The sequence below is a fragment of the Dipodomys merriami genome, unplaced genomic scaffold, assembly GCF_024711535.1.
Source record: "Dipodomys merriami isolate MVZ:Mamm:240054 unplaced genomic scaffold, mDipMer1.0.p SCAF_84, whole genome shotgun sequence".
NCBI classification, from domain to species: Eukaryota; Metazoa; Chordata; class Mammalia; order Rodentia; family Heteromyidae; genus Dipodomys; species Dipodomys merriami.
Genome location: NW_027206446.1, coordinates 3,699,450 through 3,839,532, shown reverse-complemented (window position 1 = coordinate 3,839,532; position 140,083 = coordinate 3,699,450). Strand labels below are relative to the sequence as shown.

At 45.2% G+C, this 140,083-nt stretch overlaps 7 protein-coding genes and 3 long non-coding RNA genes across 13 annotated transcripts; all 10 read right to left on the bottom strand.

The window, feature by feature from the left end:
- Window positions 1–10,880: 10,880 nt before the first annotated feature.
- On the bottom strand, window positions 10,881–17,501 carry LOC138820120 (C-type lectin domain family 12 member A-like). Its single transcript, XM_070011812.1, has 6 exons — window positions 17,243–17,501; window positions 14,907–15,011; window positions 14,294–14,470; window positions 13,085–13,236; window positions 11,684–11,790; window positions 10,881–11,151 (listed from the first exon to the last, which is right to left on the bottom strand). The coding sequence occupies exons 1-6, from the start codon at window positions 17,331–17,333 to the stop codon at window positions 11,001–11,003; spliced, it is 783 nt and encodes a 260-aa protein (XP_069867913.1). The 5' UTR covers window positions 17,334–17,501; the 3' UTR covers window positions 10,881–11,000.
- A 2,807-nt stretch (window positions 17,502–20,308) lies between these two features.
- On the bottom strand, window positions 20,309–22,634 carry LOC138819984 (uncharacterized). Its single transcript, XR_011369715.1, has 3 exons — window positions 22,514–22,634; window positions 21,266–21,372; window positions 20,309–20,342 (listed from the first exon to the last, which is right to left on the bottom strand). It is a non-coding gene; the product is annotated as an uncharacterized lncRNA (long non-coding RNA).
- Window positions 22,635–22,636: 2 nt separating this feature from the next.
- LOC138820019 (C-type lectin domain family 12 member A-like) lies at window positions 22,637–26,661 on the bottom strand (the record flags this gene model as incomplete). Its single annotated transcript, XM_070011658.1, has 4 exons — window positions 26,563–26,661; window positions 24,333–24,437; window positions 23,701–23,898; window positions 22,637–22,665 (listed from the first exon to the last, which is right to left on the bottom strand). Coding segments are annotated over exons 1-4 (423 nt in total), but the record flags the coding sequence as incomplete, so codon positions are not given.
- A 6,086-nt stretch (window positions 26,662–32,747) lies between these two features.
- LOC138819985 (C-type lectin domain family 12 member A-like) lies at window positions 32,748–38,703 on the bottom strand. The gene is made up of 6 exons (XM_070011587.1): window positions 38,589–38,703; window positions 37,034–37,138; window positions 36,402–36,599; window positions 35,210–35,361; window positions 33,955–34,061; window positions 32,748–33,024 (listed from the first exon to the last, which is right to left on the bottom strand). Exons 1-6 carry the CDS (start codon window positions 38,677–38,679, stop codon window positions 32,874–32,876), a joined length of 804 nt encoding a protein of 267 aa, XP_069867688.1. The 5' UTR covers window positions 38,680–38,703; the 3' UTR covers window positions 32,748–32,873.
- Window positions 38,704–44,718: 6,015 nt separating this feature from the next.
- Window positions 44,719–91,683, bottom strand: LOC138820143 (uncharacterized). 2 transcript variants are annotated; one of them, XR_011369732.1, is made up of 3 exons: window positions 91,632–91,683; window positions 45,917–46,023; window positions 44,719–44,995 (listed from the first exon to the last, which is right to left on the bottom strand). It is a non-coding gene; the product is annotated as an uncharacterized lncRNA (long non-coding RNA). The 2 variants fall into 2 exon arrangements; XR_011369731.1 differs by lacking the exon at window positions 91,632–91,683 and adding an exon at window positions 46,992–47,122.
- Window positions 68,401–76,881, bottom strand: LOC138820138 (C-type lectin domain family 12 member A-like). 2 transcript variants are annotated; one of them, XM_070011852.1, is made up of 7 exons: window positions 76,622–76,881; window positions 74,275–74,379; window positions 73,747–73,838; window positions 73,641–73,704; window positions 72,252–72,403; window positions 69,726–69,832; window positions 68,401–68,673 (listed from the first exon to the last, which is right to left on the bottom strand). In XM_070011852.1, exons 1-7 carry the CDS (start codon window positions 76,710–76,712, stop codon window positions 68,526–68,528), a joined length of 759 nt encoding a protein of 252 aa, XP_069867953.1. In that variant the 5' UTR covers window positions 76,713–76,881; the 3' UTR covers window positions 68,401–68,525. The 2 variants fall into 2 exon arrangements, with proteins under 2 accessions (XP_069867953.1, XP_069867952.1); XM_070011851.1 differs by having other exon boundaries at window positions 73,641–73,838.
- On the bottom strand, window positions 79,446–86,619 carry LOC138820137 (C-type lectin domain family 12 member A-like). Its single transcript, XM_070011850.1, has 6 exons — window positions 86,360–86,619; window positions 84,011–84,115; window positions 83,377–83,574; window positions 82,224–82,375; window positions 80,946–81,052; window positions 79,446–79,718 (listed from the first exon to the last, which is right to left on the bottom strand). Exons 1-6 carry the CDS (start codon window positions 86,448–86,450, stop codon window positions 79,526–79,528), a joined length of 846 nt encoding a protein of 281 aa, XP_069867951.1. The 5' UTR covers window positions 86,451–86,619; the 3' UTR covers window positions 79,446–79,525.
- Window positions 91,684–92,916: 1,233 nt separating the features above from the next.
- Window positions 92,917–96,722, bottom strand: LOC138820142 (uncharacterized). The gene is made up of 3 exons (XR_011369730.1): window positions 96,325–96,722; window positions 93,449–93,553; window positions 92,917–93,013 (listed from the first exon to the last, which is right to left on the bottom strand). It is a non-coding gene; the product is annotated as an uncharacterized lncRNA (long non-coding RNA).
- A 5,805-nt stretch (window positions 96,723–102,527) lies between these two features.
- Window positions 102,528–109,089, bottom strand: LOC138820140 (C-type lectin domain family 12 member A-like). Of its 2 annotated transcripts, XM_070011853.1 has the most exons (6): window positions 108,854–109,089; window positions 106,984–107,085; window positions 106,389–106,544; window positions 105,026–105,177; window positions 103,653–103,759; window positions 102,528–102,756 (listed from the first exon to the last, which is right to left on the bottom strand). In XM_070011853.1, the coding sequence occupies exons 1-6, from the start codon at window positions 108,945–108,947 to the stop codon at window positions 102,606–102,608; spliced, it is 762 nt and encodes a 253-aa protein (XP_069867954.1). In that variant the 5' UTR covers window positions 108,948–109,089; the 3' UTR covers window positions 102,528–102,605. The 2 variants fall into 2 exon arrangements, with proteins under 2 accessions (XP_069867954.1, XP_069867955.1); XM_070011854.1 differs by lacking the exon at window positions 103,653–103,759.
- A 16,997-nt stretch (window positions 109,090–126,086) lies between these two features.
- Window positions 126,087–134,792, bottom strand: LOC138820141 (C-type lectin domain family 12 member A-like). Its single transcript, XM_070011856.1, has 6 exons — window positions 134,525–134,792; window positions 131,937–132,038; window positions 131,459–131,614; window positions 130,098–130,249; window positions 127,402–127,508; window positions 126,087–126,359 (listed from the first exon to the last, which is right to left on the bottom strand). The coding sequence occupies exons 1-6, from the start codon at window positions 134,613–134,615 to the stop codon at window positions 126,212–126,214; spliced, it is 756 nt and encodes a 251-aa protein (XP_069867957.1). The 5' UTR covers window positions 134,616–134,792; the 3' UTR covers window positions 126,087–126,211.
- Window positions 134,793–140,083: the final 5,291 nt, after the last annotated feature.

Here is a 140,083-nt window from a genome sequence, read left to right as displayed (position 1 = left end):
GAATGTTGCTAAACAGCCAAGTTGATAAACTGCTCATCGGGGATCTCCGGCAGGACTGCGTGACTGTGGCCTAAGAAACATTTCTCTTAAACACCCTCTCTTCCTCTTTCTTATCACTTCATACGACAATTGCCGAATCTAGGGTTTTTTTTTTTTTTACTGGGGTTTGAATTCATAGCCACCCACTCTTGCTCCACATTCTGGCTCAAGGTTGCTTTTCTACTGGATTTGAGTCAGGATTCCAGTCCAACCTTTGGCTGGTTAGCTAGAGGTGGAGTTTGGAGAACTTTTCTGCCTTGGTTTGCTTTGAATGGGGACCCTCCACGTTTCAGCCTTCTGTGGAGGTAGGATCGCAGGCTTGAACCACCAGGTCATAAATTGATGTCTGGTGCTGGTGGTGGTGGTATTTTATTGGGGTGTGTGTATGTGTATCCTAGGGATTGCAGCCTAAGATGCTGTCCCTGAGCCTTTGTGTGCAAGGCTAGACCTCCACCATTTGAGCCCCAGTCCCACTTCTAGCTGCTTGGGAGTTAATGGAGATAAGAGTCTCATGAATTTACCTGCTATAACATAAGGTCTGCCCTGGATTTGGACAATATCTTCCACCTGCCCCTGTGTGTGTGTGTGTGTGTGTGTGTGTGTGTGTGTGTGTGTATGTGTGCGCGTGCATGCACACGTCCGTGTGTGTGTGTGTGTGGTGCTGGTCCTGGGGTTTGATCTCACGGCCTTGTGCTCTCAGTTGATCCTTGTACTCAAGGCTGGAGCTGTACCATGTGAGCCATGCCTTCTGTTCAAGAACTATTACACTTTAAATTTGTTTTCCAATTTTTCATTCCTGATACGCAGAAATGTGGTAGATTTCTCACTTGCTTATTAAATATTTTAAATTATTATGATAAGGTGATGCATAGAGGGGTTACAATTTTGTAAGTCGGGTAATGATTACATGTTTTTAGACAATGTCTCCCCTCATTTTGTTGTTGTTGTTCTTGTTTGGGGGCTTCAATTCAGGACCTAACACTGTTCCTGTGCTCTCTTGCTCAAGGTAAGCTCTCTACCGTTAGCATCTGTAATAAACAACACAGATTGTTGAATGAAAAGACTGATAAAGCTAATAATCATGGCTGGAAATGTGGTTTAGAGATAGAGTGCTTGCCTAGGATTCATGAAGCCCTGGATTTGATTCCTCAGTGCCACACATAAATAGAAAAAGTCAGAAGTGATAATGTGGCTCAAGTGATAGAGAACTAGCCTTGAGCACATAGAGGCTCATAGTCAGATCTCAAGCCCTGAGTTCAAGCCCCAGATCTAGCAAAAAAAAAAAAAAAGAATGTAGAGAGTCTGGAGGAAGATGGTGGAGGAGAAGCTAGTGGCTAAACAAGCTCTCACATAGGAAGTAGTTTCAGTGTTCCAGTGAAAAGTCCAAGGCTGGAGAGTGACACCAAGTATGCCAGTATAGTACAGAGAGTCTGGCCAGAGAGGAAAAATTCAGGCAGCGAGGTGAAAGAGATCAATTTGAGCACTCATAGGTGTCCAGGGTGTTGGCGGCAGCTGTGGCCATCATATCGACAGAGCCCAGAACAAAGGCACCAGAGGCCGTGTTTGAGCAGATTCTACTCACTGCCAGCCCAGCAAGAACTGCCAAGGAACAGAAATTTTCATCCTGCTGACCACAAACAGTCCTAGACCATGGACATCCTGGAAACTACAGGAAAGGCATGAGTACATCCTCACTCCTCATGGAGCAGCGGTGGGAAGGTAGCCCCTCCCCTACCACTGGAGAAGAATCCATTTTTTGATAAAGACCTGGCCAGAGCAGCTAGCACATAACTCAGGCCTTGGAAGAAGATAACAGGAACCATTCAATAGGTCAAAGGAATCAGACCTGCAGGGCTGAGCTCCACCAATGGGAAAGATGCCCTTCCCAGTCAGAGGAACTTCTGCCCATGGAGAAGTGACTTTGTTCACTGGGTAAACAGAGTCAGAGGCTGCCCCTCCCCACTGCAGCACAGGCAGCAGACTCAGTTGCAGGAGAGGTAAAAGAAAACCAATTGAGGCCGGCGCTGGTGACTCACCCTTGTAATCCTAGCTACTCAGGAGGCTGAGATCTGAGGATCCAGGTTCAAAGCCAGCCCGGGCAGGAGAGACCGTGAGACTCTTATCTCCAATAAACCACCAGAAAACCGGAAGTGGCGCTGTAGCTCAAGAGGTAGAGCGCTCGCCTCGAACTGAAGAGCTGAGGGACAGCGCCCAGACCCAGAGTTCAAGCTCCACGACTGACCAAAAAAAAAAAAAATTTAAACTCATTAAACATAAATCCTGAGAATGGCTACAGGCTGGGCTTCTTGATTCTCTCAGGAGCTAGCCCCTCAGAGAAAAGCTGCTGATTACTGACAACTCTTAACCCTACCCACAACCTAGCCCCATCACAGCAACTCCAAGCCAGAGAAACCAGCTTTCTCCCTCTTTTGTGATATCCAAAGCAGATCTCCCTCCCAATGAACTAAACTGGGAAGAAGGTAATAAAGTCCCTGGTAAGACAGAGCTTTGTTCTTCCTACTTAAACAAATTGATTTAAGAAACTAATGAAGCCACAGGAAAAGCAAATACCAGAAGCAAACCAGAGACTCCATAAGAGACTAGTTATGGACACAGCAGACACACAAGATTTCCTGCACCCCCCAAAAAAAATCAAACTCTTTTCTTCTATCTAATTTTAAAAATAAATTTTCTTCTGTTTTTTTCATCATTTTCATTTTAGGTGTGTATTTTTCTTGATTCTATTTTTACTCTTTTCTCTTCAGGTCCTTTCTGTTTTGTTTTGTTTTGTTTTGTTTTGTTTTGTCATTACTCAGTTGTTTTATTCATCCCCAGATATATACCTGTCTTCAATGATTAGATCTTAATCTTCATTGTAGGCATACTTAATTCAGATATCAATTACTCAATTCACAAACTCTTAGCTTTACTCCTTTAATTGTAGTATTATTTCTTTATACTTAATAATTTTAAGATTTTCATTTTTAAATTTTTTATTTTTCATTTTATCTTTTTTCTTTATCTCTCTTCTCCGTTCCTTCTATACTTTTCCTCTCTCTGAATTTAGGCCTTGGTTGTATACCCTTTCTTCCTTTCCCTCCCCACATTCCTCTAATCTTATTTTCTCCTCACAATTCTCCCTAAACCTATTAATGTCTGCTCTTCCGTTTCCTTCTTTGATTTTCTTGTCCATTGATCCATAGTTGTTTATTATTGAACTAGATTTTATCTCTTGAACTAGATTCTATCTGTACTCAATATGACTGTATCAAATAATCGGTGCAAATACAGGGCTCTGGTTGATGCTTGCCTTCAAATAGTGTTCTAGCTTGGAATTGGTTTTGCCTTCATACCCAAATGGGCAGAACAAGCCAGAGAAACACAAGAAAAATGGCAAGACCTGGTATCTCAACTCCCACTCATGATAATCAGGCAATCATGGAATCCACAAGAAGAAGGCTAGGGGAATCTATGGAGGACACAAATGGAATGCTGAATGAAGCCCAAGTGAAGGAAAGGGATTCCAATGAAACTATAACCAGTCAATTAATGGATTTGAGAATAAACAATAAAAACCAAAATAAGGAGGTAAAGAAGTCCACACAAAAGTTAAAACAAAGCTCCAACAAAGAATTTTAAACTATCAAATCTGACCAATTAGAAGGAAAGAAAAGAAAAAGTAGAAAGTCTTGACAGGATGTTAAACCATGGAGAAGATCAAATCTCTGGGATTGAAGACAACTTAGACATTATAGAGAAAAAACAGACAAGTATTCAAGACATGCCCAAGAAATATATTATATCTATTCAATTTTTAAAAATACCATCAAAAGGCTTAATTTAAGGCTAATGGGTGTAGCGGAGGGCCTAGAGATAGATGTTAAAGGTCTAGGATTTTTATTTGACAGGATCCTACCAGAGAACTTCCCAAACGTGCAAAAAGATAGGCCCATTCATATATAAGAAGCATTTAGAGCCCCAAATAGACCAGACCAGAACAATACATCTTACTATCAAATTGTAATCCACACAGGATCGATCAGTTCAGACCAAGGAAAAGATCCTTAAAGCTGTCAAGGAGAAAAAAATCAATCACTTACAAAGGGAAACCAATCAGATTAATTAATTTCAATTTCTCAGCAGTGACAATGAAAGCAAGAAAAACCTGGAATATGTATGCCACATCGTAAAGACAAACAACTATCAACCAAAAATACTGTACCCAGCTAAACTATCCTTCCTAATGGAAGGACAAATACAAGCCTTCCACAGCAAAGAAAATTTGAAACACTGTATCTCCACCAAACAAGCCCCACAAAAGATACTTACAGATGTCGTACACATAGAAAACCAAGAAGAGCATGATAAAGGCCAAGAAACAGCCCTAAATAGAGAACCCAAGAATCATACTTAGAACCCAGTTGGCACAGCCTCCAGGAAGGTGGATCTACCAACTACCTCTCAGTCCTCACTGTCAATGTTAATGGACTTCACTCTCCAATTAAGCTTCATAGATTGCCTAGTTGGATCAAAAAGCAAGCTCCTTCTCTATTGTGCCATCAAGAGAAACCCCTTGAGCTGGGCTCCAGTGGCTCATACCGGTCATCCTAACTACTCAGGAGGCTGAGATCTGAGGATCACGGTTCAATTCAGTCCAGGCAGGAAATTCCATGAGACTCTTTTTTTTATTATTTTATTTTTTTTAATTTTATTTTATTTGTGAACATACTGTACAGAGGAGTTACAATTACATGGGCAGGATAATGCGTATATTTCTTACCAAGCATTGCAGCCTCCTCCTTTGTTTACCCTTCACATCCCTTCCCAGCCTCCCCCCTCCCCCCATCCCAATCCTATTCCTTCCCCCCCTTCTCCCCCTCCCACACCGACGTTGTAAAGCTCGTTTTGGACATGACAACTTGTACTTCTCATTGTTGCAACAGGTCCACCTGTATCCTTATAGAACTGGTTTTTCCCCATCTTCTCCACAAGTTATACTGACATCAAATATAGTGAAAGCAGGGGTTATACTGTGGGGGAGGGACATACAAAGCAACAAAGAGATAATCTTATAAATGCGTTAGAAACACATGCATGAAAGAAAAAAACATTAAAATACACATCTAAGGGTTCATTTTCCTGACATCACATTATCTGACCTTTTCTGCTTGACTCATACATATACTAGATATTACAAATAAGGGAAAACATGGGACCTATGTTCCTTTGGGCCTGGCTTACGTCACTTAATATAATTTTTTCCAAGTTTTTCCATTTCCTAACAAATGGGGCAATGTCATTCTTTCTGATGGAGGCATAGAATTCCATTGTGTATATATACCACATTTTCTTGATCCATTCATCTACTGAGGGGCATCTGGGTTGGTTCCATATCTTAGCTATGGTAAATAATGCTGCAATAAACATAGTTGTGCTGGTAGCTTTAGTGTGGTCTTGTTTGTAAACATTTGGGTAAATGCCCAAAAGTGGGATTGCTGGGTCATAGGGGAGTTTTATGTGAAGTTTTTGAGGAACCTCCATACTGCTTTCCAAAGTGGTTGAACAAGTTTACATTCCCACCAACAATGAAGTAAAGTTCCTTTCTGTCCACATCCCCTCCAGCATCTGTTGTTGTTAGAGTTCTTGATTTTTGCTGTTCTAACTGGAGTGAGGTGATATCTCAATGTTGTTTTGATTTGCATTTCTTTTATGGCTAGGGATGTTGAACATTTCTTCATGTGTCTATTGGCCATCCTTCTTTCTTCTTCAGAGAAGTTTCTCTTTAAGTCTTTCACCCACTTATTTATTGGGCAGTTGTTTCTTTGAGGATTTGTTGTTGAGGGGTTTAATTTTTTGAGTTCCAGGTATATTTTAGATATGAGACTCTTGTCCTTTGTATGGCTAGTAAAGATCTTCTCCCAATCCGTGGGTTTTCTATTGATCTTGCTAGCTATGTCATTTGCCCTGCAGAAGCTCTGCAATTTTATGCAATCCCATTTGTCCAACCTTTCTTTGATTTGTTGTGTTTCCGGGTCTCTATTCAGAAAATTTCGGCCTGAGCCAAGGAGACCTAGGGTTTCTCCTATTCCATCCTGTAATGTTTTCAGAGTGTCTGCTTTGAGTTCAAGGTCTTTGATCCATTTGGAGTTGATTCTGGTGCAGGGTGATATATAAGGATCTAGCTTTAGTTTTCTACATGTAGTTAACCAATTTTGCCAGCACCATTTACTGAAGAGGTTGTCTTTCTTCCATTCTATTGTTTTAGCTCCCTTATCGAAGATTAGATGGCTATAGGTCTGTAGGTTCATTTCTGGGTTTTCAATTCTATTCCATTGGTCCTGAGGTCTGTTCTTATGCCAATACCAAGCTGTTTTGATTACTATGGCTTTATAGTAGAGTTTGAAGTTTGGTATTGATATTCCTCCAGCAGTGTTCTTTCCGTTGAGGAGCGTTTTTCATATGAATTTTTGGATTACCTCTTCTATTTCCTTGAAGAATGAGGTTGGAATTTTGATAGGAATTGCGTTGAATTTGTAGATAGCCTTGGGAAGAATTGCCATTTTCACGATGTTAATCTTGCCAATCCAGGAGCATGGGAGGTTTTGCCATTTTTAAAGTTCTGTGTTGATTTCCTTTTTTAAGATTTTAAAGTTTTCATCATAGAGGTCATTCACTTCTTTAGTTAAGTTAATTTTCCTAGGTATTTTATTTTTTGTGGGGCTATTACAAATGGAGTTGCTTTCCTAATTTCAGCCACACTTTTCTCATTGTTGGCATACAGAAAAGCCATTGATTTTTGGGGGTTAATTTTATAACCTGCTACTTTGCCAAAGTTTTGAATCAGCTTGAGTAATTTGGGAGTGGAGTCTATGGGATTCTTTAAATACAAGATCATGTCATCTGCAAAGAGGGAGAGTTTTATTTCTTCTTTCCCTATTTGGATCTCCTTTATGTCTGCATCTTATCTTATTGCTGTAGCTAGGCATTCTAATACTAGATTGAAGAGAAGTGGAGAGAGTGGGCATCCTTGTCTTGTTCCTGAGTTAAGAGGAAATGGCTTTAGTTTTTCACCATTGAGTATAATGCTGGCTGTAGGTTTGTCATATACAGCCTTTATTGTATTGAGGAATGTTCCATGGATTCCTAATTTTTCCAAAACCTTCATCATGAAGGGGTGTTGGATCTTGTCGAATGCTTTTTCTGCATCTATTGCAATAACCATGTGGTTCTTATTCTTGCTCCTGTTGATGTGATGAATAATATTAATTGATTTGCGTATATTGAACCAGCTTTGCATCCCTGAAATGAATCCTGTTTGATCATGGTGTATGATTTTTTGGATGAATTGTTGAAGTCGATTGGCCAAAATTTTGTTGAGAAGTTTTGCATCAATGTTCATCAAAGAAATGGGTCTGTAGTTCTCTTTCTTTGATGAGTCCCTGCCTGGTTTGGGGATGAGGGTTATGATGGCTTCATAGAATGTGTTCGGTAGTGAGCTTTCTCTTTCAATTTCATTGAAGAGTTGGAGGAGTATTGGTGTGAGCTCTGCTTTGAAGGCCTTGTAAAATTCCGCTGTAAAACCATCTGGTCATGGACTTTTCTTAGCTGGGAGGTCTCTTATTGCTGTTTCTATTTCAATGCTTGATATGGGCCTGTTGAGCTGGTTTAACTCATCTTGGTTTAGTTTTGGCATGTCAGTATTTGCTAGGAAAAGGTCCATTTCTGTCAAGTTCTCAAACTTATTAGCATAAAGTTTTGAGAAGTATTGCCTTATAATGTTCTGAATCTTGGTTGTTTCTGTGGTGATGTTTCCATTCTCATCTCTGAGTTTATTAATTTGAGGGTGTTCTCTCCTTTTTCTGATAAGATTTGCTAAGGGACTGTCAATTTTGTTAAGTTTTTCCAAGAACCAACTCTTTGTTTTGTTGATTCTTTCTATAGTTTTTTTGGATTCTAATTCATTTAATTCTGATTTAATTTTGATTCTTTCTTTCCGTCTACTGGATTGGGGTTTATCTTGCTGCTCTTTTTCAAGGAGGTTTAGATGTGTCATTAAATTGTTAGTTTCAGATCTCTCCAATTTGTTGATGTAGGAGCTCAGAGCTATAAACTTGCCTCTGAGTACTGCCTTTGCTGTGTCCCAGAGGAGCTGGTAATTTGTGTGTTCATTTTTGTTGAATAGCATGAACATTTGAATTTCCTTTCTAATCTCTTCCATGACCCACTTTTGATTCAGCAGTGTGTTGTTCAGCCTCCATGTGATACCGGACTTTCTTTGGTGGCTTTTGGTGTTGAGTTCTAATTTTATTCCCTTGTGGTCAGAGAGAATACAAGGTATAACTTCAATGTTTCTGAATTTAGACAAGTTTGCTTTGTGGCCTAAAATATGGTCTATTTTAGAAAACGTTCCATGTGCTGCTGAGAAGAACGTGTATTCTGATGCTGCTGGGTGAAATGTTCGGTTGATGTCTGTTAAGTCTAGTTGATCTATGCAGCTGTTTAGATCTGCGGTTTCTCTGTTGAGTTTTTGCTGAGTTGATCTATCTAGTGAGGAGAGTGGTGTGTTAAAATCCCCAACCATTAATGTCTTTGGATCTATATGGGATTTGAGGGAAAGTAGTGTTTCTTTGATAATTTTGGGTGCTCCATTGTTTGGCGAATAGATATTTAGAATTGTAATATCCTCCTGAAGGAGAGATCCTTTAATTAGTATGTAGCGACCTTCTTTATCTCTTCTCACGAATTTTAATTTGAAGTCTATTTTATCTGATATTAGGATTGCAACTCCCGCCTGTTTATGGGGGCCGTTTGCTTGGTAGATTTTGTTCTAGCCTTTAACATTGAAAATGTGTTTGTTTTTACGGGCAAGATGTGACTCCTGCAGGCAGCAGATAGAAGGGTCTTGTTTTTTAATCCAACTAGACAGTCTATGTCGCTTAATTGGAGAGTTCAGTCCGTTAACGTTAAGAGATAGGACTGAGAGGTATTTGGGAGTTCCTGCCATGTTATCCACCTTCTTGGGGGCTGTGAAAACTGGGTTCTTCCTAAGGTTCTTGGATTCTCAGTTTGGGTGCAGTTTCTTGGCCTTTGTTGCGGTCTTGTTGGTTTTCTATGTGTAGGACATCTTTAAGAATCTTTTGTAGGGCTGGTTTGGTGGAGATGTATTGTTTCAATTTTTCTTTGCTATGGAAGGTTTTTATTTGGCCTTCAGTTATGAAGGAGAGTTTAGCTGGGTACAGTATTCTTGGTTGATAGCTGTTTGTTTTTAGAGCATGGCATACGTCATTCCAGCTCTTCTTGCTTTGATTGTCTCTGCTGAGAAATCTGAGGTGATTCTAATTGGCTTCCCTTTATAGGTGATTAACCTTTTCTCCTTGACAGCTTTAAGGATCTTTTCCTTGTTCTGAGTTGATCCTGTGTGGATTATAATGTGACGGTGGGATGTCCTATTCTGGTCTGGTCTATTTGGGGTTCTAAAAGCTTCTTGTATCTGAGTAGGCCTATCTTTTTGTATGTTTGGGAAGTTCTCTGCTAGGATCCTGTTAAACAAATTTCCTAGACCATTAACTTCTGTTTCTAGGTGCTCCTCTACACCCATTATCCTTAGATTAGGCCTTCTGATGGTGTCTTCCAGGTGTTGGATAGATCTATCATATTTCTTGGACTTGTCTTGGATGGTTGTATGTTCTTTCTCTATAATATCTAGGCTGTCTTCAATCCCTGAGATTCGATCTTCTGCATGGTCTAACCTGCTGTCAAGACTCTCTACTTTGTTTTTTATCTCTTTTCCTTCTAATTGGTCAGCTTTGATGGCTTCAAGTTCTTTGTTGAAGCTCCGTTTTAGGTCTTGTATGAATTTCTTTACTTCCTTAATTTGGTGTTCAGTGTTTGTTCTCAAATCACTTAGTTGATTGGTTATGGTTTCTTTGGACTCCCATTCCTTCTGTTGGGTTCCATTCAGCATTCCCTTTGTGGTCTCCCTGACTTCCTTCAGCTCTTTGTTGATGGATTCCATGAATGCCTTTAGTGACCTTTGTGTATTCTCTACCTGGTCTCTCAATTCCTGAATTACTCTTTGATTAGCTTCCTCCTGTCTGTGGGATTCCTGCAGTTCTCTTTCTTCCCATTCGTGGGATTCCTGCAGTTCTCTTTGAGTGTTCTCAGCCTGCTCACGCCATTCCTCCCTTTCTCTTTGAGTATTCTCAAGTTGTTCACGCAAATCCTGTATCAGTTTTTGAGTAGCTTCCTCATGCTTATGATATTCCTGTATAAACTTTTGGGATGCCTCCTCTCTCTACCTATCACGCTCATACAGAGTCCTTTGTAAGTTGTCAAACTTCTCATTTATCATGTTTGCCACCAGTGTTTGTAGGGCTATTTGGGAACTCTCCTCTGGGTGGCAGAGCACCAGCCGTGAGTGACAGAGCTCAGGGACAGCGCCCAGTCCCTGAGTTCATGCTCCACAGCCACCACCAATAAATACAGCGGAAAACAATTCTAGATTTCAGAAGAAACACTGTCCTGATGCTGAACAGAAGATGCACTGCTGTTCAAGGTTAAGCCATGACTGACTTGCTTTTCTATGTGCAGGTCCTGGGGCTTGAACTCAGGGCCTTGCTCCTGAGCTCCTGTTTACTGGTTCATTGGACATCAGATCCTCACCACCTGTCCCACTGGGACTGACCTGGAACTTTACCCTCACATCTCAGCCTCCTGAGTAGCTGGGATTACAGGACTGAGCCACTGGTGCCTGGCAAGGAGTTAGCTTCTTACCCTCAGCAGATGAGGAGCAAGATAAATACCACAAGATCCAAATGCGCAGAGGCAGAAATCTGGTCATCGTTTTTTTATTCTATTTGTGTGATTCAGGAGACACACACTGACATCTAGATCCTTCTCAGTGCAGGACAGCATCTCAAGCCAAGGACTTCTTTACCAAGTACAGAGTTTCATCGTGAACTTTAACCTAGCACACTTTCTACCCACACCGGACCAGCCATTTTCTCACAAATTGCATATCTGTGTACCAAACAATTATCATAATAAATGCGCATGTATGGTGCCCTATATGCACAATACATTCCATTTAAGGCACTGGGCTTGTTCTTCAACCTGAAGAGGAAAAACAGGAAAATACTTAATAGCTCACATATTTGAAGTAGACACACACACACACATGACCTGTGCTACCTGACAGTATGGCGCCGACAGTCAGCATTTCTTAAGGAAAATAAGATCCTTGGTTGTGCAGGGGATTTCCATTCAGCCTGTCAGGCTCTGACGCCATGCATGTGGATCATCTCACCCCTCATCCTTCCCCCCATGTCCCTCCACCCCAACTCTCATGGTCTCTGTTTCCATTTTCACAGATGGACATTGACTCTTAGGATGGCGCCGTCCTGAGCTTTTGTGTTACTCAGGGAACTGAGACCTGAGGACCTGGGTTCAAAGTCACCCAGCAGGAGAGGCCATGAGACTTTTACATCTAATGAAATCAAGCCAAGAAGTCAGACGTGGCGCTGTGGCTCAAGTGGTAGAGTGCTAGCCTTGAGCTGAAGAGCTGAGGGACAGCACCCAGGCCCCACGACCAGACCCCCCCCCCAAAAATGGATTTAAAACAATAAGAGAAAAAATAGACACTTACCAAATAGAAGAAGCAACACTCTCATCCACTGTCATACTGTATTTGCTGTCTTGTCTAGGAGATGCTCCAAGCCAATAGCTGTATAATTGCTGGGACTTTACAAACTCCTAAGAAACAAAGAAGCTCTGTGCACAGTTTTCTCTGGCTGGTACTAGTGACTCACACCGGTAATTCTAGTTCCTCTGGAGTCTGAGATCTGAGCATCTCGATTCAAAGTTAGCCAGGGTGGGAAATCCATAAGACTCTTTTTTTTTTTATTTTTGGTCGGTTGCACAGCTTGAACTCTAGGCCTGGGCGCTGTCCCTCAACTCCTGAGCTCAAAGTGAGAGCTCTACATTTGAGCCACAGCGCCACTTTTGGTTTTCTAGTGGTTTATTGGAGATAAAATTCTCAAGGTCTTTCCTGCCCAGGCTGGCTTTGAACCGCAATCCTCAGATCTCAGCCTCCCGAGTAGCTGGGATGACAAGCGTGAGCCACTGGCGCCCGGCCCATGAGACGCTTATCTCTGGGAACCACCAAAACCGCACCAAACCAGAAGTGGAGCTGTGGCTCAAGCTGCGGACTGTGATCATGGAGGGAAAAAGCTCAGGACAGTGCCCAACCCTGAATTCAGGCTGCAGGACTGGCACAAATATAATTATTTGTGAACATATGTCTGCATTTCAAATTATTGTTTTCAAACATTGCTTTCAAAGAAGGAAGGAAGGAAGGAAGGAAGGAAGGAAGGAAGGAAGGAAGGAAGGAAGGAAGGAAGGAAGGAAGGAAAGGAGGGAGGGACGAAGGGAGGGACGAAGGGAGAAAAGGAGGGAGGAAGAAAGGGAGGGAGGGAGGAATGAAGGAAGGATGGAAGGGAGGGAGGAAGGGAGAGAGGAAGGGAAAGTGGAAAGAAGGAAAGAGAAGGATTAAAGGAAAGTAAGTACAGGAAAGCAAAGCAATGCACTGAAGTCAGAACAGGTCATTTTGTAAGCCATAGATCTCATATTTTGTTCTTATTTCTCACTGAACTATATTTTGTGGAGTCAGTAACTATCAGTGAACCAGGTGAGCAAGGTCCAATGAGAAAGACACAACACATTATTTCCCTTCTTCTAGAAAGGATGAGAGAACTTTTCATTACTGGGTCTTGAACTCAGGTCCTGGACGCTGACCCTGAGCTTCTTTTACTCAAGGCTGGTGCTCTACCACGTGAGCCACAGCACCACCTCCAGTTTTCTGGTGGTTTATTGGGAATCAGAGTCTCATGGACTTTCTGCACAGGATGCTCTGAATCTCAGTCCTTGGGTCTCAGCCTCCTGGGTAGATGGATGACCGGCGTGAGCCACAGCGCTTAGCAGACTCTTCTTACTTTGTCATAGGAAATGCCATTTCCTTTCTTACGGAAGGAGAGACTCAGAGACCTACCAGTGCAACCTTGTTGTTAATCTTCACCAGGCTGGCATTGTGGTCAGCACAGAACTGTTCACTCTTTTGCCACGTGGTGTAATTATGATGTAGAAGATAACATCTATTTGTGTGCCATTTCCAATCCTGTGGACAAGGTTTACATTTGTGCCCTGGAAAGAAAGCGTCCTTTTATTGAATAGATCTTCAGCCTCTTGCTATTTCCTGTCATCTCTATGGGACATGGACCAAGTTCACTGTGTTTTCTTCAAGTCATTATTTTATTTTATCTTATTTTGTGCAGTTCTGGGGCTTGAACTCAGGATCTCCTGTTCTTCCTTAGCTTTTCACTCAAAGCGGATCATCTACAATTGGAGCCTCAACTCCACTTCTGGATTTTTGCTGGTTCACTGGAGAGAAGAGTTTCACAGACTTTACTGCATGAGTTGGCTTTTAACCAGGATCCTCAGAACTCAACCTCTTCAGTAGCTAGGATGACAGGCGTGAGCCACCAGTGCCCAGCTTCTACTGACTGAAATTTTAAAGTGAGGCCATCTGTAGAAAAGTGCATTTTCCTATCTATCCTTTACTGAGCTTCATAATAAATTGAGACTTTGCGTAGCCTTGAAAATAACAATAAAAAAACTTAACAGGTAAATTCAGATGAGAGAAATTGTATATTTATACTTTAGTAAAACTGGAGTTTAAAGAAAACGCATTTTGTCCGAATGCTCTTGTATAACCAGGATCCCTGGGGGATTCCATGTTGTGTAGTTATGATTTTCTGATTTTCTTCTAACTATGTGGAACTGTCAATGCATGGACTATGCTTCATTCCTTCCTTACTCAGTGGTTCTAGCTGGGCAGGAAAATCCATGCGACTCTTATCCTATATTGTGAAGCCAAAGCCACACCTGGTGCTGTGGCTCAACTGATTAAGCTCCATGCAGCCAAGAGCAAAAAAGCTAAGGGACACAGCCCAGGCCCTGAGTATAAACCCCAGCACCAACCCTACCCCTATTCCTCTCCCCCCACTGACAGACAGCCAGCCAGACAGCCAGACAGCCAGCCAGCCAGCCAGCCAGCCAGCCAGCCAGCCAGCCCGACAGACAGACAGACAGACACACACACACACACACACACACACACACACACACACACACACACACACACACACGGTAGCTTTAGTTCCTGGTCTCATACGCAGCCCTAAGGGTAATACAGAATTACCTGGCTCTTTTTCCTGTAGCTTACGACACAGCCTGGTGGCCAGGGTTTGCAATGTGATAGATTGGTGCTGGATCTTCTCATTGAGGTTCTGGATCTTCTCAGAACTGTTGACATTCCCCATTTGGTGCAGGGACATGTTTCTCTGAAGTTCTTCTTGGACGTTTTGCTGTTTCTGAACTCAAATCCAGACACAGAGAGAGAGAGAATTAAAAAAGATACATGAAAACCTTCACTGTCATGACCTTAAGAGTTGTTTTGTACAAAGAATACTGAAAACGACCAAAGGGGAGCAGGAGGCGTGGCTCACGTGGTAGAACGCCAACTGTGAGGCCAACAGTTTGGCAGGAGCACTAGGCTCTGAGCCTGGGGACAGTGGCTCCGGCCTGTCATCCCAGCCGCTCAGGAGGCTGAGATCTGAGGGTCACAGTTGGAAACCAGCCTGGAAAGGAAAGTCCCGGAGACTCTCATCTCCAATGAACCAGCAAAAAGTCAGAAGTGGAGCTGTGGCTCAAGCGGTAGAGCGCCAGTCTTGAGTGGGAAGCTCAGAGACAGTTCCCAGGTCCTGCATTCAAGCCCCAGACCCAGTAGCATAGACAAAAGGGGTGATACGTACTCATGATCCAGTAGATTCTCAGTACAATGAAGAGCAGTAGGAGGAGCAGGAGAGTCCAACGCAAAGCGGCTCTAACCCACACATGGGAAGGAGCAGCCCGATTCGCTGTGGAACACAAAGCAACAAAGTTCTCAAAATGGAATTCCCTTCCACTCATCCGTACAAGGCCATTCATTCCTCCATTTCCCCTTCCATTTTTCCTGCTATGCAACCTGTAAAAGAATTTAATGTGTTACCCACTCTGAGACACGAAAAATAAATCCCTGGCCAATCGGCATTGTGCTCATAAAATGACCTGGTGAATTGAAACCCTTTGTACAACTACTGAAAGATACAGGAGTAAAGAAAGCAGCCAGAACTTAGCTGTTCACACCTTTAATCCCAGCCATTCAGGAGGCTGAGAACTGAGGATCATGGTTCAAAGCCAGCCTGGGCAGGAAAGACCATGAGCCTCTTATCTCCAATGAACCACCAGAAAAAAGCTGGAAGTGGCGCTGTGGCTCATGTGGAAGAGTACCAGCCTGGAGCACAAAAGCTCAGGGGCTGTATTCAGGCCTTGAGTTCAAGCCCTAGCACTGGCACAAAAATACAAATAAAAGATGAAGGAAAAAATCCCACCCTTGTTTTCTTGACATGAATGTCCATTCTCTCTGTAGTTCCTCTGAACGTGATTGTAGAATTCATGAATACACAAAGCCAGGTTGGAAGCATGATGTAGCTATACAAAGAAATGGGTTTCAAGTCAATAAGGCAAGGTTGTGAGTCTACTATATCTTAGAAAACCAACTCTTCGGGCAAAACCAAACCTTGGTCATTTGTAACACTGAACGCTGTTGCACTAGATTGTTAGCAACTCAAAAGGGGAACTAGAAACTCCTATGGAGACGCTGGTTTTCAGGCTGCAGGGGCAGGGCAAGCGATGCGGGGTGAAGTTCACTGGAATTTGGCCTTAACATGTGGGAAGAGGTGAACAAAGAACTTCCCCTGGAGACGCAAATAAGCCAATACAATACCAAAACCCTTAGAAGCAGGGTGCTGGTGACTCAGGCATTGAACCCCAGTCCCAGGAAGCAGAGATCAGAGGACTGAGCATCAAATCCAGTAGGAGCAGCAAAGTCCATGAGTCTGATCTCCAAGGAAGCACCAGAAAACCAGCAGTGGCGCTGTGGCTCATGTGGCAGAGCGCCAGCCTTGAGCTCCGAGCTCAGGGACAGCGCCCAGGCCCTGAGTTCAATACTGAGCCTGACCACAAAGAATGAGGAAGGAAACAAAAGCACTGGAAGCCTGGCGCTCATGCTTCTGTTTCGCTTTGTTGCTTGGCTGGATTTGTGCCAGAGCTCGGGCTTGAACTCCAGACCCGGTGCCGTCCCCAACAGTTCTGTGCTTAGTGCTGGTCTTCTGCCTCTGGAGTCTCAGCTCTACCTGCAGCCTTCGGGTGGTTCACTGGACGTGAGTCTCCCAGACTTTGCTGTCCTAAGTTGGCTGAGAACCATGATCCTGTCATCAGCCACTCCGGAGGCTGAGATCTGAGGATCGTGATACAGAGCCAGCCGGACAGGAAGGTTCATGAGACTTTGTATTTCCAATGAACCAGCAACATAGTGGAGATGGAGCTGTGGATCCAATGGTAGAGCGCCAGCCTCGAGCAAATCTCAAGCGAGAGTTCTATCGCTTGTGTACAAGCCCCGGTACTGACATGCATGAGGGTAACATGAATCAGCACTGCACAGAACACTGTAGGGGCTAAAATGTCACATCTATCTGCGTCTCTTTGTCCCTGTCTCTCTGTCTCTGTCCCTCTGAGACCCTCTGTCCATCTCTCTTTGGATGTCTCTGTCTGTATGTCCCTCTGTCTCTCCTTCTCTGTTCCTGTCTATACTGTCTGCCTTGTTCTGTTCCTGTGTCTCTCTCTGCCTCAGTTTCTGTCTCTCTGTCCATCTTTGTCTGTGTCCCTGCCTCTGTCTCTCTCTTCCAATCTTTCCAGAATCCCACTTGTTTCTCCGTTACACAAATAAAATGAAAAGTAAAAGAACAAAACACATTGAAGGATGGCTTTCCTGGAACACCTACCATGTTTGCCACAGAAATGAAACTCTTTGTATAATTTCAAAACTCTACCATTCATCTTGATTGTAATATTCAGAAGTAGAACATTAATAAATGGTGGATTGTTGTGCAATTTCACAAAGCCAGGGCTTGCAACAGAAGATAGAAGCATTTATGGAGGTCATTGGTGATTGGAATTGAATATTCACTTATCCAGTCCGTGTGTCCCAAGATGTAAGTCTCGTTTTCACTACTGACCTCGCCACATGCTCAGAGTTCAACAGGCTTACCTTTTGTTTCCATGTTGTCAAACTCCGGGATCTTCTCTCTCTTCCTGGAGTCATGGAAGGTTAGACTGGCAGAAGTGACTTCTTCAGACATGGAGGGAGGTGGAAAGCAGGTGGAATGAAATGCGGTTGTTAGGAGAAGGCAGGGTTGACTGTTGGACGCTGGACGGAAGGTGGACGCTGAGGCTTTGGGATCATCAGCAGCCGCCGCCCTTCCCCAGCTGACCCTGTGTCTAACCCAGCCGAGCCGATCGACTCCTCATTGTTGGTCTCTGGCAGGATTGCGTGTCTGTGACATAAGGAAACATTTCCATCACCAACCTCTCTTCCTCTTTCTTAGCTCTATATATGGCAACTGCAGAAATTAGGTTTGCTTTCTATCCAGTGATAGCAAGACAACACTTATTCTGCGTAGTTCTGAAATTATTGAGCCTCTGACGAATACGTGTATTTGAATTAGAAACAAACTTTCAATTTTTTCCATTCTTATACATTTTTCTCCTCTTTGTGTCTCTCTCTCTGTCTTTATTTCTGCCTATCTCACGGTTAGGATCGCTAATAGCCAATATAGACGGTTGAAAGAAATGATCGATAAACATAATCATTATCTCTTTTCCTGAACTGAAAGTATTCATTGTGTTATTAGATGTACAAAGTACACTATTATTCAACAAGAATTTGTTGTCTTCTGACAAACTCTTCCTAGTAGAGAACTTTTTGGCTTTCTTGAAGTGTTATTATAGCCAGGGACCTGCGTCTCACACCTGGAACCCAGCTCTCAGGAGGCTGAGATCTGAGGATGGTGGTGATTTGAAGCCAGCCTGGGCAGGAAGGTACATGGGACTAATATATGTGTGTGTGTGTGTGTGTGTGTGTATGTGTGTGTGTGTGTATGTGTGTGTGTGTTCAGAGAGGCAGAAATCTAGTGACATTGTTTTGATTCCATTTTGTGATCCAGGATCCTTCCAACTACAGGAAAGGATCTGAAAGAAAGTAATTTTTTACCACATGCTATCATCTGGAACGTTAATGTTGACCTCCATGCTCAGATCTCAACTTCCTGAACAGCTGGGATTACAGGTGTGACCACCAGCCCCTGGCCAGGTAATTTTTTTGTCCTGATTAATTCCATGAAGGAAGACTGACGCAGCAGGTATGTTTAAATAGCCCCACGATCTATAATCATCCTGGGGAAACCATCGTTAAAAACCAGACTTGGAAAACAGAAACTTACCAGATAGCAGACGCATCATCTGATCCACTGTCACATAGCTTGTGCTGCGTTGCCTAGGAGATGATCCCAGCCCATAGTGGTAAAACCATGGGGACTTTCCACATGCTTAAGAACCCAACAAGCTCTGTGCACCAAATTCTGTGTGGCCCGGGACCACTGACTCTTGCCCGAAACTCCAGCTACTCAGGAGCCTGAGATCTGAGGCTTAGACTTCAAAGTTGGCTGGGCAGGAAAGCGCACGGGACTCCTATCTCCAGGGAACCACCCAAAACACCAACAAGCCAGAAGTGGAGCTGTGGCCCAAGTTCAGAGTGTGACCCGTGGGGAAAATGGCTGAGGGACGGGGCCAGACCCTGAGTTCAAGCCCTGGGACTGACACAAAAACAATGACCTCTGCCCAGAGCTCTGTATTACACCATTCACAGGATTGCTTTAAGACAGTTATTTTCAAAAGTGCATTACTGCTCTGTGTGTGTGTGTGTGTGTGTGTCTGTGTGTGTATGTGGTGTGTGTGTGTGGTATGTGTGGTGTGTGTGTGTGTGTGTGTGTGTGTGTGTGTGTGTGTGTGTGTGTGTGTGTGTGCTGGTCCTGTGTCCTGAACTCAGGGCTTGGGCGCTGTCCCTGAGCTCTTTGGTTCAAGGCTAGCGCTCCACCATGTTGGGTCACAGCTCCATTTCTGGTTTTCCGGTGGTTCTTTGGAGGTGACACTGAGTGGCGGTGTTTGCCATAGGACAGAGGTTCTGGATCTTCTCTGAATGACCTCTTTACCCATTTGTTGTTGGGACACATGTCTCTGAAGTTCTTCTTGGACATTTTGCTGCTTATAAACTCAAATCAAGACAGAGAGAGAGAATCCCAAAGACACTTGTAAGCCTTCAGCGTCATGACCGTCAAAGCTGTTTGGTACAAGGAATACTAAAAAGACCCAAGGGGAACCGGAGGCACGGCTGACGTGGTAGAACACCAACTGTGAAGAACAGAGCTGACAGGAGCACTAGGGTCCCAGTCAAGTGCAGTGACTCACGCCTGACAACCCAGCCTCTCATGAGGCTGAGGTCTGAGGATCAGGGCTGGAGGCCAGCCTGGACAGGAAAGTCCTTGAGACTCTGACCTCCAATGAACCACCTCAGATCAGAAGTGGAGCTGTGACTCAACGTGGCAGAGCGCCAGCCATGAGTGACAGAGCTCAGGGCCAGCGCCCAGGCCCTGAGTTCATGCTCCACAGCCAACAATAATAAGTACAATGAAAGACAATTCTAGATTTCAGAAGAAACACTGTCCTGAAGCTGAACAGAAGATGCACTGCTGTTCAAGGTTCAGCCATGACTGACTTGCTTTTCTATGTGCAGGTCCTGGGGCTTGAACTCAGGGCCTAGCTCCTGAGCTCTTGTTTGCGGGTTCATTGGACATCAGATCCTCACCACCTGTACCACTGGGACTGACCTGGAACTTCACCCTCACATCTCAGCCTCCTGAGTGGCTGGGATTAAAGGAGTGAGCCACTGGTGCCTGGCAAGGAGTTAGCTTCTTACCCTCAGCAGATGAGGAGCAAGATAAATACCACAAGATCCAAATGTGCAGAGAGGCAGAAATCTGGTCATCGTTTTTTTATTCCATGTGATTCAGGAGACACACGCTGACATCTAGATCCTTCCCAGTGCAGGACAGCATCTCAAGCCAAGGACTTTATTACCAAGTACAAGATTTCATCGTGAACTTTAACCTAGCACACTTTCTACCCACACCGGACCAGCCATTTTCTCACAAATTGCATATCTGTGTACCAAAAAATTATCATAATGAATGTGCTTGTCTTCTGTCATATATGCACAATACATTCCATTTAAGGCACTGGGCTTGTTCTTCAACCTGAAGAGGAAAACCAGGAAAGTACTTAATAGCTCACATATTTGAAGTAGACACACACACACATGACCTGTGCTATCTGACAGTATGGCTCCAACAGTCAGCATTTCCTAAGGAAAGTAAGAGTCCTTGGTTGTGCAGGGGATTTCCCTTCAGACTGTCAGGCTCTGACGCCATGCATGCGGATCACCTCACCCCTCATCCTTCCACCTATGTCCCCCCCCCCTAACTCTCATGGTCTCTGTTTCCATTTTCACAGGCGGACGTTGACTCTTAGGATGGCGCCGTCCTGAGCTTTTGTGTTACTCAGGGAACTGAGACCTGAGGACCTGGGTTCAAAGTCACCCAGCAGCAGAGGCCATGAGACTTTTACATCTAATGAAATCAAGCCAAGAAGCCAAGCTGTGGCTCCCGTGGTAGAGCACTAGCCTGGAGATAAAAAGCCTAGGACAGCACCAGGCCCTGCGGCCAAGCCCCGAGAAAGCCATAGAAAGAAAAGAAAGTCGGCATGATGACTGGACAAAATCAGGGCGTCTGTGATTGCTATGTGTGCATTTGTACTGGGTGTTGAAGTTGGGGCCTGGACACTAGAGCAGGATTTTTGCTGAAGGCTAGAGCTCCACCACTTGAGCCTCGGCTCCACATGTAGCATTTTGTGGTAGTTAATTGGAGATGAGTGTCTCATGGACTTTTATATCACTTCTGGTTTGAACCATAATCCTCAGACCACAGCTTCCTGAGTAGCTGGGATTCCAGGCGTGACCACCAGACCCTGCCTATGGGAATATTTTATGCATGATTAAATCTAATACAGAGGCCTGACACAGCAGGTGTGTTTGAGGGTATGTCACCAGTCTACAATCGTCCTGAGGAAAACATAGATTAAAAATGGACTTAAAACAATAAGAGAAAAAATAGAAACTTACCAAATAGAAGAAGCAACACTGTGATCCACTGTTATATTGTATGTGCTATATTTTCTAGGAGATGCTCCAAGCCAATAGCCAAATAATTGCCAGGATTTTACAAACTCCTAAGAAACAAAGATGCTCTGTGTACAACGTTTTCTCTGGCTGGTACCAGTGACTCACACCTGTAATTCTAGCTCCTCTGGAGTCTGAGATCTGAGCATCTCAATTCAAAGCTAGCCAGGGTGGGAAATCCATGAGACTCTTATCTCCAGGGAACCAAGAAAAACCACCAACAAACTAGAAGTGGAGCTGTGGCTCAAGCTGCGGACTGTGATCATGGAGGGAAAAAGCTCATTACAGTGCCCAGGCCCCGAGTTCAAGCCCTAGGACTGGCACAGAAAATAATTACTTCTGTACATATTTCTGCTCTTCAAACTGTTTTCAAACAGTATTTTCAAAATTGCTTTAGCGTGTGCTAGTCTGTGTGTGCGTGCACACGCAAGCACACACGTTTGCCTTCAAGTGGTACTCAAGGCCCTGGGTTCAATGACCAGTTCTGGCATGAAAACAAGAAAAAGAAAAGAAGCAAGGAAGGAAAAAGGAAAGAAGGAAAGAGAATACAGGACATCAAAGCAATGTACTAAACAAACTGTACAACTTGGTGGGGGGAGGATGGGAAGGGATGGGAATGGGAAACAAACGAGGAGGTTACAATGCTTGATAAGAAATGTACTCACTATCTTGCCCATGTAATTGTGACCTCTCTGTACAGTATTTTCACACACAAAAAAAGCAATGTACTGAAGTCAGAACAGGTCATTTTGTAAGCCATAGATCTCATATTTTGTTCTTATTTCTCACTGAACTATACTTTGTGGAGTCAGTAACTATCAGTGAACCAGGTGAGCAAGATCCAATGAGAAAGACACAACACATTATTTCCCTTCTTCTAGAAAGGATGAGAGAACTTTTCACACCTGGATCTTGAACTCAGGGCCTGGGCGCTGACCCTGAGCTTCTTTTTCTCAAGGCTGGTGCTCTACCACGTGAGCCACAGCGCCATCTCTAGTTTTCTGGTGGTTCATTGGGAATCAGAGTCTCATGGACTTTCTGCACAGGATGCTCTGAATCTCAATCCTTGGATCTCAGCCTCCTGGATAGATGGATGACAGGCGTGAGCCACCAGTGCTTAGCAGACTCTTCTTACTCTATCACAGGAAATGCGATTTCCTTTCTTACAGAAAGAGAGACTTGGAGACCTACCAGTGCATCCTTGTTGTTAATCTTCAGCTGGCTGGCATTGTGTCGAGCACAGGACTTTTCGCTGTTTTGCCACGTGGTATAAATATGATATGGAAGATAACATCTATTTGCGTGCCACATCCAATCCTGTGGACAAGGTTTACATTTGTGTCCTGGAAGGAAAGCGTCGTTTTATTGAATAGATCTTCAGCCCTGTTGCTATTTCCTGTCATCTCTATGGGACATTGACCAAGTTAACTGCATTTTCTTCAGGTCATTATTTTATTTTATCTTATTTTCTGCAGTTCTCGGGCTTGAACTTGGGATCTCCTGCTCTTCCTTAGCTTTTTCACTGTAGGCTGATCCTCTCCCATTGGAGCCTCAACTCCACTTCTGTATTGTGGCTAGTAAACTGGAGAGAAGAGTTTCACAGACTTTCCTGCATGGGTTGGCTTTGAACCATGATCCTCAGAACTCAGCCTCTTCAGTAGCTAGGATGACAGGTGTGAGTCGCCAGTGCCCGGCTTTTACTGACTGAAATTCTGAACTGAGACCATCTATAGAGAAGTGTGTTTTCCTATCTATCATTCACTGAGCTTCATAATAAATTGAGATTTTGCATAGCCTTGAAAATAACAATAAAAAAATTTAACAGGTAAATTCAGATGAGAGAAATTGTATATTTGTACTTTAGTAAAACTGTAGTTTAAAGAAAATGCATTTAGTCTGAATGCTCTTGTATAATCAGGAGACCTGGGGATTCCATGTTGTGTAGTTATGATTTTCTGATTTTCTTCTAACTATGTGGAACTGTGAATGCATGGACTATGCTTCATTCCTTTCTTACTCAGTGGTTCTAGCTGGGCAGGAAAATCCATGCGACTCGTATCCTATATTATGAAGCCAAAGCCACACCTGGTGCTGTGGCTCAACTGATTACGCTCCAGGAATCCAAGAGCAAAAAAGGTAAGGGACACAGCCCAGGCCCTGAGTATAAACCCAAGCACCAACCCTCCCCCAACGCCTCCCCCTCCACAGACAGACAGACAGACACACACACACATGCACACATACATACACACATACACACACACATGCACACATACACACACACATGCAGACACACACACACACACAAACACACACACACACACAATCACATACACAGCTTTACTTCATAAGCAGCCCTCAGGGTAGTACAGAATTACCTCGCTGTTTTTCCTGTAGCTCACGACACAGCCTGGTGGCCAGGGTTTGCAATGCAATTGAGAGGTTCTGGATCTTCTCATTGAGGTTCTGGATCTTCTCATTGAGGTTCTGGATCTTCTCAGAACTGTTGACATTCCCCATTTGTTGTAAGCACACATTTCTCTGAAGTTCTTCTTGGCCATATTGCTGTTTATAAACTCAAATCCACACAGAGAGAAAGAGAATTAAAAAAGACACATGAAAACCTTCACTATCATGACCTTAACCGATGTTTTCTACAAGGAATACTAAAAAAGACCCAAGGGGAACAGGAGGCATGGCTCATGTGGTAGAACACCAACTGTGAGGCCAACAGCTGGGCAGGAGCGCTAGGCTCTGAGCCAAGGGACGGTGGCTCACACCTGTCATCCCAGCCGCTCAGGAGGCTGAGAGCTGAGGGTCACAGTTGGAAGCCAGCCTGGGAAGGAAAGTCCCTGAGACTCTCATCTCCAACGAAACAGCAAAAAGTCAGAAGTGGAGCTGTGGCTCAAGCGGTAGAGCGCCATTCTTGAGTGGGAAGCTCAGAGACAGTGCCCAGGTCCTGCGTTCAAGCCCCAGACCCAGTAGCATAGACAAAAGGAGTGATACATACTCATGATCCACAAGATTCTCAGTCCAATGAAGAGCAGGAGGAGGAGGAGGAGAGTTGCACGCAAAGCTGTTCTAACCCACACGTGGGAAGGAGCAGCCCGATTCGCTGTGGAACACAAAAGCAACAACGTTCTCAAAACAGCGTTCCCTTCCACTCATCCGTACAAGGCCATTCATTCCTCCATTTCCCCTTCCATTTTTTCCTGCTATGCAACCTATAAAAGAATTTAATGTGTTACGCACTTTGAGACATGAAAAATAAATCCCTGGCCAATCGGCATTGTGCTCATAAAATGACCTGGTGAATTGAAACCCTTTGTACAACTCCTGAAAGATCCATGAGTAAAGAAAGCAGCCAGGACTTAGCTGTTCAAGCCTTTAATCCCAGCCATTCAGGAGGCTGAGAACTGAGGATCATGGTTCAAAGCCAGCCTGGGCAGGAAAGACCATGAACCTCTTATCTCCTATGAACCACCAGAAAAAACCAAAAGTGGCGCTGTGGCTCATGCGGCAGAGCGCCAGCCTTGAGCTCCGAGCTCAGGGACAGTGCCCAGGCCCTGAGTTCAATACTGAGCCTGACCACAAAGAATGAGGAAGGAAACAAAAGCACCGGAAGCCTCGCGCTCACGCTTCTGTTTCGCTTTGTTGCTTGGCTGGTTTTGTGCCAGAGCTCGGGCTTGAACTCCAGACCGGGTGCTGTCCCCAACAGTTCTGTGCTTAGCGCTGGTCTTCTCCCTCTGGAGTCTCAGCTCTACCTCCAGCCTTCGGGTGGTTCACTGGACATGAGTCTCCCAGACTTTGCTGCCCTAAGATGGCTGATAACCCTGATCCTCAGATTTCAGCCTCCTGAGTCACCAAAATTACAGGCGTGAGCCACTGGCACCCGGTGAACTTTTCTTCTACTTTCAAGTCCTGGGTCTTGAACTCAGAGCTTGGGCGCTGTCCCTGAGCTTCTTTTACTCAAGGCTAGTGCTCTATCTTTTGAGCCACAGCTCCACTTCTAGCTTTTTTTGTTTATGTGGTACTGAGGAATTGAACCTAGGCGAGCACTCTACCCCTGAGCCACCTGCCCAGCCCAAGATGACTTATTCTTAAATCATTACAGGATATGAGCTCTCATCCATGTGGATATATAACAGCTATTTCAAATAAATGTCTTCTAATTTAAAACATGACAGTCTAACCGCAGGACTGAAACAGAGGAGCTCCACCTCATACCACAGCTGATGCCGAATTGAGTATAACTAGAGAGAACTGAACAATAAACACAGGACCTTTAATATCTTCAGATGGAGGAAAATGACCTTCTCTGAAGAGAACAGGGTCAAGAGAACAGGTCAATGTTGAAATTAGAGATGCAGGAGTTGCTGCAGACCAGGCACCGGTAGCTGATGCCTGTCATCAGCCACTCCGGAGGCTGAGATCTGAGGATCGTCATACAGAGCCAGCCGGAAGGTTCATGAGACTTTGTATTTCCAATGAACCAGCAAAATGGTGGAAATGGAGCTGTGGATCCAGTGGTAGAGCACCAGCCTCGAGCAAATCTCAAACGAGAGTTCTATCACTTGCGTACAAGCCCCAGTACTGCCATGCATGAGTAACGTGAATCAGCGCTGCACAGAACACTGCAGGGGCTAAAATGTCACATCTCTCTGCATCTCTTTGTCCCTGTCTCTCTGTCTCTGTCCCTCTGTCTGTCTGCCTCTGAAACCCTCTGTCCATCTCTCTTTGGATGTCTCTGTCTGTATGTCCCTCTGTCTCTCCTTCTTTGTTCCTGTCTATACTGTCTGCCTTTTTCTGTCTCTGTGTCTCTCTCTGCCTCAGTTTCTGTCTCTCTGTCCATCTTTGTCTGTATCTCTGCCTCTGTCTCTTGTTTCTAGAATCCCTCTTGTTTCTCTCTTACACAAATAAAATGAAAAGTAAAAGAACGAAATACATTGAAGGATGGCTTTCCTGGACAACCTACCATGTTTGCCACAGAAATGAAACACTTTGTATAATTTCAAAACTCTACCATGTATCTTGATTGTAATACTCAGAAGTAGAACATTAATAAATGGTGGATCTTTGTGCAATTTCCCAAAGCCAGGCTTACAAAAAACATTAGGAGCATTTGGGGAGGTCATTAATGATTCGAATTGAATAAGAACTTATCCACTCGGTGTGTCCCAAGATGTACGTCTCGTTTTCAGTCCCCACCTGGCCACACTCTCAGAGTTCCACAGGCTTACCTTTTGTCTCCATGTTGTCAAACTCTGGGATCTTCTCTCTCTTCCTGGAGTCATGGAAGATTAGACCAGCAGAAGTGATTTTTTCAGACATGGAGGAACATGGAAAGCAGGTGGACTGAAATGCTGTTGGTGGAAGGGAGATCTGAGCGTTGAACGCTGGACAGAATGTGGAAGTGGACTCTTGGTGATCATTAGCAGAAGTCTCGTTTCACCAGCCTGAATGTTGCTAAACAGCAAAGCTGATAAACTGCTCATTGGGGATCTAAGGCAGGACTGCGTGACAGTGGCCTAGGAAACATTTCTCTTCACCAGCCTCTCTTCCTCTTTCTTATCACTTCATAATGACAATTGAAGGATCCAGGGATTTTTTGTTTTTTTTTTACTGGGGTTTGAATTCAAAGCCACCCACTCTTGCTCCACATTCTGGCTCAAGGCTGCTTTTCTACTGGATTTGAGTCAGGACTCCAGTCCAGCCTTTGGCTGGTTAGCTAGGGGTGGAGTTTGGAGAACTTCTCTGCCTCAGTTTGCTTTGCATAGGGACCCTCCATGTTTCAGCCTCTGCGGAGGTAGGATCGCAGGCCTGAACCTCGAGCTCCTAGCTCACAAATTAGTGCCTGGTGTGGTGGTGGTGATGTTTTATTGGGGTGTGCGTATGTGTTTCCTAGGAATTGCACCCCAGGAGGCTGTCCCTGAGCCTTTATGTGAAAGGCTAGACCTCAACCATTTGAGCCCCAGCTCCACTTCTAGCTGCTGGGTAGTTAATTGGAGATAAGAGTCTCATGGACTTACCTGCTATAACATAAGGTCTGCCCTGGATTTGGAGAATATCTTCCACCTACCCCGTGTGTGTGTGTGTGTGTGTGTGTGTGTGTGTGTGTGTGTGTGTGTGTGTGTGTGCATATGTGTATGTGTGTGTGTGCATGTGTGTGTGTGTGCACGTGTGTGTGTGTGTGTGTGTGTGTGTGTGTGTGTGTGTGCTGGTCCTGGGGTTTGATCTGAGAGCCTTGTGCCCTCAGTTGATCCTTGTACTCAAGGCTGGAGCTGTACCATGTGAGCCATGCCTTATGTTCAAGAAGTATTGCACTTTAAATTTGTTTTCCAATTTTTCATTGCTGATATGCAGAAATGTGGTAGATTTCTCACTTGCTTATTAAATATTTTAAATTATTATAATAAGGTGATGCATAGAGGGGTTACAATTACATAAGTCGGGTAATGTGTACATGTTTTTTGACAATGTCTCCCCTCATTTTGTTGTTGTTGTTCTTGTTTGGGGGCTTCAATTCAGGACCTAACACTGATCCTGAGCTTTTTTGCTCAAGGCAAGCCCTCTACCGTTAGCATCTCTAATAAAGAACACAGATTGTTGAATGAAAAGACTGGTAAAGCTAATAATCATGGCTGGGAATGTGGTTTAGAGACAGAGTGCTTGCCTACGATTCACAAAGCCCTGGATATGATTCCTCAGTGCCACACATAAATAGAAAAAGTCAGAAGTGATGATGTGGCTCAAGTGATAGAGAACTAGCCTTGAGCACATAGAGGCTCATAGTCAGATCTCAAGCCCTGAGTTCAAGGCCCAGCTCCAGCAAAAAAAAAAAAAAGAATGTAGAGAGTCTGGAGGAAGATGGCGGAGGAGAACCTAGTGGCTAAACAAGCTCTCACATAGGAAGTAGTTTCAGTGTTCCAGTGAAAAGTCCAAGGGTGGAGAGTGACACCAAGTATGCCAGTATAGTACAGAGAGTCTGGCCAGAGAGGAAAAATTCAGGCAGCGTGTTGAAAGAGACCAATTTGAGCACTCATGGGTGTCCACGGTGTTGGCAGCACCTGTGGCCATCATATCGACAGAGCCCAGAACAAAGGCACCAGAGGCCGTGTTTGAGCAGATTCTACTCACTGCCAGCCCAGCAAGAGCTGCCAAGGAACAGAAATTTTCATCCTGCTGACCACAAACAGTCCTAGACCATGGACATCCTGGAAACCACAGGAAAGGCATGAGTACATCCTCATTCCTCATGGAGCAGCGATGGGAAGGTAGCGCTTCCCCTACCATTGGAGAAGAACTTCATTTTTCATAAAGACCTGGCCAGAGCAGCTAGCACATAACTCAGGCCTTGGAAGAAGAAAACAGGTCAAAGGAATCAGACTTGCAGGACTGAGCTTCACCAATGGGAAAGATGCCCTTCCCAGTCAAAGGAACTTCTGCCCATGGAGAAGTGACTTTGTTCAATGGGTAAACAGAGTCAGAGGCTGCCCCTCCCCACTGCAGCACAGGCAGCAGACCCAGTTGCAGGAGAGGTAAAAGAAAACCAATTGCAACTCATTAAATATAAATCCCGAGAATGACTCCAGGCTTGGCTACTTGAGTGTCTCAGGAGGTAGCCCCTCAGAGAACAGCTACTGAGTACTGACAAGCCTTAACCCTACCCACAACCTAGCCCCATCACAGCAACTCCAAGCTAGAGAAACCAGCTATCTCCCTCTTTTGTGATATCCAAAGTAGATCTCTCTCCCAATGAACTAGACTGGGAAGAAGGTAATAAAGTCCCTGGTAAGACAGAGCTTTGTTCTTCCTACTTAAACAAATTGATTTAAGAAACTAATCAAGCCACAGGAAAAGCAAACACCAGAAGCAAACAAGAGACTCCATAAGAGACTGGTTATGGACACAGCAGACACACAAGATTTCCTGCCCTCCCCCCACAAAAAAATCAACCTCTTTTTTCCTGCCTAATTTTTAAAATAAATTTTTTTTTGTTTTTTTTCATCATTTTTATTTTAGGTGTGTGTTTTTCTTAATTCTGTTTTTACTCTTTTCTCTTCATGTCTTTTCTGGTTTTTTTTGTCCTTACTTAGTTGTTGCTTTGTTCATTCCCAGATATATACCCGTCTGCAATGATTAGATCTTAATCTTCGTTGTAAACATACTTAATTCAGATATCAATTACTCAGTTCACAAACTTTTATCCTTACTTCTTTAATTGTAGTATTATTTCTTTATACTTATATAATTTCAAGTGTTTCATTTAAAATTTTTATTTTTCATTTTATTTTTTTCTTTATCTCTCTTCTCCTTTCCTTCTATTCTTTTCCTCTCTCTGAATTTAGGCCTTGGTTGCATACCCTTTCTCCCTTTCCCTCCCCACATTCCTCTAATCTTATTTTCTCCTCACAGTTCTCCCTAAACCTATTAATGTCTGCTCTTCTGTTTCCTTCTTTGATTTTCTTAGTCCATTGATCTATAGTTGTTTATTATCAAACTAGATTTTATCTGTTGAACTAGATTCCATCTTTACTCATTTTGACTGTATCAAAAATCTGTGCAAATACAGGGCTCTGGTTGATGCTTGCCTTCAAATAGTGTTCTAGCTTGGAATTGGTTTTGCCTTCATACCCAAATGGGCAGAACAAGCCAGAGAAACACAAGAAAAATGGCAAGTCCTGTTATCTCAACTCCTACTCATGAAAAACAGGCAATCATGGAATCCACAAGAAGAAGGCTGGAGGAATCCATGGAGGACACAAATGGAATGCTGAATGAAGCCCAAGTGAAGGAAAGGGAGTCCAATGAAACTGTAACCAGTCAATTAAGGGATTTGAGAATAAACAATGAAAACCAAAATAAGGAGGTAAAGAAGTCCGTACAAAAGTTAAAACAAAGCTCCAACAAAGAATTTTAAACTATCAAATATGACCAATTAGAAGGAAAGAAAAAAAAGGAGAAAGTCTTGACAGGATGTTAAACCATGGAGAAGGTCAAATCTCTGGGATTGAAGACAACTTAGACATTATAGAGAAAGAACAGACAAGTATTCAAGACACACCCAAGAAATATGATATATCTATTCAATTTTTAGAAATACTATCAAAAGGCCTAATTTAAGGCTAATGGGTGTAGAGGAGGGCCTAGAGATAGATGTTAAAGGTCTAGGATTTTTATTTAACAGGATTCTAGCAGAGAACTTCCCAAACTTGCAAAAAGATACGACCATTCATATATAAAAAGGATTTAGAGCCCCAAATAGACCAGACCAGAACAATACATCACACTGTCAAATTGTAATCCACATAGGATCAATCAGTTCAGACCAAGGAAAAGATCCTTAAAGCTGTCAAGGAGAAAAAAAATCAATCACTTACAAAGGGAAACCAATCAGATTAATTAATTTCAATTTCTCAGCAGTGACAATGAAAGCAAGAAGAGCCTGGAATGTGTATGCCACATCCTAAAGACAAACAACTATCAACCAAAAATACTGTACCCAGCTAAACTATCCTTCATAATGGAAGGACAAATACAAGCCTTCCACAGCAAAGAAAATTTGAAACACTATATCTCTACCAAACAAGCCCCACAAAAGATACTTACAGATGTCCTACACATAGAAAACTGAGAAGAGCATGATAAAGGTAAAAAAAACAGCCCTAAATAGAGAACCCAAGAATCATACTTAGAACCCAGTTGGCACAGCCCCCAGGAAGGTGGATCTTTCAACTACCTCTCAGTACTCACTGTCAATGTTAATGGACTTCACTCTCCAATTAAGCTTCATAGATTGCCTAGTTGGATCAAAAAGCAAGCTCCTTCTATTTTGTGCCTTCAGGAAACACACCCTGTTTTCGGGTGAGCCGGGCACCAGTGGCTCACGCCTGTAATCCTAACTACTCAGGAGGCTGAGATCTGAGGATCACGGTTCAATTCAGCCCAGGCAGGTTATTCCATGAGACTCCTATTTGCAATGAACCACAAAAAAAGCAGAATTGGTGCCTTGGCTCAAGTGGTAGAGTGCTTGCATTGAGCTGAAGAACTCAGGGCCTGGGCTCAGTACCAGAGTTCAAGTTCGACCACTGACACAAAACAACAACCACAACGACAACAACAACAAAAACAAAGTCACCAGATGGAAAAGGCTATGAGACTTTCATTAATAATTAAATCAAGCATAAAAGGTAGAAGTGGACCTGTGGCTCAAGTGGTAGAGCACTAGCCTGAGCTCAGGACAGCACCTGTGTCCTGAGTTCAAGCCCTGGGAAAAGCATACTAAGAAAAGAAATCTCTATAATTAGGATACTGTTAGTGATTTGATAGAATAAGGATATTGAGATTCTGTGTGTGTGTGTGTGTGTGTGTGTGTGTGTGTGTGTGTGTGTGTGTGTGTGTGTGCTGGTCCTGTGTCCTGAACTCAGGGCTTGGGCGCTGTCCCTGAGCTCTTTGGCTCAAGGCTAGCGCTCCACCACGTTAGGTCACAGCTCCATTTCTGGTTTTCCGGTGGTTCTTTGGAGATAACACTGGGTGGCGGTGTTTGCCATAGGACAGAGGTTCTGGATCTTCTCTGAGGATTTCGTTTACCCATTTGTTGTCAACACACATGTCTCTGAAGTTATTCTTTGAAATTTTGCTGCTTATAAACTCAAATCAAGACAGAGAGAGAGAGAATCCCAAAGACACTTGTAAGCCTTCAGCGTCATGGCCTTCAAAGCTATTTGGTAGAAGGAATACTAAAAAAAGACCCAAGGGGAATGGGAGGCATGGCTTATGTGGTAGAACACCAACTGTGAAGAACAGAGCTGACAGGAGCACTAGGGTCCGAGTCAAGTGCAGTGACTCATGCCTGTCATCCCAGCCTCTCAAGAGGCTCAGGTCTGAGGATCACAGTTGGAGGCCAGCCTGGACAGGAAAGTCCTTGAGACTCTGACCTCCCATGAACCACCTCAGGTCAGAAGTGGAGCTGTGGCTCAACGTGGCAGAGCGCCAGCCGTGAGTGACAGAGCTCAGGGACAGCACCCAGGCCCTGAGTTCATGCCCCACGGCCATCAACAATAAATTCAGTGGAAGACAATTCTAGATTTCAGAAGGAACACTGTCCTGATGCTGAACAGAAGATGAACTGCTATTCAAGGTTCAGCCATGACTGACTTGCTTTTCTATGTGCAGGTCCTGGGGCTTGAACTCAGGGCCTAGCTCCTGAGCTCCTGTTTGCTGGTTCATTGGACATCAGATCCTCACCACCTGTCCCACTGGGACTGACCTGGAACTTCACCCTCACATCTCAGCCTCCTGAGTAGCTGGGATTACAGGAGTGAGCCACTGGTGCCTGGCAAAGAGTTAGCTTCTTACCCTCAGCAGATGAGGAGCAAGATAAATACCACAAGATCCAAATGTGCAGAGAGGCAGAAATCTGGTCATCGTTTTTTTATTCCATTTGTGTGATCCAGGAGACACACGCTGACATCTAGATCCTTCCCAGTGCAGGACAGCATCTCAAGCCAAGGACTTTTTTTAAATCAGGTACAGGGTTTCATTGTGAACTTTAACCTAGCACACTTTCTACCCGCACTGGACCAGCCATTTTCTCACATATTGCATATCTGCGTCTCAAACAATTATCATAAACAATGTACATGTTTGATGTCATATGTGCACAATTCATTCCGTTTAAGGCACTGGGCTTGTTCTTCAACCTAAAAAGAAAAAGCAGGAAAGTACTTAAGAGCTCACATATTTGAAGTAGACACACACACATGACCTGTGCTACCTGACAGTATGGCACCGACAGTCAGCTTTTCCTAAGGAAAATAAGAGTCCTTGGTGGTGCAGGGGATTTCCTTTCAGCCTGTCAGGCTCTGACGCCATGCATGTGGATCATCTCACCCCTCATCCTTCTCCCCATATCCCCCCATCCCAACTCTCATGGTCTCTGTTTCCAGTTTCACAGACGGACGTTGACTCTTAGGATGGCGCCGTCCTGAGCTTCTGTGTTACTCAGGGAACTAAGACCTGAGGACCTGGGTTCAAAGTCACCCAGCAGCAGAGGCCATGAGACTTGTACATCTAATGAAATCAAGCCAAGAAGTCAGACGTGGCACTGTGGCTCCCGTGGTAGAGCGCTAGCCTGGAGATAAAAAGCTTAGGACAGCACCAGGCTCTGCGGCCAAGCCCCGAGAAAGCCATAGAAAGAAAAGAAAGTCGGCATGATGACTGGACAAAATCAGGGCGTCTGTGATTGCTATGTGTGCAATTGGTACTGGGTGTTGAAGTTGGCGTCAGGACACTAGAGCAGGATGTTTGCTGAAGGCTAGAGCTCCACCACTTGAGCCTCGGCTCCACTTCTAGCATTTTTGTGTTAGTTAATTGAGATAAATGTCTCATGGACTTTTATATCACTTCTGGTTTGAACCATAATCCTCAGATCTCAGCTTCCTGAGTAGCTGGGATTCCAGGTGTGACCACCAGACCCTGGCTATGGGAACATTTTATGCATGATTAAATCTATTACAGAGGCCTGACACACCAGGTGTGTTTGAGGGTATGTCACCAGTCTACAATTGTCCTGAGGAAAACATAGCTTAAAAAATGGACTTAAAACAATAAGAGAAAAAATAGAAACTTACCAAATAGAAGAAGCAACACTGTGATCCACTGTTATATTGTATGTGCTATATTTTCTAGGAGATGCTCCAAGCCAATAGCCAAATAATTGCCAGGATTTTACAAACTCCTAAGAAACAAAGATGCTCTGTGTACAAAGTTTTCTGTGGCTGGTACCAGTGACTCACACTGTATTTCTAGCTCCTCTGGAGTCTGAGATATGAGCGTCTCAATTCAAAGCTAGCCAGGGTGGGAAATCCGTGAGACTCTTATCTCCAGGGAACCAAGAAAAACCACCAACAAACCAGAAGTGGAGCTGTGGCTCAAGCTGCAGAGTGTGATCATGGAGGGAAAAAGCTCAGGACAGTGCCCAGGCCCCGAGTTCAAGCCCTAGGACTGGCACAAAAAAAAATTTCTTCTGTACATATTTCTGCTCTTCAAACTGTTTTCAAACAACATTTTCAAAATAGCTTTAGCGTGTGTTTGTGTGTGTGTGCGTGCACACGCAAGTACACGCGTGTGTCTTCAAGTGGTACTCAAGGCCCTGGGTTCCATGACCAGATTTGGCATGAAAACAAGAAAAAGAAAAGAAGCAAGGAAGGAAAAAGGAAAGAAGGAAAGAAGGAAAGAGAATACAGGACATCAAAGCAATGTACTAAACAAAGTGTACAACTTGGTGGGGGTTGGATGGGAAGGGATGGGAATGGGAAACAAAGGAGGAGGCTACAATGCTTGATAAGAAATGTACTCACTATCTTGCCCATGTAATTGTGACCCCTCTGTCCAGTATTTTCACACACACAAAAAGCAATGTACTGAAGTCAGAACAGGTCATTTTTTAAGCCGTAGAACTCATATTTTGTTCTCATTTCTCACTGAACTATACTTTGTGGAGTCAGTAACTATCAGTGAACCAGGTGACCAAGATCCAACGAGAAAGACACAACACATGATTTCCCTTCTTCTAGGAAGGAGGAGAGAACTTTTCACACCTGGATCTTGAACTCAGGGCCTGGGCGCTGACCCTGAGCTTCTTTTTCTCAAGGCTGGTGCTCTTCCACGTGAGCCACAGCGCCATCTCTAGTTTTCTGGTGGTTCATTGGGAATCAGAGTCTCATGGACTTTCTGCACAGGATGCTCTGAATCTCAGTCCTTGGGTCTCAGCCTCCTGGGTAGATGGATCACAGGCGTGAGCCACCAGTGCTTAGCACACTCTTCTTGCTCAATCATAGGAAATGCCATTTCCTTTCTTACCGGAGGAGAGACTCAGAGACATACCAGTGCATCCTTGTTGTTAATCTTCAGCAGGCTGGCATTGTGGTCAGCACATGACTTTTCGCTGTTTTGCCATGTGGTATAAATATGATATAGAAGATAACATCTATTTGCGTTCCATATCCAATCCTGTGGACAAGGTTTACATTTGTGCCCTGGAAAGAAAGCGTCCTTTTATTGAATAGATCTTCAACCCTCTTGCTATTTCCTGTCATCTCAATGGGACATTGACCAAGTTTACTGCGTTTTCTTCAGGTCATTATTTTATTTTATCTTATTTTCTGCAGTTCTGGGGCTTGAACTTGGGATCTCCTGCTCTTCCTTAGCTTTTTCACTGCAGGCTGATCCTCTCCCATTGGAGCCTCAACACTACTTCTGTATTGTGGCTAGTAAACTGGAGAGAAGAGTTTCACAGACTTTCCTGCATGGGTTGGCTTTGAACCATGATCCTCAGAACTCAGCCTCTTCAGTAGCTAGGATGACAGGTGTGAGTCGCCAGTGCCCGGCTTTTACTGACTGAAATTCTGAACTGAGTATAGAGAAGTGTGTTTTCCTATCTATCATTCACTGAGCTTCATAATAAATTGAGATTTTGCATAGCCTTGAAAATAACAATAAAAAAATTTAACAGGTAAATTCAGATGAGAGAAATTGTATATTTATACTTTAGTAAAACTGGAGTTTAAAGAAAACGCATTTTGTCCGAATGCTCTTGTATAACCAGGATCCCTGGGGGATTCCATGTTGTGTAGTTATGATTTTCTGATTTTCTTCTAACTATGTGGAACTGTCAATGCATGGACTATGCTTCATTCCTTCCTTACTCAGTGGTTCTAGCTGGGCAGGAAAATCCATGCGACTCGTATAATATATTATGAAGCCAAAGCCACACCTGTTGCTGTGGCTCAACTGATTAAGCTCCATGCAGCCAAGAGCAAAAAAGCTAAGGGACACAGCCCAGGCCCAGAGTATAAACCCCATCACCAACCCTACCCCAACGCCTCCCCCTCCACAGACAGACAGACAGACAGACACACACACACACACACACACATGCACACATACATACACACATACACACACATGCACACATACACACACATGCAGGCACACACACACACATGCAGGCACACACACACACACTCACATACACAGCTTTACTTCATAAGCAGCCCTCAGGATAGTACAGAATTACCTCGCTCTTTTTCCTGTAGCTCACGACACAGCCTGGTGGCCAGGGTTTGCAATGCAATTGAGAGGTTCTGGATCTTCTCATTGAGGTTCTGGATCTTCTCATTGAGGTTCTGGATCTTCTCAGAACTGTTGACACTCCCCATTTGTTGTAAGCACACATTTCTCTGAAGTTCTTCTTGGCCATATTGCTGTTTATAAACTCAAATCCACACAGAGAGAAAGAGAATTAAAAAAGACACATGAAAACCTTCACTATCATGACCTTAACCAATGTTTTCTACAAGGAATACTAAAAAAGACCCAAGGGGAACAGGAGGCATGGCTCATGTGGTAGAACACCAACTGTGAGGCGAAGAGCTGGGCAGGAGCACTAGGCTCTGAGCCAGGGGACGGTGGCTCACGCCTGTCATCCCAGCCGCTCAGGAGGCTGAGATCTGAGGGTCACCGTTGGAAGCCAGCCTGGGAAGGAAAGTCCCTGAGACTCTCATCTCCAACAAACCAGCAAAAAGTCAGAAGTGGAGCTGTGGCTCAAGTGGTAGAGCGCTAGTCTTGAGTGGGAAGCTCAGAGACAGTGCCCAGGTCCTGAGTTCAAGCCCCAGACCCAGTAGCATAGACAAAAGGGGTGATACGTACTCATGATCCACAAGATTCTCAGTCCAATGAAGAGCAGTAGGAGGAGCAGGAGAGTCGCACGCAAAGCGGTTCTAACCCACACCTGGGAAGGAGCAACCCGATTCGCTGTGGAACACAAAGCAAAAACGTTCTCAAAACGGCGTTCCCTTCCACTCATCCGTACAAGGCCATTCATTCCTCCATTTCCCCTTCCATTTTTTCCTGCTATGCAATCTGTAAAAGAATTTAATGTATTGCCCACTCTGAGACATGAAAAATAAATCCCTGGCAAATCGGCATTGTGCTCATAAAATGACCTGGTGAATTGAAATCCTTTGTACAACTCCTGAAAGATACAGGAGTAAAGAAAGCAGCCAGGACTTAGCTCTTCACACCTTTATTCCCAGCTATTCATGAGGCTGAGAACTGAGGATCATGGTTCAAAGCCAGCCTGGGCAGGAAAGACCATGAACCTCCTATCTCCAATGAACCACCAGAAAAAACCAGAAGTGGCACTGTGGCTCACGCGGCAGAGCGCCAGCCTTGAGCTCCGAGCTCAGGGACAGCGCCCAGGCCCTGAGTTCAATACTGAGCCTGACCACAAAGAATGAGGAAGGAAACAAAAGCACCGGAAGCCTCGCGCTCACGCTTCTGTTTCGCTTTGTTGCTTGGCTGGTTTTGTGCCAGAGTTCGGATTTGAACTCCAGACCTAGTGCTATCCCCAACAGTTCTGTGCTTAGCGCTGGTCTTCTCCCTCTGGAGTCTCAGCTTTACCTCCAGCCTTCAGGTGGTTCACTGGACGTGTCTCCCAGACTTTGCTCCCCTGAGTTGGCTGGGAATCATGATCCTCAGATTTCAGCCTCCTGAGTCACTAAATTACAGGCGTGAGCCACTGGCACCCAGTGAACTTTTCTTCTTTTTTCAAGTCCTGGGTCTTGAACTCAGGGCTTGGGCACTGTCCCTGAGCTTCTTTTACTCAAGGCTGGTGCCTTGTCTCTCTGTCCCTGTGTCTCTGTCTCTGTCCCTCTCTCTGTCTGCCTCTGAGACCCTCTTTCCATCTCTCTTTGGATGTCTCTGTCTGTATGTCCCTCTGTCTCTCCTTCTCTGTTCCTGTCTATACTGTCTGCCTTGTTCTGTTCCTGTGTCTCTCTCTGCCTCAGTTTCTGTCTCTCTGTCCATCTTTGTCTGTGTCCCTGCCTCTGTCTCTTGCTTCCAATCTTTCCAGAAACCCTCTTGTTTCTCTCTCACACAAATAAAATGTAAAATAAAAGAGCAAAATACATTGAAGGATGGTTTTCCTGGACAAACTACCATGTTTGCCACAGAAATGAAACACTTTGTATAATTTAAAAACTCTACCATTCACCTTGATGGTAATATTCAGAAGTAGAACATTAATAAATGGTGGATCGTTGTGCAATTTCACAAAGCCAGGGCTTGCAACAGAAGATAGAAGCATTTGTGGAGGTCATTGGTGATTGGAATCGAATACTAACTTATCCAGTCCGTGTGTCCCAAGACGTAAGTCTCGTTTTCACTACCGACCTCGCTACACGCTCAAGTTCAACAGGCTTACCTTTTGTCTCCATGTTCTCAAACTCTGGGATCTTCTCTCTCTTCTCTGAGTCATGGAAGATTAGACTGGTAGAAGTGACGTCTTCAGACATGGAGGGAGGTGGAAAGCAGGTGGAATGAAATGTTGTTGAGTGAAGAGAGAGCTGAGCGTTGAACGTTGGACAGAATGTGGAAGTGGACACTTGGTGATCATTAGCAGAAGTCTGGCTTCACCAGCCTGAATGTTGCTAAACAGCCAAGCTGCTAAACTGTTCATCAGGGATCTCGGACAGGACTGCGTGACTGTGGCCTAGGAAACATTTCTCTTAAATACCCTCTCTTCCTCTTTCTTATCACTTAATATGACCACAGCAGAATCTAGGGGTGTTTTTTTACTGGGGTTTGAATTCAAGGCCACCTACTCTTGCTCCACATTCTGGATCAAGGCTGCTTTTCTACTGGATTTGAATCAGGACTCCAGTCCAGCCTTTGGCTGGTTAGCTAGAGGTGGACTATGGAGAACTTCTCTGCTTTGGTTTGCTTTGAATGGGGACCCTCCACGTTTCAGCCTTCTGCGGAGGTAGGATCGCAGGCTTGAACCACAAGCTCACAAATTAATTTCTGGTGGTGGTGGTGGTGGTGTTTTATTGGGGGGTGTGTATGTGTTTCCTAGGGATTGCAGCCTAGGAGGCCATCCCTGAGCCTTTGTGTGCAAGGCTAGACCTCCACCATTTGCGCCCCAGCCCCACTTCTAGCTGCTTGGGAGTTAATGGAGATAAGAGTCTCATGGACTTACCTGCTATAACATAAGGCCCTCCCTGGATTTGGACCACATCTTCCACCTGCCCCTGTGTGTGTGTGTGTGTGTGTGTGTGTGTGTGTGTGTGTGTGTGTCTGTGTCTGTGTGTCTGTGTGTGGTGCTGGTCCTGGGGTTTGATCGCAGGGCCTTGTGCTCTCAGTTGATCCTTGTACTCAAGGCTGGAGCTCTACCACGTGAGCCACGCGTTCTGTAAAAGAAGTATTGCACTTTAAATTTGTTTTTCAATTTTTCATTCCTGATACCCAGAAATGTGGTAGATTTCTCACTTGCTTATTAAATATTTTAAATTATTATGATAAGGTGATGTATAGAGGGGATACAATTACGTAAGTCGGGTAATGATTACATGATTTTAGACAATGTCTCCCCTCATTTTGTTGTTGTTGTTCTTGTTTGGGGGCTTCAATTCAGGACCTAACACTGTTCCTGAGCCCTTTTGATCAAGGTAAACTCTCTACCGTTAGCATCTCTAATAAACAACACAGATTGTTGAGTGAAAAGACTGATAAAGCTAATAATCATGGCTGGGAATGTGGTTTAGAGATAGAGTGCTTGCCTAGGATTCATGAAGCGCTGGATTTGATTCCTCAGTACCACACATAAATAGAAAAAGTCAGAAGTGATGATGTGGCTCAAGTGATAGAGAACTAGCCTTGAGTACATAGAGGCTCAGAGGTAGATCTCAGGCCCTGAGTTCAAGCCCCAGATCTAGCAAAAAAAAAAAAAAAAAAAAGAATGGCGGAGGAGAAGCTAGTGGCTAAACAAGCTCTCACATAGGAAGTAGTTTCAATGTTCCAGTGTAATGTCCAAGGCTGGAGAGTGACACCAAGTATGCCAGTATAGTACAGAGAGGAAAAATTCAGGCAGCGAAGTGAAAGAGACCAATTTGAGCACTCATGGGTGTCCACGGTGTTGGTGGCACCTGTGGCCACCATATTGACAGAGCCCAGAACAAAGGTACCAAAGGCCGTGTTTGAGCAGATTCTACTCACTGCCAGCCCAGCAAGAGCTGCCAAGGAACAGAAATTTTCATCCTGCTGACCACAAACAGTCCTAATCCGTGGACATCCTGGAAACCACAGGAAAGGCATGAGTACATCCTCATTCCTCATGGAGCAATGGTGGGAAGGTAGCCACTCCCCCACCACTGGAGAATAACTCCATTTTTTTGTAAAGCCCTGGCCAGAGCAGCTAGCACATAACTCAGGCCTTGGAAAAAGAAAACAGGAGCCATTCAATAGGTCAAAGGAATCAGACCTGCAGGGCTGAGCTCCACCAATGGGAAAGATGCCCTTCCCAGTCAGAGGAACTTCTGCCCATCGAGAAGTCACTTTCATCACTGGGTAAACAGAGTCAGAGGCTGCCCCTCCCCACTGCAGCACAGGCAGCAGACCCAGTTGCAGGAGAGGTAAAAGAAAACCAATTGCAACTCATTAAATATAAATCCCGAGAATGACTCCAGGCTTGGCTTCTTGAGTGTCTCAGAAGCTAGCCCCTCAGAGAACAGCTACTGAGTACTGACAAGCCTTAACCCTACCCACAACCTAGCCCTATCACAGCAACTCCAAGCTAGAGAAAACAGCTATCTCCCTCTTTTGTGATATCCAAAGCAGATCTCCCTCCCAATGAACTAAACTGGGAGGAAGGTAATAAAGTCCCTGGTAAGACAGAGCTTTGTTCTTCCTACTTAAACGAATTGATTTAAGAAACTAATCAAGCCACAGGAAAAGCAAACACCAGAAGCAAACCAGAGACTCCATAAGAGACTGGTTATGGACACAGCAGACACACAAGATTTCCTGCCCCCCCACCACCACAAAAAAAAAATCAAACTCTTTTTTCCTACCTAATTTCTTTTGTTTTTTTACATCATTTTTATTTTAGGTGTGTGTTTTTCTTAATTCTGTTTTTGCTCTTTTCTCTTCTTGTCCTTTCTGGTTTTTTTTGTCATTACTTAGTTGTTGTTTTGTTTATCCCCAGATATATACCCATCTGCAATGATTAGACCTTATTCTTCATTGTAGGCATACTTAATTCAGATATCAATTACTCAATTCACAAACTCTGCGCCTTAACTCCTTTAATTGTAGTATTATTTCTTTATACTTATATAATTTCAAGTGTTTCATTTAAAATTTTTATTTTTCATTTTATCTTTTTTCTTTATCTCTCTTCTCCTTTCCTTCTATTCTTTTCCTCTCTCTGAATTTAGGCCTTAGTTGTATACCCTTTCTCCCTTTCCCTCCCCACATTCCTCTAATCTTATTTTCTCACACAATTCTCCCTAAACCTATTAATGTCTGCTCTTCTGTTTCCTTCTTTGATTTTCTTAGTCCACTGATCCATAGCTGTTTATTATAGAACTAGATTTTATCTGTTGAACTAGATTCTATCTGTACTCATTTTGACTGTATCAAAAAATCTGTGTAAATACAGGGCTCTGGTTGATGCTTGCCTTCAAATAGTGTTCTAGCTTGGAATTGGTTTTGCCTTCATACCCAAATGGGCAGAACAAGCCAGAGAAACACAAGAAAAATGGCAAGTCTTGGTATCTCATCTCCTACTCATGATAATCAGGCTATCATGGAATCCACAAGAAGAAGGCTGGAGGAATCCATGGAGGACACAAATGGAATGCTGAATGAAGCCCAAGTGAAAGAAAGGGAGTCCAATGAAACTATAACCAGTCAATTAAGGGATTTGAGAATAAACAATGAAAACCAAAATAAGGAGGTAAAGATGTCCATACAAAAGTTAAAACAAAGCTCCAACAAAGAATTTTAAACTATCAAATCTGACCAATTAGAAGGAAAGAAAAAAAAAGGAGAAAGTCTTGACAGGATGTTAAACCATGGAGAAGGTCAAATTTCTGGGATTGAAGACAACTTAGACATTATAGAGAAAGAACAGACAAGTATTCAAGACACACCCAAGAAATATGATATACCTATTCAATTTTTAGAAATACTGTCAGAAGGCCTAATTTAAGGCTAATGGGTGTAGAGGAGGGCCTAGAGATAGATGTTAAAGGTCTAGGATTTTTATTTAACAGGATCTTATCAGAGAACTTCCCAAACTTGCAAAAAGATAGGCCCATTCATATATAAAAAGCATTTAGAGCCCCAAATGACCAGACCAGAACAATACATCTCACTGTCACATTGTAATCCACACAGGATCAATTCAGACCAAGGAAAGGATCCTTAAAGCTGTCAAGGAGAAAAGCTCAATCACTTACAAAGGGAAACCAATCAGATTAATTAATTTCAATTTCTCAGCAGTGACAATGAAAGCAAGAAGAGCCTGGAATATGTATGCCACATCCTAAAGACAAACAACTATCAAACAAAAATACTATACCCAGCTAAACTATCCTTCATAATGGAAGGACAAATACAAACCTTCCACAGCAAAGAAAATTTGAAACACTATATCTCCACCAAACAAGCCCCACAAAAGATACTTACAGATGTCTTACACATAGAAAACTGAGAAGAGCATGATAAAGGCCAAGAAACAGCCCTAAATAGAGAATCCAAGAATCATACTTAGAACCCAGTTGGCACAGCCCCCAGGAAGGTGGATCTACCAACTACCTCTCAGTCCTCACTGTCAATGTTAATGGACTTCACTCTCCAATTAAGCTTCATAGATTGCCTAGTTGAATCAAAAATCAAGCTCCTTCTCTATTGTGCCATCAAGAGACACCCCTTGAGCTGGGCGCCAGTGGCTCATACTGGTCATCCTAACTACTCAGGAGGCTGAGATCTGAGGATCATGGTTCAATTCAGCCCAGGCAGGAAATTCCATGAAACTCTTATGTGCAATGAAACAGAAAAAAACAGAATTGGTGCCTTGGCTCAAGTGGTAGAGTGCTCGCCTTGAGCTGAAGAACTCAGGGCCTGGGCCTAGTACCAGAGTTCAAGTTCCACGACTGACACAAAACAACAACCACAACCACAACAACAACAAAAACAAAGTCACCCAAATGGAAAAGGCTATGAGACTTTCATGAATAATTAAATCAAGCAAAAAAGGTAGAAGTGGACCTGTGGCTCAAGTGGTAGAGCACTAGCCTTGAGCTCAGGACAGCACCTGTGTCCTGAGTTCAAGCCCTGGGAAAAGCATACTAAGAAAAGAAATCTCTATAATTAGGATACTGTTAGTGACTTGATAGAACAAGGATATTGAGATTCTGTGTGTGTGTGTGTGTGTGTGTGTGTGTGTGTGTGTGTGTGTGTGTGTGTGTGCTGGTCCTGTGTCCTGAACTCAGGGCTCAGGCACTGTCCCTGAGCTCTTTGGTTCAAGGCTAGCGCTCCACCACGTTGGGTCACAGCTCCATTTCCGGTTTTCCAGTGGTTCTTTGGAGATAACACTGTCCTATGGCAATGTTTGCCATAGGACAGAGGTTCTGGATCTTCTCTGATGATTTCGTTTACCCATTTGGTGTTAGCACACATGTCTCTGAAGTTCTTCTTGGAAATGTTGCTGTTTATCAATTCAAATCAAGACAGAGAGAGAGAGAGAATCCCAAAAACACTTGTAAGCCTTCAGCGTCATGACCGTCAAAGCTGTTTGGTACAAGGAATACTAAAAAAGACCCCAGGGGAACTGGAGGCATGGCTTACGTGGTAGAACACCAACTGTGAAGAACAGAGCTGACAGGAGCACTAGGGTCCGAGTCAAGTGCAGTGACTCACGCCTGTAATCCCAGCCTCTCAGGAGGCTGAGGTCTGAGGATCAGGGTTGGGGGCCAGCCTGGACAGGAAAGTCCTTGAGACTCAGACCTCCCATGAACCACCTCAGATCAGAAGTGGCGCTGTGGCTCAACGTGGCAGAGCACCAGCCGTGAGTGACAGAGCTCAGGGACAGCGCCCAGACCCTGAGTTCATGCTCCACGGCCAACAACAATAAATACAACGGAAGACAATTCTAGATTTCAGAAGAAACACTGTCCTGAGGCTGAACAGAGTATGCACTGCTGTTCAAGGTTCAGCCATGACTGACTTGCTTTTGTATGTGCAGGTCCTGGGGCTTGAACTCAGGGCCAAGCTCCTATTCCTGAGCTTTCTACACTCAAGGCTGGCACTCTGTCACGTGAGCCACAGCTCCACGTCCAGGTGTTTGCTGGTTCACTGGACATCAGATCCTCACCACCTGTCCCACTGGGACTGACCTGGAACTTCACCCTCACATCTCAGCCTCCTGAGTAGCTGGGATTACAGGAGTGAGCCACTGGTGCCTGGCAAGGAGTTAGCTTCCTACCCTCAGCAGATGAGGAGCAAGATAAATACCACAAGATCCAAATGTGCAGAGAGGCAGAAATCTGGTCATCGTTTTTTTATTCCATTTGTGTGATCCAGGAGACACACGCTGACATCTAGATCCTTCCCAGTGCAGGACAGCATCTCAAGCCAAGGACTTTTTTTAAATCATGTACAGGGTTTCATCATGAACTTTAACCTAGCACACTTTCTATACGCACTGGACCAGACATTTTCTCACATATTGCATATCTGCGTCTCAAACAATTATCATAAACAATGTACATGTCTGATGTCATATGTGCACAATACAATCCGTTTAAGGCACTGGGCTTGTTCTTCAACCTGAAGAGAAAAAGCAGGAAAGTACTTAAGAGCTCACATATTTGAAGTAGACACACACACATGACCTGTGCTACCTGACAGTATGGCGCCGACAGTCAGCATTTCCTAAGGAAAATAAGATCCTTGGTTGTGCAGGGGATTTCCCTTCAGCCTGTCAGGCTCTGACGCCATGCATGTGGATCATCTCGCCCCTCATCCTTTCCCCCATGACCTCCCCAACTCTCATGGTCTCTGTTTTCATTTTCACAGATGCATGTTGAATCTTAGGATGGCGCCGTCCTGAGCTTTTGTTACTCAGGGAACTGAGACCTGAGGATCTGGGTTCAAAGTCACCCAGCAGCAGAGGCCATGAGACTTGTACATCTAATGAAATCAAGCCAAGAAGTCAGATGTGGCACTGTGGCTCCCGTGGTAGAGCGCTAGCCTGGAGATAAAAAGCCTAGGAAAGCTCCCAGGCCCTGCAGCCAAGCCCCGAGAAAGCCAGAGAAAGAAAAGAAAGTCGGCATGATGAAGACAAAATCAGTGCGTCTGTGATTGCTATGTGTGCATTTGGTACTGGGTGTTGAAGTTGGCGTCTGGACACTAGAGCAGGACTTTTGCTGAAGGCTAGAGCTCCACCACTTGAGCCTCGGCTCCACTTGTAGCATTTTTGTGGTAGTTAATTGAGATAAATGTCTCATGGACTTTTATATCACTTCTGGTTTGAACTGTAATCCTCAGACCTCAGCTTCCTGAGTAGCTGGGATTACAGGCGTGACCACCAGCCCCTGGCTATGGGAACATTTTATGCATGATTAACACTATTACAGAAGCCTGACACAACAGGTGTGTTTAAGGGTATGTCACCAGTCTACAATCGTCCTGAGGAAAACATAACTTAAAAATGGACTCAAAACAATAAGAGAAAAAATAGAAACTTACCAAATAGAAGAAGCAACACTCTGATCCACTGTCATAGAGTTTGTTTGATAATATCTAGGAGATGCTCCAAGCCAATAGCCAAATAATTGCCGGGACTTTACAAACTCCTAAGAAACAAAGATGCTCTGTGCACAAAGTTTTCTCTGGCTGGTACCAGTGACTCACACCTGTAATTGTAGCTCCTCTGGAGTCTGAGATCTGAGCATCTCGATTCAAAGCTAGCCAGGGTGGGAACATGCATGAGACTCTTTTCTCTGGGAACCACCAAAAACCAGCAACAAAACAGAAGTGGAGCTGTGGCTCAAGCTGCGGACTGTGATCATGGAGGGAAAAAGCTCAGGACAGTGCCCAACCCTGAATTCAGGCCCCAGGACTGGCACAAATATAATTATCTCTGAACATATGTCTGTATTTCAAATTATTGTTTTCAAACATTGCTTTCAAAATAGGAAAGAAGGAAGGAAGGAAGGAAGCAAAGGAGGAAGGAAGGAAGGAAGGAAGGAAGGAAAGAATGAAGGAAGGAAGGGAGGGAGGGAGGGAGGGAGGGAGAGTGGAAAGAAGGAAAGAGAGAAGGATAAAAGGAAAGTAAGTACAGGAAAGCAAAGCAATGCACTGAAGTCAGAACAGGTCATTTTGTAAGCCATAGATCTCTTATTTTGTTCTTATTTCTAACTGAACTATATTTTGTGGAGTCAGTAACTGTCAGTGAACCAGGTGAGCAAGGTCCAACGAGAAAGACACAACACATTATTTCCCTTCTTCTAGGAAGGAGGAGAGAACTTTTCACTCCTGGATCTTGAACTCAGGGCTTGGGCGCTGACCCTGAGCTTCTTTTTCTCAAGGCTGGTGCTCTACCACGTGAGCCACAGCGCCACCTCCAGTTTTCTGGTAATTCATTGGGAATCAGAGTCTCATGGACTTTCTGCACAGGATGCTCTGAATCTCAATCCTTGGATCTCATCCTCCTGGGTAGATGGATGACAGGCGTGAGCCACCAGTGCTTAGCACACTCTTCTTAGTGTATCACAGGAAATGCGATTTCCTTTCGTACGGAAGGAGAGACTGGGAGACCTACCAGTGCATCCTTGTTGTTAATCTTCGGCAGGCTGGCATTGTGTTGAGCACAGGACTTTTCGCTCTTTTGCCACGTGGTATAAATATGATATGGAAGATAACATCTATTTTTATGCCATATCCAATCCTGTGGACAAGGTTTACATTTGTGCCCTGGAAGGAAAGCGTCCTTTTATGTGAATAGATCTTCAGCCTCTTCCTATTTCCTGTCATCTCTATGGGACATGGACCAAGTTCACTGTGTTTTGTTCAGGTCATTATTTTATTTTATCTTATTTTGTGCAGTTCTGGGGCCTGAACTCAGAATCTCCTGCTCTTCCTTAGCTTTTTCACTCCAGGCTGATCCTCTCCCATTGGAACCACAACTCCTCTTGTGGCTTTTTGCTGGTTCACTGGAGAGAAGAGTTTCACAGGCTTTCCTGCATGGGTTGGCTTTGAACCATGATCCTCAGAACTCAACCTCTTCAGTAGCTAGGATGACAGGCGTCAGCCACCAGCGCCCGGCTTTTACTGACTGAAAATCTGAACTGAGACCATCTATAGAGAAGTGTGTTTTCCTATCTATCATTCACTAATGGTAATAACAAATTGAGATTTTACCCAACTTTTATTGTAATATTAAAAAATCTTTAAAACATAAATTCCGATTAGAGACTTTGATCTAATTAAACCTTAGTAAAACTGCAGAATAAAGAAAATGCATATCGTCTTAATACTCTTTTTTTTTTTCAGTCCTGGGGCTTTAACTCTGGGCCTGGGCACTGTCCCTGAGCTCTTCAACTTAAGGTGAGTGATCTACCACTTGAATTACAGCGCCAGTTCCATTTTTCTGAGTGGTTTATTGGAGATAATACTCTCATGCACCTTCCTGCCCAGTCCGGCTTTGAACTGGGATCTTTAGATCTCAGCCTCCTGAGTAGCTGGGATGACAGAAATATGCCACTGGCTCCCAGCCTTAATATACTTGCATAAACATTGTTCCTGGGCATTTGGGGGTTGTGTAGTTATAACTATGTTAGGATTGTCTTTTAGCTATGTGGAGCCATCAGCAATGCATGAACTATGCTTCATTCCTTCCTTAATCAGTGGGTGTAGCCAGGCGCCAGGTGCTCAGGTCTGTAGTCCCAGCTATTCAGGAGGGTCAGCTGAGGGGATCAAGGTTCGAAGCCAGCCCAGGTGGGAAGGTCCGTGAGACTCTCAGGTCCACAGTACCATCCACAGGCTGGAAGTGCAGCTGTGGCTCAGCTGGCTGAGCTCCATGGAGCCTAGAGCTAAAAGGCTGAGGGACAGGCCCCGTCAGCCTGCACGTGGTGAGGTGTGGGGTAAGACTCTGAGCTTTCGTTCCTGGTCTCATAAGCCACCCTCAGGGCCCTGCAGAATTACCTGGCTCTTTTCCCTGGAGCTCACGACACAGCCGGGTGGCCAGGGTTTGCAGGGCCATAGAGACGTTCTGGATCTTCTCAGAACAATTGACATTATCCACTTGTTGTAGAAACACATTTGTCTGACATTCTTCTTGGACATTTTGCTTTTTATAAACTCCAAATTAAGAGGAGAGAGACAATCAAAAAGGACACTTGTAAACCCTCAGTATCATGACCTCAAAAGTTGTTTTGTTTTTTTTTTAACAAGGAATACTAAAAAAAGACCAAAAGGGGATGAGGAGACATGGCTTTAGTGGTAGAAAGACAACTATGAGGACTAACAGCTGAGCCGGAGCGCTAGGCTCTGAGCCAGGTGCCGTGACTCACGCCTGTCATCCCAGCCGCTCAGGAGGCTGAGATCTGAGGATCCCAGTTGGAAGTTGGAAGCCAGCCTCGGCAGGAAAGTCCCTGAGACTCTGATCTCCAGTGAACCACCAGGAAACTGGGAGTGGAGCTGCGGCTCAAGTGGTAGAGCCCTAGTCTTGCATGAGAAAGTTCAGGGACAGTGCCAGGCCCTGAGTTCAAGCCCCAGGACCAGCAGCACACACAAAAACTGGGTGATACGTACTCAGGCCCCCCAAGATTCCTAGTCCAATGAAGAGCAGTAGAAGGAGGAGGAGAGCCAGACCCAAAGCTGCTCCAACCCACACATGGGAAGACACCGGAGGCGCTGTGGAACACAAAAACAGCATTTAGTTCCATTCATTCCTACAATGTCATTCATTCCTTCATTTTGCTTTTCTTCCTTTCCTGTGATGCAACCTGTAAAAGACTTCGTTAGACACCTTAACACATGGAAAAGATATCCACTGATCAAGATGCTCTGCACTTAGAACTCCAAAAATTAACTCCCCCAAAAAACAAATCCTCAAAGAAACAACTGCCCCATTCATAAGTGGGCTAAATATGACGTAAATTAAATTGGCAGCGAAGGAGAGAGAGAAGCAGGTGGAATGAGGCAGGGGAAAGGCTGATCTTCAAGCCGTAGGCCTCCTCTGGCCAAGCTGGAAGTAAACAAGAAGAGAGGAAAGAAGAGAGGAAAGAAGAATGGTCCACAGAGACAGGAAGCCATGCTCAGCGTCTCTGGCCATGAAAGAAATGCAAATCAACACAACACAGAGACAGCACCTCACCCCCATTAGAATGGCGACCATCAACCAATCTAACCACAGACAGCAGATGCTGCTTTTCATTGCTACTATATCCTGAAGTAGTTGTGTTCTAGTAACATGGTAGAGTAACCACCAGGTAATCCTTCTTAGACCTCAGAGTTGATACCGAAGTCACAGTAACCAGAGAAAACTGAAAAACGATTATGAAACTTCATTTCTTTCGATGGAGGAAAATGACCTTCACTGAAAAGAATGAGAAAGTCAAGATTTTAACTTACGTCAGAATGATAAATTCAAGAGTGGCTTTTAGGCCAGGCACCAGTAGCTCATGCCTGTAATCAGGAGGCTGAGATCTGAGGATCGTGATACAAAGCCAGCCCTGACAGGAAGGTCCATGAGACATTTTATTTCCCATGAACCAGCAAAAATGATAGAAGTGGAGCTGTGGCTCGAGCGGTAGAGCACCAGCCTTGAGCAGAAAAACTCAAGTGAGAGCTCTTGGCCTTGAGTTCAAGCCCAGCAGTGGCAAACACTGGCAAACGCATGTGCATGTGTTCATGTGTGCCGCAGGGGTGCATTGTACAATGCGCACACACACACAAACACACACAATCACACACACACAGTCACATGGTTTGCAGCCTTTGGATAATTCAAATCAGCACTGGAGAGAAAATTACAGATAGTAAAAATATCAGACCTCTTTCTTCATTGCTCTGTCCGTATGTCTGTCCGTCTGTCCGTCTGTCCGTCTGTCCGTCTGTCTGTCTGTCTGTCTGTCTGTCTGTCTGTCTGCCTATGTCTCTCTCTCTCTCTCTCTCTCTCTCTCTCTCTCTCACTCTCTCTTTGGCTTTTACCTCTGTTTCTCAGACCCTCTGTCTCTTTGTGTCCATCTCTCCTTGTGTGCCTCTGTCCCTATGTCCATCTGTCTGTCTGTCTTTCTCTGTCCCTGTCTGTCCACTTCTTTGTCTTTTTCTGGCTCTTTCTCTCTCTTGGCCTCAGTCTCTATCTCTCTATCCATCTCTGTCTGTCCCCTGTCTGTCTTCAGACCTTCCAGTCTCCCTCTTCTTTCTGTCTTACAAAATGAAGTGGAAAATAAAATAACAAAATATATTCAAAGATGGCTTTCCTGGACAGCGTGTAATCGTGAGCCACAGAAGTGGACACTGTACAATTTCAAAGCACTTTCCTCTACCTTGATCGTAATATTCAAAAAGTAGAACACTTACAAGTGATTGGTGGTTGTGTGATTTCACAAAGCCAGTGTTTGAATAAAAGAGCTAGAAGCACTTTGGGAGGCATAATTAAACATTCAAATTGGCTAATGACCCCCTCCACTCACTGAACCCTAGGATGGAAGTCTCGTTTTCATGGCCCACCGTACCACACACTCCCAACTCCACATTCGTACCTTTTGTCTCCACTGTGTCAAACTCCTGGATCTTCTCTGTGTTTCCCGGGTTCCGGAAGTTTAGATCAGCGTATATAATTTCTTCTTCAGACATGGAGGGAGGTGGAAAGCAGGTGGAATGAAATGCGGTTGTTAGGAGAAGGCAGGGCTGACTGTGAACGTTGGACGGAAGGTGGACGCTGAGGCTTTAGGATCAGCAGCAGCAGCCGCCCTTCCCCAGCCGACCCTGTGTCTAACCCAGCCGAGCTGATCAGCTCCTCACCAGGGATCTCGGGCAGGACTGCGTGACTGTGGCAGAGGAAACATTTCTCTTCACCAGCCTCTCTTCCTCTTTCTTATCTCTACACATGCCTTCTGCAGAAGCTCGGTTTGCTGTGTTTCTGCTGGTTCTGGGGTTTGAAGCCCATCTGCTCTACCTGTACTTTCTTGCTCTAGCATGGTGCTCTACTGCTTGAGTCAGGCCTCCAGGCCAGCCTTTTTCTGGTTAGCTAGAGGTAGGGTTTGGAGGACTTGTCTGCCTTGGTTGGCTTTGAACTGGGAGCCTCCAAGTTTTACAGCACTACTTTGAGCAAAAGAAGCTCAGGGGACAGCGTCCAGACCCTGAGTGGAAAAAAATAAGATGGACCGGGTGCCAGTGGCTCATTCCTGTAATTTTAGTGACTCAGGAGGCTGAGATCTGAGGATCGTGGTTCTCAGCCAGCTAGGGCAGAAAAGTCTGTGAGACTCATCTCCAGTGAACCACGCAAAAGCTGGAGGTAGAGCTGTGGCTGAAGTCGTACAGTGCCAGCCTTGAGCATAAACCTGTCAGGGAGAGACCCTGGTTCCAGTGTTCAAACCCTCACACTGGCATAAAAACAGCCAACAACAAAACAATAACAACAACAACAGCAACAGCAACAGCAAAGCAAACAAAAAAGAGGCATTAATCCTGTTTCTAAGATGCTTTTGTTTTCGTTTGGTCGTTTGTGGGTCTTGAACTCCGTGCCTGGGCGCTGTTCCTGAGCTCTTTTGCTCAAGGCTAGCGTTCTACCGCTTTGAGCCACAGCGCCACTTCCAGTGGTTCACTGGAGATGGGAATCTCATGGACTTTCCTGCCTAGGCTGGCTTTGAACCTCAGTCCTCAGATTTCAGCCTCCCGAGGAGCTGGGATTAAAGGCGTGAGCCCTCAGAGACTGACCCACAGTTGTTTTTCCTGTCTGTATTTTAGAAGTTCTTGTGTAGAGGCTGTTTTATTTTATAGTTTTACTATCTGCCTTTCTAAAGCAGCTGCTACTTTATTGACTTTAAAAAACATTCCTTTCCGTGAGAACACATGAATGTGCATGGGATGATTTCAGTGGTGTGAGTCCATTGAACAGTGAGCTTATGGTCACCAGGATGCTGGAGCATGACTTCGCGGGGAGGAACCTTGGAGAGGGGGCCGATGAATGGAGAGAGGAAGAGGCAAACACAACCATGACACTCACCGCCCAGAGATCTCAAGGGGAGGGGTGGGGAGGGGAGTTGGGGAACAATGATGGGAGGGGGGACATGGATCAGACACATGGTCCTTCCCAATGGACACGTGCACCTGAAACCCCCAAAGGTACAGATGAACTTACACACGGCAAGGCATATTAAAAACCTGAAAAGCAGATTTCCTAAGGAAAATCAGACGAATCCCAAAGCTATCAGGGTTAAGCAACATTCAGATGACAGTCAAGAAATGGGACCAAGAGTTTCTAGAATAGCCGGACACCAGCGACTCAATGCCATAGTTGGAAGTCATAAGTGTATGCAGAAACGTGCCTGAGACTCCTGTCTAAACTATCAGCAGCAAGTCGGAAGTGCTACTGTGGCTCACAAAGTAGGACCTGTCCTCAACACAAAGGCCAAGGGAGAGTGTCCAGGCTCTGAGTTCAAGTCTCACTACGTACGTACACACGGAGGGGCAGGGAAGTTCCTAAGATGCTTACTTCCAGTTAAACTGCTAGAAGGGGAGCTGTGGTTCCAATGGTAGCCTTGACCACAGCATCCAAGCTCTGAGTTCAAACCCCAGGAATAACACACACATGCACACACACACACACACACACACACACACACACACACACACATACCACACTCTCAGCCCAAGGTGGATTATTCTTAACTCTTTACAGGATATTTATCCTCATCCATGTGGGTAGGTGAGCATTACTTCCAATAAATGTATTCTAGTAAAACATGATCGTATAACCTCCATTCTGAACCACAGGAATCCCTCTTACATGTCAGAGTTGATGTCAGAATCACTCCAACCACAAAGAAGAAATACATGAAATTTGATTTCTGGCTGTATTTTCTGTCTTTCTCTGTCTCCTCGTCTCTCTCTGACTCAGTCTCTCTCTCTCTCTGTCCATCTTTGTCTGTGTCCCTGTCTCTCTCTCTCTCCCAACCTTTCCAGCCTCTTCTCTCTGTCATACACAAATGAAATGAAAAAGAAAATTTAAAAAATAAATGAAAAGATGGCTTTCTTGGACAACCTATAATCTTGAGCCACAGAAATGGAACACTTTGTCCAGTTTCAAAACACCATTTTATACCTTGATTGTAATATTCCAAGTACAACAGTTATAAAGCATTGATTATAAATGATTTCAAATCAGTGCTTTAAAAAAGATAAAAGCATTTGAGGGAGTTAATCAAAAATTCAAATTGAATAATGTCTAACCAGTCACTGAACCCTAAGACTTAAGTCTAATTTTTTTTTTTTTGGTCGGTCATGAGGCCTGAACTCTGGGCCTGGGCGCTGTCCCTCAGCTCTTCAGCTCAAGGCTGGCGCTCTATCACTTGAGCCACAGCGCCACTTCTGGCTTTTTTTGCTTATGTGGTGCTGAGGAATCGAACCCAGGGCCTCATGCATGCGAGGCAAGCGCTCTACCACTGAGCCACCTGCCCAGCTGGTCAGTTTCATTTTTGTCACCCACCCTACTGCAATTCATAACTCAAAATGTTTACATTTGCCTCCATTTTGTCCAACTTCTCTGTCTTTCCCGACTTCTGGTCGTTCACATCAGTGTGAGTAGCTCCCTCTCAGACATGGAGGAGTCTGGAAAGCACATGGAAGGAAATGCTGTGGGGGGAAGGGATGCTGAGCATTGAACGCTGGACAGAATGTGGAAGTGGACACTTGGTGATCATTAGCAGAAGTCTCACTTCACCAGCCTGAATGTTGCTAAACAGCCAAGCTGATAAACCGCTCATCGGGGATCTCCGGCAGGACTGCGTGACTGTGGCCTAGGAAACATTTCTCTTAAACAACCTCTCTTCCTCTTTCTTATCACTTCATACGACCACTGCAGGATCCAGGGGTTTTTTACTGGGGTTTGAATTCAAGGCCACCCACTCTTGCTCCACATTCTGGCTCAAGGCTGCTGCTCTGCCGGTTTTGAGTCAGGACTCCAGTCCAGCCTTTGGCTGGTTAGCTAGAGGTGGACTATGGAGAACTTCGCTGCCTTGGTTTGCTTTGCATGGGGACCCTCCACGTTTCAGCCTTCTGGGGAGGTAGGATCGCAGGCATGAACCTCCAGCTCCTAGCTCACAAATTAGTGCCTGGTGTGGTGGTGGTGGTGTTTTATTGGGGTGTGTGTATGTGTTTCCTAGGGATTGCAGCCTAAGATGCTGTCCCTGAGCCTTTGTGTGCAAGGCTAGATCTCCACCATTTGAGCCCCAGCCCCACTTCTAGCTGTTTGGGAGTTAATGGAGATAAGAGTCTTACGGACTTAGCTGCTATAACATAAGTTCTACCCTGGATTTGGACAACATTTTCCACCTGCTCCTCTGTGTGTGTGTGTGTGTGTGTGTGTGTGTGTGTGTGTGTGTGTGTGTGTGTGTGTGTGTGCGCGCATCTGTGTATGCATCTGTGTGTGCGTGCATGTGTGTGTGTGCACGTGTGTGTGTGCGTGCACATGTGTGTGTGTGTGTGTGTGTGTGTGTGTTTGTGCTGGTCCTGGGGTTTGATCTCAGGGCCTTGTGCCCTCAGTTGATCCTTGTACTCATGGCTGGAGCTGTACCACGTGAGCCACACCTTCTATTCAAGAAGTATTGCACTTTAAATTTATTTTCCAATTATTCATTCCTGATAAGCAGAAATGTGGTAGATTTCTCATTTTTCTAATTTGGGCAGGGGAAGGGAAATATCGAAATGCTGAAATAAGGATACAGGTTGACCCGTTGTATCAATGAGATGTACAAGACACTGTGTTGAAAACTTACATTACAACTCCGGGGTGAGGAAGTAGTTGGGGGGGGGGGGGGAAGGGATGGTAGGGGAAAAACAAAGAAGGAGGTAGCAATTCTCTACAGAAAATGGACTGATTACCTTCCTCCTGTAACTGCAACCCCTCTGTACAGTATCTTTACAATAAAAATATATACTAAATTTTTTTAAAGTTGAGTTCAGGGTATATGGAGAGAAAGTAAGGAATTAAAGCAAAGTTGAATTTATCATTTATGTTAGAAATAGTTACATAACAATGAGATTCCTGTATGGCTAATGTATACTAATAAAATACAAAAAGATAGACATATTGATATTAAAATATAAAACATAATTTGCAAAGCAAGAAAGAGAAAGTTAATCATTATCTCATTCCCAAACTGAAAGCATTCATTCTGTCATTAGATGTATAAAGTATATGATTTTACTCTTCAACAGGGATTTGTTGTCTTCTGACAAATTATATTAGAGAAATTTATGGCTTTATTGAAATGTTATTATGGCCTGCGTCTCACAGCTACTCAGCAGTGTGAGATGTAAGGATCTTGGTTCGAAGACATCCTAGGCAGGAAAGTCTGTGAGACTGATCTCCAGCAAACGACTTACCACAGGGGGCGCTGTGGCTCAGGTGGTAGAGTGCTAGCGTTGAGTAAACGAATCTCAGGACAATGCACAGACACTGACTTCCAGCCCCAGGACCAACACACAAAAAAATGTTATGTTTGGCTAACATCATGCTCAGCAAAAGCTCTTCCTACATCTCTTGGAATGATGATTTCCCCCATCTCCTTTTTTTCAAGCTGTTAATGAACCTGTTTCACGAGAATAAATCCAAGTTGGTTATGGTGTGTATATACATATGTATATGTTGCTGGACTTAATATTTTCTGGTTTTCTAGAAGGCTGAAAATTTCCAGGTGGATCTGTGGAAAAGCAGGAAGAACACTTAATTGAAAACTCTGGATTTCGGTCAGGCCCAGTGGCTCATGCTGGTAATATTGGTTACTCAGCAGACTGAGATCTAAGGGTGGGGTTGGATGGGGGCCTGGCCAGGAAAGTCCGTGAACCACCAGAAGTGGATCAAAGGCTTAACCTAATAGAGTGAAAAAGCACAGGGCCAGCGCCCAGGCCTGACTTCAAACCCCCTGACCATCATTCTTCAAGGAAATAGAAGAGGCAATCCAAAAATTCATATGGAACAATAAAAGACCCCGAATAGCAAAAACGCTCTTCAACGGAAAGAACACTGCTGGAGCAATATCAATACCAAATTTCAAACTCTACTATAAAGCCATAGTAATCAAAACAGCTTGGTATTGGCATAAGAACAGACCTCAGGACCAATGGAATAGAATTGAAAACCCAGAAATGAACCTACAGACCTATAGCCATCTAATCTTCGATAAGGAAGCTAAAACAATAGAATGGAAGAAAGACAGCCTCTTCAGTAAATGGTGCTGGCAAAATTGGTTAACTACATGTAGAAAACTAAAGCTAGATCCTTATATATCACCCTGCACCAGAATCAACTCCAAATGGATCAAAGACCTTGAACTCAAAGCAGACACTCTGAAAACATTACAGGATGGAATAGGAGAAACCCTAGGTCTCCTTGGCTCAGGCCGAAATTTTCTGAATAGAGACCCAGAAGCACAACAAATCAAAGAAAGGTTGGACAAATGGGATTGCATAAGATTGCAGAGCTTCTGCAGGGCAAAAGACATAGCTGGCAAGATCAATAGAAAGCCCACCGATTGGGAGAAGATCTTTACTAGCCATACAATGGACAAGGGTCTCATATCTAAAATATACTTGGAACTCAAAAAATTAAACCCCCCAACAACAAATCCTCAAAGAAACAACTGCCCAATAAATAAGTGGGCGAAAGACTTACAGAGAAACTTCTCTGAAGAAGAAAGAAGGATGGCCAATAGACACATGAAGAAATGTTCAACATCCCTAGCCATAAAAGAAATGCAAATCAAAACAACATTGAGATATTACCTCACTCCAGTTAGAACAGCAAAAATCAAGAACTCTAACAACAACAGATGCTGGAGGGGATGTGGACAGAAAGGAACCTTACTTCATTGTTGGTGGGAATGTAAACTTGTTCAACCACTTTGGAAAGCAGTATGGAGGTTCCTCAAAAGACTTCACATAGATCTGCCCTATGATCCAGCAATCCCACTTTTGGGCATTTACCCAAATGTTTACAAACAAGACCACACTAAAACTACCAGCACAACTATGTTTATTGCAGCATTATTTACCATAGCTAAGATATGGAACCAACCCAGATGCCCCTCAGTAGATGAATGGATCAAGAAAATGTGGTATATATACACAATGGAATTCTATGCCTCCATCAGAGAGGATGACATTTCCCCATTTGTTAGGAAATGGAAAGGTTTGGAAAAAATTATATTAAGTGAAGTAAGCCAGGCCCAAAGAAGCATAGGTCCCATGGTTTCCCTTATTTGCAATATCTAGTATAGGTATGAGTCAAGCGGAAAAGGTCAGATAATGTGATGTTAGGAAAATGAACTCTTAAATATGTATTTTAATGTTTTCGTTTCTTTCATGCATGTGTTTCTAATGCATTTATAAGATTATTTCTTTGTTGCTTTGTATGTCCCTCCCCCACAGTGTAACCCCTGCTTTCACTATATTTGATGTCAGTATAACATGTGGAGGAGATGGGGACAAACAAGTCGTTTAAGGATTCAGGTGGACCTGTTGCAACAATGAGAAGTACAAAATGTCATGTCAAAACCAGCTTTACAATTTCGGTGTGGGGGGGGGAGGGGGGTATAATTGGGTGGGGGGAGGGGGGTAAAATTGGGTGGGGGAGGGGGGAGGCGGGGAAGGGAAGTGAAGGGTAAACAAAGGAGGAGGCTGCAATGCTTGGTAAGAAATGTATGCATTATCCTGCCCATGTAATTGTAGCCCCTCTGTACAGTATGTTCTCAAATAAAATAAAATACAATTTAAAAAAAAAAAAACCAGCTTTACAATGTCCGTGTGGGGGCGAGGGGGGTATAATTGGGTGGGGGGAGGGAGGAGGCGGGGAAGGGAGGTGAAGGGTAAACAAAGGAGGAGGCTGCAATGCTTGGTAAGAAATGTATGCATTATCCTGCCCATGTAATTGTAGCCCCTCTGTACAGTATGTTCTCAAATAAAATAAAATTAAATTAAAAAAAGAAAAAACAAAAAAAACCCTGACCAGCAACAGTAAGTCAGTCCATAAAACGCTAGATTTCATAAGGAAAGACTGTCTTGATGCTGACCAGAATCTGGACCGTAGGCTGAGGTTCCTGCTTGACATCCTTTCTTGTTTATGTGCCATTCCTGGCACGTGAACTCAGGACCTAGACGCTGTTCCTGAGCTTTTTAACTCAAGGATAGTGCTCTACCCCTTGAGTCAGAGTTCCACTTCCAGCTTTTGCTGGCTCACTGAAGACAGCCTGGACTGACCTTGAACCTCAGTTCTCAGAGCTCAGCCTCCTGAGCAGCTGGGATTACAAGAGTGAGCCACTAGCACCTGGCCATGACTTGTTTTCTTACGCTCAGTAAATCAGGAACAAGATGAACATAGAAAGATACAAATGTTCTGAGAAGCAGACATGGGGTCTGGGAATTTTTATTTTATTTGTGTGATCCAGGAGACAAACGCTCACATCCACTGCAGGATGTGATCTGAAGAAAGTGATTTTTCATGTATTATTATTTATTGATTTATTTGTATACTTTCACCCAGACAGGCTTTCTTCTGGAACGTTAACCTAGCACACTTTCTACCCGCACCGGGTCAGCCATTTTCTCACACATTGCATATTTCTTTACAGAACAGAAATCATAAAAAATGTACATGTCGTATGTCATATATCCACAATACTTTCCCTTTAAGCCACTGGTGTTGCTCTTCAACCTGAAAGAGGAAACACAGGAAAATACTTAAGAAGTCAAAGATTGAAACAGACACACACAAAGATGATGTCTGCGACCTGACATTATTGTCCTTAAGGTCTGCGTTGTTCATGTTGAGATACTGGATTGTGAAGAGGATCTCAGTCTAACCCATCCGTCTATGAGTACAACACACATGGATCATCTCACCCCTCATCCTTCTCCCCATACTCCCCCACCCCTCTTCCCACATTCTCTGTTTCCATTTTCACACATTGATGTTGACTAGTATAAAGGGAGCCATCTTGCGCATTTGTGCTATTCAGGAAACTGAGATCTGAGGACCAGGGTTCAAAGTCACCCAGGCAGGAGACACTATGAACCTCTTCTGTTTAATTAAATCAAACCAAAACGTTAGCAGTGGAGCTGTGGCTTAAGTGGTAGAGCACCAGCCTTGAGACAAAAAGCCCAGGGCAGCGCCCAGGCCCCGAGTTTATGCCCAGGCAAAAGCTAACCAAGAAAAGAAAATCTCTATAATTAGGCTACTGTTAGTGACTTCTCAAAAGGTGTTTATCTGTGAATGTGTGTGTGTGTGTGTGTGTGTGTGTGTGTGTGTGTGTGTGTGTGTGTGTTGGTACTGGATCTTACACTTGGGGCCTGGACCCTAGAACAGAGATTTTGTGCTAATGGTTAGTGTTCTACCACTTGAGCCACAGCTCTACATCTTGCGTGTTTTGTTAACTTCTGGTAGATATGCGTCTGGAGCTTTCGTGTCAGAGCTGGCTTTGAACTGGGATCCTCAGATCTTAATTTCCGGTACTCCTGGGATGACAGGCGTGACCACCAGCACCTGGCTGTGTGAACATATTTTCCTGATTAAATCCTTTCAAGAAGCCTGACCCAGCAGGTGTGTGAGAGGTATACCCACACTCTACAATCGTCCTGAGGAAAACACAGTTTTGAAAAATAGGCTTAAAGCAATAAAAGAAAGAACAAGAGCGTACCAGATAGAAGACGTAATGCGCCAGTTCGCGGTGGCGTAGTTTCTGTTGTCCTGTCTGGGAGGAACGCCAAGCCAGTAGTCATACAGCTCCTGCGACTTCACAAACTCCTAAGAGACAAACGCGGTCCCTTGCAACATGATCTCTGGGTGGCGCCAGTGGCTCACACTGTAACCTGAGCTACTCCAGAGGCTGAGGTCTGAGGATCATGATTCAAAGTCAGAGGGGGCAGGAAAGTCCAGGAGACTGTTCCCTCCTGGGGAACCACCAGAAACACAAACAAGCCAGAAGTGGAGCCAGGGCTGAGTGGGGGGTGTCAGCCTGGAGCAAAAGAGCTCAGGGACGGCGCCCAGGCCCTGAGTTCAAGCCCAACAATAATGGTCTCTGTCCGTACTACTGCGTTTTACCATTCAAATGATTGCTTTCAAACAGCATGTTCAAAATTGTATTGTGTGTGTTTGTGTGTGTCTGTGTGTGTGTGTGTGTGCATGTGTGTTCAAGTGATATTCAAGGCCCTGAGATCTTGTCCCAAGTCTGGCACACGAAAACAGAAAGAAGGAAAGAAGGAAGGAAGAGAGGGAGGGAGGGAGGGAAAGAGGGAGGGAGGGAAAGAGGGAGGGAGGGAGGAAGGGAGGGAGGAAGGAAGGAAGGAAGGAAAGCAATCTAGTAAATAAGACCAGGTCAGTGTAAGAGGGATCTCAGAAACAATCCAAAATATTGGAACCAAAACTCATATTTGGTTCTCATTCCTCTTAACTATATTTTGTTGAGTCTGTAACTACCCGTGAACCAGCTGAGACAGATCCAATGAGAAAGACTTAACAGATTTCACCACTTCTAGAAAGAGTAAAAGAGCTTCCTTCCTGGGGCTTGAACTTAGCATGCGGGCGCTGTCCCTGAGCTCTTCACCTCAAGGCTGGCGCTCTACCACTTAAGCCCCAGCACCACTTTTGGTTTTCCAGTGATTTCATTGGAGATCAGAGTCTCACAGACGTTCCTGCCCAGGCTGGCTTTGAACCGTGACCCTCAGATCTCAGCCTCCTGAGTCGCTGGGATGACAGGCGGGAGCCACCAGTGCTCAGAGACCTCTTCTTACTCTGTGATAGGAAATGCGATTTCCTTTCTTACTGAGAGAGAGACTGGGAGACCTACCAGTGTGTCCTTGTTGTTAATCTTCAGCAGGCTGGCATTGCGGTCAGCACATAACTTTTCACTGTTTTTCCAGGTGTCAGGAACATAATACAGAAGATAACATCTATTTGCGTGCCACAGCCAATTCCACGGACAAGGCTTACATTTGTGCTCTGGAAGGAAAACATCTTACGTGACTAGATGTTCAGACTTCTTGCTGTATCTTCGCGTCTCTGGGACATTGACCAAGATTCCTGTGTTTTCTGCTGGCCATTTTTTCATTTTATTTCGTGTCATTTCTGAGGTTTGACCTCAGAATCTCATGTTTTCTACCATTTGAGCCACAACTCCACTTCTGGCTTTTTGCTGGTTCACTGGAGAGAAGAGGTTCACAGATTTTTCTGCACAAGCTGGCTTTGAACCATGATCCTCAGAACTCAACCTCTTCAGTAGCCAGGATGACAGGTGTGAGCCACCAGTGCCCGGCTTTTACTGACTGAAATTCTGAACTGAGACCATCTATAGAGAAGTGTGTTTTCCTATCTATCATTCACTGAGCCTCACAGTAAATTGAGATTTTACATAACATATATAACGATAAAAAAAAAGTTTAAGCAAGTTGAGATTAGAGAAATCGAGTTACTTATACCTTAAGAAAGGTATAGATTAAAGAAAATGCACATAGTCTTAGTACCCTTGTGTAACCAGTATACTTGCTAACGTGGTGTTATATAGTTATTGTTATTTTCTTCTAGCTGTATGGAACTGTCAGCAATGCATGGACTATGCTTATTTCTTTTTCTAATGGTTCTAGCAGGGCACAAGTGGCCCACGCCTGTCATCCTAGCTGCTCAGGAGGCTGAGATCGGAGGCTTCGGGTTGAGGCCAGCCTGGCAGGAAAATCCATGAGACTCTCATCATACAATATCCAGCCACAAGGCAGAAGTGGTGCTGTGGCTCACCTGGTTGAGCTCCATGCGGCCTGAGCAACAAAGCCAAGGGACACAGCCCAGGCCCTGAGTTCAAGCCCCAGGATCCCAACACACACACACACACACACACACACACAGACAGACAGACACACACACACAGACACACACACACACAGACACACACACACACACACACACACACGCAGAGGTTCTATAGCTTTAGTTCCTGGTCTCTTAAGCAGACACAGGGTGTTACAGAATTACCTGGCTCTTTTTTCCGAAGCTCATGACAGAGCCGGGTGGCCAGGGTTTGCACGGTGATAGAGAGGTTCTGGATCTTCTCAGAACTGTTGTCATTCCCCATTTGGTGTAGCGACACATTTCGCTGAATTTCTTTTTGGACATTTTGCTGTTTATAAACTAAAATCCAGAGAGAGAGAAGAGAGACAGACAGACAGACAGACAGAGACAGAGAGATGGAGGGGGGAGGATAAAAAAGACCCTTGTAACACCTTAATATCAAGACCTTAAAAGTTGTTTTGTGCAAAGAATACTAAAAAAAAGACCAGAAGGAAACAGGAGGTTTAAGGGGTAGAATGCCAACTGTGAGGGTAAGAGCGGAGGCAGAATTCTAGGCTCTGAGCTGAGCACCAGTGACTCACGCCTGTAATCCCAGCCGCTCAGGAGGCTGAGATCTGCAGATCCCCCTGGGAAGCCAGCTGGGAACTTTCCAGTAGGAAAGTTCATGAGACTCTCATCTCCAATGAAAAGAGACAGAAGTGGAGCTGTGGCTCAAATGGCAGAGCACTCGTCTTGAGTGAGAAAGCTCAGGGACAGCGCCCAGGCCCTGAGTTCAAGCCCCAGGACCCGCCGCACAGACACGTGTGTGATACGTACTCACGATCCACACGATTCTCAATCCAATGAAGAGTAGTAGCAGGAGGAGGAGCGTCGCACGCAACGCTGTTCTAACCCACACAAGGGAAGAAGGCGCTGGAGTCACTGCGGGTCACAGAAGCAACAAGGAGTTCTCACAACAGTGTTCAGTTCCATTCATTCAGACCATGCCATTCATTCATTCATTTTGTCTTTCTCTCCTACTATACCACCTGTAAAAGCATTCAATTTGTTAGACCCTTTAGCACACGAAAAAGAAATCCTCTGATCAAAATAGCCGGGTGAATTGAAACCCTTTGTACAGCTACTCAAAGAGATAATAATAAAGAGAAGAAGTCAGGACTCGGTGGCTCACGCCTTTAATCCCAGCTATTCTGGAGGCTGAGATTCGAGGATCCCAATTCAAAGCCAGCCTGGACAGGAAAGACCATTAGACTGTTACCTCCAATGAACCACCAAAAACCTGGAAGTGTTGCTCTGGCTCAAGCGGTAGAGCAGCAGCCTGAGAAAAAGAGCTCAGAGACAGCGTCTAGATCCTGAGTTCAAGCCCCAGCACTGGCAAACACATGCATGGGCCCACAAACACACACACACACACACACACATATGTACACACACACACACAGTATACACCTTTTGGATAACACAAATCAGCACTGGAGAGAATATTAGAGGTGGTAAAAATAATCACATCTCTCTTCATCGCTCTGTCTGTCTGTCTGTCTGTTTCTAGGCCTCTCTCTGTCCATCAGACCCTCTGTCTCTTTCTTGTCCCTTTTTGTACGTGTCTGTCTCTGTCTTTCTCTCTGTCCCTGTCTGTTTGTCTCTCTCTGTCCCTGTGTGTCTCTGCCTCGGTCTCTGTCTCTCTGTCCATCCTGGTCTGTGTGTCTGTCTCTGTCTCTCCTCCAGGCTTCCCAGCGTCCCTCTTTTTCTCTCTTACACAAATGAAATGAAAAATCAAACAACAAGACCAATGAAAAGCCAGCGTTGCTGGGCAGCGTCCACTTGAGCCACAGAAGTGGAATATAACGTACAATTTCACAGCGCTGTCCTACACCATGAAACACTCAACCTGAAACAGAACCCGATCCATGTGCTAACCCTGAGATAAAGGTCCTGTTTTCATCGCCCACCTGATCACACATCCACAATCAAAATCTTTACCTTTTCTCCCCATTTTGTCAACCTCCTGGATCTTCTCTGTCTTTCCGGAGGTCTAGAAGTTTCTATCAGGGCAAGTGCTTTCTTCTCCAGGCATGGAGAGAGGTGGAAAGCAGGTGGAATGAAATGCTGTTGTTAGGAGAAGGCAGGGCTGACTGTTGGACGCTGGACAGAAGGTGGACGCTGAGGCTTTGGGATCAGCAGCAGCCGCCGCCCTTCCCCGGCCGACCCTGTGTCTAACCAGCCGAGCTGATCAGCTCCTCGTTGGGGATCTCGGGCAGGACTGCGTGAGGGTGGCAGAGGACACATTTCTCTTCACCAGCCTCTCTTCCTCTTTCTTATCTCTACATAGGGCAACTGCAGAAGCTAGGTCTGTTGTGTTTTTGTTGTTACTAGGGTTTGAATTCAAGGCCAAACTTCCTGGCTCAAGGCTGGTGCTCTACTGTTTTGAGTCAGGCTTCCAGACCCCCATTTTGCTGGTTAGCTAGAGGTGGCGTTTGGAGGATTTCTCTGCCTGGGTTAAACTGGGATCGTCCAGGGGTCTGGAGTATTTAGGATAACAGCCATGAGCCACCAGCTCCTACCTCTCAAAGTAGTGGCTGGTGGTGGTGGTAGTGGTTTTTTATTGGGGTATGTATGTGTGTGTCCTGGGGCTTGAACTCACAGCCTGGGGCTGTCCCTGAGCTTTTGTGGGCAAGGTTAGCCTTCTACCCTTGGACCCCAGCTCCACTTCCAGCTGTCTGGCAGGTAATTGTGTGTGTGTGAGAGAGAGACAGAGTCAGAGACAGAGACAGAGAGCGAGCACGCATGTGTGTGTGGAGGTGCTGGGTGCTGATCTCAGGGCCTTGTGCTCCAGCCGGGATCTCTACCACCTGAGCCACACCTTCCATTCCAATAGCATTGCGTTTCACGTTTACTTTCCAGTTATTCGTGGCTGATGTGCAGACATGTGGCCAGTGGCCCCTTTGTGTGGTCCGTGTTTTAAATTGTTATAAGGTGATGTGTGGCGGTTACATTACAGAAGTCAGGGAATGAGTGCATGGGTTTTTGGACAATGTCTCCCCTCTTTTTCCATGTTGTTCTGGTTCTGGGACTTGAACTCAGGGCCGGGCGCTGTCCTTGAGCTCTTTTGCTCCAGGCTAGCACTCTACCACTCAAGCCACAGCTCCTCTTCCAAGTTTGTTTGTTTTCTTTTACTGTTAATTGGAGACAGGAGTCTCACAGGCTTTTCTACCTGGGTGGCCTCTGAACTGTGATCCTCAGACTCAGCCTCTTGAGTAGCTGGGATTAAAGGCATCAGACACTGCACAGGGCTCATGTGATTGTTTCATATGTAATTTTTGTGACATTAAGGGAACACTTATTCTAAACAGTTCTGAAACTATACTGGTTGTTAAAATAAAACTTTAATTTTTTCCATTCTTATTAGTCCTCTTTCGTTATTCCTGCTTCCTTCCTTCCTTCCTCTCTCTCTCTCTTTCCTTTCTTCTTTTTCCTTCCTTCAGCCTATTTCACCGTCAGACAATGCAGATTGTTGAATGAAATGATTGATAAGGATAATCAGGGGCTGGGAATGTGGCTCAGCCGTAGAGTGCTGACCTAGATACATGAAGCCTTGGGTTCAATTCCCCCAATACCACAGACACAGAAAATGCCAGAAATGGCGCTGTGGCTCAAGTGGTAGAGCGCTAGCCTTGAGCACAGAGAGGCTCAGGGACAGCGCCCAGGCCAAAGGTCAAGTCCCAGATAAGACCAGAAAAAGAAAGGAAATCACGATCTCCTTCCTGAACAGAAAACCTTCCTGCTCTTACTAGACGGATCATGTACACTATTTATTCTTCAGCAAGGATTCATTGACTTCTGACAAACTCTTCACCCTAGAGAACTTTCTGGCTCTAGTAAAATGTTATTATGGCCTGTGTTTCCCACCTGTCATCCCAGCTAATCGACAGGCTGAAATCTGAGGATCGTGGTTTAAAACCAGCCTGGACAGGAAAGTCCATAGGACTCTTATCACCAATAAACTACTTAGAAAAAGCCAGATGGGGCGCTGTGGCTTCAGTGGTAGACTGCTAGCTTCCAGTAAAAGAAGGACAAAGACAGGCCCTGAGTTCAAGCTCCAGGATCAGCATCTTAACAAATGTTCTAACATTTGGCTAATATCATGTTCAGCAAAAGCTCTTCCTACATCTGTTGAAATGATGGATTTTCCCTCTCATTATTTTCAAAGGGTTAATGAATGAACCCGTGTCATGAGAAAAAATCCAAGTTGGTTATAGTGTATTTGTACTTTCCATATCTTCTTGGACTTAATATTCTCTGGTTTTCTAGAAGGTTGAAAATGTCCAGGTTGATCTGTGGAAAAGCAGGAAAAATACTTAACTTAAAATTCTAGATTTCAGCCCCGGGGCCAGTGACTTGGGCTTCTAATTCTGGTTACTCGGGAGGATGAGCTATAAGGGTTGTGGTTAGATGGTAGTCTGGGCAGGAGCCTCTGACCTCTAATAAACCACCTAAAAACCAGAAGTGGAGCTGTGGCTCAAGTGGTAGAATGCTATCCTTGAGCAAAAGAGCTGACATTGAATGCCCATAAGTTCAAGCCCCAGGACCAACCAAAATAAATAAGTAGAATAAAATAACCTAGAATTCTAGATTTTACAAGGAAAGACTGTCTTCATGCTGAACAGAATCTGGAATATACATTAAGGTTGACACATGACTAACTGTCTTTGTTATGTGCTGGTCCTGGGGCTCGAACTTGGGGCCCAGGTGCTGTTCCTGAGCTGTTTTCACTCAAGGCTGGTGCTCTACCCCTGAGCCACAGCTCACTTCCAGCCCACACATGGTCTATATGTACACCTCAAAGGGAAACTAGGAGGAGGAAATTATTTTGATTCTGGCAAATACATGTATATTAACTGCAAATAAACTTTTAATATTTTCCATTCTTATTTTGTCTTCTCTCCATCTTTCTCTTTCTCTCTTTCTTTTTGCCTATTTTGCTGGTAGAATCTCTACAGATAGTTGCATGAAATGATTGATAAAAGTAATCAATATCTCTTTCCTGAACTGAAAACATTCACTCTCTTAATTGGTGTATAATGTACACTGTTACCTTCAAGAAGGATTATCTTCTGACAAACTCATCATGTTACAGAAATGCATGGCTTTATCAAAGTGCATCTCATGCTACTCAGGAGGCTAAGATCTGAGGATCATGGTTCAAAGCCAGCCTGGGCAGGAAATCCCACGAAACACTTATCTCCAATAAACTACTTAGAAAAAGCCACACGTGGCTCTGTGGCTCAAGTGGTAGAGTGCTAGCTTTGAGAAAAGGAATCTCTGGGTCAATGGACAGGCACTGAGTTCAATCCCCATGTCCGGCACACACACACAAAATGTTATGACATTTGGCTAATATTATTCAGCAAAAGCTTTTCCTACATCTCTTGAAATAGTGTTAATGAACCTGTAACATAAAAATCCACACAAGTTGGTTATAGTGCATTTGTGCTTTCCATATCTTCCTTGACTTAATAGTCTCTGTTTTTTTAATAAGGTTGAAAATTTCCAGGTTGATCTGTAAAAAAGCAGGAAAACTACTTAATTTAAACTTCCACATTTCAGCCCCGGGCCAATGGCTCACGCTTGTAATACACTCAGGAGGCTGAGGTCTAAGGGCTGCAATTCGATGTCAGCCAGGGCAGGAAAGTCCATGAGACTCTTACTTCCAATGAACTACTTAAAGACCAGAAACAGTGCTGTGGCTCAACAGCCTTGAGTGAAAAAGTTCAAGAGCGGTGTCCAGGCTGGGTTCAAACCCCACGACCGACAAAATAGAAGAGAATTCTAAATCTCACGAGGAAAGTCTGGATGCTGAGCAGAATCTGCTGAGGTTCAGACACGTGCTGGTCCTGGGGCTTGAACTCAGGGCCTCGGTCCTGTTCCTGAGCTTTTTCACCCCAAGGCTGGCACTCTACCACTTGAGCTACAGTTGGAACTGTTCATTGGAGGTGAAAGTCTCACCAGCTTTCCTGCCTGGACTGACCTGGAACCTTCCTCCTCAGACCTCAGCCTCCTGAGTCGCTGGGATGACAGGCGGGAGCCACCGGTGCCTGGCAGTGAGTTCTTTCCTGACGTTCAGCAAATGCAGGATGGAAATAGAAAGACATGGTGTTCAGGGAGACAGAAGTGTGGTCATAGAACATTTATTCTGTTTGTGTGGTCCAGGAGACACAGGCTAACATCAGTAATATAATCAGAATCGGATCTGAAGGAAAGTTATTGTTTTACAACCACAGGCTTCCATTGTGAACTTTAACCTAGCACACTTTCCACCAGCACCGGACCAGACATTTTCTCACATATTGCATAGTTCCGGTCAGAACAGAGAGTATAATAAATATATTCTCCGCTCAAATATCCACAATACCATTTATTTAAGTCAGTCAGGTTACTTTTCGACCTAAAAGAAGAAAAATAGGAAAATAGTTAGAAAGTCAAACACTTGAAATACACACACACACACACACACACACACACACACACACACGAAAATGACTTCCCCTGCCTGACAGTATGGCCCCTAAGGTCTGCGTTGTCGAAGGAAAATTCAGAGTTCATGTGGAGATGCTTGATTGTCAAGGGGTCTCAATTCAGCTTCTCAGCTTATGAGCACAGCGCATGTGGATCATGTCCAACCTCTCATCCTTCCCCCATGTCCCCCCTCCACCCCCCTCTCACGTTCTCTGTTCCCATCCTCACATATGGAGGTTAAATATTAGGATGGGCGCCATCCTGAGTATTTGTGCTACTAAGGAAACTGAGATCTGAGGTTCAGGGTTTAAAATCACCCAAGCAGGAAAGTCCATGAGTCTCTTATGTCTAAATATATCAAGCCAAAAAGTTAGACGTGGAGCTGTGGCTCACGTGGTAGAGCACTAGCCTTGAGCCAAAAAGCCCAGGGCAGCGCCCAGGCCCTGATTTGAAGCCCCAGGAAAAAGCACACAAAGAAAAGAAAGCCTATAGTTTATGGCTACTTGACAAATAAGGGTATCTGTAAATGTGTGTGTGTGTGTGTGCGTGCGTGTGCGTGTGTGTGAGTGTGGTGTGTGTGTGTGTGTGTGTGTGTGTGTGTGTGTGTTAATACTGGATCTTAAACTTAGGGCCTGGACACTACATCAGAGATTTTCAGCTAAAGGCTGGTGCTCTACCACTTGAGCCACAGCTCCACTTCTTGCATTTTCTGGTCTTCAATTGAACATAAGTGTCTCATGAACTTTTAGGTCACAGCTGACTTCAAACCATCATCCTCATAGCTCAATTTCCTGAGTAGCTGGGATTACAGGTGTGAACCACCGGCACCTGGCTAGGTGAACATTTTTTTACCTGATTAAATCCATTAAAGAAGTCTGACCCAGCCGGCATGTTTTGGGTATTTCCACAATCTACAATCATCCTGAGGAAAACATAGTTAAAAAATAGACTGAAAACAATAAGGGAAAAATAGCAACTCACCAGATATTAGACATAATACTGTCATCCACTTTCACATCGTAGTATGTGCTATGTTGTCTAGGAGATGCTCCAAGCCAATAGCTGTTCCTCAGGGGCTTTACAAAATCCTAAGAAACAAAGATGCTTTGTGTACAAAGTTATCTCTGGCTGGGTACAGTGGCTCACGCCTGTCATCCTAGCTACTCAGGAGGCTGAGATCTGAGGCTCATGGTTCAAAGCCAGCCAGGACAGGGAAGTCCATGAGACTCTTATCTCCAGGAAACTCCCCCCCCCAAAAAAAAAACAGAAGTGGAAAAATCTCTGGGACAGTGCCTAGGCCCTGAGTTCAAGTCCTTGGACTTGCACAACAAATAATTATCTCTGTACATACTTATGTATATCATCGTTCAAATGATTGTTTGTCACAGTATTTTCAAAAGTGCATAACTACTGGATGTGTGTGTGTGAGAGAGAGAGAGCGAGAGAGTGTATGTGTGAGTGTGTGTGTGTGTGTGTGTGTGTGTGTGCATGTGAGCTCAAGGTTCTGATTTCAAGCCCCAGGTCTGGCATAGACAAAAAAGAAAGGAAAAGCAAGGAAGCAAGGGAGAAAGACAGAGACAGAGACAGACAGAGACAGAGACAGACAGACAGACTTATTTAGAGACAGAATGATAGAGAAGGATCCAGAGAGAGAGAGAGAGAGAGAGAGAGAGAGAGAGAGATGCAGTCCAGTAAAGTGGGCACAAGTCAGCATAAGTGGGATCTGAGAAGCCATCCAAAATGTCGTAACCCGAAGGCCTCATATTTGGATCTTATTCCTCCTAACTATATCTTGTTGAGTCAGAAACTATCAGTGAGCCCCGGAGACAGGCCCAACGGGAAAGACACAACATGTTTCTCTCGTCTAGATAGGATGAAGGAGCTTGAACTCAGGGCCCTGGCGTTGGCCTGGAGCTTCTTTTGCTCAAGTTGCATGCTCTACCACCCCAACCACAGAGCCACTCCTGGTCTTCTTGAGTGGTTTGTTGGAGATGAGGGTGTCACGGAGTTTGCTGCCCGGGCTGGCTTCAAACCATGATCCTCAGCTCTCACCCTCCTGAGCAGCTGGGATGACAGCGGATGACCGCGGATAACGGTATCTGGCTAAGAAACATGCTCTTTGCCTGACGTGCATGTCTGTAATGCCCCGCACATCACTCTTACAAGAACAACTAGAAATTGAAAGAGAGAAGCTGAGATCTGAAGACCAAATTCCAACACAAAGCCAGGCAGACAAACCCAAGAGACCCTTAGCTCCATTTACAGGAAGAAGCCACAAGTGTGGGTGTGGCTTCAGCCTTGAGCTCTTGTAAGCCAGCTGGGAAGGGGAGGCCCTTAGGTCAAGCCCCAGAGCTGGAAAGGAAGAAGAAGGAAGGAAGGAAGGAAGGAAGGAAGGAAGGAAGGAAGGAAGGAAGGAAGGAAGGAAGGAAGGAGGGAGGAAAGGAAAGAAGGAAGGAAGGAAGGGAGGAAAGGAAAGATGGAAGGAAGGAAGGAAGGAAGGAAAGAAAGAAAGAAGGAAGGAAGGAAGGAAGGAAGGAAGGAAAGAAGGAAGGAAGGTAGGAAGGAAGGAAGGAAGGTAGGAAGGAAGGAAGGAAGGGAGGAAGGAAGGAAGGGAGGGAGGGAGGGAGGGAGAGAGGTAGGGGAGGAAGGAAGGAAAAAAGAAAGAAAGAAAGAAAGAAAGAAAGAAAGAAAGAAAGAGAGAAAGAAAGAAAGAAAGAAAGAAAGAAAGAAAGAAAGAAAGAAAGAAAGAAAGAAAGAAAGAAAGAAAGAAAGAGAAAAGAGGGAGAAAGAGAGAGAAGGGAGAGAGGGGAGGGAGGGAGGGAGGGAGGGGAGTGAAAGAAGAGAATGAAAGAAGAAGACAAAGAAAAAAGAAGACAAAAGAGGAATGGAAAGAGGAGGGAAGGAACAGAGAGAAGGAGAAAAGAGGAGAGGAGAGAGCAGGTAGTGACTCACTTGATACAAGTCTTCTCCAAAATATTCCCCATTTCTGTCTGTGTGTGTATCTCTGTGTGTGTCTCTGTGTGTGTATCTGTGTGTCTGTGTATCTGTGTATGTTTGTGTATCTCTGTGTGTGTATCTGTGTGTGTGTGTGGTGTGGTGTGTGTGTGTCTGTGTCTGTGTGTCTGTGTATCTGTGACTGTGTGTGTGTATCTGCGTGTCTGTGTGTGTATGTGTGTGTGTGTATGTGTGTGTGTGTGTGTGTATCCGTGTGACTGTGTGAGTGTGTGTGTGTGTTCTGGTTCTGAGGTTTGAACTCAGGATCTGGGCGCTGTCCCTGAGCTTCTTTCTCTCAAGGCTAGGGTTCTATCACTTGGGCCACAGCTCCACGTCCGGTTTTCTGGTTGTTCATTGGAGATCAGAGTCTCACAGACATTCCTGCCCAGCCTGGCTTTGAACCTTGATCCTCAGATCTCAGCCTCCTGAGTCTCTGGAATGACAGGCGGGAGCCACAGTGCTGTGATAGGAAATGCGATTTCCTTTCTTACTGAGAGAGACTGGGAGACGTACCCGTGCATCCTTGTTGTTAATCTTCAGCAGGCTGGCATTGTGGTGAGCACATGACTTTTGGCTATTTTCCCACGTGTCATAAGTATGATACAGAAGATAACATCTATTTTCATGCCATTTCCAATCCTGTGCACAAGGTTTACATTTGTGCCCTGGAAGGAAAGCGTCCTTTTATGTGAATAGATCTTCAGCCCTCTTGCTATTTCCTGTCATCTATATGGGACATGGACCAAGTTTACTGTGTTTTCTTCTGGTAGTTTTTTTGGGGGGGTCCGATCGTGGGGCCTGAACTCAGGGCCTGGGCGCTGTCCCTCAGCTTTTCAGCTCAAGGCTAGCGCTCTACTACTTGAGCCACAGCGCCACTTCTGGTTTTTTTTTCTGCTTATGTGGTGCTGAGGAATCGAACTCAAGGCCTCCTGCATGCAAGGCAAGTGCTCTACCACTGAGCCACCTTCCCAACCCTCTTCTGGTAATTTTTAATGTCATTTTGTGCCAGTTCTGGGGTTTGAACTCAGAATCTCCTGCTCTTCCTTAGGTTTTTCACTCAAAGCTGATCCTCTACCATTGGAGCCACAACTCCACTTCTGGATTTTTGCTGGTTTACTGGAGAGAAGAGTTTCACAGACTTTCCTGCATGGGTTGGCTTTGAACCATGATCCTCAGAACTCAACCCCTTCAGTAGCTAGGATGACAGGCGTGAGCCACCAGTGCCCAGCTTCTACTGGCTGAAATTCTGAACTGAGACCATCTGTAGAGAAGTGTGTTTCCCTATCATTTACTGATCTTGATAGTAAATTGAGATTTTACATAATCTCTACAATAATAAAAAAAATTTAATTGAGATTAGATAAATTGATTTATTTTAGTAAAGCTGCAGATTAAAGAAAACATATAATGTCTTACTATTCTTATATAACCATTAAACCTGGGTAACTTGATTTTGCATAGTTACGATTATTTTCTGATTTTCTTCTAACTGTATGGAGCTGTCAACAAAGCAATGCCATGGACTCTGCTTAATTCCTATACTACTCAATGGTTCTAGCCCAGCACCAGTGGTGCCTGCCTGGAATCTCAGCTGCTCAGGAGGCTGAGATCTGAGAATTAGACATTGAAGCCAGCCTGGGCAGGGAAATGGGGGAGACTTTTATCTTCCATTATCCAGCAACAAGGCAGAAGTGATGCTGTGTGTGGCTTAATGAGCTGAGCTCCATGCAGCCTGGAGCAAAAGAGCCAAGGGACACAGCCCAGGCCCTGAGTTCAAGCCCAAAGACACACACACACACACACACACACACACACACACACACACACACACACACACACACACACACACGGTAGCTTTAGTTCCTGGTCTCATACGCAGCCCTCAGGGTATTACAGAATTACCTGGCTCTTTTTCCTGTAGCTCACGACACAGCCTGGTGGCCAGGGTTTGCAATGTGATAGATTGGTTCTGGATCTTCTCAGAGAGGTTCTGGATCTTCTCAGAGAGGTTCTGGATCTTCTCAGAACTGTTGACATTCCCCATTTGGTGTAGGCACATGTTTCTCTGAAGTTCTTCTTGGACATTTTGCTGTTTATAAACTCAAATCCAGACAGAGAGAAAGAGAATTATAAAAGACACATGGAAACCTTCACTATCATGGTCTTAGGAGTTGTTTTGTACAAAGAATACTAAAAAAACACCCAAGGGGAGCAGGAGGCATGGCTCACGTGGTAGAACACCAACTGTGAGGACAAACAGCTGAGCAGGAATGCTAGGCTCTGAGCCAGGGGACAGTGGCTCCCACCTGTCATCCCAGCCGCTCAGGAGGCTGAGATCTGAGGGTCCCAGTTGGAAACCAGCCTGGGAAGGAAAGTCCCTGAGACTCTCATCTCCAACGAACCAGCAAAAAGTCAGAAGTGGAGCTGTGGCTCAAGCGGTGGAGTGCTGGTCTTGAGTGGGAAGCTCAGAGACAGTGCCCAGGTCCTGAGTTCAAGCCCCAGACCCAGTAGCATAGACAAAAGGGGTGATACATACTCATGATCCACAAGATTCTCAGTCCAATGAAGAGCAGTAGGAGGAGCAGGAGAGTCGCACGCAAAGCAGTTCTAACCCACAGGTGGGAAGGAGCAGCCCGATTCGCTGTGGAACACAAAAGCAACAACTTTCTCAAAACGGCATTCCCTTCCACTCATCCGTACAAGGCCATTCATTCCTCCATTTCCCCTTCCATTTTTCCTGCTATGCAACCTGTAAAAGAATTTAATGTGTTACCCACTCTGAGACAAGAAAAATAAATCCCTGGCCAATCCGCATTGTGCTCATAACATGACCTGGTGAATTGAAACCCTTTGTACAACTCCTGAAAGATACAGGAGTACAAAAGCAGCCAGGACTTAGCTCTTCACGTCTTTAATCCCAGCCATTCAGGAGGCTGAGAACTGAGGATCATGGTTCAAAGCCAGCCTGGGCAGGAAAGACCATGAGCCTCTTATCTCCAATGAACCACCAGAAAAAAGCTGGAAGTGGTGCTGTGGCTCATGTGGAAGAGTACCAGCCTGGAGCACAAAAGCTCAGGGGCTGCATTCAGGCCTTGAGTTCAAGCCCTAGCACTGGCACAAAAATACAAATAAAAGATGAAGGAAAAAATCCCACCCTTGTTTTCTTGACATGAATGTCCATTCTCTCTGTAGTTCCTCTGAACGTGATTGTAGAATTCATGAATACACAAAGCCAGGTTGGAAGCATGATGTAGCTATACAAAGAAATGGGTTTCAAGTCAATAAGGCAAGGTTGTGAGTCTACTGTATCTTAGAAAACCAACTCTTTGGGCAAAACCAAACCTTGGTCATTCGTAACACTGAACGCTGTTGCACTAGATTGTTAGCAACTCAAAAGGGGAACTAGAAACTCCTATGGAGACGCTGGTTTTCAGGCTGCAGGGGCAGGGCAAGCGATGCGGGGTGAAGTTCACTGGAATTTGGCCTTAACATGTGGGAAGAGGTGAACAAAGAACTTCCCCTGGAGACGCGAATAAGCCAATACAATACCAAAACCCTTAGAAGCAGGGTGCTGGTGACTCAGGCATTGAACCCCAGTCCCAGGAAGCAGAGATAAGAGGACTGAGCATTAAATCCAGTAGGAGCAGCAAAGTCCATGAGTCTGATCTCCCAGGAAGCACCAGAAAACCAGCAGTGGTGCTGTGGCTCATGCGGCAGAGCGCCAGCCTTGAGCTCCGAGCTCAGGGACAGCACCCAGGCCCTGAGTTCATTGACCCTGACCACAAAGAATGAGGAAGGAAACAAAAGCACCGGAAGCCTGGCGCTCATGCTTCTGTTTTGCTTTGTTGCTTGGCTGGTTTTGTGCCAGAGCTCGGGCTTGAACTCCAGACCGGGTGCTGTCCCCAACAGTTCTGTGCTTAACACTGGTCTTCTCCCTCTGGAGTCTCAGCTCTACCTGCAGCCTTCGGGTGGTTCACTGGACATGAGTCTCCCAGACTTTGCTGCCCTAAGTTGGCTGAGAACCATGATCCTGTCATCAGCCACTCCGGAGGCTGAGATCTGAGGATGGTGATACAGAGCCAGCCGGACAGGAAGGTTCATGAGACTTTGTATTTCCAATGAACCAGCAACATGGTGGAGATGGAGCTGTGGATCCAATGGTAGAGCGCCAGCCTCGAGCAAATCTCAAGCGAGAGTTCTAGCGCTTGCGTACAAGCCCTGGTACTGCCATGCATGAGGGTAACATGAATCAGCACTGCACAGAACACTGCAGGGGCTAAAATGCCACATCTCTCTGCGTCTCTTTGTCCCTGTCTCTCTGTCTCTGTCCCTCTGTCTGTCTGCCTCTGAGACCCTCTGTCCATCTCTCTTTGGATGTCTCTGTCTGTATGTCCCTCTGTCTCTCCTTCTCTGTTCCTGTGTATACTGTCTGCCTTGTTCTGTTCCTGTGTCTCTCTCTGCCTCAGTTTCTATCTCTCTGTCCATCTTTGTCTGTGTCCCTGCCTCTGTCTCTCTCTTCCAATCTTTCCAGAATCCCTCTTGTTTCTCCGTTACACAAATAAAATGAAAAGTAAAAGAACAAAACACATTGAAGGATGGCTTTCCTGGAACACCTACCATGTTTGCCACAGAAATGAAACACTTTGTATAATTTCAAAACCCTACTATTCATCTTGATTGTAATATTCAGAAGTAGAACATTAATAAATGGTGGATCGTTGTGCAATTTCACAAAGCCAGGGCTTGCAACAGAAGATAGAAGCATTTGTGGAGGTCATTGGTGATTGGAATTGAATATTCAGTTATCCAGTCTGTGTGTCCCAAGATGTAAGTCTCGTTTTCACTACTGACCTGGCAACACGCTCAGAGTTCAACAGGCTTACCTTTTGTCTCCATGTTCTCAAACTCCGGAATCTTCTCTCTCTTCCTGGAGTCATGGAAGGTTAGACTGGCAGAAGTGACTTCTTCAGACATGGAGGGAGGTGGAAAGCAGGTGGAATGAAATGCTGTTGTTACAAGAAGGCAGGGTTGACTTTTGGACGGTGGACGGAAGGTGGACGCTGAGGCTTTGGGATCATCAGCAGCCGCCGCCCTTCCCCAGCTGACCCTGTGTCTAACCCAGCCGAGCCGATCCACTCCTCATTGTTGGTCTCCGGCAGGACTGCGTGTCTGTGACATAAGGAAACATTTGCATCACCAACCTCTCTTCCTCTTTCTTAGCTCTATATATGGCAACTGCAGAAATTAGGTTTGCTTTCTATCCAGTGATAGCAAGACAACACTTATTCTGCGTAGTTCTGAAATTATTGAGCCTCTGACGAATATGTCTATTTGAATTACAAACAAACTTTCAATTTTTTCCATTCTTATATATTTTTCTCCTCTTTGTGTCTCTCTCTCTGTCTTTATTTCTGCCTATTTCACGGTTAGGATCGCTAATAGCCAATATAGACGGTTGAAAGAAATGATTGATAAACATAATCATTATCTCTTTTTTTGAACTGAATGTATTCATTGTGTTATTTGATGTACAAAGTACACTATTATTCACCAAGAATTTGTTGTCTTCTGACAAACTCTTCCTAGTAGAGAACTTTTTGGCTTTCTTGAAGTGTTATTATAGCCAGGGACCTGCGTCTCACACCTGGAACCCAGCTCTCAGGAGGCTGAGATCTGAGGATGGTAGTGATTTGAACCCAGCCTGGGCAGGAAGGCACATGGGACTAATATGTGTGTGTGTGTGTGTTCATGTGTTTGTGTGTGTGTGTGTGTGTGTGTGTGTGTGTGTGTGTGTTCAGAGAGGCAGAAATCTGGTGACATTGTTTTGATTCCATTTTGTGATCCAGGATCCTTCCAACTGCAGGAAAGGATCTGAAGGAAAGTAATTTTTTACCACATGCTATCATCTGGAACGTTAAAGTTGACCTCCATGCTCAGATCTCAACTTCCTGAGCAGCTGGGATTACAGGTGTGACCACCAGCCCCTGGCCAGATAATTTTTTTGGCCTGATTAATTCCATGAAGGAAGACTGACGCAGCAGGTGTGTTTAAATAGCCCCACGATCACCCTGGGGAAAACATCGTTAAAAACCAGACTTGGAAAACAGAAACCAGACAGCAGACGGACCATCTGATCCACTGTTACATAGCTTGTGCTGCGTTGCCTAGGAAATGATCCCAGCCCATAGGGGTAAAACCATGGGGACTTTCCACATGTTTAAGAACCCAACATGCTCTGTGCACCAAATTCTGTGTGGCCGGGGACCAGTGACTCTTGCCCAAAACTCCAGCTACTCAGGAGCCTGAGATCTGAGGCTTAGACTTCAAAGTTGGCTGGGGCAGGAAAGCGCATGCGACTCCTATCTCCAGGGAACCACCCAAAACACCAACAAGCCAGAAGTGGAGCTGTGGCCCAAGTTCAGAGTGTGAGCCATGGGAAAAATGGCTGAGGGACGGGGCCAGGCCCTGAGTTCAAGCTCTGGGACTGACACAAAAACAACGATCTCTGCCCAGAGCTCTGTATAACACCATTCACAGGATTGCTTTAAGACAGTTATTTTCAAAAGTGCATTACTGCTCTGTGTGTGTGTGTGTGTGTGTGTGTGTGTGTGTGTGTCTGTGTGTGTATGTGGTGTGTGTGTGGTATGTGGTGTGTGTGTGTGTGTGTGTGTGTGTGTGTGTGTATATGCTGGTCCTGTGTCCTGAACTCAGGGCTCAGGCGCTGTTCCTGAGCTCTTTGGCTCAAGGCTAGCGCTCCACCACGTTGGGTCACAGCTCCATTTCTGGTTTTCCGGTGTTTCTTTGGAGATAACACTGTGTGGCGGTATTTGCCATAGGACAGAGGTTCTGGATCTTCCCTGAATGACCTCTTTACCCATTTGTTGTTGGCACACATGTCTCTGAAGTTCTTCTTGGACATTTTGCTGCTTATAAACTCAAATAAAGACAGAGAGAGAGAATCCCAAAGACACTTGTAAGCCTTCAGCGTCATGACCGTCAAAGCTGCTTGGTACAAGGAATACTAAAAAAGACCCAAGGGGAACCGGAGGCACGGCTGGCGTGGTAGAACACCAACTGTGAAGAAACAGAGCTGACAGGAGCACTAGGGTCCTAGTCAAGTGCAGTGACTCACGCCTGACATCCCAGCCTCTCAGGAGGCTGAGGTCTGAGGATCATAGTTGGAGGCCAGCCTGGACAGGAAAGTCCTTGAGACTCCGACCTCCAATGAACCACCTCAGATCAGAAGTGGAGCTGCGGCTCAACGTGGCAGAGCGCCAGCCGTGAGTGACAGAGCTCAGGGACAGTGCCCAGGCCCTAAGATCATGCTCCACGGCCACCACCAATAAATACAGCGGAAGACAATTCTAGATTTCAGAAGAAACACTGTCCTGATGCTGAACAGAGTATGCACTGCTGCTCAAGGTTCAGCCATGACCGACTTGCTTTTCTATGTGCAGGTCCTGGGGCTTGAACTCAGGGCCTCGCTCCTGAGCTCCTGTTTGCTGGTTCATTGGACATCAGATCCTCACCACCTGTCCCACTGGGACTGACCTGGAACTTCACCCTCACATCTCAGCCTCCTGAGTAGCTGGGATTACAGGAGTGAGCCACTGGTGCCTGGCAAGGAGTTAGCTTCCTACCCTCAGCAGATGAGGAGCAAGATAAATACCACAAGATCCAAAAGTTCAGAGAGGCAGAAATCTGGTCATCGTTTTTTTTTTATTCCATTTGTGTGAGCCGGGAGACACACGCTGACATGTAGATCCTTCCCAGTGCAGGACAGCATCTCAAGCCAAGGACTCCTTTACCAAGTACAGCCTTTCATCTTGAATTTTAACTAGCACACTTTCTACCTGCACTGGACCAGCCATTTTCTCACATATTGCATATTTCTGTTCAGAACAGAGAGTATAATCAATATATCCTCTGCTCAAATATCCACAATACCGTTTATTTAAGTCAGTCAGGTTACTTTTCAACCTAAAAGAAGAAAAACAGGAAAATACTTAGAAAGTCAAGCACTAGAAATACACACACATGAAAATACTGACTGACAGTACGGCTCCTAAGGTCTGCGTTGTCGAAGGAAAATTCAGAGTTCATATGGAGATGCTTGATTGTCAAGGGGTCTCAATTCAGCTTCTCAGCTTATGAGCACAGCGCATGTGGATCATGTCCAACCTCTCATCCTTCCCCAATGTCCCCCCCCTCGCCCCCTTCTCACGTTCTTGGTTCACATCCTCACATATACAGGTTAAATATTATGTTGGGCGCCGTCCTGAGCTTTTGTGCTACTCAGGAAACTGAGATCTGAGGATCAGGGTTCAAAATCACCCAAGCAGGAAAGTCCATGAGTCTCTTATGTCTAAATATATCAAGCCAAAAAGTTAGACGTGGAGCTGTGGCTCACGTGGTAGAGCACTAGCCTTGAGCCAAAAAGCCCAGGGCAGTGCCCAGGCCCTGAGTTGAAGCCCCAGGAAAAAGCACACAAAGAAAAGAACGTCTATAGTTTATGGCTACTTGACAAATAAGGATATCTGTGAATGTGTGTGTGTGTGTGTGTGTGTGTGTGTGTGTGTGTGTGTGTGTGTGTGTTGGTACTGGATCTTAAACTTAGGGCCTGGACACTACATCAGAGATTTTGAGCTAAAGGCTGGTGCTCTACCACTTGAGCCACAGCTCCTCTTCTTGCATTTTCTGGTCTTCAATTGAAAATAAGTGTCTCATGAACTTTTAGGTCACAGCTGACTTCAAACCATGATCCTCATAGCTCAATTTCCTGAGTAGCTGGGATTACAGGTGTGAACCACCAGCACCTGGCTAGGTGAACATTTTTTTACCTGATTGAATCCATTAAAGAAACCTGACCCAGGGGCTGGGAAGGTGGCTCAGTGGTAGAGCGCTTGCCTTGCATGCCTGAGGCCCTGGGTTCGATGCCTCAGCACCACATGAGAAAAAAGAAAAAAGCGGGAAGTGGCGCTGTGGCTCAAGTGGTAGAGCGCCAGCCTTGAGCTGAAGAGCTGAGGAACAGCGCCCAGGCCCTGAGTTCAGGCCCCACAACCAGGCCCTCCCCCCCCAAAAAAGAAGAGTATAAAGAAGCCTGACCCAGCCGGTATGTTTGGGTTATTTCCACAATCCACAATCGTTGTGAGGAAAACATAGTTAAAAAATAGACTGAAAACAATAAAAGAAAAAATAGAAACTCACCAGATATCAGACATGATACTGTCATCCACTTTCACATAGTCGTTTCTGAGAGCTTGTCTAGGAGATGCTCCAATCCAATAGTTGTACACCAAGGACTTTACAAAATCCTAAGAAACAAAGATGCTTTGTGTACAAAGTTATCCCTGGCTGGGTATAGTGGCTCACGCCTGTCATCCCAGCTACTCAGGAGGCTGAGATCTGAGGCTCATGATTCAAAGCCAGCCAGGACAGGGAAGTCCATGAGACTCTTATCTCCAGGAAACCACCAAAAAAACACAAAAAAAAACAGAAGTGGAGAAAGCTCCAGGACAGCGCCCAGGCCCTGAGTTCAAGTCCTTGGACTTGCACAAAAAATAAATATCTCTGTACATACTTATGCATATCAACATTCAAATGATTGTTTGTCACAGTGTTTTCAAAATTGCATAACTACTGGATGTGTGTGTGTGTGTGTGTGTGTGTGTGTGTGTGTGTGTGTGTGTGTGTGCATGTGAGCTCAAGGTTCTGATTTCAAGCCCCAGGTCTGGTATACACAAAAAAAGAAAGGAAAAGCAAGGAAGCAATTGAGAGAGAAAGAGAGAGACAGAGAGACAGAGAGACAGAGACAGAGACAGAGACAGAGAAGACAGACACAGAGAGACAGAGAGACAGAGACAGAGACAGACAGAGACAGAGACAGAGACAGAGACAGACAGACAGATAGACTTAGAGAGAGAATGATAGAGAAGGATCCAGAGAAAGAGAGAGAGAGAGAGAGAGAGAGAGAGAGAGAGCAATATGCAGTCCAGTAAAGTGGGCACAGGTCAGCGTAAGAGGGATCTCAGAAGCCATCCAAAATGTTATAACCCAAAGGCCTCATATTTGGATCTTATTCCTCCTAACTATATTTTGTTGAGTCAGAAACTATCAGTGAGCCCCGGGAGACAGACCCAACGGGAAAGACACAACACATTTCTCTCTTCTAGAAAGGATGAAGGAACTTCTGTCATGGGGCTTGAACTCAGGGCCCTGGGCGTTGGCCTGGAGCTTCTTTTGCTCAAGTTGCGTGCTCTACCACCCCAACCACAGCGACACTCCTGGTCTTTTTGAGTGGTTTGTTGGAGATGAGAGTGTCACGGAGTTTGCTGCCTGGGCCGGCTTCAAACCATGATCCTCAGGTCTCACCCTCCTGAGTAGCTGGGATGACAGGCAGGAGCCACAGTGCTCAGCTACCTCTTCTTGTTCTGTGAAATGAAATGCTATTTCCTTTCTCACTAAAAAAAAGACTGGGAGACGTACCCGTGCATCCTTGTTGTTAATCATCAGCAGGCTGGCATTGTGGTGAGCACATGACTTTTGGCTATTTTTCCACGTGTCATAAGTATGATACAGACGATAACATCGATTTGCATGCCATATCCAATCCTGTGGACAAGGTTTACATTTGTGCCCTGGAAGGAAAGCGTCCTTTTATTGAATAGATCTTCAGCCCTCTTGCTATTTCCTGTCATCTCTATGGGACATGGACCAACTTTACTGCGTTTTCATCTGGTAATATTTAAGTTTGTTTTGTGTCAGTTCTGGGGCTTGTACTTGGGATCTCCTGCTCTTCCTTAGCTTTTTCACTCAAAGCTGATCCTCTCCCATTTGAGCCTCAACTCCACTTCTGGATTTTTGCTGGTTCACTGGAGAGAAGAGTTTCACAGACTTTCCTGCATGGGCTGGCTTTGAACCAGGATCCTCAGAACTCAAGCTCTTCAGTAGCTAGGATGACAGGCGTGAGCCACCAGTGCCCGGCTTTTACTGGCTGAAATTTTGAACTGAGACCATCTGTAGAGAAGTGTGTTTTCTTATCATTAACTGATCTTGATAGTAAATTGAGATTTTACATAATCTCTACAATAATAAAAATATTTTAGTTGAGATTAGAGAAATTGATTTATTTTAGTAAAGCTGCAGATTAAAGAAAACATATACTGTCTTACTATTCTTATGTAACCATTAAACCTGGGTAATTTGATTTTGCATAGTTACGATTATTTTCTGATTTTCTTCTAACTGTATAGAGCTGTCAACAAAGCAGTGCCATGGACTCTGCTTAATTCCTGTACTACTCAATGGTTCTAGCCAGCACCAGTGGTGCCTGCCTGGAATCCCAGCTGCTCAGGAGGCTGAGATCTGATGATTAGGCAGCCTGGGCTGGAAAATCGGGGAGACTTTTATCTTCCATTATCCAGCAACAAGGCAGAAGTGATGCTGTGTGTGTGGCTCAACTAGCTGAGCTCCATGCAGCCTGGAGCAAAAAGAGCCAAGAGACACAGCCCAGGCCCTGAGTTCAAGCCCAAAGACACACACACACACACACACACACACACACACACACACACACACACACACACGGTAGCTTTAGTTCCTGGTCTCATACGCAGCCCTCAGGGTAATACAGAATTACCTCGCTCTTTTTCCTGTAGCTCACGACACAGCCTGGTGGCCAGGGTTTGCAATGTGATAGATTGGTTCTGGATCTTCTCAGCGAGGTTCTGGATCTTCTCATAGAGGTTCTGGATCTTCTCAGAACTGTTGACATTCCCAATTTGGTGTAGGCACATGTTTCTCTGAAGTTCTTCTTGGACATTTTGCAGTTTATAAACTCAAATCCAGACAGAGAGAAAGAGAATTATAAAAGACACATGGAAACCTTCACTATCATGGTCTTAGGAGTTGTTTTGTACAAAGAATACTAAAAATACACCCAAGGGAAGCAGGAGGCGTGGCTCACGTGGTAGAACACCAACTGTGAGGACAAACAGCTGGGCAGGAGCGCTAGGCTCTGAGCCAGGGGACAGTGGCTCCTGCCTGTCATCCCAGCCGCTCAGGAGGCTGAGATCTGAGGGTCCCAGTTGGAAGCCAGCCTGGGAAGGAAAGTCCCTGAGACTCTCATCTCCAACGAACCAGCAAAAAGTCAGAAGTGGAGCTGTGGCTAAAGCGGTAGAGCGCCAGTCTTGAGTGGGAAGCTCAGGGACAGGGCCCAGGTCCTGAGTTCAAGCCCCAGACCCAGTAACATAAACAAAAGGAGTGATACATACTCATGATCCACAAGATTCTCAGTCCAATGAAGAGGAGTAGGAGGAGCAGGAGAGTCACACGCAAAGCTGTTCTAACCCACACGGGGGAAGGATCAGCCCGATTCGCTGTGGAACACAAAAGCAACAACGTTCTCAAAACGGCATTCCCTTCCACTCATCCGTACAAGGCCATTCATTCCTCCATTTCCCCTTCCATTATTCCTGCTATGCAACTTGAAAAAGAATTTAATGTGTTACCCACTCTGAGACAAGAAAAATAAATCCCTGGCCAATCGGCAGTGTGCTCATAACATGACCTGGTGAATTGAAACCCTTTGTACAACTACTGAAAGATACAGGAGTAAAGAAAGCAGCCAGGACTTAGCTGTTCACACCTTTAATCCCAGCCATTCAGGAGGCTGAGAACTGAGGATCATGGTTCAAAGCCAGCCTGGGCAGGAAAGACCATGAACCTCTTATCTCCTATGAACCACCAGAAAAAAGCTGGAAGTGGCGCTGTGGCTCATGTGGAAGAACACCAGCCTGGAGCACAAAAGCTCAGGGGCTGCATTCAGGCCTTGAGTTCAAGCCCTAGCACTGGCACAAAAATACAAATAAAAGATGAAGGAAAAAATCCCATCCTTGTTTTCTTGACATGAATGTCCATTCTCTCTGTAGTTCCTCTGAACGTGATTGTAGAATTCATGAATACACAAAGCCAGGTTGGAAGCATGATGTAGCTATACAAAGAAATGGGTTTCAAGTCAATAAGGCAAGGTTGTGAGTCTACTGTATCTTAGAAAACCAACTCTTTGGGCAAAACCAAACCTTGGTCATTTGTAACACTGAACGCTGTTGCACTAGATTGTTAGCAACTCAAAAGGGGAACTAGAAACTCCTATGGAGACGCTGGTTTTCAGGCTGCAGGGGCAGGGCAAGCGATGCGGGGTGAAGTTCACTGGAATTTGGCCTTAACATGTGGGAAGAGGTGAACAAAGAACTTCCCCTGGAGACGCAAATAAGCCAATACAATACCAAAACCCTTAGAAGCAGGGTGCTGGTGACTCAGGCAGTGAACCCCAGTCCCAGGAAGCAGAGATCAGAGGACTGAGCATCGAATCCAGTAGGAGCAGCAAAGTCCATGAGTCTGAACTCCAAGGAAGCACCAGAAAACCAGCAGTTGTGCTGTGGCTCATGCGGCAGAGCGCCAGCCTTGAGCTCCGAGCTCAGGGACAGCGCCCAGGCCCTGAGTTCAATACTGAGCCTGACCACAAAGAATGAGGAAGGAAACAAAAGCACTGGAAGCCCGGCGCTCACGCTTCTGTTTCGCTTTGTTGCTTGGCTGGTTTTGTGCCAGAGCTCGGGCTTGAACTCCAGACCGGGTGCTGTCCCCAACAGTTCTGTGCTTAACACTGGTCTTCTCCCTCTGGAGTCTCAGCTCTACCTGCAGCCTTCGGGTGGTTCACTGGACATGAGTCTCCCAGACTTTGCTGCCCTAAGTTGGCTGAGAACCATGATCCTGTCATCAGCCACTCCGGAGGCTGAGATCTGAGGATGGTGATACAGAGCCAGCCGGACAGGAAGGTTCATGAGACTTTGTATTTCCAATGAACCAGCAACATGGTGGAGATGGAGCTGTGGATCCAATGGTAGAGTGCCAGCCTCGAGCAAATCTCAAGCGAGAGTTCTAGCGCATGTGTAAAAGCCCCGGTACTGACATGCATGAGGGTAACATGAATCAGCACTGCACAGAACACTGTAGGGGCTAAAATGCCAAATCTCTCTGCGTCTCTTTGTCCTTGTCACTCTGTCTCTGTCCCTCTGTCTGTCTGCCTCTGAGACCCTCTGTCCATCTCTCTTTGGATGTCTCTGTCTGTATGTCCCTCTGTCTCTCCTTCTCTGTTCCTGTGTATACTGTCTGCCATGTTCTGTTCCTGTGTCTCTCTCTGCCTCAGTTTCTATCTCTCTGTCCATCTTTGTCTGTGTCCCTGCCTCTGTCTCTCTCTTCCAATCTTTCCAGAATCCCTCTTGTTTCTCCGTTACACAAATAAAATGAAAAGTAAAAGAACAAAACACATTGAAGGATGGCTTTCCTGGAACACCTACCATGTTTGCCACAGAAATGAAACACTTTGTATAATTTCAAAACCCTACTATTCATCTTGATTGTAATATTCAGAAGTAGAACATTAATAAATGGTGGATCGTTGTGCAATTTCAAAAGCCAGGGCTTGCAACAGAAGATAGAAGCATTTATGGAGGTCATTGGTGATTGGAATTGAATATTCACTTATCCAGTCCGTGTGTCCCAAGATGTAAGTCTCGTTTTCACTACTGACCTTGCCACACGCTCAAGTTCAACAGGCTTACCTTTTGTCTCCATGTTCTCAAACTCCGGAATCTTCTCTCTGTTCCTGGTATCATGGAAGGTTAGACCGGCGGAAGTGACTTCTTCAGACATGGAGGGAGGTGGAAAGCAGGTGGAATGAAATGCTGTTGTTAGGAGAAGGCAGGGCTGACTGTTGGACGCTGGACGGAAGGTGGACGCTGAGGCTTTGGGATCATCAGCAGCAGCCGCCCTTCCCCAGCTGACCCTGTGTCTAACCCAGCCGAGCCGATCCACTCCTCATTGTTGGTCTCCGGCAGGATTGCGTGTCTGTGACATAAGGAAACATTTGCATCACCAACCTCTCTTCCTCTTTCTAAGCTCTATATATGGCAACTGCAGAAATTAGGTTTGCTTTCTATCCAGTGATAGCAAGACAACACTTATTCTGCGTAGTTCTGAAATTATTGAGCCTCTGACGAATACGTCTATTTGAATTACAAACAAACTTTCAATTTTTTCCATTCTTATATATTTTTCTCCTCTTTGTGTCTCTCTCTGTCTTTATTTCTGCCTATTTCACGGTTAGGATTGCTAATAGCCAATATAGACGGTTGAAAGAAATGATCGATAAACATAATCATTATCTCTTTTCCTGAACTGAAAGTATTCATTGTGTTATTTGATGTACAAAGTACACTATTATTCAACAAGAATTTGTTGTCTTCTGACAAACTCTTCCTAGTAGAGAACTTTTTGGCTTTCTTGAAGTGTTATTATAGCCAGGGACCTGCGTCTCACACCTGGAACCCAGCTCTCAGGAGGCTGAGATCTGAGGATGGTGGTGATTTGAAGCCAGCCTGGGCATGAAGGTACATGGGACTAATATATGTGTGTGTGTGTGTGTGTGTGTGTGTGTGTGTGTTTGTGTGTGTGTGTGTGTATGTGTGTGTGTGTTCAGAGAGGCAGAAATCTGGTGACATTGTTTTGATTCCATTTTGTGATCCAGGATCCTTCCAACTGCAGGAAAGGATCTGAAGGAAAGTAATTTTTACCACATGCTATCATCTGGAACGTTAACGTTGACCTCCATGCTCAGATCTCAACTTCCTGAGCAGCTGGGATTACAGGTGTGACCACCAGCCCCTGGCCAGATAATTTTTTTGGCCTGATTAATTCCATGAAGGAAGACTGATGCAGCAGGTGTGTTTAAATAGTCCCACGATCTATAATCACCCTGGGGAAAACATCGTTAAAAACCAGACTTGGAAAACAGAAACCAGATAGCAGACGGGCCATCTGATCCATTGTTACATAGCTTGTGCTGCGTTGCCTAGGAGATGATCCCAGCCCATAGGGGGAAAACCATAGGGACTTTCCACAAGCTTAAGAACCCAACATGCTCTGTGCACCAAATTCTGTGTGGCCGGGGACCAGTGACTCTCGCCCGAAACGCCAGCTACTCAGGAGCCTGAGATCTGAGGCTTAGACTTCAAAGTTGGCTGGGGCAGGAAAGCGCATGCGACTCCTATCTCCAGGGATCCACCCAAAACACCAACAAGCCAGAAGTGGAGCTGTGGCCCAAGTTCAGAGTGTGAGCCTTGGGAAAAATGGCTGAGGGACGGGGCCAGGTCCTGAATTCAAGACCTGGGACTGACACAAAAACAATGATCTCTGCCCAGAGCTCTGTATAACACCATTCACAGTATTGCTTTAAGACAGTTATTTTCAAAAGTGCACTACTGCTCTGTGTGTGTGTGGTGTGTGTGTCTGTGTGTGTCTGTGGTGTGTGTGTGGTATGTGTGTGTGTGTGTGTGTGTGTGTGTGTGTGTGTGTGTGTGTGTGTGTGTATGCTGGTCCTATGTCCTGAACTCAGGGCTAGGGCGCTGTTCCTGAGCTCTTTGACTCAAGGCTAGCGCTCCACCACGTTGGGTCACAGCTCCATTTCTGGTTTTCCGGTGGTTCTTTGGAGGTGACACTAGGTGGCGGTATTTGCCATAGGACAGAGGTTCTGGATCTTCTCTGAATGACCTCTTTACCCATTTGTTGTTGGCACACATGTCTCTGAAGTTCTTCTTGGACATTTTGCTGCTTATAAACTCAAAGCAAGACAGAGAGAGAGAATCCCAAAGACACTTGTAAGCCTTCAGCGTCATGACCGTCAAAGCTGTTTGGTACAAGGAATACTAAAACGACCCAAGGGGAACCGGAGGCACGGCTGGCCTGGTAGAACTCCAACTGTGAAGAACAGAGCTGACAGGAGCACTAGGGTCCCAGTCAAGTGCAGTGACTCACGCCTGACAACCCAGCCTCTCAGGAGGCTGAGGTCTGAGGATCATAGTTGGAGGCCAGCCTGGACAGGAAAGTCCTTGAGACTCTGACCTCCAATGAACCACCTCAGATCAGAAGTGGAGCTGTGGCTCAACGTGGCAGAGCGCCAGCCGTGAGTGACAGAGCTCAGGGACAGTGCCCAGGCCCTGAGTTCATGCTCCATGGCCAACGACAATAAATACAGCGGAAGACAATTCTAGATTTCAGAAGAAACACTGTCCTGATGCTGAGCAGAAGATGCAATGCTGTTCAAGGTTCAGCCATGACTGACTTGCTTTTCTATGTGCAGGTCCTGGGGCTTGAACTCAGGGCCTAGCTCCTGAGCTCCTGTTTGCTGGTTCATTGGACATCAGATCCTCACCACCTGTCCCACTGGGACTGACCTGGAACTTCACCCTCACATCTCAGCCTCCTGAGTCGCTGGGATGACAGGAGTGAGCCACTGGTGCCTGGCAAGGAGTTAGCTTCTTACCCTCAGCAGATGAGGAGCAAGATAAATACCACAAGATCCAAATGTGCAGAGAGGCAGAAATCTGGTCATCGTTTTTTTATTCCATTTGTGTGATCCAGGAGACACACGCTGACATCTAGATCCTTCCCAGTGCAGGACAGCATCTCAAGCCAAGGACTTTATGACCAAGTACAAGATTTCATCGTGAACTTTAACCTAGCACACTTTCTACCCACACCGGATCAGCCATTTTCTCACAAATTGCATATCTGGATGCCAAACAACTATCATACAAAATGCGCATGTCTTCTGTCATAAATGCACAATACATTCCATTTAAAGCACTGGGCTTGTTTTTCAACCTGAAGAGGAAAACCAGGAAAGTACTTAATAGCTCACATATTTGAAGTAGACACACACACACATGACCTGTGCTACCTGACAGTATGGCTCCAACAGTCAGCATTTCCTAAGGAAAGTAAGAGCCCTTGGTGGTGCAGGGGATTTCCCTTCAGACTGTCAGGCTCTGACGCCATGCATGCGGATCACCTCACCCCTCATCCTTCCCCCCATGTCTCCCCCCTAACTCTCATGGTCTCTGTTTCCATTTTCACAGGTGGACGTTGACTCTTAGGATGGCGCCGTCCTGAGCTTTTGTGTTACTCAGGGAACTGAGACCTGAGGACCTGGGTTCAAAGTCACCCAGCAGCAGAGGCCATGAGACTTTTACATCTAATGAAATCAAGCCAAGAAGCCAAGCTGTGGCTCCCGTGGTAGAGCACTAGCCTGGAGATAAAAAGCCTAGGACAGCACCAGGCCCTGCGGCCAAGCCCCAAGAAAGCCATAGAAAGAAAAGAAAGTCGGCATGATGACTGGACAAAATCAGGGCGTCTGTGATTGCTATGTGTGCATTTGTACTGGGTGTTGAAGTTGGGGCCTGGACACTAGAGCAGGACTTTTGCTGAAGGCTAGAGCTCCACCACTTGAGCCTCGGCTCCACTTGTAGCATTTTTGTGGTAGTTAATTGGAGATGAGTATCTCATGGACTTTTATATCACTTCTGGTTTGAACCATAATCCTCAGACCTCAGCTTCCTGACTAGCTGGGATTACAGGCGTGACCACCAGCCCCTGGCTATGGGAATATTTTATGCATGATTAAATCTAATACAGAGGCCTGACACGGCAGGTGTGTTTGAGGGTATGTCACCAGTCTACAATTGTCCTGAGGAAAACATAGATTAAAAATGGACTTAAAACAATAAGAGAAAAAATAGAAACTTACCAAATAGAAGAAGCAACACTCTGATCCACTGTTATATTATATGTGCTATATTTTCTAGGAGATGCTCCAAGCCAATAGCCAAATAATTGCCAGGATTTTACAAACTCCTAAGAAACAAAGATGCTCTGTGCACAAAGTTATCTCTGCCTGGTACTAGTGACTCACCTGTAATTCTACCTCCTCTAGAGTCTGAGATCTGAGCATCTCGATTCAAAGCTAGCCAGGGTGGGAAATCCATGAGACTCTTTACTCCGGGAACCACCAAAACCCACCAACAAGCCAGAAGTGGAGCTGTGGCTCAAGCTGCAGACTGTGATCATGGAGGGAAAAAGCTCAGGACAGTGCCCAGGCCCCGTTTTCAAGCCCTAGGACTGGCACAGAAAATAATTATTTCTGTACATATTTCTGCTCTTCAAACTGTTTTCAAACAGCATTTTCAAAATTGCTTTAGCATGTGTTTGTGTGTGTGTGTGCGTGCACACGCAAGTACACGGGTGTGGCTTCAAGTGGTACTCAAGGCCCTGGGTTCAATGACCAGATCTGGCATGAAAACAAGAAAAAGAAAAGAAGCAAGGAAGGAAAGAAGGAAAGAAGGAAAGAGCATACAGGACAACAAATCAATGTACTAAACAAACTGTACAACTTGGTGGGGGGGAGGATGGGAAGGGATGGGAAGGGGAAACAAAGGAGGAGGCTATAATGCTTGATAAGAAATGTACTCACTATCTTGCCCATGTAATTGTGACCCCTCTGTACAGTATTTTCACACACACAAAAAACAATGTACTGAAGTCAGAACAGGTCATTATGTAAGCCATAGATCTCTTATTTTGTTCCTTTTTTCTAACTGAACTATATTTTGTGGACTCTGTAACTATCAGTGAACCAGGTGAGTAAGATCCAATGACAATCAAACAACACAATATTTCCCTTCTTCTAGAAAGGATGAGAGAACTTTTCACACCTGGATCTTGAACTCAGGGCCTGGGCACTGTCCCTGAGCTTCTTTTTCTCAAGGCTGGTGCTCTACCACGTGAGCCACAGCACCACCTCCAGTTTTCTGGTGGTTCATTGGGAATCAGAGTCTCATGGACTTTCTGCACAGGATGCTCTGAATCTCACTCCTTGGATCTCAGCCTCCTGGGTAGATGGATGACAGGCATGAGCCACCAGTGATTAGCACACTCTTCTTAGTCTATCACAGGAAATGTGATTTCCTTTCTTACGGGAGGAGAGACTGGGAGACCTACCAGTGCATCCTTGTTGTTAATCTTCAGCAGGCTGGCATTGTGTTGAGCACAGGACTTTTCGCTGTTTTGCCACGTGGTATAAATATGATATGGAATATAACATCTATTTTTATGCCATATCCAATACTGTGGACAAGGTTTACATTTGTGTCCTGGAAGGAAAGCGTCCTTTTATTGAATAGATCTTCAGCCTCTGGCTATTTCCTGTCATCTCTATGGGACATTGACCAAGTTCACTGTGTTTTCTTCAGGTCATTATTTTATTTTATCTTATTTTGTGCAGTTCTGGGGCTTGAAATCAGAATCTCCTGCTCTTCCTTAGCTTTTTCACTCCAGGCTGATCCTCTCCCATTGGAGCCTCAACTCCATTTCTGGCTTTTTGCTGGTTCACTGGAGAGAAGAGTTTCACAGACTTTCCTGCATGGGTTGGCTTTGAACCAGGATCCTCAGAACTCAACCTCTTCAGTAGCTAGGATGACAGGCGTGAGCCACCAGTGCCCGGCTTCTACTGACTGAAATTTTGAACTGAGACCATCTATAGAGAAGTGTGTTTTCCTATCTATCATTCACTGAGCTTCATAATAAATTGGGATTTTGCCTAGCCTTGAAAATAACAATGAAAAAATGGAAAAGGTAAATTCAGATGAGAGAAATTGTATATTTATACTTTAGTAAAACTGGAGTTTAAAGAAAATGCATTTCGTCCAAATGCTCTTGTATAACCAGGATCCCTGGGGGATTCCATGTTGTGTAGTTATGATTTTCTGATTTTCTTCTAACTATGTGGAACTGTCAATGCATGGACTATGTTTCATTCCTTTCTTACTCAGTGGTTCTACCTGGGCAGGAAAATCCATGAGACTCGTATCCTATATTATGAAGCCAAAGCCACACCTGGTGCTGTGGCTCTACTGATTAAGCTCCATGCAGCCAAGAGCAAAAAAGCTAAGGGACACAGCCCAGGCCCTGAGTATAAACCCCAGCACCAACCCTCCCCCTATTCCTCTCCCCCCACTGACAGACAGCCAGACAGACAGCCAGACAGCCAGACAGCCAGACACACACACACACACACACACACACACACACACACACACACACACACACACACGCACACATACACACACACACAGTAGCTTTAGTTCCTGGTCTCATAAGCAGCCCTCAGCATAATACAGAATTACATGGCTCTTTTTCCTGTAGCTCACGACACAGCCTGGTGGCCAGGGTTTGCAATGCAATTGAGAGGTTCTGGATCTTCTCATTGAGGTTCTTGATCTTCTCATTGAGGTTCTGGATCTTCTCAGAACTATTGACATTCCCCATTTGGTGTAGGCACATGTTTTTCTGAAGTTCTTCTTGGACATTTTGCTGTTTATAAACTCAAATTCAGACAGAGAGAAAGAGAATTTAAAGAGACACATGAAAACCTTCACTATCATAGACTTAAGTGTTGTTTTGTACAAGGAATCCTAAAAAACACCCAAGGGGAGCAGGAGGCATGGCTCACGTGGTAGAACACCAACTGTGAGGACAAACAGCTGGGCAGGAGCACTAGGGTCTGAGCCTGGGAACAGTGGCTCCCGCCTGTCATCCCAGCCGCTCAGGAGGCTGAGATCTGAGGATCACAGTTGGAAGCCAGCCTGGGAAGGAAAGTCCCTGAGACTCTCATTTCCAACAAAACAGCAAAAAGTCAGAAGTGGAGCTGTGGCTCAAGCAGTAGAGGGCCAGTCTTGAGTGGGAAGCTCAGAGACAGTGCCCAGGTCCTGAGTTCAAGCCCCAGACCCAGTAGCATAGACAAAAGGGGTGATACATACTCATGATCCACAAGATTCTCAGTCCAATGAAGAGCAGTAGGAGGAGTAGGAGAGTCGCACGCAAAGCGGTTCTAACCCACACGTGGGAAGGAGCAGCCCGATTCGCTGTGGAACACAAAAGCAACAACGTTCTCAAAACGGCGTTCCCTTCCACTCATCCGTACAAGGCCATTCACTCCTCCATTTCCCCTTTCATTTTTTTCCTGCTATGCAACCTGTAAAAGAATTTAATTTATTACCCACTCTGAGACACGAAAAATAAATCCCTGGCCAATATGCATTGTGCTTGGAATTCTATGCCTCCATCAGAAAGAATGACATTTCCCCATTTGTTAGGAAATGGAAAGGTTTGGAAAAAATTATATTAAGTGAAGTAAGCCAGGCCCAAAGAAGCATAGGTCCCATGGTTTCCCTTATTTGCAATATCTAGTATAGGTATGAGTCAAGCAGAAAAGGTCAGATAATGTGATGTTAGGAAAATGAACCCTTAAATATGTATTTTAATGTTTTCGTTTCTTTCATGCATGTGTTTCTAACGCATTTATAAGATTATTTCTTTGTTGCTTTGTATGTCCCTCCCCCACAGTGTAACCCCCACTTTCACTATATTTGATGTCAGTATAACATGTGGAGGAGATGGGGGCAAACAAGTCGTTTAAGGATTCAGGTGGACCTGTTGCAACAATGAGAAGTATAAAATGTCATGTCAAAACCAGCTTTACAAAGTCGGTGGGGGGGGGGGGAGGGGGGTAAAATTGGGTGGGGGGAGGGGGGAGGCTGGGAAGGGAGGTGAAGGGTAAACAAAGGAGGAGGCTGCAATGCTTGGTAAGAAATGTATGCATTATCCTGCCCATGTAATTGTAGCTCCTCTGTACAGTATGTTCTCAAATAAAATAAAATAATAAAAATAAATAAATAAAAAACAAACAAACAAAAAAAATGCATTGTGCTCATAAAATGACCTGGTGAATTGAAACCCTTTGTACAACTCCTGAAAGATACAGGAGTAAAGAAAGCAGCCAGGACTTAGCTCTTCACGTCTTTAATCCCAGCCATTCAAGAGGCTGAGAACTGAGGATCATGGTTCAAAGCCAGCCTGGGCAGGAAAGACCATGAGCCTCTTATCTGCAATGAACCACAAGAAAAAAACAGAAGTGGCGCTGTGGCTAACGCGGCAGGGCGCCGGCCTTGAGCTCCGAGCTCAGGGACAGCGCCCAGGCCCTGAGTTCAGTACTGAGCCTGACCACAAAGAATGAGGAAGGAAACAAAAGCACCGGAAGCCTGGCGCTCACGCTTCTGTTTCGCTTTGTTGCTTGGCTGGTTTTGTGCCAGTGCTCGGGCTTGAACTCCAGACCAGTGCTGTCCCCAACAGTTCTGTGCTTAGTGCTGGTCTTCTCCCTCTGGAGTCTCAGCTCTACCTGCAGCCTTCGGGTGGTTCACTGGACATGAGTCTCCCAGACTTTGCTGCCCTAAGTTGGCTGAGAACCATGATCCTCAGATTTCAGCCTCCTGAGTCACTAAATTACAGGCATGAGACACTGGCACCCGGTGAACTTTTCTTCTACTTTCAAGTCCTGGGTCTTGAACTCAGAGCTTGGTTGCTGTCCCTGAGCTTCTTTTACTCAAAGCTAGTGCTCTATCTTTTGAGCCACAGCTCCACTTCTAGCTTTTTCTGTTTATGTGGTACTGAGGAATTGAACCTAGGTGAGCACTCTACCCCTGAGCCACCTGCCCAGCCCAAGATGACTTATTCTTAAATCATTACAGGATATGAGCTCTCATCCATGTGGATATAACAGCTATTTCAAATAAATGTCTTCTAATTTAAAACATGACAGTCTAACCGCAGGACTGAAACAGAGGAGCTCCACCTCATACCACAGCTGATGCCGAATTGAGTATAACTAGAGAGAACTGAACAATAAACACTGGACCTTTAATATCTTCAGATGGAGGAAAATGACCTTCTCTGAAGAGAACAGGGTCAAGATTTTAGCTTATGTTGAAATTAGAGATGCAGGAGTTGCTTCAGACCAGGCACCGGTAGCTGATGCCGGAGGCTGAGATCTGAGGATGGTGATACAGAGCCAGCCGGACAGGAAGGTTCATGAGACTTTGTATTTCCAATGAACCAGCAAAATGGTGGAGATGGAGCTGTGGATCCAGTGGTAGAGCGCCAGCCTCGAGCAAATCTCAAGCGAGAGTACTATCGCTTGCATACAAGCCCCGGTACTGACATGCATGAGTAACGTGAATCAGCACTGCACAGAACACTGCAGGGGCTAAAATGTCACATCTCTCTGCATCTCTTTGTCCCTGTCTCTCTGTCTCTGTCCCTCTGTCTGTCTGCCTCTGAAACCCTCTGTCCATCTCTCTTTGGATGTCTCTGTCTGTATTTCCCTCTGTCTCTCCTCTGTTCCTGTCTATACTGTCTGCCTTTTTCTGTCTCTGTGTCTCTCTCTGCCTCAGTTTCTGTCTCTCTGTCCATCTTTGTCTGTATCTCTGCCTCTGTCTCTTGTTTCTAGAATCCTACTTGTTCCTCTCTTACACAAATAAAATGAAAAGTAAAAGAACGAAATACATTGAAGGATGGCTTTCCTGGACAACCTACCATGTTTGCCACAGAAATGAAACACTTTGTATAATTTCAAAACTCTACCATGTATCTTGATTGTAATACTCAGAAGTAGAACATTAATAAATGGTGGATCGTTGTGCAATTTCACAAAGCCAGGCTTACAAGAAACATTAGGAGCATTTGGGGAGGTCATTAATGATTCGAATTGAATAAGAACTTATCCACTCGGTGTGTCCCAAGATGTACGTCTCCTTTTCCGTCCCCACCTGGCCACACTCTCAGAGTTCCACAGGCTTACCTTTTGTCTCCATGTTGTCAAACTCTGGGAACTTCTCTCTCTTCCTGGAGTCATGGAAGATTTGGAGTCATGGAAGATTAGACCAGCAGAAGTGATTTTTTCAGACATGGAGGAACATGGAAAGCAGGTGGAATGAAATGCTGTTGGTGGAAGGGAGAGCTGAGCGTTGAACGCTGGACAGAATGTGGAAGTGGACTCTTGGTGATCATTAGCAGAAGTCTCGTTTCACCAGCCTGAATGTTGCTAAACAGCAAAGCTGATAAACTGCTCATTGGGGATCTCAGGCAGGACTGCGTGACTGTGGCCTAGGAAACATTTCTCTTCACCAGCCTCTCTTCCTCTTTCTTATCACTTCATAATGACAATTGCAGGATCCAGGGTTTTTTGTTTTTTTTTTTTTTTTTTTTTTTTTTTTTTTACTGGGGTTTCAATTCAAAGCCACCCACTCTTGCTCCACATTCTTGATCAAGGCTGCTTTTCTACTGGATTTGAGTCAGGACTCCAGTCCAGCCTTTGGCTGGTTAGCTAGGGGTAGAGTTTGGAGAACTTCTCTGACTCAGTTTGCTTTGCATAGGGACCCTCCACGTTTCAGCCTTCTGCGGAGGTAGGATCGCAGGCATGAACCACCAGCTCCTAGCTCACAAATTAGTGCCTGGTGCTTGTGGTGGTGGTATTTTATTGGGGCGTGTGTATGTGTTTCCTAGGAATTGCACCCCAGGAGGCTGTCCCTGAGCCTTTGTGTGAAAGGCTAGACCTCCACCATTTGAACCCCAGCTCCACTTCTAGCTGCTGAGTAGTTAATTGGAGATAAGAGATTCATGGACTTACCTGCTATAACATAAGGTCTGCCCTGGATTTGGAGAATATCTTCCACCTACCCCGTGTGTGTATGTGGGCATGTGTGTATGTGTGTGTGTGTGCATGTGTGTGTGTGTGTGCACATGTGTGTGTGTGTGTGTGCTGGTCCTGGGGTTTGATCTGAGAGCCTTGTGCCCTCAGTTGATCCTTGTACTCAAGGCTGGAGCTGAACCATGTGAGCCATCCCTTCTGTTCAAGAAGTATTGCACTTTAAATTTGTTTTCCAATTTTTCATTGCTGATACGCAGAAATGTGGTAGATTTCTCACTTGCTTATTAAATATTTTAAATTATTATAATAAGGTGATGCATAGAGGGGTTACAATTACGTAAGTCGGGTAATGTGTACATATTTTTTGACAATGTCTCCCCTCATTTTGTTGTTGTTCTTGTTTGGGGGCTTCAATTCAGGACCTAACACTGTTCCTGAGCTCTTTTGCTCAAGGCAAGCCCTTTACCGTTAGCATCTCTAATAAAGAACACAGATTGTTGAATGAAAAGACTGATAAAGCTAATAATCATGGCTGGGAATGTGGTTTAGAGATAGAGTGCTTGCCTAGGATTCATGAAGCCCTGGATATGATTCCTCAGTACCACACATAAATAGAAAAAGTCAGAAGTGATGATGTGGCTCAAGTGATAGAGAACTAGCCTTCATAGTCAGATCTCAAGCCCTGAGTTCAAGACCCAGCTCCAGCAAAAAAAAAAAAAAAAGAATGTAGAGAGTCTGGAGGAAGATGGTGGAGGAGAAGCTAGTGGCTAAACAAGCTCTCACATAGGAAGTAGTTTCAGTCTTCCAGTGAAAAGTCCAAGGCTGGAGAGTGACACCAAGTATGCCAGTATAGTACAGAGAGTCTGGCCAGAGAGGAAAAATTCAGGCAGCGTGGTGAAAGAGACCAATTTGAGCACTCATGGGTGTCCACGGTGTTGGCGGCACCTGTGGCCACCATATCGACAGAGCCCAGAATGAAGGCACCAGAGGCTGTGTTTGAGCAGATTCTACTCACTGCCAGCCCAGCAAGAGCTGCCAAGGAACAGAAATTTTCATTCTGCTGACCACAAACAGTCCTACACCATGGACATCCTGGAAACCACAGGAAAGGCATGAGTACATCCTCAGTCCTCATGGAGCAGCGGTGGGAAGGTAGCCCCTCCCCCACCACTGGAGAAGAACTCCATTTTTGATAAAGACCTGGCCAGAGCAGCTAGCACATAACTCAGGCCTTGGAAGAAGATAACAGGAGCCATTCAATAGGTCAAAGGAATTAGACCTGCAGGACTGAGCTCCACCAATGGGAAAGATGCCTTTCCCATGGAGAAGTGACTTTGTTCACTGGGTAAACAGAGTCAGCGGCTGCCCCTCCCCACTGAAGCACAGGCAGCAGACCCAGTTGCAGGAGAGGTAAAAGAAAACCAATTGCAACTCATTAAATATAAATCCTGAGAATGACTCCAGGCTTGGCTTCTTGAGTGTCTCAGGAGCTAGCCCCTCAGAGAACAGCTACTGAGTACTGACAAGCCTTAACCCTACCCACAACCTAGCCCCATCACAGCAACTCCAAGCTAGAGAAACCAGCTATCTCCCTCTTTTGTGATATCCCAAGCAGCTCTCCCTCCCAATGAACTAAACTGGGAGGAAGGTAATAAAGTCCCTGGTAAGACAGAGCTTTGTTCTTCCTACTTAAACAAATTGATTTAAGAAACTAATCAAGCCACAGGAAAAGCAAACACCAGAAGCAAAAAAGAGACTCCATAAGACACTGGTTATGGACACAGCAGACACACAAGATTTCCTGCCCTCCCCCCAAAAAAAATCAAACTCTTTTTTCCTGCCTAATTTTTAAAATAAAATTTCTTTTGTTTTTTGCATCATTTTATTTTAGGTGTGTGTTTTTCTTAATTCTGTTTTTACTCTTTTCTCTTCATGTCTTTTCTGGGTTTTTTTGTCATTACTTAGTTGTTGTTTTGTTCATTCCCAGATATATACCCATCTGCAATGATTAGATCTTAATCTTCATTGTAGGCATACTTAATTCAGATATCAGTTACTCAGTTCACAAACTTTTATCCTTACTCCTTTAATTGTAGTTTTGTTTCTTTATACTTATATAATTTCAAGTGTTTCATTTAAATTTTTATTTTTCATTTTATCTTTTTTCTTTATCTCTCTTCTCCTTTCCTTCTATTCTTTTCCTCTCTCTGAATTTAGGCCTTGGTTGCATACCCTTTTTCCCTTTCCCTCCCCACATTCCTCTAATCTTATTTTCTCCTCACAATTCTCCATAAACCTATTAATGTCTGCTCTTCTGTTTCCTTCTTTGATTTTCTTAGTCCATTGATCCATAGTTGTTTATTATCAAACTAAATTTTATCTGTTGAACTAGATTCTATCTGTACTCATTTTGACTATATCAAAAAATCTGTGCAAATACAGGGCTCTGGTTGATGCTTGCCTTCAAATAGTGTTCTAGCTTGGAACTGGTTTTGCCTTCATACCCAAATGGGCAGAACAAGCCAGAGAAACACAAGAAAAATGTCAAGTCTTGGTATCTCATCTCCTACTCATGATAATCAGGCAATCATGGAATCCACAAGAAGAAGGCTGGAGGAATCCATGGAGGACACAAATGGAATGCTGAATGAAGCCCAAGTGAAGGAAAGGGAGTCCAATGAAACCGTAACCAGTCAGTTAAGGGATGTGAGAATAAACAATGAAAACCAAAATAAGGAGGTAAAGAAGCCCATACAAAAGTTAAAACAAAGCTCCAACATAGAATTTTAAACTATCAGATATGACCAATTAGAAGGAAAGAAAAAAAAAAAGGAGAAAGTCTTGACAGGATGTTAAACCATGGAGAAGGTCAAATCTCTGGGATTGAAGACAACTTAGACATTATAGAGAAAGAACAGACAAGTATTCAAGACACGCCCAAGAAATATGATATATCTATTCAATTTTTAGAAATACCATCAGAAGGCCTAATTTAAGGCTAATGGGTGTAGAGGAGGGCCTAGAGATAGAAGTTAAAGGTCTAGGATTTGTATTTAACAGGATCTTAGCAGAGAACTTCCCAAACTTGCAAAAAGATAGGTCCATTCATATATAAAAAGCATTTAGAGCCCCAAATAGACCAGACCAGAACAATACATCTCACTGTCAAATTGTAATCCACACAGGATCAATCAGTTCAGACCAAGGAAAAGATCCTTAAAGTTGTCAAGGAGAAAAAAAATCAATCACTTACAAAGGGAAACCAATCAGATTAATTAATTTCAATTTCTCAGCAGTGACAATGAAAGCAAGAAGAGCCTGGAATATGTATGCCACATCCTAAAGACAAACAACTATCAGCCAAAAATACTGTACCCAGCTAAACTATCCTTCATAATGAAAGGACAAATACAAGCCTTCCACAGCAAAGAAAATTTGAAACACTATATCTCCACTAAACAAGCCCCACAAAAGATACTTACAGATGTCCTACACATAGAAAACCGAGAAGAGCATGATACAGGCCAAGAAACAGCCCTAAATAGAGAACCCAAGAATCATACTTAGAACCCAGTTGGTACAGCCCCCAGGAAGGTGGATCTACCAACTACCTCTCAGACCTCACTGTCAATGTTAATGGACTTCACTCTCCAATTAAGCTTCATAGATTGCCTAGTTGAATCAAAAAGCAAGCTCCTTCTCTATTGTGCCATCAAGAGACACCCCTTGAGCTGGGCGCCAGTGGCTCATACCGGTCATCCTAACTGCTCAGGAGGCTGAGATCTGAGGATCATGGTTCAATTCAGCCCAGGCAGGAAATTCCATGAGACTCTTATGTGCAATGAACCACAAAAAAGCAGAATTGGTGCCTTGGCTCAAGTGGTAGAGTGCTCGCCTTGAGCTGAAGAACTCAGGGCCTGGGCCTAGTACCAGAGTTCAAGTTCCACGACTGACACAAAACAACAACCACAAAAACAACAACAACAAAAACAAAGTCACCCAGATGGAAAAGGCTATGAGACTTTCATGAATAATTAAATCAAGCAAAAAAGGTAGAAGTGGACCTGTGGCTCAAGTGGTAGAGCACTAGCCTTGAGCTCAGGACTACACCTGTGTCCTGAGTTCAAGCCCTGGGAAAAGCATACTAAGAAAAGAAATCTCTATAATTAGGATACTGTTAGTGACTTGATAGAATAAGGATATTGAGATTCTGTGTGTGTGTGTGTGTGTCTGTGTGTGTGTGTGTGTGTGTCTGTGTGTGTGTGTCTGTGTGTGTGTGTGTGTGTGTGCTGGTCTGTGTCCTGACCTCAGGGCTCGGGCGCTGTTCCTGAGCTCTTTGGCTCAAGGCTAGCGCTCCACCACGTTGGGTCACAGCTCCATTTCTCATTTTCCGGTGGTTCTTTGGAGATAACACTGGGTGGCGGTGTTTGCCATAGGACAGAGGTTCTGGATCTTCTCTGAACGATCTCGTTTGCCCATTTGGTGTCGGCACACATTTCTCTGAAGTTCTTCTTGGAAATTTTGCTGCTTATAAACTCAAATCAAGACAGAGAGAGAGAGAATCCCAGAGACACTTGTAAGCCATCAACGTCATGACCATCAAAGCTGTTTGGTTCAAGGAATACTAAAAAAGACCCAAGGGGTACCCGAGGCCCGGCTGACGTGGTAGAACACCAACTGTGAAGAAACAGAGCCCACAGGAGCACTAGGGTCTGAGTCAAGTGCAGTGACTCACGCCTGACATCCCAGCCTCTCAGGAGGCTGAGGTCTGAGGATCATAGTTGGAGGCCAGCCTGGACAGGAAAGTCCATGACACTCTGATCTCCCATGAACCACCTCAGATCAGAAGTGGAGCTGTGGCTCAATGTGGCAGAGTGCCAGCCGTGAGTGACAGAGCTCAGGGACAGCGCCCAGGCCCTGAGTTCATGCCCCATGGCCACCGACAATAAATACAGTGCAATACATTCTAGATTTCAGAAGAAATGCTGTCCTGATGCTGAACAGAGTATACACTGTTGTTCAAGGTTCAGCCATGACTGACTTGCTTTTCTATGTGCAGGTCCTGGGGCTTGAACTCAGGGCCTAGCTCCTGAGCTCCTGTTTGCTGGTTCATTGGACATCAGATCCTCACCACCTGTCCCACTGGGACTGACCTGGTACTTCACCCTCACATCTCAGCCTCCTGAGTAGCTGGGATGACAGGAGTGAGCCACTGGTGCCTGGCAAGGAGTTAGCTTCTTACCCTCAGCAGATGAGGAGCAAGATAAATACCACAAGATCCAAATGTGCAGAGAGGCAGAAATCTGGTCATCATTTTTTTATTCCATTTGTGTGATCCAGGAGACACACGCTGACATCTAGATCCTTCCCAGTGCAGGACAGCATCTCAAACCAAGGACTTCTTTACCAAGTACAGCCTTTCATCTTGAACTTTAACCTAGCACACTTTCTACACGCACTGAACGAGCCATTTTTTCACAAATTGCATTTCTGTGTACCAAACAATTATCATAAGCAATGTGCCTGTGTGGTGTCATATATGCACAATACATTCCATTTAAGGCACTGGGCTTGTTCTTCAACCTGAAGAGGAAAAGCAGGAAAGTACTTAATAGCTCACATATTTGGAATAGACACACACACATGACCTGTGCTACCTGACAGTATGGCGCCGACAGTCAGCATTTCCTAAGGAAAATACGATCCTTGGTTGTGCAGGGGATTTCCCTTCAGCCTGTCAGGCTCTGACGCCATGCATGCGGATCATCTCACCCCTCATCCTTCCCCTCATGTCCCCCCCCCACGTTCTCTGTTTCCATTTTCACAGATGGACGCTGACTCTTAGGATGGCGCCGTCCTGAGCTTTGTGTTACTCAGGGAACTGAGACCTGAGGACCTGGGTTCAAAGTCACCCAGCAGCAGAGGCCATGAGACTTGTAAATCTAATGAAATCAAGCCAAGAAGTCAGACGTGGCTCCTGTGGTAGAGCGCTAGCCTGGAGATAAAAAGCCTAGGACAGCTCCCAGGCCCTGGGGCCAAGCCCCGAGAAAGCCATAGAAAGAAAAAAAAGTCGGCATGATGAAGACAAAATCAGGGCATCTGTGATTGCTAAGTGTGCATTTGGTACTGGGTGTTGAAGTTGGGGCCTGGACAGTATAGCAGGACTTTTGCTAAAGGCTAGAGCTCCAACACTTGAGCCTCGGCTCCGCTTGTAGCATTTTTGTGGTAGTTAATTGGAGATGAGTGTCTCATGGACTTTTATATCACTTCTGGTTTGAACCGTAATCCTCAGCTTCCTGAGTAGCTGGGGTTACAGGCGTGACCACCAGCCCCTGGCTATGGGAACATTTTATGCAATATTAACACTATTACAGAGTCCTGACACGGCAGGTATGTTTCAGGGTTTTTCACAATCGTCCTGCGGAAAACATAGCTTAAAAAATGGACTTAAAACAATAAGAGAAAAAATAGAAACTTACCAAATAGAAGAAGCAACACTCTGATCCACTGTCATAGAGTTTGTTTGATAATATCTAGGAGATGCTCCAAGCCAATAGCCAAATAATTGTATGGACTTTACAAACTCCTAAGAAACAAAGATCCTCTGTGCACAAAGTTATCTCTGGCTGGTACTAGTGATTCACACCTGTAATTCTAGCTCCTCTGGAGTCTGAGATCTGAGCATCTCTATTCAAAGCTAGCCTGGGTGGGAACATCCATGAGACTCTTTTTTTTTTTTTTTTGGTTGGTTGCAGGGCTTGAACTCTGGGCCTGGGCGCTGCCCCTCCACTCCTGAGCTAAAAGTGAGCACTCTACCACTTGAGACACAGTGCCACTTTTGGTTTTCTAGTGGTTTATTGGAGATAAGAGTCTCACAGTCTTTCCTGCCCAGGCTGGCTTTGAACCGCGATCCTCAGATGTCAGCCTCCTGAGTAGCTAGGATGACAGGCATGAGCCACCGGCGTGTGGCCCGTGAAACTCTTTTTCTCTGGGAACCACCAAAAACCACACAGAAACCAGAAGTGGAGCTGTGGCTCAAGCTGCGGAGTGTCATCATGGAGGGAAAAAGCTCAGGACAGTGCCCAACCCTGAATTCAGGCCCCAGGACTGACTGTTCAGAGATATAATTATCTCTGAACATATGTCTGCATTTCAAATTATTGTTTTCAAACATTGATTTCAAAATAGGAAGGAAGGAAGGAAGGAAGGAAGGAAGGAAGGAAGGAAGGAAGGAAGGAAGGAAGGAAGGGAGGGAGGGAGGGAGGGAGGGAGGGAGGGACGGACGGAGGGAGGGAGGGAGGGAGGGAGGGAGGGAGGGAGGGAGGGAGGGAGGGAAGAAGGAAAGTGAGAAGGAAATATGAAAGTATATACAGGAAAGCAAAGCAATGCACTGAAGTCAGAACAGGTCATTTTGTAAGCCATAGAACTCATAATTTGTTCTCATTTCTCACTTGACTATATTTTGTGGAGTCAGTAACTATCATGATCTAGGTGACCAATCTCCAACGAGAAAGACACAACACATTATTTCCCTACTTCTAGAAAGGATGAAAGAGCTTTTCACTCCTGGATCTTGAACTCAGGACCTGGGAGTTGACCCTGAGCTGCTTTTTCTCAAGGCTGGCGCTCTACCACGTGAGCCACAGCACCGTCTCCAGTTTTCTGGTGGTTCATTGGAAATCAGAGTCTTATGGACTTTCTGCACAGGATGCTCTGAATCTCAGTCCTTGGGTCTCAGCCTCCTGGATAGATGGATCACAGTCGTGAGCCACCAGTGCTTAGCAGACTCTTCTTACTCTATCACAGGAAATGCGATTTCCTTTCTTATGGAAGGAGAGACTGGGAGACGTACCAGTGCATCCTTGTTGTTAATCTTCAGCAGGCTGGCATTGTGGTGAGCACAGGACTTTTTGCTGTTTTGCCACGTGTCATAATTATGATACAGAAGATAACATCTATTTTCTTGCCATATCCAATATCGTGGACAAGGTTTACATTTGTGCCCTGGAAGGAAAGCGTCCTTTTATTGAATAGATCTTCAGCCCTCTTGATATTTCCTGTCATCTCTATGAGACATTGACCAAGTTCACTCTGTTTTCTTCAGGTCATAATTTTATCTTATTTTGTGTGGTTCTGGGGCTTGAACTCAGGATCTCCTGCTCTTTCTTAGCTTGTTCACTCCAGGCTGATCCTCTCCCATTTGAACCACAACTCAACTTCTGGCTTTTTGCTGGTTCACTGGAGAGAAGAGTTTCACAGGCTTTCCTGCATGGGTTGGCTTTGAACCAGGATCCTCAGAACTCAAGCTCTTCAGTAGCTAGGATGACAGGTGTGAGCCACCAGCGCCCGGCTTTTACTGGCTGAGACCATCTATAGAGAAGTGTGTTTTCCTGTCTAACATTTACTAATCCTAATAAAAAAATGAGATTTTACCCAACTTTTATTGTAATATAAAAAAAAACTTTAAAATATAAATTCTGATTAGAGACTTTGATCTAATTAAACCTTAGTAAAACTGCAGAATAAAGATAATGCATCTAGTCTTAATACTCTTTTTTTTTCAGTCCTGGGGCTTTAACTCTGGGCCTGGGCACTGTCCCTGAGCTCTTCAACTTAAGGTGAGCGATCTACCACTTGAATTACAGAGCCAGTTCCATTTTTCTGAGTGGTTTATTGGAGATAATACTCTCATGGATGTTCCTGCCCAGGCTGGCTTTGAACTGGAATCTTTAGATCTGACCCTACTGAGTAGCTGGGATTACAGCGATACGCCACTGGCGTCCAGCCTTAATACACTTGCATAAACATTGTTCCTGGGCATTTTGGGGTTGTGTAGTTATAACTATGTTAGGATTGTCTTTTAGCTATGTGGAGCCGTCAGCAATGCATGCACTATGCTTCATTCCTTCCTTAATCAGTGGGTGTAGCCGGGCGCCAGGTGCTCAGGTCTGTAATTCCAGCTATTCAGGAGGTTGAGCTGAGGGGTTCAAGGTTCAAAGCCAGCCCGGGCGGGAAGGTCTGTGAGACTCTCAGGTCCACAGAATCATCCACAGGCTGGAAGTGCAGCTGTGGCTCAGCTGGTTGAGCTCCATGGAGCCTAGAACTAAAAGGCTGAGGGACAGGCCCCGTCAGCCTGCACGTGGTGAGGTGTGGGGTAAGACTGTGAGCTTTCCTTCCCCGTCTCATAAGCCGCCCTCAGGGCCCTGCAGAATTACCTGGCTCTTTTTCCTGGAGCTCATGACACAGCCGGGTGGCCAGGGTTTGCAGGGCCATAGAGACGTTCTGGATCTTCTCAGAACAATTGAAGTTATCCACTTGATGTAGAAACACATTTGTCTGATGTTCTTCTTGGACATGTTGCTTTTTATAAACTCCAAATTAAGAGGAGAGAGACAATCAAAAAAGACACTTATAAACCCTCAGTATCATGACCTCAAAAGTTGTTTTTTTTTTACAAGGAATACTAAAAAAGACCAAAAGAGGACAAGGAGACATGGCTTTAGTGGTAGAAAGACAACTATGAGGACTAACAGCTGAGCAGGAACGCTAGGCTCTGAGCCAGGTGCCGTGACTCACGCCTGTCATCCCAGCCACTCAGGAGGCTGAGATCTGAGGATCCCAGTTGGAAGCCAGCCTGGGCAGGAAAGTCCCTGAGACTCTCCCCTCCAATGAACCACCAGGAAACTGGGAGTGGAGCTGCGGCTCAAGTGGTAGAGCGCTAGTCTTACGTGAGAAAGCTCAGGGACAGTGCCAGGCCCTGAGGTCAAGCCCCAGGACCAGCAGCACACACAAAAACTGGGTGATACGTACTCAGGCCCCCCAAGATTCCTAGTCCAATGAAGAGCAGTAGAAGGAGGAGGAGAGCCAGACCCAAAGCTGCTCCAACCCACACATGGGAAGACACCGGAGGCGCTGTGGAACACAAAGAGAAAAACAGCGTTCAGTTCCATTCATTCCTACAATGTCATTCATTCCTTCATTTTGCTTTTCTTCCTTTCCTGTGATGCAACATGTAAAAGACTTCGTTAGACACCCTAACACATGGAAAAGATATCCACTGATCAAGATGCTCTGCACTTAGAACTCCAAAAATTAAATCCCCCAAAAAACAAATCCTCAAAGAAACAACTGCCCCATTCATAAGTGGGCTAAATGTGACGTAAATTAAATTGGCAGCAAAGGAGAGAGAGAAGCAGGTGGAATGAGGCAGGGGAAAGGCTGATCTTCAAGCCGTAGGCCTCCTCTGGCCAAGCTGGAAGTAAACAAGAAGAGAGGAAAGAAGAGAGGAAAGAAGAATGGTCCACAGAGACAGGAAGCCATGCTCAGCGTCTCTGGCCATGAAAGAAATGCAAATCAACACAACACGGAGACAGCACCTCACCCCAATCTAACCACAGACAGCAGATGCTGCTTTTCATTGCTACTATAGCCTGAAGTAGTTGTGTTCTAGTAACATGGTAGAGTAACCACCAGGTAATCCTTCTTAGACCTCAGAGTTGATACCGAAGTCACAGTAACCAGAGAAAACTGAAAAACGATTATGAAACTTCATTTCTTTCGATGGAGGAAAATGACCTTCACTGAAAAGAATGAGACAGTCAAGATTTTAACTTATGTCAGAATGATAAATTCAAGAGTGGCTTTTAGGCCAAGCACCAGTAGCTCATGCCTGTAATCAGGAGGCTGAGATCTGAGGATCGTGATACAAAGCCAGCCCAGACAGGAAGGTCCATGGACATTTTATTTCCCATGAACCAGCAAAAATGATAGAAGTGGAGCTGTGGCTTGAGCAGTAGAGCACCAGCCTTGAGCAGAAAAACTCAAGTGAGAGCTCTTGGCCTTGAGTTCAAGCCCAGCAGTGGCAAACACTGGCAAACGCATGTGCATGTGTTCATGTGTGCCGCAGGGGTGCATTGTACAATGCGCACACACACACAAACACACACAATCACACACACACAGTCACATGGTTTGCAGCCTTTGGATAATTCAAATCAGCACTGGAGAGAAAATTACAGATAGTAAAAATATCAGACCTCTTTCTTCATTGCTCTGTCCGTCTGTCTGTCTGTCCGTCTGTCTGTCTGTCTGTCTGTCTGTCTCTCTCTCTCTCTCTTTGGCTTTTACCTCTGTTTCTCAGACCCCCTGTCTCTTTGTGTCCATCTCTCCTTGTGTGCCTCTGTCCCTATGTCCATCTGTCTGTCTGTCTTTCTCTGTCCCTGTCTGTCCACTTCTTTGTCTTTTTCTGGCTCTTTCTCTCTCTTGGCCTCAGTCTCTATCTCTCTATCCATCTCTGTCTGTCCCCTGTCTGTCTTCAGATCTTCCAGTCTCCCTCTTCTTTCTGTCTTACAAAATGAAGTGGAAAATAAAATAACAAAATATATTCAAAGATGGCTTTCCTGGACAGCGTGTAATCGTGAGCCACAGAAGTGGACACTGTACAATTTCAAAGCACTTTCCTCTACCTTGATCGTAATATTCAAAAGTAGAACACTTACAAGTGATTGGTGGTTGTGTGATTTCACAAAGCCAGGGTTTGAATAAAAGAGCTAGAAGCACTTTGGGAGGCATAATTAAACATTCAAATTGGCTAATGACCCCCTCCACTCACTGAACCCCAGGATGGAAGTCTCGTTTTCATGGCCCACCGTACCACACACTCCCAACTCCACATTCGTACCTTTTGTCTCCACTGTGTCAAACTCCTGGATCTTCTCTGTGTTTCCCGGGTTCCGGAAGTTTAGATCAGCGTATATAATTTCTTCTTCAGACATGGAGGGAGGTGGAAAGCAGGTGGAATGAAATGCGGTTGTTAGGAGAAGGCAGGGCTGACTGTGAACGTTGGACGGAAGGTGGACGCTGAGGCTTTAGGATCAGCAGCAGCAGCCGCCCTTCCCCAGCCGACCCTGTGTCTAACCCAGCCGAGCTGATCAGCTCCTCACCGGGGATCTCGGGCAGGACTGCGTGACTGTGGCAGAGGAAACATTTCTCTTCACCAGCCTCTCTTCCTCTTTCTTATCTCTACACATGCCTTCTGCAGAAGCTCGGTTTGCTGTGTTTCTGCTGGTTCTGGGGTTTGAAGCCCATCTGCTCTGCCTGTACTTTCTTGCTCTAGCATGGTGCTCTACTGCTTGAGTCAGGCCTCCAGGCCAGCCTTTTTCTGGTTAGCTAGAGGTAGGGTTTGGAGGACTTGTCTGCCTTGGTTGGCTTTGAACTGGGAGCCTCCAAGTTTTACAGCACTACTTTGAGCAAAAGAAGCTCAGGGGACAGCGTCCAGACCCTGAGTGGAAAAAAATAAGATGGACCGGGTGCCAGTGGCTCATTCCTGTAATTTTAGCGACTCAGGAGGCTGAGATCTGAGGATCGTGGTTCTCAGCCAGCTAGGGCAGAAAAGTCTGTCAGACTCATCTCCAGTGATCCACGCAAAAGCTGGAGGTAGAGCTGTGGCTGAAGTCGTACAATGCCAGCCTTGAACATAAACCTGTCAGGGAGAGACCCTGGTTCCAGTGTTCAAACCCTCACACTGGCATAAAAACAGCCAACAACAAAACAATAACAACAACAACAGCAACAGCAACAGCAAAGCAAACAGAAAAGAGCCATTAATCCTGTTTCTAAGATGCTTTTGTTTTTGTTTGGTCGTTTGTGGGTCTTGAATTCGGTGCCTGGGCGCTGTTCCTGAGCTGTTTTGCTCAAGGCTAGCGTTCTACCACTTTGAGCCACAGCGCCACTTCCAGTGGTTCACTGGAGATGGGAATCTCATGGACTTTCCTGCCTAGGCTGGCTTTGAACCTCAGTCCTCAGATCTCAGCCTCCCGAGGAGCTGGGATTAAAGGCGTGAGCCCTCAGAGACTGACCCACAGTTGTTTTTCCTGTCTGTATTTTAGAAGTTCTTGTGTAGAGGCTGTTTTATTTTATAGTTTTACTATCTGCCTTTCTAAAGCAGCTGCTACTTTATTGACTTTAAAAAACATTCCTTTCCGTGAGAACACATGAATGTGCATGGGATGATTTCAGTGGTATGAGTCCGTTGAACAGTGAGCTTATGGTCACCAGGATGCTGGAACATGACTTGGGGGGGAGGAACCTTGGAGAGGGGGCCGATGAATGGAGAGAGGAAGAGGCAAACACAACCATGACACTCACCGCCCAGAGATCTCAAGGGGAGGGGTGGGGAGGGGAGTTGGGGGACAATGATGGGAGGGGGGACATGGATCAGACACATGGTCCTTCCCAATGGACACGTGCACCTGAAACCCCCAAAGGTACAGATGAACTTACACACGGCAAGGCATATTAAAAACCTGAAAAGCAGATTGCCTAAGGAAAATCAGACGAATCCCAAAGCTATCAGGGTTAAGCAACATTCGTGTGACAGTCAAGAAATGGGACCAAGAGTTTCTAGAATAGCCGGACACCAGCGACTCAATGCCGTAGTTGGAAGTCATAAGTGTATGCAGAAACGTGCCTGAGACTCCTGTCTAAAGTATCAGCAGCAAGTCGGAAGTGCTACTGTGGCTCACAAAGTAGGACCTGTCCTCAACACAAAGGCCAAGGGAGAGTGTCCAGGCTCTGAGTTCAAGTCTCACTACGTACGTACACATGGAGGGGCAGGGAAGTTCCTAAGATGCTTACTTCCAGTTAAACTGCTAGAAGGGGAGCTGTGGTTCCAATGGTAGCCTTGACCACAGCATCCACGCTCTGAGTTCAAACCCCAGGAATAACACACACGTGCACACACACACACACACACACACACCACACTCTCAGCCCAAGGTGGGTTATTCTTATCTCTTTACAGGATATTTATCCTCATCCATGTGGGTAGGTGAGCGTTACTTCCAATAAATGTATTCTAGTAAAACATGATCGTATAACCTCCATTCTGAACCACAGGAATCCATCTTACATGTCAGAGTTGATGTCAGAATCACTCTAACCACAAAGAAGAAATACATGAAATTTGATTTCTGTCTGCATTTTCTGTCTTTCTCTGTCCCTTCGTCTCTCTCTGACTCAGTCTCTCTCTCTCTCTCTGTCCATCTTTGTCTGTGTCCCTGTCTCTCTCTCTCTCCCAACCTTTCCAGCCTCTTCTCTCTGTCATACACAAATGAAATGAAAAAGAAAATTTTAAAAATAAATGAAAAGATGGCTTTCTTGGACAACCTATAATCTTGAGCCACAGAAATGGAACACTTTGTCCAGTTTCAAAACACCATTTTATACCTTGATTGTAATATTCCAAGTACAACAGTTATAAAGGATTGATTATAAATGATTTCAAATCAGTGCTTTAAAAAAGATAAAAGCATTTGAGGGAGTTAATCAAAAATTCAAATTGAATAATGTCTAACCAGTCACTGAACCCTAAGACTTAAGTCTAATTTTTTTTTTTGGTCGGTCGTGAGGCCTGAACTCTGGGCCTGGGCGCTGTCCCTCAGCTCTTCAGCTCAAGGCTGGCGCTCTATCACTTGAGCCACAGCGCCACTTCTGGCTTTTTTTGCTTATGTGGTGCTGAGGAATCGAACCCAGGGCCTCATGCATGCGAGGCAAGCGCTCTACCACTGAGCCACCTGCCCAGCTGGTCAGTTTCATTTTTGTCACCCACCCTACTGCAATTCATAACTCAAAATGTTTACATTTGCCTCCATTTTGTCCAACTTCTCTGTCTTTCCCGACTTCTGGTCGTTCACATCAGTGTGAGTAGCTCCCTCTCAGACATGGAGGAGTCTGGAAAGCACATGGAAGGAAATGCTGTGGGGGGAAGGGATGCTGAGCATTGAACGCTGGACAGAATGTGGAAGTGGACACTTGGTGATCATTAGCAGAAGTCTCGCTTCACCAGCCTGAATGTTGCTAAACAGCCAAGCTGATAAACGGCTCATCGGGGATCTCCGGCAGGACTGCGTGACTGTGGCCTAGGAAACATTTCTCTTAAACAACCTCTCTTCCTCTTTCTTATCACTTCATACGACCACTGCAGGATCCAGGGGTTTTTTACTGGGGTTTGAATTCAAGGCCACCCACTCTTGCTCCACATTCTGGCTCAAGGCTGCTGCTCTGCCAGTTTTGAGTCAGGACTCCAGTCCAGCCTTTGGCTGGTTAGCTAGAGGTGGAGTTTGGAGAACTTCTCTGCCTTTGTTTGCTTTGCATGGGGACCCTCCACGTTTCAGCCTTCTGCGGAGGTAGGATCGCAGGCTTGAACCTCCAGCCCCTAGCTCACAAATTAGTGCCTGGTGCTGATGGTGGTGGTGTTTTATTGGGGTGTGCGTGTGTGTTTCCTAGGGATTGCAGCCTAAGATGCTGTCCCTGAGCCTTTGTGTGCAAGGCTAGACCTCCACCATTTGCGCCCCAGCCCCACTTCTAGCTGTTTGGGAGTTAATGGAGATAAGAGTCTCACGGACTTACCTGCGGACTTACCTGCTATAACATAAGTTCTACCCTGGATTTGGACAACATTTTCTACCTGCTCTTGTGTGTGTGTGTGTGTGTGTGTGTGTGTGTGTTTCTGTGTGTGCGTGCATGTGTGTGTGTGTGCATCTGTGTGTGCGTGCATGTGTGTGTGCACATGTGTGTGTGTGTGCACGTGTGTGTGTGTGCGCACATGTGTGTGTGTGTGTTTGTGCTGGTCCTGGGTTTTGATCTCAGGGCCTTGCTCTCTCAGTTGATCCTTGTACTCAAGGCTGGAGCTGTACCACGTGAGCCACACCTTCTATTCAAGAAGTATCGCACTTTAAATTTATTTTCCAATTATTCATTCCTGATAAGCAGAAATGTGGTAGATTTCTCATTTTTCTCATTTGGGCAGGGGAAGGGAAATATCGAAATGCTCAAATAAGGATACAGGTTGACCTATTGTATCAATGAGATGTACAAGACACTGTGTTGAAAACTTACATTACAACTCCGGGGTGAGGAAGTAGTTGGGGAGGGGAGGAGGGAAGGGATGGTAGGGGAAAAACAAAGAAGGAGGTAGCAATTCTCTACAGAAAATGGACTGATTACCTTCCTCCTGTAACTGCAACCCCTCTGTACAGTATCTTTACAATAAAAATATATACTAAATTTTTTTAAAGTTGAGTTCAGGGTATATGGAGAGAAAGTAAGGAATTAAAGCAAAGTTGAATTTATCATTTATGTTAGAAATAGTTACATAACAATGAGATTCCTGTATGGCTAATGTATACTAATAAAATACAAAAAGATAGACATATTGATATTAAAATATAAAACATAATTTGCAAAGCAAGAAAGAGAAAGTTAATCATTATCTCATTCCCAAACTGAAAGCATTCATTCTGTCATTAGATGTATAAAGTATATGATTTTACTCTTCAACAGGGATTTGTTGTCTTCTGACAAATTATATTAGAGAAATTTATGGCTTTATTGAAATGTTATTATGGCCTGCGTCTCACAGCTACTCAGCAGTGTGAGATGTAAGGATCTTGGTTCGAAGACATCCTAGGCAGGAAAGTCTGTGAGACTGATCTCCAGCAAACGACTTACCACAGGGGGCGCTGTGGCTCAGGTGGTAGAGTGCTAGCGTTGAGTAAACGAATCTCAGGACAATGCACAGACACTGACTTCCAGCCCCAGGACCAACACACAAAAAAATGTTATGTTTGGCTAACATCATGCTCAGCAAAAGCTCTTCCTACATCTCTTGGAATGATGATTTCCCCCATCTCCTTTTTTTCAAGCTGTTAATGAACCTGTTTCACGAGAATAAATCCAAGTTGGTTATGGTGTGTATATACATATGTATATGTTGCTGGACTTAATATTTTCTGGTTTTCTAGAAGGCTGAAAATTTCCAGGTGGATCTGTGGAAAAGCAGGAAGAACACTTAATTGAAAACTCTGGATTTCGGTCAGGCCCAGTGGCTCATGCTGGTAATATTGGTTACTCAGCAGACTGAGATCTAAGGGTGGGGTTGGATGGGGGCCTGGCCAGGAAAGTCCGTGAACCACCAGAAGTGGATCAAAGGCTTAACCTAATAGAGTGAAAAAGCACAGGGCCAGCGCTCAGGCCTGACTTCAAACCCCCTGACCATCATTCTTCAAGGAAATAGAAGAGGCAATCCAAAAATTCATATGGAACAATAAAAGACCCCGAATAGCAAAAACGCTCCTCAACGGAAAGAACACTGCTGGAGCAATATCAATACCAAATTTCAAACTCTACTATAAAGCCATAGTAATCAAAACAGCTTGGTATTGGCATAAGAACAGACCTCAGGACCAATGGAATAGAATTGAAAACCCAGAAATGAACCTACAGACCTATAGCCATCTAATCTTCGATAAGGAAGCTAAAACAATAGAATGGAAGAAAGACAGCCTCTTCAGTAAATGGTGCTGGCAAAATTGGTTAACTACATGTAGAAAACTAAAGCTAGATCCTTATATATCACCCTGCACCAGAATCAACTCCAAATGGATCAAAGACCTTGAACTCAAAGCAGACACTCTGAAAACATTACAGGATGGAATAGGAGAAACCCTAGGTCTCCTTGGCTCAGGCCGAAATTTTCTGAATAGAGACCCAGAAGCACAACAAATCAAAGAAAGGTTGGACAAATGGGATTGCATAAGATTGCAGAGCTTCTGCAGGGCAAAAGACATAGCTGGCAAGATCAATAGAAAGCCCACCGATTGGGAGAAGATCTTTACTAGCCATACAACGGACAAGGGTCTCATATCTAAAATATACTTGGAACTCAAAAAATTAAACCCCCCAACAACAAATCCTCAAAGAAACAACTGCCCAATAAATAAGTGGGCGAAAGACTTACAGAGAAACTTCTCTGAAGAAGAAAGAAGGATGGCCAATAGACACATGAAGAAATGTTCAACATCCCTAGCCATAAAAGAAATGCAAATCAAAACAACATTGAGATATTACCTCACTCCAGTTAGAACAGCAAAAATCAAGAACTCTAACAACAACAGATGCTGGAGGGGATGTGGACAGAAAGGAACCTTACTTCATTGTTGGTGGGAATGTAAACTTGTTCAACCACTTTGGAAAGCAGTATGGAGGTTCCTCAAAAGACTTCACATAGATCTGCCCTATGATCCAGCAATCCCACTTTTGGGCATTTACCCAAATGTTTACAAACAAGACCACACTAAAACTACCAGCACAACTATGTTTATTGCAGCATTATTTACCATAGCTAAGATATGGAACCAACCCAGATGCCCCTCAGTAGATGAATGGATCAAGAAAATGTGGTATATATACACAATGGAATTCTATGCCTCCATCAGAGAGGATGACATTTCCCCATTTGTTAGGAAATGGAAAGGTTTGGAAGAAATTATATTAAGTGAAGTAAGCCAGGCCCAAAGAAGCATAGGTCCCATGGTTTCCCTTATTTGCAATATCTAGTATAGGTATGAGTCAAGCGGAAAAGGTCAGATAATGTGATGTTAGGAAAATGAACTCTTAAATATGTATTTTAATGTTTTCGTTTCTTTCATGCATGTGTTTCTAATGCATTTATAAGATTATTTCTTTGTTGCTTTGTATGTCCCTCCCCCACAGTGTAACCCCTGCTTTCACTATATTTGATGTCAGTATAACACGTGGAGGAGATGGGGACAAACAAGTCGTTTAAGGATTCAGGTGGACCTGTTGCAACAATGAGAAGTACAAAATGTCATGTCAAAACCAGCTTTACAATGTCCGTGTGGGGGCGAGGGGGGTATAATTGGGTGGGGGGAGGGGGGAGGCGGGGAAGGGAGGTGAAGGGTAAACAAAGGAGGAGGCTGCAATGCTTGGTAAGAAATGTATGCATTATCCTGCCCATGTAATTGTAGCCCCTCTGTACAGTATGTTCTCAAATAAAATTAAATTAAATTAAAAAAAGAAAAAACAAAAAACAAAAAAAACCCTTACCAGCAACAGTAAGTCAGTCCATAAAACGCTAGATTTCATAAGGAAAGACTGTCTTGATGCTGACCAGAATCTGGACCGTAGGCTGAGGTTCCTGCTTGACATCCTTTCTTGTTTATGTGCCATTCCTGGCACGTGAACTCAGGACCTAGACGCTGTTCCTGAGCTTTTTAACTCAAGGATAGTGCTCTACCCCTTGAGTCAGAGTTCCACTTCCAGCTTTTGCTGGCTCACTGAAGACAGCCTGGACTGACCTTGAACCTCAGTTCTCAGAGCTCAGCCTCCTGAGCAGCTGGGATTACAAGAGTGAGCCACTAGCACCTGGCCATGACTTGTTTTCTTACGCTCAGTAAATCAGGAACAAGATGAACATAGAAAGATACAAATGTTCTGAGAAGCAGACATGGGGTCTGGGAATTTTTATTTTATTTGTGTGATCCAGGAGACACACGCTACCATCCACTGCAGGATGTGATCTGAAGAAAGTGATTTTTCATGTATTATTATTTATTGATTTATTTGTATACTTTCACCCAGACAGGCTTTCTTCTGGAACGTTAACCTAGCACACTTTCTACCCGCACCGGGTCAGCCATTTTCTCACACATTGCATATTTCTTTACAGAACAGAAATCATAAAAAATGTACATGTCGTATGTCATATATCCACAATACTTTCCCTTTAAGCCACTGGTGTTGCTCTTCAACCTGAAAGAGGAAACACAGGAAAATACTTAAGAAGTCAAAGATTGAAACAGACACACACAAAGATGATGTCTGCGACCTGACATTATTGGCCTTAAGGTCTGCGTTGTTCATGTTGAGATACTGGATTGTGAAGAGGATCTCAGTCTAACCCATCCGTCTATGAGTACAACACACATGGATCATCTCACCCCTCATCCTTCTCCCCATACTCCCCCACCCCTCTTCCCACATTCTCTGTTTCCATTTTCACACATTGATGTTGACTAGTATAAAGGGAGCCATCTTGCGCATTTGTGCTATTCAGGAAACTGAGATCTGAGGACCAGGGTTCAAAGTCACCCAGGCAGGAGACGCTATGAACCTCTTCTGTTTAATTAAATCAAACCAAAACGTTAGCAGTGGAGCTGTGGCTTAAGTGGTAGAGCACCAGCCTTGAGACAAAAAGCCCAGGGCAGCGCCCAGGCCCCGAGTTTATGCCCAGGCAAAAGCTAACCAAGAAAAGAAAATCTCTATAATTAGGCTACTGTTAGTGACTTCTCAAAAGGTGTTTATCTGTGAATGTGTGTGTGTGTGTGTGTAAGTGTGTGTGTGTGTGTGTGTGTGTGTGTGTGTGTGTGTGTGTGTGTTGGTACTGGATCTTACACTTGGGGCCTGGACCCTAGAACAGAGATTTTGTGCTAATGGTTAGTGTTCTACCACTTGAGCCACAGCTCTACATCTTGCGTGTTTTGTTAACTTCTGGTAGATATGCGTCTGGAGCTTTCGTGTCAGAGCTGGCTTTGAACTGGGATCCTCAGATCTCAATTTCCGGTACTCCTGGGATGACAGGCGTGACCACCAGCACCTGGCTGTGTGAACATATTTTCCTGATTAAATCCTTTCAAGAAGCCTGACCCAGCAGGTGTGTGAGAGGTATACCCACACTCTACAATCGTCCTGACGAAAACACAGTTTTGAAAAATAGGCTTAAAGCAATAAAAGAAAGAACAGGAGCGTACCAGATAGAAGACGTAATGCGCCAGTTCGCGGTGGCGTAGTTCCTGTTGTCCTGTCTGGGAGGAACGCCAAGCCAGTAGTCATACAGCTCCTGGGACTTCACAAACTCCTAAGAGACAAACACAGTCCCTTGCAACATTATCTCTGGGTGGCGCCGGTGGCTCACACTGTAACCAGAGCTACTCTGGAGGCTGAGGTCTGAGGATCATGATTCAAAGTCAGAGGGGGCAGGAAAGTCCAGGAGACTGTTCCCTCCGGGGAACCACCAAAAACACAAACAAGCCAGAAGTGGAGCCAGGGCTGAGTGGGGGGTGTCAGCCTGGAGCAAAAGAGCTCAGGGACGGCGCCCAGGCCCTGAGTTCAAGCCCAACAATAATGGTCTCTGTCCGTACTACTGCATTTTACCATTCAAATGATTGCTTTCAAACAGCATGTTCAAAATTGTATTGTGTGTGTTTGTGTGTGTCTGTGTGTGTGTGTGCATGTGTGTTCAAGTGATATTCAAGGCCCTGAGATCTTGTCCCAAGTCTGGCACATGAAAACGGAAAGAAGGAAGGAAGAGAGGGAGGGAGGGAGGGAAAGAGGGAGGGAGGGAAAGAGGGAGGGAGGGAGGAAGGGAGGGAGGAAGGAAGGAAGGAAGGAAAGCAATCTAGTAAATAAGACCAGGTCAGTGTAAGAGGGATCTCAGAAACAATCCAAAATATTGGAACCAAAACTCATATTTGGTTCTCATTCCTCTTAACTATATTTTGTTGAGTCTGTAACTACCCGTGAACCAGCTGAGACAGATCCAATGAGAAAGACTTAACAGATTTCACCACTTCTAGAAAGAGTAAAAGAGCTTCCTTCCTGGGGCTTGAACTTAGCATGCGGGCGCTGTCCCTGAGCTCTTTTGCTCAAGGCTGGTGCTCTACCACTTAAGCCCCAGCACCACTTTTGGTTTTCCAGTGATTTCATTGGAGATCAGAGTCTCACAGACGTTCCTGCCCAGGCTGGCTTTGAACCGTGACCCTCAGATCTCAGCCTCCTGAGTCGCTGGGATGACAGGCGGGAGCCACCAGTGCTCAGAGACCTCTTCTTACTCTGTGATAGGAAATGCGATTTCCTTTCTTACTGAGAGAGAGACTGGGAGACCTACCAGTGTGTCCTTGTTGTTAATCTTCAGCAGGCTGGCATTGCGGTCAGCACATAACTTTTCACTGTTTTTCCAGGTGTCAGGAACATAATACAGAAGATAACATCTATTTGCGTGCCACAGCCAATTCCACGGACAAGGCTTACATTTGTGCTCTGGAAGGAAAACATCTTACGTGACTAGATGTTCAGACTTCTTGCTGTATCTTCGCGTCTCTGGGACATTGACCAAGATTCCTGTGTTTTCTGCTGGCCATTTTTTCATTTTATTTTGTGTCATTTCTGAGGTTTGACCTCAGAATCTCATGTTTTCTACCATTTGAGCCACAACTCCACTTCTGGCTTTTTGCTGGTTCACTAGAGAGAAGAGGTTCACAGATTTTTCTGCACAAGCTGGCTTTGAACCATGATCCTCAGAACTCAACCTCTTCAGTAGCCAGGATGACAGGTGTGAGCCACCAGTGCCCGGCTTTTACTGACTGAAATTCTGAACTGAGACCATCTATAGAGAAGTGTGTTTTCCTATCTATCATTCACTGAGCCTCACAGTAAATTGAGATTTTACATAACATATATAACGATAAAAAAAAGTTTAAGCAAGTTGAGATTAGAGAAATCGAGTTACTTATACCTTAAGAAAGGTATAGATTAAAGAAAATGCACATAGTCTTAGTACCCTTGTGTAACCAGTATACTTGCTAACGTGGTGTTGTATAGTTATTGTAATTTTCTTCTTGCTGTATGGAACTGTCAGCAATGCATGGACTATGCTTATTTCTTTTCCTAATGGTTCTAGCAGGGCACAAGTGGCCCAGGCCTGTGATCCTAGCTGCTCAGGAGGCTGAGATCGGAGGCTTCCGGGTTGAGGCCAGCCTGGCAGGAAAATCCATGAGACTCTGATCATACAATATCCAGCCGCAAGGCAGAAGTGGTGCTGTGGCTCACCTGGTTGAGCTCCATGCGGCCTGAGCAACAAAGCCAAGGGACACAGCCTAGGCCCTGAGTTCAAGCCCCAGGATCCCAACACACACACACACACACACACACACAGACACACACACACACAGACACACACACATACACACACACACACACACACACTCACACACACGCAGAGGTTCTATAGCTTTAGTTCCTGGTCTCTTAAGCAGACACAGGGTGTTACAGAATTACCTGGCTCTTTTTTCCGAAGCTCATGGCAGAGCCGGGTGGCCAAGGTTTGCACGGTGATAGAGAGGTTCTGGATCTTCTCAGAACTGTTGTCATTCCCCATTTGGTGTAGCGACACATTTCGCTGAATTTCTTTTTGGACATTTTGCTGTTTATAAACTAAAATCCAGAGAGAGAGAAGAGAGACAGACAGACAGACAGACAGAGACAGAGAGATGGAGGGGGGAGGATAAAAAATACCCTTGTAACACCTTAATATCAAGACCTTAAAAGTTGTTTTGTGCAAAGAATACTAAAAAAAAGACCAGAAGGAAACAGGAGGTTTAAGGGGTAGAATGCCAACTGTGAGGGTAAGAGCGGAGGCAGAATTCTAGGCTCTGAGCTGAGCGCCAGTGACTCACGCCTGTAATCCCAGCCGCTCAGGAGGCTGAGATCTGCAGATCCCCCTGGGAAGCCAGCTGGGAACTTTCCAGTAGGAAAGTTCATGAGACTCTCATCTCCAATGAAAAGAGACAGAAGTGGAGCTGTGGCTCAAATGGCAGAGCGCTCCTCTTGAGTGAGAAAGCTCAGGGACAGCTCCCAGGCCCTGAGTTCAAGCCCCAGGACCCGCCGCACAGACACGTGTGTGATACGTACTCACGATCCACACGATTCTCAATCCAATGAAGAGCAGTAGCAGGAGGAGGAGCGTCGCACGCAACGCTGTTCTAACCCACACAAGGGAAGAAGGCGCCGGAGTCACTGTGGATCACAGAAGCAACAAGAAGTTCTCACAACAGTGTTCAGTTCCATTCATTCAGACCATGCCATTCATTCATTCATTTTGTCTTTCTCTCCTACTATACCACCTGTAAAAGCATTCAATTTGTTAGACCCTTTAGCACACGAAAAAGAAATCCTCTGATCAAAATAACCGGGTGAATTGAAACCCTTTGTACAACTACTTAAAGGAGATAATAATAAAGAGAAGTCAGGACTTGGTGGCTCACGCCTTTAATCCCAGCTATTCCGGAGGCTGAGATTCGAGGATCCCAATTCAAAGCCAGCCTGGAGAGGAAAAACCATGAGACTCTTACCTCCAATGAACCACCAAAAACCTGGAAGTGGCGCTGTGGCTCAAGCGGTAGAGCAGCAGCCTGAGAAAAAGAGCTCAGAGACAGCGTCTAGATCCTGAGTTCAAGCCCCAGCACCGGCAAACACATGCATGGGCCCACAAACACACACACACACACACACACACACACACACACACACACATGTACACACACACACACACAGTATACACCTTTTGGATAACACAAATCAGCACTGGAGAGAATATTAGAGGTGGTAAAAATAATCACATCTCTCTTCATCGCCCTGTCTGTCTGTCTGTCTGTTTCTAGGCCTCTCTCTGTCCATCAGACCCTCTGTCTCTTTCTTGTCCCTCTTTGTACGTGTCTGTCTCTGTCTTTCTCTCTGTCCCTGTCTGTTTGTCTCTCTCTGTCCCTGTGTGTCTCTGCCTCGGTCTCTGTCTCTCTGTCCATCCTGGTCTGTGTGTCTGTCTCTGTCTCTCCTCCAGGCTTCCCAGCCTCCCTCTTTTTCTCTCTTACACAAATGAAATGAAAAATCAAACAACAAGACCAATGAAAAGCCAGCGTTGCTGGGCAGCGTCCACTTGAGCCACAGAAGTGGAATATAAGGTACAATTTCACAGCGCTGTCCTAAACCATGAAACACTCAACCTGAAACAGAACCCGATCCATGCGCTGACCCTGAGATAAAGGTCCTGTTTTCATCGCCCACCTGATCACACATCCACAATCAAAATCTTTACCTTTTCTCCCCATTTTGTCAACCTCCTGGATCTTCTCTGTCTTCCCAGAGGTCTAGAAGTTTCTATCAAGGCAAGTGCTTTCTTCTTCAGGCATGGAGAGAGGTGGAAAGCAGGTGGAATGAAATGCTGTTGTTAGGAGAAGGCAGGGCTGACTGTTGGACGTTGGATGGAAGGTGGACGCTGAGGCTTTGGGATCAGCAGCAGCAGCCGCCCTTCCCCAGCCGACCCTGTGTCTAACCAGCCGAGCTGATCAGCTCCTCGTCGGGGATCTCGGGCAGGACTGCGTGAGGGTGGCAGAGGACACATTTCTCTTCACCAGCCTCTCTTCCTCTTTCTTATCTCTACATAGGGCGACTGCAGAAGCTAGGTCTGTTGTGTTTTTGTTGTTACTAGGGTTTGAATTCAAGGCCAAACTTCCTGGCTCAAGGCTGGTGCTCTACTGTGTTGAGTCAGGCTTCCAGACCCCCATTTTGCTGGTTAGCTAGAGGTGGCGTTTGGAGGATTTCTCTGCCTGGGTTAAACTGGGATCGTCCAGGGGTCTGGAGTATTTAGGATAACAGCCATGAGCCACCAGCTCCTACCTCTCAAAGTAGTGGCTGGTGGTGGTGGTAGTGGTTTTTTATTGGGGTATGTATGTGTGTGTCCTGGGGCTTGAACTCACAGCCTGGGGCTGTCCCTGAGCTTTTGTGGGCAAGGTTAGCCTTCTACCCTTGGACCCCAGCTCCACTTCCAGCTGTCTGGCAGGTAATTGTGTGTGTGTGAGAGAGAGACAGAGTCAGAGACAGAGACAGAGAGCGAGCACGCATGTGTGTGTGGAGGTGCTGGGTGCTGATCTCAGGGCCTTGTGCTCCAGCCGGGATCTCTACCACCTGAGCCACACCTTCCATTCCAATAGCATTGCGTTTCACGTTTACTTTCCAGTTATTCGTGGCTGATGTGCAGACATGTGGCCAGTGGCCCCTTTGTGTGGTCCGTGTTTTAAATTGTTATAAGGTGATGTGTGGCGGTTACATTACAGAAGTCAGGGAATGAGTGCATGGGTTTTTGGACAATGTCTTCCCCTCTTTTTCCATGTTGTTCTGGTTCTGGGACTTGAACTCAGGGCCGGGCGCTGTCCCTGAGCTCTTTTGCTCCAGGCTAGCACTCTACCACTCAAGCCACAGCTCCTCTTCCAAGTTTGTTTGTTTTCTTTTACTGTTAATTGGAGACAGGAGTCTCACAGGCTTTTCTACCTGGGTGGCCTCTGAACTGTGATCCTCAGACTCAGCCTCTTGAGTAGCTGGGATTAAAGGCATCAGACACTGCACAGGGCTCATGTGATTGTTTCATATGTTATTTTTGTGACATTAAGGGAACACTTATTCTAAACAGTTCTGAAACTATACTGGTTGTTAAAATAAAAGTTTAATTTTTTCCATTCTTATTAGTCCTCTTTCTTTATTCCTGCTTCCTTCCTTCCTCTCTCTCTCTCTTTCCTTCCTTCTTTTTCCTTCCTTCAGCCTATTTCACCGTCAGACAATGCAGATTGTTGAATGAAATGATTGATAAGGATAATCAGGGGCTGGGAAGGTGGCTCAGCGGTAGAGTGCTGACCTAGATACATGAAGCCTTGGGTTCAATTCCCCCAATACCACAGACACAGAAAATGCCAGAAATGGCGCTGTGGCTCAAGTGGTAGAGCGCTAGCCTTGAGCACAGAGAGGCTCAGGGACAGCGCCCAGGCCAAAGGTCAAGCCCCAGATAAGACCAGAAAAAGAAAGGAAATCACGATCTCCTTCCTGAACAGAAAACCTTCCTGCTCTTACTAGACGGATCATGTACACTATTTATTCTTCAGCAAGGATTCATTGACTTCTGACAAACTCTTCACCCTAGAGAACTTTCTGGCTCTAGTAAAATGTTATTATGGCCTGTGTTTCCCACCTGTCATCCCAGCTAATCAACAGGCTGAAATCTGAGGATCGTGGTTTAAAACCAGCCTGGACAGGAAAGTCCATAGGACTCTTATCACCAATAAACTACTTAGAAAAAGCCAGAAGGGGCGCTGTGGCTTCAGTGGTAGACTGCTAGCTTCCAGTAAAAGAAGGACAAAGACAGGCCCTGAGTTCAAGCTCCAGGATCAGCATCTTAACAAATGTTCTAACATTTGGCTAATATCATGTTCAGCAAAAGCTCTTCCTACATCTATTGAAATGATGGATTTTCCCTCTCATTATTTTCAAAGGGTTAATGAATGAACCCGTGTCATGAGAAAAAAATCCAAGTTGGTTATAGTGTATTTGTACTTTCCATATCTTCCTGGACTTAATATTCTCTGGTTTTCTAGAAGGTTGAAAATGTCCAGGTTGATCTGTGGAAAAGCAGGAAAATGCTTAATTTAAAATTCTAGATTTCAGCCCCGGAGCCAGTGACTTGGGCTTCTAATTCTGGTTACTCGGGAGGCTGAGCTATAAGGGTTGTGGTTAGATGGTAGTCTGGGCAGGAGCCTCTGACCTCTAATAAACCACCTAAAAACCAGAAGTGGAGCTGTGGCTCAAGTGGTAGAATGCTATCCTTGAGCAAAAGAGCTGACATTGAATGCCCATAAGTTCAAGCCCCAGGACCAACAAAAATAAATAAGTAGAATAAAATAACCTAGAATTCTAGATTTGACAAGGAAAGACTGTCTTCATGCTGAACAGAATCTGGAATATACATTAAGGTTGACACATGACTAACTGTCTTTGTTATGTGCTGGTCCTGGGGCTCTAACTTGGGGCCTAGGTGCTGTTCCTGAGCTGTTTTCACTCAAGGCTGGTGATCTACCCCTGAGTCACAGTTCACTTCCAGACCACACATGGTCTATAGGTGCACCTCGAAGGGAAACTAGGAGGAGGAAATTATTTTGATTCTGGCAAATACATGTATATTAACTGCAAATAAACTTTTAATATTTTCCATTCTTATTTTGTCCTCTCTCCATCTTTCTCTTTCTCTCTTTCTTTTTGCCTATTTTGCTGGTAGAATCTCTATAGATAGTTGCATGAAATGATTGATAAAAGTAATCAATATCTCTTTCCTGAACTGAAAACATTCACTCTCTTAATTGGTGTATAAAGTACACTGTTACCTTCAAGAAGGATTATCTTCTGACAAACTCATCATGTTACAAAAATGCATGGCTTTATCAAAGTGCATCTCATGCTACTCAGGAGGCTGAGCTCTGAGGATCATGGTTCAAAGCCAGCCTGGGCAGGAAATCCCACGAAACACTTATCTCCAATAAACTACTTAGAAAAAGCCACACGTGGCTCTGTGGCTCAAGTGGTAGAGTGCTAGCTTTGAGAAAAGGAATCTCTGGGTCAATGGACAGGCACTGAGTTCAATCCCCATGTCCGGCACACACACACAAAATGTTATGACATTTGGCTAATATTATTCAGCAAAAGCTTTTCCTACATCTCTTGAAATAGTGTTAATGAACCTGTAACATAAAAATCCACACAAGTTGGTTATAGTGCATTTGTGCTTTCCATATCTTCCTTGACTTAATAGTCTCTGTTTTTTTAATAAGGTTGAAAATTTCCAGGTTGATCTGTAAAAAAGCAGGAAAACTACTTAATTTAAACTTCCACATTTCAGCCCCGGGCCAATGGCTCACGCTTGTAATACACTCAGGAGGCTGAGGTCTAAGGGCTGCAATTCGATGTCAGCCAGGGCAGGAAAGTCCATGAGACTCTTACTTCCAATGAACTACTTAAAGACCAGAAACAGTGCTGTGGCTCAACAGCCTTGAGTGAAAAAGTTCAAGAGCGGTGTCCAGGCTGGGTTCAAACCCCACGACCGACAAAATAGAAGAGAATTCTAAATCTCACGAGGAAAGTCTGGATGCTGAGCAGAATCTGCTGAGGTTCAGACACGTGCTGGTCCTGGGGCTTGAACTCAGGGCCTCGGTCCTGTTCCTGAGCTTTTTCACCCCAAGGCTGGCACTCTACCACTTGAGCCACAGTTGGAACTGTTCATTGGAGGCGAAAGTCTCACCAGCTTTCCTGCCTGGACTGACCTGGAACCTTCCTCCTCAGACCTCAGCCTCCTGAGTCGCTGGGATGACAGGCGGGAGCCACCGGTGCCTGGCAGTGAGTTCTTTCCTGACGTTCAGCAAATGCAGGATGGAAATAGAAAGACATGGTGTTCAGGGAGACAGAAGTGTGGTCATAGAACATTTATTCTGTTTGTGTGGTCCAGGAGACACAGGCTAACATCAGTAATATAATCAGAATCGGATCTGAAGGAAAGTTATTGTTTTACAACCACAGGCTTCCATTGTGAACTTTAACCTAGCACACTTTCCACCAGCACCGGACCAGACATTTTCTCACATATTGCATAGTTCCGGTCAGAGCAGAGTGTATAATAAATATATTCTCCACTCAAATATCCACAATACCATTTATTTAAGTCAGTCAGGTTACTTTTCGACCTAAAAGAAGAAAAATAGGAAAATAGTTAGAAAGTCAAACACTTGAAATACACACACACACACACACACACACACACGAAAATGACTTCCCCTGCCTGACAATATGGCCCCTAAGGTCTGCGTTGTCGAAGGAAAATTCAGAGTTCATGTGGAGATGCTTGATTGTCAAGGGGTCTCAATTCAGCTTCTCAGCTTATGAGTACAGCGCATGTGGATCATGTCCAACCTCTCATCCTTCCCCCATGTCCCCCCTCCACCCCCCTCTCACGTTCTCTGTTCCCATCCTCACATATGGAGGTTAAATATTAGGATGGGCGCCATCCTGAGTATTTGTGCTACTAAGGAAACTGAGATCTGAGGTTCAGGGTTTAAAATCACCCAAGCAGGAAAGTCCATGAGTCTCTTATGTCTAAATATATCAAGCCAAAAAGTTAGACGTGGAGCTGTGGCTCACGTGGTAGAGCACTAGCCTTGAGCCAAAAAGCCCAGGGCAGCGCCCAGGCCCTGAGTTGAAGCCCCAGGAAAAAGCACACAAAGAAAAGAAAGCCTATAGTTTATGGCTACTTGACAAATAAGGGTATCTGTAAATGTGTGTGTGTGTGTGCGTGCGTGTGCGTGTGTGTGAGTGTGGTGTGTGTGTGTGTGTGTGTGTGTGTGTGTGTGTGTGTTAATACTGGATCTTAAACTTAGGGCCTGGACACTACATCAGAGATTTTCAGCTAAAGGCTGGTGCTCTACCACTTGAGCCACAGCTCCACTTCTTGCATTTTCTGGTCTTCAATTGAACATAAGTGTCTCATGAACTTTTAGGTCACAGCTGACTTCAAACCATCATCCTCATAGCTCAATTTCCTGAGTAGCTGGGATTACAGGTGTGAACCACTGGCACCTGGCTAGGTGAACATTTTTTTACCTGATTAAATCCATTAAAGAAGTCTGACCCAGCCGGCATGTTTTGGGTATTTCCACAATCTACAATCATCCTGAGGAAAACATAGTTAAAAAATAGACTGAAAACAATAAGGGAAAAATAGCAACTCACCAGATATTAGACATAATACTGTCATCCACTTTCACATCGTAGTATGTGCTATGTTGTCTAGGAGATGCTCCAAGCCAATAGCTGTTCCTCAGGGGCTTTACAAAATCCTAAGAAACAAAGATGCTTTGTGTACAAAGTTATCTCTGGCTGGGTACAGTGGCTCACGCCTGTCATCCTAGCTACTCAGGAGGCTGAGATCTGAGGCTCATGGTTCAAAGCCAGCCAGGACAGGGAAGTCCATGAGACTCTTATCTCCAGGAAACTCCCCCCCAAAAAAAAAAAAACAGAAGTGGAAAAATCTCTGGGACAGTGCCTAGGCCCTGAGTTCAAGTCCTTGGACTTGCACAACAAATAATTATCTCTGTACATACTTATGTATATCATCGTTCAAATGATTGTTTGTCACAGTATTTTCAAAAGTGCATAACTACTGGATGTGTGTGTGTGTGTGAGAGAGAGCGAGAGAGTGTATGTGTGAGTGTGTGTGTGTGTGTGTGTGTGTGCATGTGAGCTCAAGGTTCTGATTTCAAGCCCCAGGTCTGGCATAGACAAAAAAGAAAGGAAAAGCAAGGAAGCAAGGGAGAAAGACAGAGACAGAGACAGACAGAGACAGAGACAGACAGACAGACTTATTTAGAGACAGAATGATAGAGAAGGATCCAGAGAGAGAGAGAGAGAGAGAGAGAGAGAGAGAGAGAGAGAGATGCAGTCCAGTAAAGTGGGCACAAGTCAGCATAAGTGGGATCTGAGAAGCCATCCAAAATGTCGTAACCCGAAGGCCTCATATTTGGATCTTATTCCTCCTAACTATATCTTGTTGAGTCAGAAACTATTAGTGAGCCCCGGAGACAGGCCCAATGGGAAAGACACAACATGTTTCTCTCTTCTAGATAGGATGAAGGAGCTTGAACTCAGGGCCCTGGCGTTGGCCTGGAGCTTCTTTTGCTCAAGTTGCATGCTCTACCACCCCAACCACAGAGCCACTCCTGGTCTTCTTGAGTGGTTTGTTGGAGATGAGGGTGTCACGGAGTTTGCTGCCCGGGCTGGCTTCAAACCATGATCCTCAGCTCTCACCCTCCTGAGCAGCTGGGATGACAGCGGATGACCGCGGATAACGGTATCTGGCTAAGAAACATGCTCTTTGCCTGACGTGCATGTCTGTAATGCCCCGCACATCACTCTTACAAGAACAACTAGAAATTGAAAGAGAGAAGCTGAGATCTGAAGACCAAATTCCAACACAAAGCCAGGCAGACAAACCCAAGAGACCCTTAGCTCCATTTACAGGAAGAAGCCACAAGTGTGGGTGTGGCTTCAGCCTTGAGCTCTTGTAAGCCAGCTGGGAAGGGGAGGCTCTTAGGTCAAGCCCTAGAGCTGGAAAGGAAGAAGAAGGAAGGAAGGAAGGAAGGAAGGAAGGAAGGAAGGAAGGAAGGAAGGAAGGAAGGAAGGAAGGAAGGAAGGAAGGAAGGGAGGGAGGGAGGGAGGGAGGGAGGAAGGGAGGAAGGAAGGAAGGAAGGGAGGAAAGGAAAGAAGGAAGGAAGGGAGGAAAGGAAAGAAGGAAGGAAGGAAGGAAGGAAGGAAGGGAGGGAGGGAGGAAGGGAGGGAGGGAGGAAGGGAGGGAGGGAGGAAGGAAGGAAGGAAAGGAAAGAAGGAAGGAAGGAAGGGAGGAAAGGAAAGAAGGAAGGAAGGAAGGAAGGAAGGAAGGAAAGAAGGAAGGAAGGAAGGAAGGAAGGAAAGAAGGAAGGTAGGAAGGAAGAAAGGAAGGTAGGAAGGAAGGAAGGGAGGGAGGGAGGGAGGGAGGAGAGGAAGGAAGGAAAAAGAAAGAAAGAAAGAAAGAAAGAAAGAAAGAAAGAAAGAAAGAAAGAAAGAAAGAAAGAAAGAGAGAGAGAAAGAAAGAAAGAAGAAAGAAAGAAAGAAAGAGAAAAGAGGGAGAAAGAGAGAGAAGGGAGAGAGGGGAGGGAGGGAGGGAGGGAGGGGAGTGAAAGAAGAGAATGAAAGAAGAAGACAAAGAAAAAAGAAGACAAAAGAGGAATGGAAAGAGGAGGGAAGGAACAGAGAGAAGGAGAAAAGAGGAGAGGAGAGAGCAGGTAGTGACTCACTTGATACGTCTTCTCCAAAATGTTCCCCATTTCTGTCTGTGTGTGTATCTGTGTGTGTGTGTCTGTCTGTGTGTGTATCTGTGCGTCTGTGTATCTGTGTATGTTTGTGTATCTCTGTGTGTGTATCTGTGTGTGTGTGTGGTGTGGTGTGTGTGTGTCTGTGTGTCTGTGTGTCTGTGTATCTGTGACTGTGTGTGTGTATCTGTGTGTCTGTGTGTGTGTATGTGTATGTGTGTGTGTATCTGTGTGTGTGTGTCTGTGTCTGTGTGTGTGTATGTGTATGTGTGTGTGTGTGTCTGTGTTCTGGTTCTGAGGTTTGAACTCAGGATCTGGGCGCTGTCCCTGAGCCTCTTTCTCTCAAGACTAGGGTTCTACCACTTGAGCCACAGCTCAACGTCCGGTTTTCTGGTTGTTCATTGGAGATCAGAGTCTCACAGACGTTCCTGCCCAGGCTGGCTTTGAACCTTGATCCTCAGATCTCAGCCTCCTGAGTCGCTGGGATGACAGGCGGGAGCCACAGTGCTCAGCGACCTCTTCTTATTCTGTGATAGGAAATGCGATTTCCTTTCTTACTGAGAGAGAGACTGGGAGACATACCCGTACATCCTTGTTGTTAATCTTCAGCAGGCTGGCATTGTGGTGAGCACATGACTTTTGGCTATTTTCCCACGTGTCATAAGTATGATACAGAAGATAACATCTATTTTCATGCCATTTCCAATCCTGTGCACAAGGATTACATTTGTGCCCTGGAAGGAAAACATCCTTTTATGTGAATAGATCTTTAGCCCTCTTGCTATTTCCTGTCATCTCTATGGGACATGGACCAAGTTTACTGTGTTTTCTTCTGGTAGTTTTTTTTGGGGGGGTCTGGTTGTGGGGCCTGAACTCTGGGCCTGGGTGCTGTCCCTCAGCTCTTCAGCTCAAGGCTAGCGCTCTACCACTTGAGCTACAGCGCCACTTCTGGCTTTTTTTTCTGCTTATGTGGTACTGAGGAATCGAACCCAAGGCCTCCTGCATGCAAGGCAAGCGCTCTACCACTGAGCCACCTTCCCAACCCTCTTCTGGTAATTTTTAATGTCATTTTGTGCCAGTTCTGGGGCTTGAACTCAGAATCTCCTGCTCTTCCTTAGCTTTTTCACTCAAAGCTGATCCTCTACCATTGGAGCCACAACTCCACTTCTGGATTTTTGCTGGTTCACTGGAGAGAAGAGTTTCACAGACTTTCCTGCATGGGCTGGCTTTGAACCATGATCCTCAGAACTCAACCCCTTCGGTAGCTAGGATGACAGGCGTGAGCCACCAGTGCCCAGCTACTACTGGCTGAAATTATGAACTGAGACCATCTATAGAGAAGTGTGTTTTCCTATCATTTGCTGATCTTGATAGTAAATTGAGATTTTACATAATCTCTACAATAATAAAAAATTTTAATTGAGATTAGAGAAATTGATTTATTTTAGTAAAGCTGCAGGTTACTATTCTTGTATAACCATTAAAGCTGGGTAATTTGATTTTGCATAGTTACGATTATTTTCTGATTTTCTTCTAACTGTATGGAGCTGTCAACAAAGCAGTGCCATGGACTCTGCTTAATTCCTGTACTAATCAGTGGTTCTAGCCAGCACCAGTGGTGCCTGCCTGGAATCCCAGCTGCTCAGGAGGCTGAGATCTGAGGATTAGACATTGAAAACAGCCTGGGCAGGAAAATCGGGGAGACTTTTATCTTCCATTATCCAGCAACAAGGCAGAAGTGGTGCTGTGTGTGGCTCAACCAGCTGAGCTCCATGTAGCCTGGAGCAAAAGAGCCAAGGGACACAGCCCAGGCCCTGAGTTCAAGCCCAAAGACACACACACACACACACACACACACACACACACACACACACACACACACACACACACGGTAGCTTTAGTTCCTGGTCTCATAAGCAGCCCTCAGGGTAGTACAGAATTACCTCGCTTTTTTTCCTGTAGCTCATGACACAGCCTGGTGGCCAGGGTTTGCACTGTGATAGAGAGGTTCTGGATCTTCTCAGAACTGTTGACAATCCCCATTTGGTGTAGGGACATGTTTCTCTGAAGTTCTTCTTGGGCATTTTGCAGTTTATAAACTCAAATCCAGACACAGAGAGAAAGAGAATTTAAAAAAGACACATGAAAACCTTCACTATCATGACCTTAAGAGTTGTTTGGTACAAGGAATACTGAAAAAGGCCCAAGGGGAAGGGAGGCGTGGCTCACGTGGTAGAACACCAGCTGTGAGGGGAAATAGCTGAGCAGGAGCGCTAGGCTCTGAGCCAGCAAAAGGGCAGAAGTGGAGCCGTGGCTGAAGTGGTAGAGCACCAGCCTTGAGTGAGAAACTCAGGGACAGCGCCCAGACCCCGAGTTCAAGGCCAGGCCCAGCAGCACACACAAAAAAGGGGTGATACGTACTCACGCTCCCCAAGATTCCTAGTCCGAGGAGGAGGAGGAGAAAGAGGAGGAGAGTCAGACCCAGGGCTATTTTAGTCCATACATGGGAAGGTGCTGGAGGCTCTGTGGAACCAGAAGCAACAAAGAGTTCTCAAAACAGTGTTCAGTTCATTCGTACAACATCATTCATTCATGCATTCATTCATTCATGTTGCCTTTATTTCTCTCCTCCTATGCAACCTGTAAAAGAACTTGTTAGACACTCTAGGACACGAAAAAAAGTCCTGTTTTCAAGATTCACTGTAGTAAGGCCTGGGCCCTGCTGGCTCATGCCTGTCATGCTAGCTACTCGGGAGGCTGATCTGACCCCAGCCCCAGCAGGAAGGTCCGTGAGACTCTTACTCCAATAACCACCAAAAAACCAGAAGTGGCGCTGTGGCTCAAGTGGTAGAGCGCCAGCCTTGAGCTGAAGAGCTCAGGGACAGCGCCCAGGCCCAGAGTTCAAACCCCATGACCAACAAAAAAAAAGAACAACACTCATCTACATGAATTTCCATTCTGACTTTAGCACCGGTGATTGCAAAATGCATGAATAAGTAAAGCCAGGCTTCAAGTGTTATGTGGGAGGTTAATAAAGGAAGCTTGTGAGTTTACTTACTGCATCTTGAAAAACACCTCTTTTAGGCAAAAATAAATCTTCTTTTCAGAAATAAGACTGAAAACGGTTGCAATCGATTACTTGCAACTCTGAAAATGGAAGGAGAGCATCCGTCGGAGATGCTGTTTTTCAGGCTGAGGGGATCAGGAGAGCGATGGGGGTGAAGTTCACTGGAATTTGGCTTTAACGTGTGTGAAGATGTTAACCAGGAACTTCCCCCTCCCGCCCCAAAGAGCTGAATAAGCCAATAGAAAACTAGAGTATCAAAAACCCTTAGAAGCCGGGTGCTGGTGACTTATGCTACTCAGGAGGCTGAGACCTGAGGATCACGGTTCAAAGCCAGTCCAGGGCAGGAAAGTCCATGAGACTCTGATCTCTAATGAGCCACCAGGAAACCAAAAGTGTCCCTAGCTTTGAGCAAAAATAGCTCAGAGACAGCACCCAGCCTTTGTGTTCAAACCCAGTGACTGACCAAATAGAAATGAAACAGCTCAGGAATAGCTAAAATTACAGGCGTGAGCCACTGGCACCCAACACAATCTTCTTCTTCCTTCCTTCTTTCTTTCTTAGTTCCTTTTTTTTTTTTGCCAGTCCTGGGCTTGAAATCAGGGCTTGGGCATTTTCCTGTAGCTTCTTCTGCTCAAGACTAGTGCTCTACAACCTGAGCCATAACACTCCTTCCAGCTCTGTGCATGTGGTACTGAGGAATTGAACCCAGGACCTCATGCATGCTAGGCAAATACTCTACCGCTGAGCCACCCGCCCAGCTTAAATCACTACAGGATGTCAGTCCTCATCAATGTGGGTAGTAAAGGCTAGTTCCAACCAATGTGTTTAGAACGTGATAGTCTAACCACACTTCTGAAACATAGGAAATCCATCTTGCGCCACAGTTGCTGAAGTGACTGTAACCAGAGAGAACTGAAAAAAAAATATTTATATTTCATTTCTTTAGATGGAGGAAAATGCCCTTCACGGAAAAGAACGACAGAGACAAGATCTTCGTGTAGGTCAGAATGAGACATTCAGAGCTGCCTTTAGGCCGGGCACTGGTAGCTGATGCCTGTAACCTCAGCCACTCGGGAGGCTGAGATCTGAGCATCGTGATACACAGCCAGCCTGGACGGGAAGGAACGTGGGACTTTTTATTTCCAATGAACCAGCAAAAAGATCAACGTGGAGCTGTGGCTCAAGTGGTAGAGCACCAGCCTAAAAGTCACATGAGAGCGCTTGGCCTTGAGTTCAAGCCTTAGTACTGGCACGCACAAGTGCATGAGAGAGTTCACGCACATGCACACACACACACGCACGCACGCACATGCACACACACACACACGCACACACACACACACACGCGCGCACACACACACACACACACACACACACAGAGTCTGGCTCCTTTGGATAATCATAATCCGCATATCACAGGTGGTAAACAACCTCTTTCTTCATGGTCCTGTCTGTCTGTCTCTCTGTTCTCTGTCCCTCCGTCTGTCTATCTTTCTTTGTCCTTTGGTCTGTCTCTCTCTGCCTCAGTCTCTCTCTCCCCGTCCATCCTCATCTGCGTCTCTGTCTCTGTCTGTCTCCCGACCTTCCCAGCCTCCCTCTTTTTTCTCTCTTACAGAAATGAAAGGAAAAAGAAAATAACAAAATAAATTAAAAGATGGCTTCCCTGGACAGCATGTAATCGTGAGCCACAGAAGCGGACACTTTGTACAATTTCAGAACACTTTCCTATAGCTCGATCGTAATATTCAAAAGTAGAACGTTTACAAGTGATTGATTGTTGTGTGATTTCACAAAGCCAGTGTTTGAATAAAAGAGAAGCATTTGGGGAGGTGTAATTAAACATTCAAATTGAATACTAACGCCCTCCACTCACTGAACCCCAGGATGGAAGTCTCGTTTTCATCGCCCACCGTACCGCACATTCCCAACTCCACATTCGTACCTTTTGTCTCCACTGGGTCCAACTCCTGGATCTTCTGTGTCTTTCCCGAGTTCTGGAAGTTTAGATCCGCGTAAGTGACTTCTTCAGACATGGGGGGAGGTGGAAAGCAGGTGGAATGAAATGCGGTTGTTAGGAGAAGGCAGGGCTGACTGTTGGATGTTGGACGGAAGGTGGACGCTGAGGCTTTGGGATCATTAGCAGCAGCCGCCCTTCCCCAGCTGACCCTGTGTCTAACCCAGCCAAGCTGATCAGCTCCTCATCTGTGGTCTGCGGCAGAACTGGATGACTGTGACATGAGGAAACATTTCTCTTCACCAGCCTCTCTTCCTCTTTTTTATGGGTACATACGTCACCTGCAGGAACTCGGTTTTGTTTTATTTCTGTTGGTACTAGGTTTGAGTTCAAGGCCAGCTACTCTGGCTGTACTTTGTTGCTCAGGGCTGGTGCTCCACCACTTGAGTCAGGCCTCCAGTCCAGCACTTTGCTGGTTAGCTAGAGGTAGAGTTGGGAGGACCTGTCTGCCTAAGTTGACTTTGAACTGGGTCCTCCAAGTTTCAGTAGTTAAGATAATGGGCATGAGCCACCAGCTCCCAGCTCACAAATTTGTGCTTCGGTTTTATTCTTGGATTTTATTGGTGTGTGTGTGCGGGTGTGTGCGTGTGTGTGTGTGTTGAGACTTGAACTCAGAGCCTTGATACTCTCCCTTAGCCATCTTGCTAAAGACATGCTCTACTTCTTGAGCCACGGCACCATTCCTAGCTTGTTGCTGGGTAATGTAAGACCAGAGTCTCATGGACATTTCTACATACACTTACATCGAACTGGAGCGTGAGTCACTGGTGTCCAGCTGTCCTTGGAAATCGTAGTCACATTTCTTGACTGGCATAGGAGTGTTGCTCAACACCGATTGCTTCTGGATTCATCTGATTTTCATTAGTAAATCTGCGTTTGCATTTTTAATGTGCCTTCCTGCGTGCAAAGACAGCTGTAAGTTTTAGGAATTCAGTCGCAGGTGTTTGGAAGGAGCATGTGTCTTGATCCATGTTCCCCCTTCCACCACCTCCCCAGCCTTTCCCACCCTCCCCTCAAGATCCCTTTCCACTATGGATATTGAGTGTAATGGCTGGATTTGCCACCCTACCCCTCTCCCTTCATCCGTCCCCCTCCGGTTAAAATTCCCCCCAACCGAAACCATCCTGGTTTTCATTTTGCTCGATTGTCAGCTCATTGCTCAAAGGACTTACCGCATGGGAATTGCACAGTAATTTTTGTTACTATGCAAAGGAATATTTTTAAAGGATTCATTAAATACCCGCTTTAGTAAGGGAGAGAGTAACGTTTAAATAAAACATCCTCTCTGCAAGAACTTCTAAAAAGCAAACAGAAAAAAAAATATATCTTAGAGCCAGGGGCTGGTGGCTCACGCCTGTCATCCCAGCTACTCAGGAGACCGAGATCTGAGGATTGAAGTTCAAAGCCAGCCCAGGCAGGAAAGTCACTGAGAATCTTATCACCAATGAACCACCAGAAAAGTGGAGGTGGAGCGGAGGCTCAAAGTGACAGAGCACCAGCCTTGAGCAAAAAGAACTCAGGGACCGCGCCCAGGCCCTGAATTCAAGTCCCACCACCCACACAAATTAAAAAAAAATTATGGGAATACATTAATTAGGTCACCTGAAACCAAAATGAAGAAAAACTCTCAACTATTGAAGGAAAAAAGGACTAAACTGAAAAAGCATACTTTGAGATTAGAAGTGTTAACATTATACACATGCACTCACACACGTTTTAAGTACGGTCTAAATGAAGTCAACCGCACATCAGTGGCTCACACCTGTAATCTGGGGTTGGGGGGGACATGGCCTTGGTTCGAAGGCTTGAACTCACAGCCTGGACGCTGTCGCTGAGCATTTTTGCTCAAGGCTGGCGCTCTACCACTTGAGCCACAGCTCCACTTCCAGCTTTTTCATGGTTCACTGGAGATAGGAGTGCCCAGGCTGGCTTTGAACCATGATCCTCAGATCTCAAATTTAGATCGCAGGTGAGCTGGGTGCTGGTGGCTCACGCCGGTAATCCTAGGAGGCTGAGATCTGAGGATCACGGTTCAAAGCCAGCCCGGACAGGAAAGTCTGTGAGACTCTCATCTCCAATGAACCACCAGGAAATCCGAAATGGAGCTGTGGCTCAAGTGGTAGAGCGCCCGCCTTGAGCTGAAGAGCTGAGGGACAGCGCCCAGGCCCCGAGTTCAAGCCCCAGGACTGAAAACAAATTCAGGTCCTCATTGTACATTCTTCTATGGTGTGAAATTTCACTACCTTTAAATGTTCTGTTCATCACAATCGAGACATGGAATCATCTCAAATATGGATCGCTTCTTCATGTCGAATACATCACACATTTCCTGTCAGAGAATCTCATGGGCTGTCCTGGCCTCCAACTGAGATCCTCAGCTCTCAGCCTCCGGAGTGACTGGGATGAAAGGCATGAGCCACCGTCCCCAGCCTGACACGTCACTTATTGGAAGAGATCGCAGATGCAGAAGCGAAGTGGTTCCTTCTTTCTCCTCTCCCCGTGAACGTGTTGTGCAATGCAGCACTGAGGCAGGCCGCAGAAAACCCAGGGAGCGTGTGCAATGACTCCCCCTGCATTTCCTGTGCTCAGCTCCTGCCTCCTGAGGAACCCACAGGTCATGGAAGGTCCCAGAAGGACGCCCTGGAGGGAAATCTTGCTTTTCCCCTTCTTCTGCCCTCCCAACAGGTCACCATGGCAACCAACAGACCCTTGACATTTGACCTTGTGTCCATCCCGGAGTCCTGAATGCACACCGTTCCTTCGGAGGAGGACCCTGAGCCCCGTCCCCCAAGGCAAATCCTTCCGTGTGTGAGAAAGACATGACTGGAGGAGGCCAGGGAAACAGATCATGCAGCGGACAGACACACACGCACACAAACAGAGGGACACAGAGACGCAGAGAGACAAGGCGAGGGACGGAGAGGGAAAGACCAAGACACAGGCCAAGAGATAGAGCCACCTAGAGACAGACAGACAGACAGACACAGAGCATGTAAGGGAGAGGGACACAGAAGGATAGACAGCAAGTTCAAGAAAGACAGACATGTGGAGAGACAGACAGAGAATGTAAAGACAGACACAGAAACGCAGAGAGAAAATAAAATCATGCTTACCTAAGGCAAACACATAGCCCTTTCAACAGTGCTGAAATACAGGCTCATGCCTGTATTACTGGCTACTCAGAAGGCAGAGATTTGGAGAGTTGGAAGCCAGAACAGGATCAATTGTCCATGAAACTCCATCTCCAAAATAATCAGCTAAAAGCAAGACTGGAGGCATGGTTCAACTAAACAAGGGAGCTGAGTCCCTGATTTCAAACTCCAGCACTGCCAAAACCAAAACAATGCTAAAAAAAAAGTATATGAACAAAATGTAACCATTATAAAGATATATACATGGCTTCCATGTTTAAAATGTTATTCGAAAATATTTCCCTAGGAAGCAGCTAATGAGATAAATTTTAAAAAATAACTAATACAACCGTAAGATGCCAGAATCTATCTTATTTATTGGTTTATTTATTATTTGTGGTGACAGTTCTGGGGCTTGAACTCAGGGCATGGGCACAGTCCCTGAGCATTTTTTTTTTGCTCTTGGCTAGCACCCTATCACTTGAGCCACACTTCAGGCATTTTTGGGGGGGAGATTAGCATCTCATAGACACTTTTGCCCAGGCTGGCTTCCAACCGCGATCCTCAGATCTCAGCCTCCTGAGTAACTAGGATGACAGGCGTGAGCCACCGGCATCTGGCTGGAAATGTTAAAATTTCCTTTTACCCAACAGGAAATGACAAAGTTAAGTTTATAGACAGAAAGGAACCATTAACCCACAGATCAGCCACATTCAAAAAGATGGAAAGAATGTCCAGATGGATAAACCTGGAGTGTTACAAATAACCATGGTTCAGGGTCAGGAGTAGTGACACAGGCCTGTAACTCCCACACTGCAGAGGCTGAGGTAGGAAAGATCCTAAGTTCTAGGACAGCCAGGATGGTGTGAAGCAACCCCTGTCTAACACAGCCAAAACCAAACAACAAAATGAGGGTGTAGCTCAGTGTGCACACAGACGCTCTCTGACTCATTTATAGATTCAACTCACTCCAGAACACAGATTTCTGTCCCCACCTATGTATGATCTGTATCATCTCAAGTCTTTGTGGGGCATCTTCAGTCTTCTGTCAGAAACGACCACAGTTATTTCAGCAGAACACTCTGAACACGCACAAGTGTGTGTGTGTGTGTGTGTGTGTGTACTGATTACAGGAACTTGAACTCAGGGCTTAGAGCAACAGCTTCAAGGGAAAAAGCCAAACAAGAGAGCAAGGATCTGAGTTCTCCATTTCAGATCCTTCTTCATCTTGGGTTGGACTGAGCAAAGCAATTCGAAGAAAACCCAGGAGTCAATGATTAGCATCCATCCAGAGCTGGTGACTCTCAGTAACATGGATTTAGTGTTGAATACAGGAAGTGCAGGAGCCCCAAGTCTGTAGGCTATGTTCCTTTCACCCAGACTGGAACCCTGAGTCTGTGAGCCGTGTGTTAGGACCAAGGTTAAATTAAACCAATTGAGCATTAATTAAACTAAGGAAGAAGGAAGCGTAACTCTCAGAATTAAGTCCCGGGACCTACAAAAAATAAGTGAAAACATCAGAAAGGAGAACAAACTTGCGGTTTGCCATTTACCAATTGCAAAGCGAGTCAAAAGAGGGCTGCAAGGCTGACCACCAATGTCCCAATGTCTGTTTTCCGTGAGGATGCTTGCTCAGCTCATAGGCTAAACCGTGGAACTTGACCCTTTGCAGTTCGCCTTTCCTGATTAATAAGAATAGGCCAGGAAGATGGCGACGGGACAGAGGACACCACAGCTCTCTCCAACCACATAGAGAGCTGGGGTTCCAATGCTCCATTTCTCCAAGAGACCAACAACAACAAAAGACACAGGAAGTGAAAAGAGAAAAGGGAAAAAAAAACCTTCAGAACCCACGCAAGGCGTTGGAGCAGGAACGCCCTTCCCCACCCCTGGCTGGTGGTGCAGCTCTGCGCCAAGCTGCCCAAGTGGCCCGGGGCCCACAGGGGCCCATGGGGACCCACAGGGCCACAGCAGTCCCAAGGCTTCCAGAAGATTCCCAAGAGCTGGAGCTGACCCAGAGAGTGCAAACAGAGAAGGAAAGCAAAGACGGAGCTATACTACTACAATGGAAAAAAATAGAATCACTGCAGATCTCTCCACACAGACACTGAATGCCAGGAAAGCCTGGGAAAGCACCATCTGAGCCCTGAGAACCAATAGCTGCCAATCCAGCAAAGCTAGCATTCACATTCGAGGGAGAAATTAAAACTTTTTAAGTATAGAAAAACTAAATGAATTCATAAACAATAAGATATCATTACAAAGAATATAAAGAGGGGGATTACAAGCTGAAGAAAACAATCAAGACCAGGGATCCATACCAGGTAGATACCGTTAGGAGACCAACTTAGTAAGC

What these genes read in the sequence shown, in the direction of transcription:
- LOC138820140 (XM_070011853.1), bottom strand. Translation starts at nt 108,947, where the DNA reads ATGTCTGAAGAAGAAATTATATACGCTGATCTAAACTTCCGGAACCCG. An exon ending in TTAACAACAAGGATGCACTG is followed by an intron (nt 103,760 to 105,025) that starts GTACGTCTCCCA and finishes TTTGTTTCTTAG; the next exon opens with GAGTTTGTAAAGTCCATACA. An exon ending in AGTGTTGCTTCTTCTATTTG is followed by an intron (nt 102,757 to 103,652) that starts GTAAGTTTCTAT and finishes TTTCCTCTTCAG; the next exon opens with GTTGAAGAACAAGCCCAGTG.
- LOC138820138 (XM_070011851.1), bottom strand. Translation starts at nt 76,712, where the DNA reads ATGTCTGAAGAAGTCACTTCTGCCAGTCTAACCTTCCATGACTCCAGG. An exon ending in TGAGAACATGGAGACAAAAG is followed by an intron (nt 74,380 to 76,621) that starts GTAAGCCTGTTG and finishes TGTGTTCCACAG; the next exon opens with CGAATCGGGCTGCTCCTTCC. An exon ending in GAGAATCTTGTGGATCATGA is followed by an intron (nt 73,839 to 74,274) that starts GTATGTATCACC and finishes TCTGGATTTGAG; the next exon opens with TTTATAAACAGCAAAATGTC.
- LOC138820120 (XM_070011812.1), bottom strand. Translation starts at nt 17,333, where the DNA reads ATGTCTGAAGAAGTCACTTCTGCCAGTCTAACCTTCCATGACTCCAGG. An exon ending in GAGAATCTACTGGATCATGA is followed by an intron (nt 14,471 to 14,906) that starts GTACGTATCACC and finishes TCTGGATTTGAG; the next exon opens with TTCAGAAACAGCAAAACGTC. An exon ending in GCTACAGGAAAAAGAGCCAG is followed by an intron (nt 13,237 to 14,293) that starts GTAATTCTGTAT and finishes CTTTCTTTCCAG; the next exon opens with GGCACAAATGTAAACCTTGT.
- LOC138820141 (XM_070011856.1), bottom strand. Translation starts at nt 134,615, where the DNA reads ATGTCTGAAGAAGTCACTTACGCGGATCTAAACTTCCAGAACTCGGGA. An exon ending in GGACCCAGTGGAGACAAAAG is followed by an intron (nt 132,039 to 134,524) that starts GTACGAATGTGG and finishes CTGGTTCCACAG; the next exon opens with AGCCTCCAGCACCTTCCCAT. An exon ending in AGTATTATGTCTAATATCTG is followed by an intron (nt 126,360 to 127,401) that starts GTGAGTTGCTAT and finishes TTCTTCTTTTAG; the next exon opens with GTCGAAAAGTAACCTGACTG.
- LOC138820137 (XM_070011850.1), bottom strand. Translation starts at nt 86,450, where the DNA reads ATGTCTGAAGAAGTCACTTCCGCCGGTCTAACCTTCCATGATACCAGG. An exon ending in GAGAATCTTGTGGATCATGA is followed by an intron (nt 83,575 to 84,010) that starts GTATGTATCACT and finishes TCTGGATTTGAG; the next exon opens with TTTATAAACTGCAAAATGTC. An exon ending in TTAACAACAAGGATGCACGG is followed by an intron (nt 81,053 to 82,223) that starts GTACGTCTCCCA and finishes TTTGTTTCTTAG; the next exon opens with GATTTTGTAAAGTCCTTGGT.
- LOC138819985 (XM_070011587.1), bottom strand. Translation starts at nt 38,679, where the DNA reads ATGTCTGAAGACGTCACTTCTACCAGTCTAATCTTCCATGACTCAGAG. An exon ending in GCTACAGGAAAAAGAGCGAG is followed by an intron (nt 35,362 to 36,401) that starts GTAATTCTGTAC and finishes CTTTCTTTCCAG; the next exon opens with GGCACAAATGTAAACCTTGT. An exon ending in TTAACAACAAGGATGCACTG is followed by an intron (nt 34,062 to 35,209) that starts GTATGTCTCTGA and finishes TTTGTTTCTTAG; the next exon opens with GAGTTTGTAAAATCCTGGCA.